The sequence below is a fragment of the Megascapheus bottae genome, chromosome 6, assembly GCF_031878675.1.
Source record: "Megascapheus bottae isolate mThoBot1 chromosome 6, mThoBot2.hap1, whole genome shotgun sequence".
In the NCBI taxonomy this organism is placed as follows: Eukaryota; Metazoa; Chordata; class Mammalia; order Rodentia; family Geomyidae; genus Megascapheus; species Megascapheus bottae.
This window is the reverse complement of record NC_143514.1, coordinates 1,104,630-1,225,000: the sequence shown is the minus strand read 5'-3', so window position 1 is coordinate 1,225,000 and position 120,371 is coordinate 1,104,630. Positions and strand designations below refer to the sequence as shown.

Below are 120,371 nucleotides of genomic sequence, written 5' to 3'. Positions count from 1 at the left end.
CTCCCTCCCTCTCTCCTGCCCTCCTCCCTCCCTCCTTTCCCTTCCTTCTTTCCTTCTATCTATTCTGGAGCTTAGAGTCAGAACCTTGAGTTCTCACTTGGCTTGTTCACGCCCAACTATCACTCTACCACCTGAGCCACACCTCCACTTCTAATTTTTTGCTGGTTAATTAGAGGTAAGAGTCTCACAGATATTTCTTCCCTAATAGGCTTCGAGCCTTGTTGCTTAGATCACAGCCCTCTTAGTAGCAAAGATTATAGCATGAGCTACCAGCTCCCAGCATAAGAGTCTTAATGGTCTAAATTAGTAAACTTTATGTGCTTGATTTGTTTTCTTCTAGCCAGAAGGCAAAGGAAAGCGGCTCCCTGAGGTGTACTGCATGGTCAGTCGCCTCGGCTGCTTCAATCTGTTTTCAAAGGTGAGTGGAAATGGGCCAAGAACAAGATGCTCTTCTGAGCACTGTTTAGTGCTAATGACACCATGGCAGTGTTAAGTGGCATAGCCTTTAATGTGTTGCGAGCAGTGTTAAGTGGCCCAGTCTTTTAACATGTCATGGGCAGTGTTGAATGGCATAGTCTTGGGGCTTGAACTCAGGGCCTGGGTACTTTTGTGCTCAAGGATAGAGTGGTTCTCCGGAGATAAGAACTCATGGGTTGGGCTGGGAATATGGCTTAATGGTAGAGTGCTTGCCTAATATGCATGAAGCCCTGGGTTTGATTCCTCATTAATACATACACAGAAAAAGCAAGAAGTGGTACTGTGGCTCAAGTGGTAGAGTGCCCCCACCATGAGTTCAAGCCCCAGGACTGGAAAAAAAAATTCACAGACATTCCTGCTCAGGCTGGCTTTAAACCAATGCCCTCAGATCTCAGCTCCTAAATAGCTCTTTAATGTGCTTTAGAAAATTTACCCATTAGTTATTAGGAACCAGACCTGATGACCGTTGCTTAGACCTCTAACCCACCAACTGATGCAGCTTAATTCTCATTTAGTTTGCTAAATTCCAGTGAAGAGAACATAGCTGGAAGCTCATGTCTTTCTTAGATCCTAAATTGCAGGATTAATTCATTAATTAGTAGCTTTTTTCTTTCTTTCTTTTTTCAACTCTGAGCCTGGGCATTGTCCCTAAACTCTTGAGCTACAGCATCACTTCCAGTTTTTTAGTGGTTAATTGGAGATAAAAGTCTCATGGACTTTTGGGGCAGAGCTGGCTTCAAACCTCGATCATCAGATCTCAGTCTCCTGAGTAGCTAGGATTACAGGGGTGAGCCACTGACACCTAGCGGTTAGTAGCTTTTCTTGGGACACAGACACCCCAAATGATTTGATGCTTTATCATGGGTTGCAGAAGCTTCTCTGTCTGCATCCATTGTAGTTACTTTCCTGTGGGAGTTCCCGGCTTAGCAGCTGCTGTTATTGATTCTTCTGTTATTGTGTCCAAAATCAAACACCACATTGTATGTGAGCAGATCCTGGATGAAGTAGAGAAGAGAAGAGAAAAGTGTCCAGCCCTTGTTTACCCATTCATGCGAAGTGTCATGGAAGCTCCTTTCCCAGCCCCTGGACGTACCATCACAGTTAAGAGCTACCTGCCTGGGGCTGGAGATGGGGTGAGTTAGGGTGCTTTCTACACATGGTCCAGCCTACATTTGTCAGTTTCCAGTTTCCCAGGGGAAATGGCACTTCTCTTTCCATTAGCTGTGATTAACATCTCTAGGCTCATAAAGTACAAAAGAAACATCCAATTAATCTGAACTTCAACCCATGACCTAAAGTCTTCCTACTATATATAGACCTCTGCAGTGACCATTTCTATGAGGTAAATTACAGTCATCCAAACCTCTATCAGAAGGTTTGATCTCACCAGGAATAACTGAGCTCGTGGGGTCATGGGATGATGTAGGCAGTTTGTCAGAGTAGCAGACTTTATTGTTGAACATAACTATTGGAAGAGACTAAGTGAGCTCATTGGTGGTGTCATGGGGGACTCTTTTCCAACTTTAGCATTCCTGAATTAGATTCATGTATTTCAGTCTATTGAGCTCTGCCGACCACTCGATTCACGATTGGAACATGTGGATTTTGAATGCCTTTTTAAGAGCCTGAGTGTGTGTCATCTCATCCGGGTCTGTGCCTCTCTCCTTCTGGAGCGGAGGGTAATCTTCGTTGCCAACAGCCTAAGGTAAGAAATAAGGGAGGCCAGGGGCCTGTGACTCACACCTGTAATCTAGGAATTCAGAAGGCTAAAATCTGAGGATTTTAAATTTGAAGCCAGCTTGGGCAAAAGAGTCCAATTAACCACCAAAATGCCAGAATGTTGGTGTTGCTTAAGTGGCAGAGTGCTAGCCTTGAAAAAGCCCAAGGTCAGTGCCCAGGCCCTGAGTTCAATCCCCAGGACTAGCAAAAAAAAAAAAAATCTCCTTGCTAACAAGGTGCAGTGGTTCATATCTGTAGTTCCAGCTACTTGGAAAGCTGAGGCAGGAGGAATACTTGAGCATTAGAATTTAAGGCCAACCTGTGCAATACAGTGAGACTCCATCTTCCTTTTTGATAGTACAGGTTTCAAACTTCCCTCAGACATGTAGGCCTGCACTTGCTATGTGTTAGTTATTTTTCAGACAGATCTTGAGCTTTTTACCTAAGCTGGCCTTGGACTATAATCTTCTGGCCTGTGACTTCTGTGTATCTGGGAGTACAGCTGCTTAGATACACCAAGATCCCATTCCTCAAACAGACAAAAATTCCTCCTGGAAGCATGGCCTCGTGGAAGAGTGCTCGCCTAGCATGCATGAAACCCTGGGTTTGGTTCCTCGTTAGCACATACACAGAAAAAGCCAGAAGTGGAGCGATGGCTCAAGTGGCAGAGTGCTAGCCTTGAGCAAAAAATGTTCAAGGACAGTGCCCAGGCCCTGAGTTCAAGCCCCAAAACTGGAAACAAAAATTGCTCAGGCCTATAATCCTAGCTACTCCGGAGGCTCAGATTTGAGGAGCACAGTTCAAAGCCAGCCCAAACAGGAAAGTCCTTTAGACTCTTATCACCAATTAATCACAGAAAAAATCAAAAGTGGCACTGTGGCTCAAGTGGTAGAGTGATAGCCTTGAACAAAAGCACTCAGGGACAGTGCCTAAGCCCAGAGTTCAAGCCCCAGAATCAGCAATAATAATAATGATGGCCTAATACTGTTGTTCTATGACAGTAGTTTTTAGCATGATAAATTATGGAGAAGCACTGCATTGAAATTAAACAAGTTAAATGTTCAAATAAAATGCTAAAAGTTAAAGAGTTTTCAAGGGATTGTTAATGTGTGAACACTGGCCAGCATCAACCTGGGACTGTTTAGGTACCATCTGACAGGCCTCTGTGTATATGATACCTTTCACCTTTTCTCTGGCTAGCACCTTGTCAAAATGTGGCCATGCTGTGGTGGCCACACTGTACCCCTTCACCTGGCAGCACACCTACATCCCTGTCCTGCCAGCCTCCATGATTGACATCGTGTGCTCTCCTACTCCCTTCCTGATTGGAATTCTGTCTTGCTCCTTACATCAGCTCCAGGACCTGCCCATCGAAGAGGTAAGGTGCACTGAATGGTGTCTCTGAGAAGCTTAGAACAGCCACTGAAGAGAACGTTTGGTAGAATTGTTGCTGAGTAATGCAACTTGAGAAGCTGGGATTATTGACATGAGCCATCTCAATTTGGGAGAATCCTAGTTTGAGGCCAGTAGAGGTAGAAAGTGAATGAGACTCCATCTCAATCAATAAGCCATTCAATGGTGAGACACATCTGTGACCTAAGGCTCTGAGAGACATAAATAAGATGATGAAGGACCAAGACTCGCCCTGGGTAAAAATGTGAGATCCTGTTTGAAAAATAACCTGGAAGCAAAAAAGGGCATCTGGATTAAATAATGTTTATGGCTGGGTGCAATGAATGGCTCACGCCTGTAATCCTAGCTACTCAGGAGGCTGAGGATGGAGGTTCAGAGCAAGCTGGGGCACAAAAGGACCTGAGACTCTTATCTCCAGTTAACCTGAGTTTGACTTAAAAAAGAAAACTTTACAGGCTGCTGATGGCTCATACCTGTAATCCTAGCTACTCAGGAGGCTGAGATCAGAAGATCAGGGTTGGAAGCCAGCCTGGGCAAGAATGTCCTTGTGACTCTTATCTCCAGTTAACCAGCAGAAAGCTGGAAATGAAGCTGTGGTTCAAGTGGTAGAATGCCAGCCTGAGTTCAAGCCCCAGGATTGACACACCCAAAAAGGAGTGAAAGAAAATCTATTATTTTTAGAACAACACAGGAATGAGCCCATTATTCACTACTGAAAATAACATTGCTCACCAGTGGCTCACACCTGTAATCCTAGCTAATCAGGAGGCAGAGATCTGAGGATTGCAGTTCAGAACCAGCCTGGGCTGGAAATTACATGAGACTTTTTTTTAAGTCCTGGGGCTTGAACTCAGGTCGTAGGCACTGTCCTTAGGCTTTCTCAAGGCTAGAGCTTTACCACTTGAGCCACAGCACCACTTCCAGCATTTTCTGTGTATGAGGTATTAAGGAATCAAACCCAGGGCATGCTAGTCAAGTGCTCTATCTCTAGGCTATACTCCCAGCTCCCGTGAGACTCTTTATCTTCAATAAATTACAAAAAAAAAAATAAAAAAAGCTAGAAGTAGTGTTGTGGCTCAAGTGGTAGAGAGCTAGACGTGAGCAAAAGAAGCTCAGGGACAGAGCCCAGGCCCTGAGTTTAATCCCTAGTACTAGGGGAAAACAAAGTTGCACAGTTATTCTTCATTTTAATGTGGTTAAAATTGCCAATGTATTTCTTTATGGTATTTTTGAGCTTTTTTTTTTTGCCAGTCATGGGGCTTGAACTCAGGGACTAAGCACTGTCCTTGGGCTTTCTCAAGGCCAGCACTCTACCACTTGTGCCACAGCACCACTTCCAACTGTTTCTATATATGTGATACCAAGGAATCGAAACCTGGGTCTTCATGCATGCTAAGCAAGCACTCTACCATTAGGCCACACCCTGGCCCTCTTTTTTTGTTGTTGTTTTTGTGTGTGTGTGGGGGTCATGGAGCTTGAACACTGGGCATGAGTGCTGTCTCTGAGCTCTTCAGCTCAAGGCTACCACCCTACCCTTGAGCCAAACCCCACTTCCCATTTTCTAGAGGTTAATTAAAGACAAGAGTCTCAGATCCTTTTGTGCTCAGGCTGGCTTTGAACCTTGATCCTCAGATCTCAGCCTCCTGAGTAGCTAGGATTGCAGGCGTGAGCCACCACCACATCCGGCTCCACCTAGTTCTTTCTTCATGGGAGGATTATAGAATGTGAAGTAGGGGTCAGTTTTTAAATGGGTACGTGCCAAGGCCAAGACCACTTATGGACTCTTCCTCTCTTGCTCTGCTGCAATCATCAGCTAGTCTCTTAATCTCTAGGTGTGTATCACATATTTTCAATTTATTTGTGTTGATGGGTCAACTTTTAAATGAGATATAAAGTTGACTTTACATTGTTTGAAATTGAAATTAAAAAAAAAAAAAAAGAAATTGTTCCCATTGCGTGAAAGAAGGAAAACGCCCAAGCCACTGTCCCGTGTCCTTGTCTGTGACTGTCTCTTGTTGGACCAGCCTGGCTTCTTTTCTTCCACAGGTGCTGATAGTTGATCTCTGTGCAGACAAGTTCTTACAGGAGGTAAGTGACAAAGGAGATGATTACAGAATGTTTGGGGATGGCGATCTCTCTAGATAATTGGACAGAAAATAGGTGAAAGTATTTAGAGAAGATGACTCAGGAAAGACTTGGGTTCCAACCCATATGTGAATTATAGTCCAGTACTGACCTGAAAATGTGGCTGTGCTCCCTGTCCCAAAGGAGGAAGGAGGAAACAGTACATGTCACTGTCAAAAGAACTAACCATGCCTTCAACTCAGATGGGCTGACAGATAAGCCTCTTATAATAGTTAAGAAGCATGAATTGATGCTGGGTGCTGATGGCTCACACCTGTCATCCTAGCTACTGAGGAGGGTGAGATCTGAGGACTGGGGTTCAAAGCCAGCCCAAGCAGGAAAGCCCACGAGACTCTTATCTCCAACTAGACACTAGAAAACCAGAAGTGGATTTATAGGTCAAAGTTGCAGAACACTCACTAGCTTTGAGCAAAAAAAGCTCAGGAACAGCTACACAACAATTTTTTTTTTCAGTATGAGAGCTGGGAATGTGACTTAGAGGGAGAGTGCTTGCCTAGCATGCATGAAGCCTTGAGTTCAATTCCTCAATACTGGAGAAAGCAAAACATGCAAAGCTCTAAGTGGCACTATGGCTCAAGTGGTAGAGTGGTAGCCTTGAACAAAAGAGGCTGCTCAGGAACAGTGTCCAGGACCAGAGTTCAAGCCCCATGACCAGAAAAAAAAAAAAAAAGGAAACCGTGTGTGTGTGTCTATGTGTCTATGTCTATGTACATACATGTATAGTATAGCTGGGCACTGGTAGCTCAAACCTGCACTACTATCAACTCATCAGACTGAGATCCAGAGGATCGTGGTTCAGAGCCGGCCCAGGCAGAAAAAAAATCTGGTGAGATTCCATTTCCATAAGAACAAGCCAAAAAGCAGGAATGGCTATGTGACACAAGTGATAGAATACCATATGAGCAAGCAAATGTGAGGCTCTGAGTTCAAACCTTGGAACCACAAAAATAGATATATGTGTTTGTGGTACTGTGTGTACACACAAATACATATCCATCAGAAACACATGGATTCTACTCCATGTAGAGAAGAAAAGTTCAGTGTGATTATGCAGCCAAGTGTCTGAAAAATCATCTGTAGGATTTTGGGGGATGCAGCAACCATTTCCATTTTCCATTTAAAACCCATTCAGGGGCCAGGCGTGGTGGCTCACACCTGTAATCGTACCTACTTTGGAGGCTGAGATCTGAGGATCAGGGTTCCAAGCCAGCCCAGGCACTAAAGAATGTGAGATTCTTATCTCCAATTAACCACCAGAAAATGGGAAGTGTACTGTGGCTCAAGGGATAGGGCAGTAGCCTTGAGCTGAAGAGCTTAGAGACAGTGCCCCGGCCCAGAGTTCAAGCCGCATGAACCACAAAAAAGAAAAAGAACAAGAGAAGAAAAATGAAAGAAAGAAAGAAAAGCTGGAAGTGGTGCTGTGGCTCAGATGATAGAGCACTATCCTTGAGCAAAAAGTGTCTAAGGACAATGCCCAGGCCTTGAGTTCAAGTCTTAGGACTGGAAAAATAAAAAATAAAAACCCATTGAGAATCTCAGTTTTCTTCTCTCTAGGTATCCGATGAGGGTGAAATTCTGCCACCTAAACTTCAAGCTGCCTTGCTGCAGGTTTTGGAAGAACGAAATGAAATCTTGGTTCAGGAGCAGAATTTTTCACAAGGTATGAGCCTGCTTCTCCCTTGTAGCCTTGAAAGCACAAGCTACAGTTAAATCACAGGTGTTAACGCCAGTCAGGGAGAGGAGGAAATGAAGTCAGCACATAAAGCTGAAGGCTCTGAAGGCCCTAAACCATGCAGAGGCAATGATTGTGCTTCCTGCCTTTCCTCAGCCCTCTGACCTGTGACGGTTGTCATACGGAGACCTTACATGTCCCTCTTCCCCTTCCTTTCTTGTCACCCTCTCTCTGTCAAGCAGATGTGACCCTCAGTTCTCTGGTGTCAGAGGCATTTGTCAGATTTTTTGTGGAGCTTGTGGGACACTACTCTTTGAACATGACAGTCACTGAGCGTGGGGAGCGTGTGTTCCTAAGGGAACCATTCCGAAAGTCCCACACATCCCGAAGCGTCCGCCACTTCCTAGACCTCTTCATGGAGACTCAGATGTTTGCAGGTTTCATCCAGGACCGAGAGCTTCGGAAAAGCGGTGTCAAAGGTCAGTGTCCATCTGCGAGTTTTCTTTTTCTCATTCCTTCCTGAGAGGTTTGAAGATAATTTGGCCTAGTTGTAGAGTGCTTGCCTAGCATGCACAAAGACCAGGGTTCAATTCCTTGGTGCCACATACATAGAAAATGCCAGAAGTGGTGCTGTGGCTCTAGCCTTGAGAAAGTCCAAGGAGAATGCTTGGGCCCTGAGCCTCAGGACTGGTTAAAAAAAGGAAGAAAAGAAGAAAGGAAGGAAGGAAGGAACGAACGAACGAACGAACAGGGTGTAGTGGCTCATGACTGTAATCCTAGCTTGAAAAAATCAGGGACAGTTTAAGCCTCATGACCCACCAAAAAAAGAAAGAAGAAATAAGTAAGTAAATAAATAAATATTACCAGGCATGGTGGCTTGTGCCTGTAATCCTAGTTACTCAGGAGACTGAGATTGGAGGATTGAAGTTCAAAGCCAGCCTGGGTACTAAAGAATGTGAGACTTACATCTCCAATTAATTACTAGAAAATGGGAAATGAAGCTATGGCTTAGGGATAGGGGGTAGCCTTGAGCTGAAGCACTCAGAGACAGCACTCCAGGCCCAGAGTTCAAGCCCCATGACCAACAAAAATAAATAATTAATAAAACCATATAAAGCACCTTGTAAAGTTACAAAGGCTTGAAATTAGTTTGATACTGTTTTAGCCATGGAAGTAATACACCAGACTGGGTACTGGTGGCTCGTACCTGTATTCCTAGTGTCTCAGGAGGCTGAGATCTGGAGGCTCTTGCCTCCAGCAAAAAGCCAGAAGTGGCGCTGGGAGTTTGGCCTAGTGGTAGAGTGCTTGCCTACCATATACAAAGACCCAGGTTCAATTCCTTGGTACCACATACATAGAAAAGCTGGAAATGGTGCTCAAGTGGTAGAGCTCTAGCCTTGAGAAAGCCCAAGGACAGTGCTCAGACCCTGAGTTCAAGCCCCAGAACTGGCAAAAAAAAAAAAAGAAAACCAGAAGTGGAGCCTGTGGCTCAAGTAGTAGAGAGTACCAACCTTGAGCAGAAAAGCTAAGGGCACAGTGACCAGTCCTTGAGTTCAAGCTCCAGAATCAACACCAAAAAAAAAAAAAGAATAGGATTTTAGACTGGGGATGTAGCTCAGTGGTTCAGTACTTGCCTATCAAGTGCTCTAGGTCATGGAAAAACAAAAATATCCCTAGAATTCATTTAATTTCCAGTCACATGACTAAATGTTGGACAGTTTAACCAACATAAGATTTCTTCATAGGCTTATTTGAAGTCCGAGCTCTGCAGTATTTGCAAACAATTCCAGAGTCTGAACCCAGTGGGGTGAATAGAATTTTACGGAGTCTTGGTGAGTTGCTATTTTCCTGTTATATAAACTGGGTTATGCCAGGAGCCAGTGCCTCAAGCCTATAATCCTAGCTACTTAAGAGGCTAAGATCTGAGGATCGAGGTTGGAAGCAGGAAAGTTCGTGAGACTCGTATTGCCGATAAAATAGCCAGATGCAGTGCTGTGGCTCAAGTTGGTAGTGCTAGCTTTGAGCAAAAGCAGCTCCGGCACAGCACCTAGACCTTGAGTTCAAGGCCGAGGATGGGCACACAAACAAGCATGTGGGTTACAGAGACTCTGAAGACAAAGAAGATACTCCTGGAAGGCTCTTTTAGTTTTATACTTCATGGAGAAACATGGGTTTGTTTGTTTTTTGATGACTGTTTTCTTGTGTGGTTAAATTGTCTAGCATGATAGTAGGGAGCAGAGTATGGCTGTCATAACACAATGATGGGCTTCTACTCTGTGTGCACATGGTGGTCTTTAACATGTGTGCTCCTAATTGGGTCCTCTCCTTAATTAGCTGAGAGACCATGGGCAAATTATAGCTTGCATTATTATTTCATCTTTATATCATGGTGTTAGAGTAAACCCTTGGTTTTCAGCTGTGGCTGCAGATGATAATGTCTGGGGAGATTAAAAATATTTCCCCTGAGCTCTGGGAAACCTCTGGGGCATATGCCCTGTGATTTATTTTCCATTCTTTTTTATTAGAATACATTAATTGTACAAAAGACTGGGTATTAGGTATATACTGAATGTACATAATGTACTTTGTTGGTACCCACCTTCCCTGTTACCCTTGTTTGTCCCCCAGATCTCATTTCCTGAAGTCCCACTTCCCAATAGTGCCCTGGATACAGATCAAGCCTTTAGCACCAGGCCTTTGGTTTAGATGTAAACTCTCACTTGAGACGGTGGATTAATTCCTAGGCTGTTCTGAATAACTACACTGTTGATCTTGTGCCTGAAATCATTACAATAAGTGTATGGGGGGGAATCGAGAGCTTATTCTTTTCTTCTTTCAGGAAGCAAAATGAAATTTCTACAGAAGAAATGAAACCTTTGCCTCCATCCTAAATAGAACTGAAAGTTTCCAAGGACACTTTTTCCTGGAGTCAGGATGTCTTGAAGCTTGCCAGAAAGTCCTGCAATGTTAAGAGGTCAAGGAGCAGGTCAGGCTCTCAGAGACTCCCCTGCTGCTGCCATGAAGTCTTTGGAGACTTGTTGGAAGTAGTGTGGAACTGATGCTTCCTTCCTCTGCCTCCAATTTCCCTTCACAATGGCCTTTTTTATTCTTGGGCCCATCTATGTAGTCTGTGCTTATGTATGTGAAGACAGTTGTCTTCTTCTATGAGGAAAAGACTTGGTGCTGCATTTACAAAACCATTCAAAGATGATTAATCCTTACACACATGGCCCTCATCACTGAAACATGGCAGCTCTAAGCCCATGGGCCATTTGGACTTACAGACTCGGATACGCTTACCATATGTGTCTTTGTTTTGTTTTGTATAATGTCCTGTTTGGGAAGCCTTACTTCTTAGTGCTGTTAGCCAATAGCTTATAAAAGTAGACATCTTGGAAGTGGAATGTGGCCTAAGCGGTAGAGTACCAGTCCTTTCTTTTCTTTTTTTTTTGCCAGTTCTGAGGCACTTTTTGCTCAAGGCTAGCACTCTGCCACTTAAGCCACAGCACTACTTCCGGCTTTTCCTGTGTATGTGGTACAGAGGAACTGAACCCAGGGCTTGGTGCATACTAGGCAAGCACTCTACCACTAAGCCATTCTTCTGGCTGAGTACCAGTTGAGCAAAAAACCAAGTGAGAGTGTAAGCCATGATTTCAAGTCCTAGTACCAGCATACATACACTCAAAATAAACAGACCTTGTGACTACTCCTCCACAATGTGTATGGTACTTGAGTAACTCATCCTTCATAGGTTGTCATACTATACTTGGCAGAATTACAGATAATATGAAAATGTCCTTTCTAGGGCGTACATTTGGTGTGTTTTTGTGTGTGTAATGTGTGTATGTGTTGCTACTATCCGGTACTTGTGTCTATGTTATCTTACTTCAAGCCTTACATCAACTTCACATTAATGTCTCCACTTTACCAAAAGAAGAAACTGGAATTCAGTGACTAAATAATCTGGCCAGTTATACAATTCATATAAAACTGAAGAAAGTTGTTCAGTCCTACGATGGGAATTTCACTTCTATTGGATTCCAGCCATTTAAATGTTTTCCATTAAGTATTATTAAGTGCGCTGGCCACCTTGGAGCTCTGAGGATAAGGGGTTTGGTGCCTACCTGAGGCCTTTCCTATTTTCCTTTCTGTACTGGAAACAGAATGCTGGCCTCTTGCACATCATCATCTAGTGAAAATTGTTGGAACTTTTGCTGCACATTGACTGAATATGAATATGCCCTGAGCATATGCCACTCACCCTCCCAGCTCTCTAATAGCTAAAGTAGTAGTACTCATTGGCAAGAGAAATTTCTCAGTAATGGTGTAGTTTTCTTTGATAAATGTTATAGCAAATGTTAGTCATGAAATTCAGCTTTAGCCTTTGGTTTTAACTTGCATAGAAAATATTTACTCAGGGCCGGGAGTTTGGCCTGGTGGTTAAAGTGCTTGCCTAGCATGCATGAAGACCTGGGTTCGATTCCTCGGTACCACATACATAGAAAAAAGCCAGAAGTGGTGCTGAAGCTCAAGTGGTAGAGCTCTAGCCTTGAGAAAGTCCAAGGACAGTGCTCAGGCCCTGAGCTCAAGCCCAGGTGGCAAAAAAAAAAAAAAAAAAAATTTACTCAAACATCCAAAGCCTTGTAAACTGTACTATAGAACAATGAATTGACTTGTACAGACTGAGTCTGAAGCAGAACCCATTTAAGACTGTGGCTGGCCAATCTAGTTCCCATGGATTGAACTGAGCCTATGTCTTTTAAAATGTTAATTAAGCAGTTTACCCCAGTGGGGTTACTACCAGCCTCTTCCCCATTTGGTCTCTTTCTTACACTCCAACCCTAGGGAAAGTCAGTAATTAAGTGCATCTAAAATGGGGATATAGGAGGGTTTAATGAGGTGGGACCTGCTCTTCTGCCAGCAGACTCTGCTTCTGGGATGTGAGTTTTATCTGAAGCTACTGCCTCTCCTTAACCTTGTTCTGTTATACTTTTGTAAAATATTGTGAATTCTGAACATTTGTAAAAAAAAATTACTCAAGATTTATATAAAAAGTTTACAGATCTCTTAAAGAATAAAAACATTTAAAAATAAATCCCAGAGATGTCCTGGAGAATTTTAAGTAAAATGTTTTAAGGGACTGAAAATGTGACTTTGGTACAGTGCTTGCCTAGCAGGCATGAGGCTCTGGGTTTGATTCCTTAGTACCACATAAACAGAAAATGCCGGAAGTGGCACTGTGGCTCAGGTGGTAGAGTGCTAGCCTTGAGTGCAGAGAGGCTTAGAGACAGAGCCTAGGCTCTGAGTTCAAGGCCCAGGACCAGAAAAAAAGGAAGACCTTTTACTTTGTTTAAACCTATCACATTTACCTAATGAGAAAGACAAAGATCACCTGAGTCCACTTGGTTAACCAGCATTTCCTGGCCTTTTCGTCTTGACTTGCTTAGCCACATAGAGGTTGATTCGCAGGCCACTTAGCAGTGTAAAGTGGAGGGGAGGCTATGAACGCTATTACTGGAATTTTTTTTTTGTCGGTTGTGGGAACTCAAGGCTAGCTCGCTACCACTTGAGCCACATTGCCACTTTCTGTTTTCTGGTGGTTAATTGGAGTTTCACTGACTTTTTAGTTCCCAGACTGGCTTGGAACCGAGATCCTCAGATCTCAGCCTCCTGAGTCGCTAGTGGCTTGAGCCCCTGGGCCATATATAACTGCGCCAGCATAACTGGGTTTTATCTACTCCCTAAGAGCCAAGTGGCAGGGCTTTCAACTGCAGAAAAAGTGGGAAGAGCTAAGATCACACCTGGAGGGAAAAGCCCAGCACCAAAAGCCAAACGCTTCAAGTTTTCTCCCACTTTGAGGAGTCTATACTTTAAAGGACATATAGATCATGGGTGTGTCCACACCCATAGAACGTGATTGTAACTACGGAACTCTTCGGAGATACAGGGAAACGAAAGGGTGCTGGATGGTTAATGGCATCGAAATGCAAGATGCCATTAGGAATCTCACTGAAAGCTTTGGAGCCATTGGGGTTTGAAGGCTGTGGGGAAGAGAGCCACAGGGGAGTCATGAGCTTAAAACAATATATACACCAGTGGATACCATGGCAAAAGTCTGGTAGAATTGGCGGGCGTGCAGACATGGGACCGGAAGGAAGAAGCTGGTGAAAGTGTCTTAAGGGAGAGAGGGGAGGGGAGGTGACGGTCCCCTCACGTGTGGAGCTGGCGCGAGGAACCCGGGATGTCCGCTACACCCTTACACCTCCACGGCTCAAGCACAGCGGGAAGGGTGCGGACGGGCGGGCCCGGCCTCGCTCCGGGACCGGCGCGGTTCTCTCCGCTACGGCTCCTGAGATGAGCGCAGGCGAGAACTTGCTGGGCCTGCAGAGAGCGGCTGCAGCAGGGCACGGCGGAAGCGGTGCGGCCCTGTCCGGCTAACCCTGCGGTACGGGTCCCTCCCGGGTCCGAAGCCCGGGACGGGACGTGGTGACGCTGGGCGTGACCCTCGGTGTGACGTCACGTCCGCCCCAAGCAAACCAGTGTGCAACCCACAGCCGCTGAGCGGGCGCGCCTTCCGAACCAGCAACTGCGCGTGCGCCAGGCCGTCACGTGGGTGGCGTGCTTACGTCAGTGTTCTGCGCCGGCACAGTTAGACGTGCCTGCAAGAAAGACAGCGTTCTGTCTGTCTCCGTGATGGCGGGCACGGGGCTAGTAGCCGGGGAGGTGGTGGTGGATGCTCTGCCCTACTTCGACCAAGGCTACGAAGCGCCCGGCGTACGGGAGGCGGTGAGTGCGGGGCGGCGGGCGGCGCTCGCGGCTGCAGGGGCTTCTCGCGTGGCCTCCTCGGCCCGGCCCCTCACGCGCGCCTCGTTTGTCCCCAGGCCGCGGCGCTGGTGGAGGAGGAGACGCGCCGGTACCGGCCCACCAAGAATTACCTGAGCTACCTCGCTGCCCCTGACTATTCCGCCTTCGAGGTGAGGGACTGCCCGGGGATCTGATGCAGATTGAGAAGTGGCTGGTGGTCTGCAGAGACTAGGGGCTGACCTGGGATAGGAGCCTTGGACGGAAGTCGGAAATGCCAGCATCCCTTGTTGGACAGAAAGCAGCTGGGGAACCGTAGCCCACTCTGGGGCTGTTAGGTTCTGAGACTCGGAGGAACATTTGGGATCCACAAACACGCAAAGGTGGTGTGTACATGTCTGGGGGGCATCAGAGTCCGTGTAAATTCTCAAAGGAGTCACCTTAGCCCTCAAAGGCTTTTATTTTAGCCTGTCTCTTCAGAACCACTGGAGGGCAGGCCACCTCTGCGCCGAAGCTCAGGTAGTTTCCTAATATTGGAAAATGAATACCTGGATAGAAATTTTCTAAGGATAGGCCTTTTTAAACAATTAACCTAGGAGTGGACTCAAGGTACTACTGAGCATCTACTCAGCTAAATAAAGTCTAAAATAGAATTTCGAAATTTTTGAATTCAGTAAAACATTCCAGTCCATCCACGTTTAGGGTCCCCCCACCCATTATATATAGCCATTTACATAGGAAAAAAATCTGTGTTATTAAGACTGTAGACTTGTTGTTTAATGCCTGGGGTCCAATCTGATAATACTATCACTAATGTTTTATCACTTCAATATAGTATGTGTCTTTTTGTTTATTTTTGGTGCTGTTTTATTTTTGTTTATTTTATTATTACTGGAGCTTGAACTCTGACCTCACTCTGAACTGGCTTTTGGCTTTTTTTATGTTCAAAGCTAGTGATCTACCACTTGAGCCACTTCAGCATTTTCTGATTAATCGAAGATGAGAGTCTTTTGGCTTGTTTACCTGGGCTGGCTGTGAACCTGTCTTCAGACCTCAGCCTCCTGAGTAGCTAGTTTGAGCCACTGGATACCCAGCTTCCCCCTCTTCCTCTCCTCCCCCCAGTACTAGGGATTGAGCTCAGTGCTTCACACTTGGTAAATGGGTGCTCTGTCACTTGAGCTCCACCTCCACCTCTCTTTCTGCATGGTTTTTTTTTTTTTTTTTGCCAGTCCTGGGCTTGAGCTCAGGGCCTGAGCACTGTCCTTGGACTTTCTCAAGGCTAGAACTCTACCACTTGAGCCTCAGCACCACTTCCAGCTTTTTTGTATGTATGTGGTACCAAGGAATCGAACCCGGGTCTTCGCGTATGCTAGGCAAGCACTTTAACCACTAGGCCAAACTCCTGGCCCTGCATGGTTATTTTCTAGAAAGGGTCTCACTTTATGCCTCTGATGGCTTGTGTGTACTTCAGTCATCCTACTGTGCTTCCTGTATCACTGAGGATGACAGATCTCCTGGTCATGGCCTCCCACCCCCACCCCCCCATCACTAGGTTTACCACCACTGTTCTGTCTGACTGTGGAGTTTTTGTTCAATCACTCCTATCACTGCACTTATTTTTTGGAACTGGGGTTTTGAACTCAGGACTTCACATTTTCTCTCTGCCTTCTGAGCTCATGTCCAGCCTTTTTTCTGATTATTTTTGAGATATAATAGTGTCCTGACTTTTGCCTGGTGTGGCCTAGATAAGGAAGAATGTGCTTTACTCCATAGCTAGAATGACGACATGTACCACCATGCGCAACTTGAGCTCTGTTGAGATGAGGTCTAATGAAAAGTATCCAATTATGGAAGACAGACAGGCTCTCCACTCTTGTGGATGGCAGGAGGAGGGTAGATTGATTCTCTTTCCTTGGTGGTTTTGGATTTCATGAAAGAGTTGCTCTGGCCAGAGACCCATGCATTTGAGGAGAAGTAGGTCATTCCTCAAATTTTGGGGACTCAAATTTTATAATGCAAAAGCACTTGTATACATGCATAAAGATATATGTATCTTTGTTAGAGGGATGCAATTGTTTGGAATGTAGCTTGAACATGGGCGGGGGTTAACAATGAAACTCCTTGTGGAAGTGGTGCTGTGGCTTAAGTGGTAGAGGCTAACCTTGAGCTAAAGAGCCTAGAGATAGTGCACGAGACTAGAGTTCAAGCCCCTCAACTGACAAAAAACAAAAACTGAAACTCTGTATAACTAACATAAACTAACAATTTTTTAAGCAAACATAATGAAATTATACATGTGTGCATATACAAGCATGTAGCTTAGCAGTAGAGCATGTTCTTAGCCTTGAACAAGGCCTTGCATTCAAGCCCAGGAAAGAAGGCACTGGGGGAAGGGAAATTAATGTAATGGAGTGAATTGGTTGTTTGGTAGTTATTAATTTTAGTTTGTCAGTATGATTTGTATGGTGTGTGTGTGTGTGTGTGTGTGTGTGTGTGTGTGTGTGTGTGTGTGTGTGTGCGCGTGCCAGCCAGTCAGTCCTGGGGCTTGGATTCAGGGCCTGAACATTGTCCTTGGGATTTCTAAAGGCTAGAGCTCTACCACTTGAACCACAGCACCACTGCTGGCTTTTTCTATGTATGTGGTACCGAGGAATCGAACCCATGTCTTCGTGCATGCTAGGCGAGCACTCTACCACTAGGCCAGACTCTTCCCTGTCAGTATGATTTTGACAAAAATTCTTTCTTTGATGTTATCAGACCGACATAATGAGAAATGAATTTGAGAGACTCTCTGCTCGACAACCGATTGAGTTGCTCAGTATGAAACGGTAAGAGAATTAAACTCCAGGTTATCACACTCTGACTCTGAGCTGAGATTGGTGAAGGTTGTGCTTGGTGGTGCTGTGGAGACAGAGCAGCATGGATCTGAGTGCACGTGACCATGTTGGTCCTTCCCAGTTTGATCAGTACCATGCAGTAATAAGAATTTTGTATCATACCTTGTAGCTCTGTAGCTCTGTATCCTGCTTTTTACTTTAATCTGCTGGAGGATTTTTCAACAACTTTTTTTTTTTGCTGGGGTGGGGAGGAGACTATTGGGATTTGAACTCAGAGTGTCACACTTGTTAGGCAAATACTGTCTTCTTTTTTTTTTTTATATAATATAGTATTTTTATTGGAATGGTGGTAGTAATGGTGGGGAAAGGGAGTGGCAGTAATGATCCTGTTTTTTTTGTTGTTGTTGTTGCTGTTGTTGTTTTTTTTGCCAGTCCTGGTCTTGAGCTCAGGGCCTGAGCACTATCCTTGGACTTTCTCAAGGCTAGAGCTCTACCACTTGAGCCTGAGCACCACTTCTGGCTTTTTTCTATGTATGTGGTACCGAGGAATTGAACCCGGGTCTTCATGCATGCTAGGCAGGCACTTTAACCACTAGGCCAAACTCCCGGCCTCTTCTTTTTTTTTTTTATTTGTGGGTCATGGGTCTTGAACTCTGCCTGGGTGCTATCCCTGAGCTCTTCAGCTCAAGGATACCGCCCTAGCCCTGCGCCTGGGCTTGTCCCTGAGCTCTTCAGCTCACCGGTTACGGATTGTTTTCTAGGGGTTAATTGGCGATGAGTCTCAGGTTCTTTTGTGCCCAGGCTGGCTTTATACCTTGATCCTCAGATCTCAGCCTCCTGAGTAGCTAGGATTATAGGCGTGAGCCACTGCTGGGCACAAATACTGTCTTGTCTTTCTTCCAGCCCATTCTGCACTGGTTATCTTAAGACGTCTCAAGTGTGTGGGCCTACACCTGTATTAAAATCCTCCTATTTTATTCTTCCTGCCGTGGGTAGGATAGCAGTGTGTGTCACCATGCTTCTTCCATTGAGATGGAACTGAACAGACTCCATCTGGGAGGCCAGCCAGGAACAACAATACCCCAGGCTCAGCCTCCTGTATAGTTGGGACAATAAGTACACCACTGTGCCCAGCCCACTCACAGACTTTTTCCTGGATCAACCTCCTAAGCAGAAAGAATTACAAACTTGACCTCCTGGCACTGGATTTCTCTAACTCCTTACACACACGCATGCACGTACACACACGCACGCACGCACACCAAGGTTTCATCTCAAGGCCTAGCACTTGATGGGCCTGCTTACCAATTAGCCCTCTGCCACTTGCGCTATGGCTTCATTTCTGTTCTTTGACAGGAGGGAGGTGCTAGTGGTTGGGGCTTGAACTTGAGGCCTCATGCTCTCACTTGGCCTTTTCACTCAAAGCTGCTGTTGAATTTGAGGCACACCTCCCACTTCTGGCTTTTTGCTAATTGAAGATAAGTATTTCACAGGTTTTTCTGTGAAAAACCTTCACAGTTTCATAGCTTCAAATGCTGTTCCTCAGATCTTTGCCTCCTGAGTTGCTAGGGTTACAGGCATTTTTTTTTTTTCTCTTTGCCAGTCCCAGGGCTTGAACTCAAGGCCTGAGCACTGACTGTCCTTGGACTTTCTCCCAGCTAAAGCTCTACCACTTGAGCCATAGCACCACTTGCGGCTTTTTTGTATGTGGTACTGAGAAATCAAACCCAGGTTTTTGTACATGCTAGGCAAGCACTCTACCACTAGGCCAAACTCCAGGGCCTCCCCCACACCACTTTTTCTTAACATGATAAGAGACTCACTTTATTTGGCCTGGCTCACATGGTAGGTGCAGTGGAAACCACTGCAACAAGTTGTAGCACTGGGGACATGATTGAAGTATGTTTCTGGGGACATCACTGAATAGCTAGTGAGATTGTCCTTTTGTAAATATCAGACAGCTTACTTAACTGTGTATCTAAAAGTGGACAGTTTTTGTTATAATACATAGTGAAGTTAAGTTTTACTTGTTAATAGATTTTTAGTATAAACAAGTTTCTCTTTATTGAAAGGTCTGTATCTCCTCACTCCTTTGCTGAGAGGAGGTTATGTGTTCTTACTGTGTTTGGGGTTTTTTGTTGTTGTTTTGTTTTGTTTTATCTGATGGCAGGTATGAGCTTCCAGCCCCTTCCTCGGGTCAGAAGAATGACGTGACCGCATGGCAGGAGTGTGTCAGCAATTCCATGGCACAGTTGGAACACCAGGCTGTCCGCATCGAGAACCTAGAGCTCATGTCGCAGCATGGCTGCAATGCCTGGAAAGTATACAATGAGTAAGAAGCCTATTTTGGCTCCCTATGCATCCAGCTTTTTGTTATTGTAATTCATGCTGCTCTTTTATTCAATGGAACTGCAGACATTGATTTTTTTTGTTTTGTTTTTTTAACCAGTCCTGGAACTTGAACTCAGGACCTGAGCACTGTCCTTGGGCTTTCTCAAGGCTAGAGCCCTATTACTTGAGCCACAGCACCACTACCTGCTTTTTCTGTGTATGTGGTACCAAGGAATTGAACCCAGGTCTTCGTGCATGCTAGGCAAGCATTCTACTGTTAGGCCAAATTCCCAGCCCACATTGAATTTTTCAACTTTTATATTTTTAAATGTAGGAGGCAGATAACAACTACAATAAAAAGTGAGGTGGGGAGATTTGACTCAGGATTGTTTTCTGGAACTGTACCCCAGTAGGCTACTACTTTGAACACCACTTAAAGTTCAAGAGCTCTGGAGGGCTTTTCCTAGCTCCTATATTTACTGTATATTTAGCAAAGGTCAGAAGGGGAAAAATGGATAAAACACCTCTTTGTTGAGCCACAGCTGGAGGTGGGCACTCACAGGTTTGTGAGTGACTGCAAATAAGGAAATGGGGTTAGAGCGGACTTCAAATCTGAGGATCACAGGTGTAAGCAGGGAAATAGCTCTACAATGGATTTTGCTGGGCTGTTCACTCAGAAGGTTGACACAACAGAGTTGAGGCCAGCTAAGTACTGGTGGCTCACCCTTGTCATCCTAACTGCTCAAGAGACTAAGATCTGAGGATGCCAGTCTGAAGCCAGTCCAATAAAACCACCAAAAAAGCTAGAAGTAAAGCTGTGGCTCAGGAGCAGAAAAGAAGCTCCAGGACAGTGCCCAGGCCCTTAGTTCAAATCCAATGACTGGCACAATTTATTTTTTTTTTAGCCTAGGTGCATTAATTTATTTATTTTGTGGGTCATGGGACTTGAACTTAGCCTGGGTGCTGTCCCTGAGCTCTTCAGCTCAAGGCTACCCACCCTACCCTTGAGCCAAGCCCCACTTCCCATTTTCTAGGGATTAATTGGAGATAAGAGTCTCAGGTCCTTTTGTGCCCTGGCTGGCTTTGAACCTTGATCCTCAGATCTCAGCCTACTGAGTAGGTAGGATTACAGACGTGAGCCACCTTGCCTGGCTTTTTTTTTTTTTTTAATGGATTTTGCTAACTTGCAAAGTTCAGTAGTTAGATTAGCTCTGTGGCTTCTTTGACCCCTAAGATATGCTGACTATCGTAATCATACAAGGGAAACAAAACATTGAAACTCATGATTGTAAAACTCTTTGTTAAATTATTCTTGAAAATCACTATAAAATGACGCAACAGAATGATGGGTATCTTTCTCAGGTTATCAGACTTTTGTTTAAAATTTTTATGGCATGCATGGGCTTGTATAGCACTTGTGGGCAAAAACACAGAATTTTGTAGAATGAATTGGACAAGCAAATCATGTTGTGAATGTATTATAAGCAAAAAGAAGAAGAAATGGGGTCTGAGTGATTAAGAAATAATAGGAGACAGAAGAGCCAAGAAATCTGTTTGAAAAAGTGAAAAACCAGCCGGGCGCAGTGGCTCGCGCCTGTACTCTTAGCTGCTCAGGAGACTGAGATCTGAAGATCAAGGTTCAAAGCCAGCCCGGGCACAAAAGGCCCTGAGACTCCTATTGCCAGTTAACCTCTAGAAAATGGGAAGTGGGACTTGGCTCAAGGGTAGGGCAGTAGCCTTGAGCTGAAGAGCTCAGGGACAGTGCTCAGACCTAGTTCAAGCCCCATGACCCACAAAGAAAGAGAGAGAGAGAGAGAGAGAGAGAGAGAGAGAGAGAGAGGGAGGGAGGGAGGGAGGGAGGGAGGGAGGGAGGGAGGGAGGGAGGGAGGGAGGGAAAGGGAAAGAAAAGGGAAAAGGAAAAGCGAAAAACCAAGCCAGGAGTTTGGCCTAGTGTTATAGTGCTTGCCAAGCATGCACAAAGACCCTGGGTTCGATTCCTCGGTATCACGTACTTAGAAAAAATGGACTCGAGTGGTGGAGCTCTGGCCTTGAGAAAGCCCAAGTACAGGGGCTAGGAGTTTGCCCTAGTGTTAGAGTGTTTGCCTAGCATACACAAAGACCTAAGTTTGATTCCTCGGTACCACGTACATAGAAAAGCTGGAAGTAGCTCAAATGGTAGAGCATTAACCTTTAGCTAATTAAAGCGACAGCTATGCCAAGAACCAGTTTCTGGTACAGTATGAGTACAGTTTTACTTTGTTGGTTGATGTCTATTAACTTCTATAGTTTAGAGAAGGAACAGTGAGAAAGGGAAACAGGCCCTGTACCTGTGGTTCATGCCTATTCTACTGGCTACCAGAAGTCTGAGCTGTGATGATTGTGGTTTAAAGCCAATCCAGGCAGGAAAGTGTAAGACTCTCTTGTACTTGACCTGAAAGGCAGGAAGGGCGTAAGCTCATGCGCATGAATGTGCAGTGGTCCTGGGCCTTGTTCTGAGGACTCTTAACCCTGTGCTTAAGTTTTTTCTGCCATTTGAGCCACACCTTCTTCCACATATATAATTTTTTTTTCTGCCAATCCTGGGGCTTGAACTCAATGCCTGAGCACTGTCCTTGGGCTTTGCTCAAGGCTAGTGTTCTACCACTTGACCCACAGCACACATCCAGCTTTTTCTATGTATGTGGTACCGAGGAATCGAACCTGGGTCTTCATGCATGCTAGACAAACACTCTACCACTAGGCCAAACTCGAGGCCATTCACTTCCAGATTTTTCAGATTAGTTAGAGATCAAAGCTTCAGAGACTTTCCTGACCAAGGCTGGCCTTCAGCCAAGATCGTTAGCCCTCAGCCTCCTGAGTAGCTAGGATCTCAGGCGCTAGCCCCTAGCTCCTGGTGGTCTTTAAATCGCAATTTATCATAGTTTGCTTTCCTCTTTTCCTCTCCTTAGAAATCTGGTTCATATGATTGAACATGCACAGAAAGAGCTCCAGAAGTTAAGGTAAGTTATTTTTCTATTTTTTTAATAAATGTAGAGTGGGGGAAAATAACCCGTAATGCTGTGATCACATGAGAGTAAACTCTGAAAGATGCTCCTTGACTATAAAAGGAGCAGACTCTGGGAAAGGTGGTACACACCTGTAATTCCAGCATTCCAAAAGATGGGGCAAGTGAATCATGAGTTTGAGGCCAGTTTGGACTATAGTATTGAGACTCACACATGAAAAAACAGTGCAGTGGGGCCAGGAACATGGCCTAGGGGTAGTGCTCACCTAGCATGCACAAAGCCCTGGGTATTGATTCCTTGGTACCACACATACAGAAAGAGCCAGAAGTGGCGCTGTTGCTCAAGTGATGGAGTACTAGCCTTCATCTGAAGAGGTCAGGGACAGAGCCCAGGCCAAGAGTTCAAGCCCCACAATGGAAGAAAAAACACACCTAGCAATTGTCCAGATTCATGATGCTTGAACTCAGGGCCTGAGCACTATCCTTGGACTTTTCTCAAGGCTAAAGTTCTACCGCTTAAGCCACAGCACCACTCCCAGCTTTTTTTCTGTGTATGTGGTACCGAGGAATCAAACCCAGGTCTTCATGCATGCTAGGCAAGCATACTACCACTAAGCCAAACTCCTGGCCCCTTATATCCTGCTTCTGTAAGACCTCTGTACACGTGCACGGGTAGGAAGGGAATCTGGAAGGACTAGCTTTCATTTTCTTTTGCTAGTAACATACCATAAACTGGGTGAGTTTTAAAGAAAAGGCCTATTTTGGCCTAGTTCTAGAGCTGTAAGATCAGGCGTGTTCCCTAGCAGTGCCAGGAACCCCATGGCCAGAGGCCTTGCCCCAGTCTCTTATTATAAAGACACGAGTAGCCAGGTGCGGGCTGTACACTGATAACCTTCGCTAACCATGCTGAGGCTGCCTCTGCCTGCCATACTCGTGGTAACTCTTCACCCTCTGGACACTTCTCTTGGCAGTTAGATTTGAACATCATGGCTGTATTTAACCACAACATTCCCAAACATACAGCAGCAGTTCCAGGAAGCAGGGGTAGGAGGTGGGGGTGTTGCTTTATGGTCTATGCATATCTGGGGTGTTTTACTTATCACAATGAGCATGCTTTACAAAATTTGTAATTGAGAAATAAATTCCTCTATTAGTCTATAACTGTGTATATATCTATTCTTCTAAAGAGACTAAAGATACTGTCTTGTATTGCTTATTTTTCCATTGATTTTGGTCTTTTTCAAATGCAGTAGGGTTGTGTAAATAATTCTTTGCAGGAAACATATTCAAGATTTAAACTGGCAGCGAAAGAATATGCAGCTTACAGCTGGATCCAAGCTAAGAGAGATGGAGTCCACGTGAGTGTCTAACTCCACCACACTGGTTCTCAGCATGGGCCAAGATGTGGCTCAGTAAGATGCAAGCAGAATTCCAGTGGAATGGAATCTGTTCTTTTCTGAAGTATGAGTTTAGAAAGCAGCCAGAAGTTATAAAAATGCAGCCACTGCTAAGTGGCCTAGCTCTTAGAGCACTATTTAAAAAAAAAAAAAAAAATCCAAGCTGGGTGTGGTGGCTCACACTTGTAATCCTAACTACTCAGAAGGCAGAGATCTGAGGATCAAGGTTCAAAGCCAGCCCTAGCACTAAAGTCTGTGAGACTGTTATCTCCAATTATCCACTAGAAAACCCGAAGTGGTATTGTGGCTCAAGAGGTAAGGGCAGTAGCCTTGGGCTCAAGAGCTCAGGGACAGCACCCAGGCCCAGAGTTCAAGCCCCATTACCAACAAAAAGAAATGTATGGGGCCAGGAACTTGGCCTAGTGGTTAAAGTGCTTGCCTAGCAAGCATGAAGACCCGGGTTCGATTCCTTGGTACCACATATATAGAAAAAGCTGGAAGTGGTGCTGAGGCTCAGGTGGTAGAGTTCTAGCCTTGAGAAAGTCCAAGGATAGTGCTCAGGCCCTGAGCTCAAGCCCAGGACTGGCAAAAAAAAAAAAAAAAAGAAATGTCCAGTATTTCTGGCTGTCAGTAGAATCTTCCTCTATTCTGTTCTTTTTATTTTGGTGAGTGCTTGGACTTGAACCCTAGGCCTTGAACATGCTCTGCAGGCCCCATATCACTAAGCTATGTCCTGTCCTATTTTTTAAAAAAATATATCTTGGGGGCTGTTTATTTCATTGAGATATAATTTACATAAAACTAAAAGCATAAAAACCTGTGGGTGTTTTGATTTTGTTTTTTTTGTTGTTGTTGTTTTGTTTCTTATACCTTCACAGTATTGTATAGCCATCACTGCTAATTTCAAAACTTTTTTTAATTAAAGAAATTATTCACTGGTGGCTCATATGTGTAATCCTAGCTACTCAGGAGACTGAGATCTGAGGATTGCAGTTCAAACTCAGCCCAGCCACAGAAGTCCATAAAAAGTAGAAATGGCAGTGTGGCTCAAAGTGGTAGCCTTGAGCTGAAGAGCTCAGGGACAATCCCCAGGCCCTGAGTTCAAGTCCCACAACCGGACCCCCCCCCCCAAAAAAAAAAAAAAAAGTTATTCTTGATGCCAGGAGTTTGACCTAATGGTAGAGTGCTTGCTTAGCATTCACGGTACCTCATGCATAGAAAAAGCCAGAAGTGGCCGGGAGTTTGGCCTAGTGGTTAAAGTGCTTGCCTAGCATGCATGAAGACCTGGGTTCGATTCCTCGGTACCACATACATAGAAAAAAGCCAGAAGTGGTGCTGAGGCTCAAGTGGTAGAGCTCTAGCCTTGAGAAAGCCCAAGGACAGTGCTCAGGCCCTGAGCCCAAGCCCAGGACTGGCAAAAAAAAAAAAAAAGAAAAAGCCAGAAGTTGTGCTGTATCTCAAGTGGTAGAGTGCTATCCTTGAGAAAGCCCAAGGACAGTGCTCAGGCCCTGAGTTCAAGCCCAAGAAAGTAGCAAGCTGTGTGGCCTTCGCCCTGGTCTACCACCATGCCTCTTTCCTTTTCTAAGGGGAAAGGGAACAGTGCTGTGGCTCTTGAGTAAAACTGTATATACATTTAAAATCTGGGAGAAAATTTACTTTGAGTAATTTTTCCTTTTTCTTTCTAAAATGTTTTTCCCTTTCTAGTTGGGTATCTCTGGTCAGTAAGAATTATGAGATTGAGCGGACTATTGTGCAACTGGAAAATGAAATCTATCAAATTAAGCAGCAGCATGGAGAGGCAAACAAAGAAAACATTCGGCAAGACTTCTAAAGGGGCTGGGGTGTAGCCCAGGTGGTAGAGTTCCTGCCTAGCAAGTGTAAGGCCCCGAGTTCAAACCCCAGCACCAACACACACACACACACACACACACACACACACACACACTCAGACTGTGAAAAGGCTAACCTGGTGGGTAGAAAGGAAAAACAGTTCGGTTTTCACAAATTGTCAGGCCCTGCTCTTTCTCTGACCTGTAGCGGTGGAAGGCGGAGGCTCTCAGGGCACTGATGGGGATGCCATTGACAGGACTGTCTACAGACCGTAATATATGTGTGCCCTTGGAGTGATTGTATTTCTTAGTGAAATAAAGATTTTCAATCTGGTAGCATTTTTATAATGGTAAGAATGTAGGTTTTTGAAATAAGTGACTAGAATAATTCTGTGTCATATAATTTTTAATGACTTAGACTGTTGTAGTCAAGGTTCTTAATTTTATGGCTTCCAGAATGTACAAAACCCTGGCAACTTTCATTTATGGTTCTAATAAAGAAGTCCTGAGCGTTGTTCATTGTCAAGTGTAATGGTTGATCTTGATTGTCTCCAAGACTACACTAGAAAATTGGTACTGAGAAGTGGGATTTTGCTATATCTATACTGCCAATCCGGATTTGGAGAAAAGGCTAGAGGGGGAGCTTCCTGGGCAGTTCTGATGAGGGTGCAGACTGTCCTGCCAACAGTAGAGCTTTTGCTCCTCCAGGATTTTGGCAATAGGCCTGCTGGAATTCCTGTTAATTGCATTTACATCTGTTTATTCCTCCCAGGGTGGGGGAGGGTGTTAGTTGTGGGCTTGAACTCAGGGTCTGGGCACCATCCCTGAGCTTTTGTGCTCAAGGCTAAAGCTCTACTACTTTGAGCCACAACTCCACTTCTGGTTTTCTAGTGGCTAATTGGAGATCTCATGGTCTTTCTGAATGCCTGGGCTAGCTTTGAACTTGGATCCCCAAATCCAGCCTCCTGAGAAGCTAGGATTGTGGTAGGTATAAAGCCACCAGCACTCAGCTTGCATGTGTTTTGTCCACACCCCAAGACTTAAATCCAAAGGTAACAGATGGGTTAATCTGGTGGAAGAAATGTCAAGGCACAGATCACTCAAGCCATGACTATTACTACTTTTAGCCAGGTTTACAGTGAGAATCTTACTTTCCTATAGGAAGAGAATCTTGAAGCACTACTTGCCCTGGGCCAGGAAATGAGTTCCCTGGAATTCCTTCCCTATGCTCAGCTGTTCAAGCACTCAGCAACTTTTCACAGTTTTGGTGGGACAGACCCCAAGACACCCTGTTCTGGTGGCAAGCCTTGACAGCACCAGCATAGGGCTCCTGGATGCTCCCCTTCATTGTGTGGTTCCAGTAGAGTCTGATGGAAAGCAGTGCGCTGCAAGTGAAGGCTGCACTGCAGTGGTGACAGAAGTTGGAACTGAGAAAGGGAAGTGGTTCTGAGCAAAGCTGAAGGCCATGGAGCCAGGCAGCAAGGTGGCTTTGTGGGCTGCGTGCAGCATGATCATGGTGGGGTTGCCCCAGCCCAGGGTCCATTCCCTGACCCAGGTGCTGTAAGAGGAAGTCAAGGGGTCCACTCTAGCACCAGAGTATTCTGATTTTTGTGGGGTTCACTAAGCTTACCTTGGAATTCTTGAATGCAAATGATTTTGTCTGCATTGCAAGATTAAACATGAGCCCTTGAGGCCAGGAGCAGATACCATAAGGTTTTTGCTTTTGTTTGTTTTTTGCCTGTCCTAGGGCTTGAACTCAGGGACTGGGTGCTGTCTCTGAGTTTCTTTGTGTTCATGACTAGTGCTCTACCACTTGGGCCACAACATCACTTCTGAGTTTGTCCAAGTTTATTGGAGGTAAGAGAACCTCACAGACTTTCCTGTCCAGGCTGGCTTCAAACCACAATCCTCAGATCTCTGCCCCAGCAATTTTTCTTTTTTCCCAGCACCTGCTTTTGAATTCAGGGGCTTCAGGTTTGCTTAGTTAGTACTTTGACACTTGAAGACAACTCCGGCCAGGCCAGGGTTTTTGTTTTTGTTGTTTTTTTGCCAGTCCTGGGCTTGAGCTCAGGGCCTGAGCACTACCCTTGGACTTTCTCAAGGCTAGAAGCTCTACCCCTTGAGCCTCAGCACCATTTCCAGCTTTTTTCTATGTATGTGGTACCAAGGAATTGAACCCAGGTCTTCGTGCATGCTAGGCAAGCACTCTACCACTAGACCAAATTCCCGGCCTCTAGCCAGGGTTTTGCGGCCTCCAGCCAGGGTTTTTGCTGAATATTTTGAAGATGAAGTTTTTTGTTGTTGTTTTGTTTTTTGGCCAGTCCTGCAGCTTGAACTCATGGCCTGGGCACTGTCCTTGGACACTTTTAGCTCAAGGCTAGAACTCTGCCACTTGAGCTGCAGCACCACTTCCAGCTTTTTCTGGGTGTATGTACCAAGGTATTGAACCCAGGGCTTCCTGCTTGCTAGGCAAGCACTCTACCACTAGGCTACCCTCCCAACCCCCAAGTCTCTCTCTCTCTTGTTTTCCTTCCAAATTGGTGTTGAACTGGGCCACCAAGGATCAAACCTTGGAAACTGAGCCAAAATAAACAGTTTTCCATCTTAAAACTTTATCTCATGTATCTGTCAACCACAAGCTTGTCCTGGGCATCTCACGTGACATGTTTCCATTTGCGTCATTGTCATTACAGGTAAGCCGCCTTTCTGGGGCTCTTAGGTTCTGAGACTTGGAGAACAATAGAAGTCCACAGGCTTGAAACAAGCTGGACAAGGTGATCATTAGAGGAAAACAAGCCAGGCGTTCATGAGTAAAAAAAACTGAGCCCTCTAAACACCTCCAGAAGCTGTGCCTCCTGCTCCCATGTGTAGACACCGCATAGGGAGTTTGGCAGCATTTCATAGCTAGAAGTGTCAGCCATGGCTGGGGTTTTGGTTCAGCATGCCAGTGCTCACTTAAGCTCCATCTGCAGGGCCACAAAAGGAAAGTTTCATCCAGGACTTTGATCCGGCTATCCAGTGTGTGCTTATTCCTCTACTTGAAGGAATTGATGTGTAAATGACAAGGTGCCAGTGGATCACACCTGCCATCCTAGCTACTCAGGAGGCTGAGAGTTTAAGATTATAATTACAAGTCAGTCTGGGACTAATCTCTAGTAACTACCCCCCCAAAAAAAACAAAAAGCCTGAAGTGGAGCTGTGGCTCAAGAAATAGAGCCCCAGCCCTGAACAAAAAAGCCAAGCAAGAGTGTGAGGCACTGCATTCAAGCATCAGTCCCAGGACACAAAAAAATAATAAAGCAAGTTAGGTTGGGTGCTAGTGGCTCAGGCCCATAGTTTCAGCTACTCAGGAAGCTGAAGTAAGAGGATTTGCAGTGGGGACGGGAGTTTGGCCTAGTGGTTAAAGTGCTTGCCTAGCATGTGCGAAGACCCGGGTTCGATTCCTTGGTACCACATACATACAAAAAAGCTGGAAGTGGTGCTGAGGCTCAAGTGGTAGAGCTCTAGCCTTGAGAAAGTCCAAGGACAGTGCTCAGGCCCTGAGCTCAAGCCCAGGACTGGCAAAAAAAAAAACAAAACTTGCCAGGTGCAGTGGCTCATGCCTGTAATCCTAGCTACTCAGGAGGCTGAGATCTGAGGATCACTGTTCAAAGCCAGGATGGGCACTAAAGTCCATGAGACTCTTATCTTCAATTAACCACCAGAAAATGGGAAGTAAGGCTGTGGCTTCAGTGGGTAGGGCGGTAGCCTTGAGCTGAAGAGCTCAGGGATAGTGCCCAGGCCCAGAGTTCAAGCTCCATGACTGGAAAAAAAAAATGCTTGCCTAAGTTCAGTTCCTTAGTATCATATACATAGAAAAAAGTCAAAAATGGTGCTGTGGCTCAAGTGGTAGAGCTCTAGCCTTGAGAAAGTCCAAGGACAGTGCTCAGGCCCTGAGCTCAAGCCCAGGACTGGCAAAACAAAACAAAACAAAAGAACAATAGACCAATGGAACAGAATAGAAAATCCAAATAAAACCATATACATATAGTCAACTTGTATTTGACAAAGGAGCCAAAGATATACAGTGGAACAAACATAGCCCATTCAATTATTGGTGCTGGCAAAACTGGGCAGCCACATGCAGAAAACTAAAAATTGACCCTAGCCTTTCATCATGCACAAGCATTAACTCAAAATGGATCAAAGACCTCAATATCAGACCAGAAACCTTGAAACTGCTACACGATAGAGTTGAAGAGACACTGGAACTCATAGGCACAGGCAAAACCTTCCCAAACAGAATCCCAGGGTCACAGCAGATTGGAGAGAGAGTTGATAAATGGTACTACCTAAAAATAAAAAGTTTCTACACAGATAAAAGCATAGCTACTAAAGTAGAAATACAACCAACCAACTTGGAAGAGATATTCATCAATAATACATCAGACAAATTCTTAATATCCAGTATCTACAGGGAACTCAAGAAACTAATCCCCACCAAACCCAACAAACCAATCACTAAATGGGCAAGAGAACTAAAGAGACTTATCAAAAGAAGAGGTTAAAATGGCAGAAAAGCTTATGAGAAAATGCTCATCCTCCATGGTCATAAAGGAAATGCAAATAAAAACAACCCTAAGATACCACCTTACCCAATTAGAATGGCCAAGATTTTGAACTCAGACAATGACAGATGCTGGCGGGGTTGTGGAGATAAAGGAACCCTACTGCACTGCTGGTGGGATTGTAAGCAAGTTTGGCTACTCAGGAAAGCAGTGTGGAGGTTTCTTAAAGAACTGAAAATAGACCTTCCCTATGATCCCGCCATACCACTTCTGGACATCTATTCTGAACATCATAACCCAAGATATGATAAGGACACCTGCTCAGCTATGTTTACCTCTGCACTATTCACAATAGCCAAGTGATGGAAATAATCCAGATGCCCTACTGCAGATGAATGGATACAGAAAATGTGGTATATATATATATATATATATATATATATATATATATATATATATATGTATGTGTGTGTGTGTGTGTATACATAGTCAACAAACAAGATAAAATAATGGTATTCGCATGAAAGTGGATGAATCTAGAGCAAATCATATTGAGTGAGAAAAGTCAAGACCTAAGGAAAAAGGTGCATGGTATCCTTAATATGTGGTTACAGTACAAGAGTGAGGATTCAATATTTGTATACCCAATGCAATGGACACGGTATTAGAAATTTAAACACAAATATATAGACATAAAAATCTATGACTCTATAGACATAATGTTTTATTACATAGATTAATATGTATCTATGACATACATACCCTCAGTCTAATCTTAATTATGTTCTAAAATCTAAGTGCCAGTGATTGTATATAGAGATTCCCTTCTTGAATACTTGTTTGTTAAACACATCATTTGAAATATGTAAAAATCAATGTTAATAAATTCTTTAATAAAATATTGGGTCAGGAGTTTGGCTTAGTGGTAGAGTGCTTTGCCTAGCATGCACAAAGACCTGGGTTCAATTCCTCGGTACCACACATATAGAAAAGATGGAAGTGGTGCTGTGGTTCAAGTGGCAGAGCACTACTAGCCTTGAGGAAAAAGCCCAAGGACAGTACTCAGGCCCTGAGTCCACGCCCTAGGACTGGCCAAAAAAAAAAAGACTCTCACTAACTTTCATGCCAAAACTGGCTTTGAACCGCCTTAGATCTCAGCCTCTTGAATAGCTAGGATTACAGGTATAAGCATGGGTTCCCGGCTCTCTTCTGATTTTTGTTTTGCCAGTCGTGGGGACTGAACTCAGGGCCTGAGCACTGTCCTTGGGCTTTTCTCAAGGCTAGAACTCTACCACTTGAGCCACAGTACCACTTCCAGCTTTTTTCTTTATATTTGGTACCGAGGAATTGAACCTGGGTCTTCATGCATGCTAGGCAAGCACTCTACCACTAGGCCAAATTCCCAGCCCTCTCTTCTGAGTTTTAAGATCTATAACCTCAAGAATAATTCAGGTTGGCCAGGTGCTATGGCTCACACCTGCAATCCTAGCTATTCAGGAGGCTGACATCTGAGGATCGTGGTTCAAAGCCAGCCTGGGTACTAAAGTCTGAGAGATTCTCCAGTTAACCACCAGAAAACTGAAGGTGGCGCTGTGGCTCAAGTGGTAGAGTTCTAGCCTTGAGCAGAAGAGCTCAGGGGCCAACACCCAGACCTACAGTTCAATCCCCATGACCCACCAAAAATAAATAAATAAACAAACAAACAAATAAATAAATAAAACGGGTTGCTGTTTTATCCTACAATTCAGAGGCCAAAGTAATTCTTATGTGAGGCATCCATGGCTAATATCTGTAATCCTAGCTATACAGGAGGCAGAGATCTGAGTTTGAAATCAATCCAGGCAATAAAGTCCCATGTGACTCTTCCAATTAATAATCATCAGAAAGCTAAAAATGAATGGAGCTGTAACTCAAAGTAATAAAGAGCTAACCTTGAGCAAAAGAGCAATGGAACAGTGCCAGTTCCCCAGTTTAAGCCCCATGATCAACAAAGAAAAAAAAATCTTGCAAGTTAAAAACAAAAAGGGCTGGAGTGTGGCCTATCATAGAGTGCTCGCCTAGCATGCACGAAGCCCTGCTTCAATACCTTGGTATCACATACACAGAAAAGACAGAAGTGGCAGTGCTGTTTAAGTGGCAGAGCACTAACCTTAAGCAAAATGTATCCAAGGACAGTGCGCAGGCCCTGAATTCCAGTCTTACCACTGGCAAAACAAACAAACAAACAAACAAACATGGTGGCAGAAATTAAAATTCATTATTTCTGCTGGGGCTAGTGGCTCATGATTGTAATCCTAGCTACACCGGAGGCCGAGATTTGAGGATCATGGTTTGGAGATGATGCCCAGGGCAGGAATTTCAGCCCCAGTATCAGTACAACCCTTCCCCCATCTCCGCCCCCCTCCAAAAAAAAAAAAAAATCAATGGCCTCAGGCTTTTCAACATCAACTCTGAACCTTTGAAGAATTGAAGTTCTCAAAATTTCTAAGCACATTTATTTCTGACCTCAAACTACACAAAGCCAAATTGTATGGCAAGGATAAAGATAAAGGCTTTTTGTTTGTTTGTTTTGCCATTCCTCAGGGCCTCAGGGTTTTCTCACTTGAGCCACAGCTAGCTTTTCTATGTGTGTGGTACCAAGGAATTGAAGCCAGGTCTTTGTGTATGCTAGGCAAGCACTCTTACCACTAGGCCAAACTTCCAGCCTGGATAAAGGGATATTTTTGTTTGTTTGTTTGGGCTTTTTTTTTTTTCTTTTGTCAGTCCTGGGCCTTGAACTCAGGGACTGGAACTGTCCTTGGGCTTTCTCAAGGCTAGAGCTCTACCACCTGAGCCACAGCACCATTTCTGGCTTTTTCTGTGTATATGGTACTGAGGAATAGAACCTGGATCTTCATGCATGCTAGGCAAGCACTCTACCACTAGGCTGAACTCCCGGCCCGTGACAAGTTTTTTTTGTAGGTCATAGGGCTTGAGTTTGGCCTGGGCACTGTCCCTGAGCTCTTTTTTTTTTTTTTCATATATTTTTTATTGTAATTAATAGAAGGGTTACATGATATTTGCCAGATAGAGGGTGCATTAATTCCCATTGTCCCTGAGCTCATTAGCTCAGGGTTACCACCCTACCCCGGGGCCAGGGTGTTGTCCCTGAGCTCTGGGACTCTGGGCTGCTGCCCTACCCTTGAGCTAAGCCCTGTTTTTTAGAGGTTAATTAGAGATAAGAGAGTTCTTATATGCCTGGGCTGGCCTTGAACCTTGATCCTCAGATCTTAGCCTCCTGAGTAGCTAAGATTACAGGCGTGAGCCACTGGGCCTGGCCACTTCGGCTTTTTTTTTTTTTGTCTGTCAGCCATGGGCTTGAACTCATTAACTAGACATTGTCCTTGACCTTTAATGCTGGAGGCTAGCTCTTTATCACTTTAAGCCAAAGCACCACTTTTGGTTTTCTGGTGGCTAATTGGAGATAAGAGTCTCATGAAGTTTTCTGCTCAGGCTGACTTCAAACCAGCATCCTTAGAGCTCAAGCTCCAGAGCAGCTTCCTCTAGTTCTGCATGCCAGAACTGTTCACGGTGACCCGTGAACAAAATTCTTCATCTCAGAGGGCGGCAAATACACCAGTTTAGAATCCTAGGGAGACTCTTGACTGGCCTGGTCTGGAATCCGGTCCAGTCCTCACATTCAGAGATGAGGCCAGGGTCTGGCCTTCATCAAGTATTTTACCTGTGATCTTCAAATCAGAATACTGTGGGGTTCTTGAGTGGACTGAAGGAAAAGGAGCTGGGAAGATAGACAGTGTGTCTTTTCTAACCTGGCCTCTTAGAAGGAAGAGAGAACCACTTCAAGGCAAGGAGTTTGGCCTAGTGGTATAGGGCTTACCTAGGATGAAGCCCTGGTTTGGGATCCATGGTACCACATACAAAGAAAAACCTGGAAGTGGTGCTGTAGCTCAAGTAGTAGAATGCTTGCCTTGAGAAAGCTCAAGGCCAGTGCTCAGGCCTTGAACTCAAGCCCAGAACTGGGAAGAGAGACAGACAGACAGACAGACAGACAGACAGACAGACAGACAGACACAGAGAGAACATCTTCCCTTAGCGAGGTCAGTAAGATAAGCAGTTTGCCCATGTGCTTCCTGCATTTGATTTTATGTTAGAAGAAAAATGTGACTTGTTGTGATGATAAAATGTGGGTAGTGGAACACAGGAATGGTTTTGTTGTTGGTTTTTTTGTAAACCGACTGAGGTGAGGCACGGTGAAGCTTCCCTTTCAATGTAGGAACTTGACAAAACTTTATTAAGTAAAAAGCAAGCCAGCAGACAACAAAGCAGACACACAGAGAAGGGCAGAGGTCATTGTAACTGAGAGTGGTGTGTGGTGCTCTCTTGGGGAGAAACACGCAGCTCCTTGGACTGTTGGGGTAAATTGGTAAAGGCAGAGGGGGTTGGCTTTAAAGTTATGTAAAGGTAGCTGCTTTGTCTTTGCTCTAATCGCAGCTGTGGTGTGATTTCTGGGTTTCCAGGGAAGAATTCATCCTGCCACAAAAAAACAGATGCTTACCCTTGAGATAAAGGAGCTCCCTGCTGTCTACATTTGAGGACAGGATGTGGCTTAAGTTTGAGGAAGCATTTTCTTTAGGAAGGCATATATCCTGTCAGACAAGTGTTCTTTCTTGGAGTAAGGAATGCATCCTGTTTATCTTTGAAGCAAAGATGGCACTTCTATGTTTCTAAATACCATGTCTCTTAGTTACCTTCACCAGGCCTGTTTTCTTAAGTTGTCCTGCTTCATTTCCCCTAATATGGCTTCTGTTCCCTCAATCTTAAAGGAAGTACATGAAAAAATATCTCCTATATTTGCTGTAAGCTACTCATTCCTCATTTTCCCTAGTTTATCTGGCTTCATTTCCCCTAAAATGACTCTGCTCCCTTAATCTTAAGGGAAGTAGATAGACAAGCTTTAAGCTTCAATCCCTGGCTGCCAATTACCATGTTTCATTTCCCCTAGGCTATCCTGCCTCATTTTCACTGATGTAAGACATGATGTGGGCAGGGTGCCAGAGGCTCAGATCTGTAATGCTAGCTACTGTCTTTAAACCACGATCCTCAGATCTCAGCCTCCTGCGTAGCTAGCATTACAGATCTGAGTCTCCCATGCACTGAAGTCTAAGACACTCTTACTTCCATTTAACCACCAGAAAGCCGGGAGTGGCACTGTGGTTCAAGTGCCTTGAGATGAAGAGCACAGGAACAGCACTCAGGTCCAGAGTTCAACCTCCACAGCTGAAAAAAAAAATTGTTTGGCCTAGGAAATAGCCATAAATGTCAGTAACTTCCAGTTTGAAATGTTTTATTGAGATAGGGGTTAAGTAATTTAAGATCCACAGAAATGTAGTAGCTGTGGCTGAAGTGGTAGAACCCCAGCCTGGAACAATAACAACGAGAAGGGGCTGGGAGTGGTGGATTACAGGCTCAGACCTGTAATCCTAGCTACTCAGGAAGCTGAGATCTGAGGATCAAGGTTCAAAGCCAGCCCTGGCACTAAAGAATGTGAGACTCCTATCTTCAATTAACCACTAGGAAATGGAAAATGGGTCTGTGGCTTGGGGGTAGGGCAGTAGCCTTGAGCTGAAGAGCTCAGGGACTGCACCCAGGTTCAGAGTTCAAGCCCCCTGACCCAACCAAAACAACAACAACAACAAGAGTCCGGTGTTGGTGCAGGTGGCTCACACGTGCAACACTAGCTACTCAAGGGCATCTAGGCATGAAATTTCCTGAGACTCTTATCTCCATTGAACACTAAAGAAAGTAGAGTGGTGGCTCAAGTGGTAGAATACTCACCTTGAACACAAAAGCTCAGAGACAGCACCCAATTCTAGCCCCAGAACCAGGGCTGTGGTAAAGCGCAGTAGTCAAAACCCAATAACAATAACATTGGGGTAACAGAGCAGTTCTCTAGAGGAGAAAAACCAAACAGGACTGACATAGCTTGTGAAGTTGTGAGCAGAGGTGGGTGAGAGTTATTGAAGCTTCCCTTTAAAAGTAGGAACTCTTCACTTAGGGGCCTTAACTGGGATTGGAGAATAAGAACTTCTGGATGAGACATGATGGTAAAAAAACTTGCAGAGGTTTAGTGAGTAAGTAAATAAGCAAGCAAGCAAGCAGGCAGGCAACAGAGGCCAGCAGTGTGGCCTAGTGGTTCAATCCCTAGACCTGGGTTCGATTCCTCAGTACCACATACACTGAAAAGGCTGAGAATGGTGCTGTGGTGCAAGTGATAGAGCACTAGCCTTGAGAAAGCCCAAGGACAGTGCTCAGGTCCTGAGTTCAAGCCTCTGGACTGGCAAAAAAAAAAAGGAAGAAAGAAAGAAAAAAGCAGACAAGCAGAAAGGCAAAAAGTGGCACACTCTAATAGTGTGGGTGCACTCAAATGAGGGAGACACATCCACCACCCCGCCCCCACTGCGCCTCCACCGCTGCCACCACCACCACTTTGGCTGTTAGTGGTATTTATATAATAAAAGCAGGGTCTCTGAGTTTAAAGAAATGCAAAGATAGGTGTTTTATCTTTGCTTTAATCATTCCTGGTGGTACCCTTTCTGGATTTTGGGGGCATTGTTTCCAGGTAAGAATGGATCCCACCATAAAACATCCTTATCTTTGAGATAAAGAAGGTACCCCGTTATCTGCATTTTTTGGGTGGGAGGTTGTTTAAGTTTGGGGGAAGCTTTTCTCAGGAAGGCATTCATCCTGCCAGACAAATGTTAATGGGTGAAGTGAAAAATGCATCAATCAGGAAGGAAGGAAGGAAGGAAGGAAGGAAGGAAGGAAGGAAGGCAGGCAGGCAGGCAGGCATCCTGTTGTTTCTTCTTGAAGCAAAGATGGTGCTTCGGTATTTCTAAGTAGCATGTCTCATCTCTGAGTTACCATTACCAGGCCTCATTTTCCTCCATTTATCCTGTCTCAAAGTGACTGTTATGAATTCTAATCTCCTACATAAAAACAAATGTGTTCACCTTCAGCACAAGTCAGCCTTAGAAGAAATAATACAGAGAAGAAAATGGGAATTCTGGGGTGATGGTGGCAGGGCAGCCAAAAGAACATTTGGCTGTGCTCTTCAGCAACTTTAAGATTTTCCTTTCAGTCTAGGTAAACCCTCCTATGTTTTATTTATTTATTTTGTGGTCATGGGGCTTGAACTTGGACTGGTCACTGTCCCTGAGCTCTTCAGCTCAAGGCTACCACCATATCCTTGAGCCAAGCCCCACTTCCCGTTTTCTTCTTTCAGGTCCTTTTGTGCCCGGGCTGACTTTGAACCTTGATCCTCAGATCTCAGCCTCCTGAATAGCTAGGATTTCAGGCATGAGGCACGGTGCCTGTCTTGAGACTTTTTGTTTTGTTTAGTTTTTGCCAGTCCTGGGGCTTGAACTCAAGGCCTGAGCACTGTCCTTGGGGTTTCTCAAGGCTGGGGCTCTACCACTTGAGCCACAGCAGCACTTCCAGCCTTTTCTATGTATCTGATACCGAGGACTTGGACCTGGGTCTTCCTGCATGCTAGACAAGCACTCAACCACTAGCCCATACTCCCGGCCAGACCCTTATTTATTATTATTATTATTATTATTATTACTATTAGCAGCAGTAATAGTAGTCATGGGGCTTGAATTCTGGGTCTGGATACTGTCCCTGAGCTCTTCAGCCCAAGGCTAGTATTCTAGCACTTTGATCCACAGGGCCACTTCCCTTTTTTGGTAGTCAAGTGGAGATATGAAAGAGTATCATGGACTTTAATGCCCCAGCTGGCTTTGAACCAGGATCTCAGCCATCTGAGTAGCTAGGCTTACAGGTATGAGTCATAAGTACTTGGATTCTGAGACTCTTATTTCCAATTAACCTCGGGTAGCTGGAAATGGCACTGTGGCTCATAGTGAGACAGCACCTAGCCTTAGCACAAAAGCTCAAGGAAAGTGACTGTGTCCTAAGGTTAAGGCCCAGGAATGACACTAAAATAAAACAAAACACAGTGATCATATTCCAGAATCAGAAGGAACATTTAAAAACTAGAAAACAATGGGGCTGGGAATGTGGCCTAGTCGTAAAGTGCTTGCATAGCATGCGTGAAAACCTGGGTTCCATTCCTTAGTACCACATACACAGAAAAAGCCAGAAGTGGTGCTTTGGCTCAATTGGTAGAGGGCTAGCTTTGAGCAAAAGAAGCTCAGGGACAGTCTTCAGGTCCTGAGTGTAGAAACTTGGGGATGAAAGTTACCAAGTCTGCAAGGGAGTCGCCTAACTAGTTTGACTAGGATGTCAGCAGAACAAACAGGAAAGGAAGGAATAAAGGGAGAATGGTTTGGGATGTAGATTTTGTTTTGATGGAAGAGTCGTTTTGGGATGTAAATTTTGTTTTTCTTATGTTTACCGGAAATGTAATTACTATCTGTAAATTCTAACATTTATTCCCTGTTTACGGATCTGTAATCCCTAAATGCAAATTTTTGGTTTTGTAAATCTGCTTGCTTGCTTCCTTGCACCTCTGCACCACCTGCTTGTGGGTTTTGCCTTTAAAAACCCTGTTGAGAGCCAGGAGTTTGGCCTAATGCTAGAGTGCTTGCCTAGAATGCACCAAGACCTGGGTTCAATTCCTTGGCAACATATACATAGAAAAAAGCCAGAAGTGGTGATGTGGCTCAAGTGGTAGAGATCTAGCCTTGAGAAAACCCAGGGGTAGTGCTCAGGCCTTGAGGTCAAGCCTAGGACTAGCAAAAAAAAAAAAAAGATAAGCCAGGTTCTGTGGCTCAAGCCTGTAATTCTAGCTACTCAGGAAGCTGGGCACTAAAGTCTGTGAGACTCTTATCTCCAATTAACCATCAAAAAACTAGAAATGGCACTGTGGCCCAAGGGGTAGGGTAGTAGCCTTGAGCTGAAGAGCTCAGGAACAACACCCAGGTGCATAGTTCATGTCCCATGACCAAAAAAAAAAAGCTAAATGGCTCAGAGACAGAGCCCAGGCCTTGAGTTCAAATTGACAGTGAAAATCGTGGCATAACTGAATAACAATTTATCACAAGTAATTCCAAAAATTCCTAGTACCCTTTCACATTATCTAGATTTAATCAATTATGAAGACAGGTTTTTGAAGATGAATCAAATATTTCATCTGAGCCTTCTTGTGGCATCATAGACTAAAATACGATGAGTGTATCTTTTTATACAACTAATCAATTGTAATTAGGATAATTAGTACTTTGTATTTTCTCTTAGTCATTACTGCTGAATACATAATTAACAGCACAGGATGTAATTTGTTTTTTGGCAATATGTCAGTTGTAGACCCAGCATTTCAAACCTTGTTTTCTTTTACAAAATGTGTAAGTGTTTTAAAAAATGAAATATTGACTTGTTTTTTGTTTGTTTCCAGTCCTGGGGCTTGAACTCAGGGCTTGAACACTGTCCTTGGACCCTTTTTGGTCAAGGGTAGTGCTCTGCCACTTGAGCCATAGAGCCACTTCCAGCCTTTTCTATGTATATGTTACTGAGGAATCAAACCCAGAGCTTCACACATGCTGGGCAAGCACTCTACCACTAGGCCACACTCCCTGCTGAAATGTTGACTGTTTACTTAAACGCTAAAATACTGATCATTTCTGCTAAGTGAGGTGGCTCACACCTATAATCCTAGCTACTCACGAGGCTAAGATCTGGGGACTGCAACTTGAATCCAGCCCAGACAGGAAAGTGGATGAGACTCATCTCTAGTTAAGCAGCAAAAAAGGCAGAATTGGAGCTGTGGAGTATTAGCCTTGAACGAGAAAGCTGAACATTTTGAGGCCTTGAGTGTAAGCTCCAATACTGGCACCAAAAAAGAAAAATACGGAGAACTTCAGTTGTAATTCTCTTCTGAACCCCTATATTACTATTCCGTACCTCTCCTGTGCCCTTTACTGCTTCTATTTCCTATTTTAATGATATTCCTACTTGTTTAGCTGGTCCTCTGGAGTTTCATAGGCTACTCCTCTACCCATTGCTTGAATGCTGCTCTTTCCTAGGCCTCTGGCTTGAGTCACCTGACCTGAGCCATTGTCATTGATATCAATGCCTCTCTATGTGGCACCTTCCAGCAGAGTCCTTACCCGTAGAATTGCACCTGGATGTCTTGTGAGCTCTGCTGTCTTCCTTTGCACTTGCTGTCTCCTGCCCTGAGTTCAGGTCTCCTCAGCACTCAGTACTACCAATGGTTTCTGCCCTGTTCTCTTTTTCTTTTTTCTTTTTCTTTTTTTTTTTTTTGCCAGTCCTGGGCTTGAGCTCAGGGCCTGAGCACTGTCCTTGGACTTTCTCAAGGCTAGAGCTCTACCACTTGAGCCTCAGCACCACTTCCGGCTTTTTTCTATGTATGTGGTACCGAGGAATTGAACCCGGGTCTTCATGCATGCTAGGCAAGCACTTTAACCACTAGGCCAAACTCCCGGCCCCTGTTCTCTTTTTCTTATTTTTCAAATTTACTCTGTTGGGGCTGGGAGCATGGCCTCGTGGTAGAGTCCCTGCCTAGCATGCACGAAGCCCTGGGTTCAATTCATTAGCACCATATACCCAGAAAAAGCCGGAAATGATGCTGTGGCTCAAGTGGTAGAGCACTGGCTTTGAAAAGCCCAAGGACAGTGCCCAGGCCCTGAGTTCAAGTCCCAGGATTGACCAAAGAATTTTACTTTGTTATTATAGAGGTCCAGAGGGATTACAATTACATGAGTCAGATAATAATTCCTTTTGCAATGTCTTCTGCTCCCTCATTGTCTCCTATTCTCTCCCTCCCACTCTACCCACTAGTTGTATAGTTCACGTTTTTGGCATTAAATTCTATTTGTACTTTCTCTTTCTCTCTACTGAAGTTAGCCTGCAGAGCAACACAATACAATGTATTACCACTTGAACCATGCCTCTAGGCCTTTTTGCTCTGGTTATTCTTTTTTTTTTTTTTTTTTTTTTTGTGGGTCATGGGGCTTGAACTCAGCCTCAGAGCTGTCCCTGAGCTCTTCAGCTGAAGGCTACTGCCCTACTCTTGAACCAAGCTCCACTTCCCTTTTTCTAGAGGTTAATGAAGAGTCTCAGATCCTTTTGTGCCTGAGCTGGCTTTGAACCTTGATCCTCAGATCTCAGCCTCCTGAACAGCTGGGATTACAGGCTTGAGCCACCTTGCCCAGCTGCTCTGGTTATTCTATTTATTTATTTATTTTTATCTCTTTTTTTTCTTGCCAGTCCTGGGGATTGAACTCAGGGCTTAGGTACTGTCCTTGGGCTTTCTCAAGGTTAGCACTCTATTACTTGGGCCATGGCACCCTTCTGGCATTTTTCTGTATATGTGATACTGAAGAACTGAACTCAGGGCTTTGTGTATGCTAGGTAAGCATGCTACTACTAGGCCATGCTATTGGCCCTGTAGTTCTTGTGTATATTTTATGTTTTTTTGTTTGAACTCAGGGCCTAGGTGTTGTCCCTGAGCTCTTTTGCTGAAGGTTGGCATCCTACCACTTTCTACCACTTTAGGATTTCCACTATTTCACTTGTAATTTTTTTTTTTGCCAGTCCTGGTTTTGAACTCAGGGCCTGAGCACTGTCCTTGGACTTTCTCAGGGCTAGAGCTCTACCACTTGAGCCTCAGCACGACTTACAGCCTTTTTCTATGTGTGTGGTACCAAGAAATTGAACTTGAGTCTTCATACATGCTAGGTAAGCACTCTACCACTAGGCCAAACTCCCAGCCCAACTTCACTGTAATTTTGACTGCTCAGTTGTCATAGTACTTTTTTTTTTTCCTTATGCTCCTACATGGAGATTTGCTTATCTGAATCCAACTCATGGTTTAGGCTTTTAGTCTTTCTGTTGGGTTTTTTCCTATGATCTGACAGGATGGGATACTGGCTGGGTTGATGGGCAATTTCTCTGATCTGGAAATGTAACTCAGGAATAACAAATTCACTGATTCAATTGACTAGGTATTTACATAAAGCAAAATACACCAACATTATTTCTGTATAACCAATCACATTGCATATGAAGTGGACTAGCATTGTTATATTGTATAGGTTAGAAAGTTAAAACTTTTTATTATTATTTTTTTTTGGTGGGTGTGAGGCTTGAACTTAGGGCCTGGGCACTGTCCCTGAGCTCTTCAGCTCAAGAATGGTACTCTACCATTTTGAGCAACAGCATCACTTCTGGTTTTCTGGTGGTTAATTGGAGATGAGTCTCAGGGACTTTCCTGCCAGGGTTGGCTTTGTAGCACAATCCTCAGGTCTCAGTCTCCTGAGTAGCTAGGAGTGCAGGTGTGAGCCACCAGTACCCAGCTAAAACTTATTTGTATGAGAATTAAAAACAACTAGTAAAAATAAGGAAGGCTTGGGCCAGGAGTTTGGCCTAGTGTTAGAGCGCTTGCCTAGCATGCACAATGACCTGGGTTCCATTCCTCGGTACCACATACATAGAGAAAAAGCCAGAACTGGTGATGTGGCTCAAGTGGTAGAATACTAGCCTTGAGAAATCCCAAGGATAGTGCTCAGTCCCTGAGTTCAAGCCCCAGGACTGGCCAAAAATAAATAAATAAATAGATACATAAATAAATAAATAAATAAAAGACTTGTCAGGCACTAGTGGATCATGGTTCAAAGCCAGCCCGGGCACTAAAGTCCATGAGATTCTTTCCCCAATTAACCACAAGAAAACTGGAAGTGGTGCTGTGGTTCAAGGGGTAGGACAGTAGTCTTGAGTTGAAGAGCTCAGAGATAGCTCTCAGCTCCAGAGTTCAAGTCCCATGACTGCCAAAAAAAAAAAAAAAAAAAAGTGAAGGAAAAGGATGCAAGGGTGAGAAGTGGAGTGTGAGGGCTGCAGAAACACCAAACCCCAGGTATGGGAATGTAGTGCAGTTATGAAGTTTGATGTCATCAGTAAATACAAAGGATGGAAGAGTTACGCATATAAAAGGAGTAGAGGGTGGCATTGTGGCTCAAGGGGTAGGATGGTAGCTTTGAGCTGAAATGCTCAGGGACCATGCCCAGCCCTAGAGTTCAAGTTCCATAACTGACAAAAAAATAAATGAATAAATAAACAAATAGAGGGTGGCTGGGAGTTTAGCCTAGTGACCTAGTTGTAGAGTGCTTGCCTAGTAAGTACAAAGACCCAGGTTCAATTCCTTGTATCTCACATAGAAAAAGCCAGAAGTGGTGCTGTGGCTCAAATGGTAGGGTTCTAGCCTTGAGAAAATCCAAGGACAGTGCTCAGGACTGGCAAAAAAAAAAAAAAATAGGGCCAAGAGTTTGGCCTAGTGGTTAAAGTGCTTGCCTAGCATGCACAGAGACCCGGGTTCGATTCCTTGGTACCACATACATAGAAAAAAGCCGGAAGTGGTGCTGAGGCTCAAGTGGTAGAGCTCTAGCCTTGAGAAAGTCCAAGGACAGCGCTCAGGCCCTGAGCTCAAGCCCAGGACTGGCAAAAAAAAAAAAAAAAGTAGAGGCCTCAGAGCATAGAGTTTAGTGGTAGAGTGCTTGCCTCACATGCACAAAGCCCTGGGTTCAATTCCTCTCTACCACAAATACAGAAAAAAAAAAAAAAAAAAAAAAAAAAAGAAATGGTGCTGTGGCTTAAGTGGCAGAGAGCTAGCCTTGAGCAAAATGTGTCCAAGGACAGTGCCCAAGCCCTGAGTTCAAGCCTTCTTTTAGAAATTTAATGTCTCAGTTCTGTCTGGATACTGCCTGTCTTTTCATCAGTGTACTCTGCTACTTTACCAATTATGAACTTCTTGTTGCAGCTTGGTTTTATGTCTGGCTATGGGGACACAAGGAACTGGTGCTGGCAGCAGACAAACCAGGGGTCCCGAGGATTTTATCTAATGAGTATTAATGGACATTCAACCTTTCGGATGAACTGGGCCCTGAGGCAGGGAGACCCAAAGATTGAGGCCACCCTCAATCTAGCAAGATGCCTGTCTATAAATACATAAACACCAAATAAATAAATCTATATGTTGGGGATCCTAACTACTTTGGTGAGTGAGACCTGATTGTAGAGATTAGCATTACTGTAAGATTACAGCAAAGCTCCCAGCCTTCCAGTTTAAATCAAATGTAACGCCTGGGAACATGGTTAATGGGAGAGTGCATGGCTAGCTTGCATAAAGCCCTGGGTTCAATTCTTCAGTATCACATACAACAGAAGAAGTCGGAAGTATTGCGGTTCAAGTGGTAGAGTGCTGGCCTTGAGCAAAAGAAGCTCAGGGACAGAACCCAGGCTTTGAGTTCAAGCCTCAGGACAGGTAAGAAAAAAAACTAATGGAAGAAGGGAGAGAGAAGTGGTAGTTACACGGAAAGAAGGTAAGGGATGAAGGAGACCTGAAGTGATTGAGCAAGGCTTCAGTTGCTAAGGTAAAGGAGCCTGTCTCTTGGAACACTATGTTTCAAGTGGAAGGAAAAAGTAGCACATGTGTAGAGCTTAAGACTGGCAGGGATTTTTGGCTTATTAGAAGCCCATCCCAGAGTCAGTGTGGCTGGACAGGCATGAGCAGTGGGGGAGGGTGAGATAAGAGAATTATTAAGGGACCCTGGCCACACAGAAATGTGTGCATATTTTTCTTTTTTTTTTTAAATGTATGCTTATGACCTTAATGACTGGAAAATGAAAGCATGGCTCAAGTGGTACAGCACTCACTTAGAGCAAAAAACAGCAAGAGAGTGGGAGATCCTGAATTCAAGCCCCCATACTGGACAAAAACCAAAATCAGGCCGGGAGTTTGGCCTAGTGGTTAAAGTGCTTGCCTAGCATGCATGAAGACCCTGGTTCGATTCCTTGGTACCACAAACAAACAGGAAAAAAAGCCGGAAGTGGTGCTGAGGCTCAAGTGGTAGAGCTCTAGCCTTGAGAAAGTCCAAGGACAGTGCTCAGGCCCTGAGCTCAAGCCCAGGACTGGCAAAAAAAAAAAAAAAAAAGGAGCATGCCTGTAATCCTGTAATTGCAAAATTGAGATTTCAGATTCGGGAGAATTTAATGTTCAATGAGAATCTGATTTATATAGTGAGACCCTGTCTCAAAAACAAAACAAAACGAAGTCTGGATTTTTTTTTTTTTTGTCGTGGGGCTTGAACTCTGGGCCTGGATTCTCTCCCTGAGTACTGTGATCTTTGCATCTCTGCCTCCTGAGTGGCTAAGATTACAGGTGTGAGCCACTGGTGCCCGGCTGACACTGAAAAAAAAATTTTTTTTTTTGCCTGTTGTGGGGCTTGACTACTATCATTGGATTTTCTTAAGGCTAGAGCTCTGCCACAGCACCACTTCCAGCTTTTTCTATGTATGAGGTACCAAGGAATTGAAATCTGGTCTTTGTGCATTCTAAAACTAGGCCAAACTCCTGGCCCTGAAAATATATTTATTTTTTGGTCAATTATGGGCCTGTGAGCTGTCCCTAAACACTTCAGCTCAAGGCTAGTGCTCTACCACTGTGCCCCAGTGCCACTTGTTTTTCCGGTGCCTACTTTCAGTAAGCGTCTCAAGGACCTTCTTGCCCAGGATGGCTTTGAACTACAATCCTCAGGTCTCAGCCTTCTGAGTAGGTAGGACTGCAGGTATGGGCCACCAGCACACAGCTGCAAAAAAAGTATTTTAGGGGCCGGGAGTTTGGCCTAGTGGTAGAGTGCTTGCCTAGCATGCACGAAGACCCAGGTTCGATTCCTCGGTACCACATATATAGCAAAAAGCCAGAAGTGGTGCTGTGGCTCAAGTGGTAGAGCCCTATCCTTGAGAAAATCCAGGGACAGTGCTCACGCCCTGACCTCATGCCCAGGACTGGCAAAAATAAATAAGTGAATGAATGAATGAATGAATGAATAAATAAATGTAAAAAAAAAAGAAGTATTTTAATGAGATGGCTGGGAGTTGAAGATTTTTCCCAGTAGTTCATACGGCAATTAAATGCAGACACCTTGGTAGAATGGCACAGGGTTCTGTATCAATTCTATTTTTCACTTCTAGAGACTGAAGCATTGCATTAAAAATGATAAGGGGCTGCAGTTCAGTTCATGGTACAGTGTATGCTTGGCAGTGCACAAACCCTGGATCCCATGTCTAGCACCTAAAGATTTTAATTAACTATGCACATGAGCATAATGTTAATTTGTTTATATCTCTATTAATTAAATATTACTTGGGTAGGCTTTGGAAACTTCTCACTACACACATTCCAGTTTTCTCTGTATGTGTGTGTGTATGCTGTTCCCAGAGCTTGAACTCAGGACATGGGCACAGATCCTTAGATTCTGTGCTCAGGCCGGTAGTCTATTTCTTGAGTCACAAAGCTTGTTAATTGGAGATAAAAAACCTCACACTTTCCTCACTGGCTTCAAACTTCAGATCTCAGCTTCATGAATACCCAGAATTGCATGCATGAATTTTAGCCAGATTCTTTCTCATTCTGTTTTCATCAACATGTCCTTCTCCATTTTTTTTTTTTTTTTTTGCCAGTCCTGGGCTTGACCTCAGGACACAAGCACTGTCCTTGAACTTTCTCAAGGCTAGTGCTCTTCCTCTTGAGCCACAGCACCACCTCCAGCTTTGTGTGTGTGTGATGGGGCTTGAACTGAGCCTGGACACTGTCCCTGAGCTCTTCAGCTCAAGGCTACCACCCTATCCCTGGGCCTGGGCACTGTTCCTGAGATCTTCGGTCTTACCCTTGAGCCAAGCCCCACTTCCCATTTTCTAGAGGTTAATTGGAGATAAGAGTCTCAGGCCCTTTTGTGCCCAAGGCTGGCTTTGAACCTAGATCCTCAGAGCTCAGCCTTCTGAATAGCTAGGATTACAGGCGTGAGCCACTGTGCCTGGCTTTGGCTTCACTTCCAGCCTTTTCTGTGTATGTGGTACTGCAGAATTGAACCTAGGGTTTTGTGCATGCTAGGTAAGCATTCTACCACTAGACCACTCTCCTGGTCCTTATGTCCTTTTCCATTTTAACATAACTTCCATCTTAGGTCCTCAGCCCCTTTCCGCAAATCAGCTGGCACTAGAACAGGCCTGACCACAATTATGAACCCCCACCACAGCCCTGAAACTACACCTAGCCTCCAGCTACATCAGCAGAATAGTTTGTGCAGGCCGGATTGCAACTACTGACCCACCCTAGCTACCTGCTATCTTCAGAGTCCAGCTGCAACTGTTTAGTACTCCCCGCCTTAGTGGAATTTTCCTGCCTCTAGTCCCCTAGCCATGTAAGATACTCCCTTTGCTCAAGGACAAGAGCTGCCCTCTACATCAAAAGGGATAGCCTTGTAGGCTTGCTGAAAATAAAACTTTGCTGTATATGATTTGGTGTCTTCTGGGTTGGTGCTTTCAAACACAATACAGCACAGAAAGTCTTCCAAATATTAGTCTTTCGAAAAGGTGTTCTTTCTTTGAGAAAGCTGTGTGTGCTCCATACTTGGAGCTTGAACTTAGGCCTGGGTGCTGTTCCTGAGCTCTTTTGCTAGAGGATAGTGCTCTACAGCTTTGACCCACAGCTCCATTTCTGGCTGTTGGTAATTGGAAACAAGATTCTTGGGGACTTTTCTGTTTAGGCTGGCTTCGAACTGTGATCCTATTATCAGCCTCTGGAGTAGCTAGGAGTCCAAGCACCCAGCTGACGTTTAAAAAAAAAAAAAAAGAGGCCGGTAGCGTGGCCTAGTGGTAAAGCGCTTGCCCAGCACGCACAAAACCCTGAGTTTGATTCTACAGTACCACACACACACAAAGCCAGAAGTGGTGCTGTGACTTAAGAAAGCCCAAGGACTGTGCACAGGCTCTGAGTTCAAGCCCCAGGACTGGCCAAATAAAAAATGTAGTCCAGGCTGGATCTTCTACCCTCTGCCTCGCCAGTCCTGGGGACTGAACTCAGGGCCTGAGCACTGTCCTTGGGCAGTCCTCGGGGCTAGAGCTCTACCTCTGGAGCCACGGCACCGGTTGCAGCTTTTTCCATGTGGTACCCAGGACTCGAACCCTGGGCTTCGTTCTACCACTGGGCCAAACTCCCTGCCGAAGGTCTTTTCTCTCCTCACTTGTCGATTGATCTTGTTAGGGCTTGGCCACCCAGGACACTCAGTGGGACTCTCAGAGGACACAGTATTGGTTACGTCTGCTCCCCACGCGGGTCACAGGGCTGCAGCGCCCGCAGCTCTCCCCCACGTCCCGATTCGCCCGAGGAAGGCCCTGGCCTCGCTTGGCCCCCGACCGCCCCACGGGTGGTGGCTTTCTGCGCGTGGCCATGTTCGAGAATCACCTTCAGAAGCTAAAGATGGCTGTCAGGAGGGGCTTCCTGCCGGGTTCTCCCAGCCGATTTCGGGGAGGGGTCTACCCCTCTACTCAAGAGGGGGCCTCTGTCCGCCGTCCCTGGCCTGCCCCCGGCCCCGGGCCGCGCTCGCGCACGCGCGGTGAGGTCCAGCCGGCCTGGGACGCGCGCAGCCCGAGCCTCCGCCCTCCCACCTTCTCCATCCTCCTCGTCGGAGCTCAAACACCACCTGGCGCCAACAGGCTCTCGGCCTGAAAGACTCCAGGAGAACGAAGACGCGCCGCACCGACGCGACGCATCACGTCGCGCCCCGCCGGCCACCGGAACGCGTCGGAGCCGCGTCTGCGCCTGCGCGCGGAGCTCCCGCCCCCTGACGTCCGCGCGTGTGTGCGTGAGCACGCGCGCGCCCCGCGAGCGCCTTGCTTCACTCGCGCGACGCGAGGGCGGGGGCGCTGCGTGCGCGCGCGCTCTCGTGTTCGCCCCTCGCTCGCTCCTTCGCTCGCTCTCGGCGGGCCGCTCTCGCTGAGGCTGCGGCTGAGGCTGGGGGCGGCGGCGGCGGCGGCGGCGACGGCGGCGGCGGCGGCGGCGGCGGCGCGGGCGGCGCGGGGCGGTCCGGCGGGTTCAAAGAGGAAAACATGGCGGAAAACAAAGGCGGCGGTGAGGCTGAAAGCGGTGGCGGGGGCGGCGGCAGCGCGCCGGGAACCGCCGGGGCCGCGGGGCCCGCGGCGCAGGAGGCGGAGCCGCCTCTCGCCGCGGTGCTGGTGGAGGAGGAGGAGGAGGAAGGCGGCCGGGCCGGCGCGGAGGGCGGCGCGACGGGGCCCGACGACGACGGGGGGGCCGCGGCCTCCTCGGGTCCGGCCGCCGCCGCCCCTCCTGCGGCCTCGGGCCCCGCAGCGCCCGGAGGCCCTGCGTTGGCGCCGGCCGCGGCCTCGGCGTCCGCGGCGGGCCCGGGCCCCGTGGCGGGCCCGCCGGCCTCGCTCCTGGACACCTGCGCCGTGTGCCAGCAGAGCCTGCAGAGCCGGCGCGAGGCGGAGCCCAAGCTGCTGCCCTGCCTGCACTCCTTCTGCCTGCGCTGCCTGCCCGAGCCCGAGCGCCAGCTCAGCGTGCCCATCCCGGGGGGCAGCAACGGCGACATCCAGCAAGGTGGGTCCGCGGGCCGGGCCGGGGAGGGGTCCGCGGGGAGGACCGAGGGCAGCGGCGGCGACGTCCCGCGAGGCGGGCCTGGGGGGCGGACCGGGGACGGCGAAGGCGACGTCGGGCGAAGGGAGCCTGCGGAACCGGGGCGGGGGCGGGGCTCGCCGACGCCGACGTCCAGCTAGGTGAAGCCAGGGGCCGGGGGCACTGGGGAGGGTCGGGGAGAGGTGCAGGCTGCGAGTGAGGCCGCGGGCTCGGAACTGCCCCGAGCGATGGCACGGGCGGCCCGGTCTCGGCTGCGGGAGAAGGTTGTGGACACATGGAGGCAGGCTAAGAGAACCATGGAGAGCCTGGGTCCAAAGCAAGGCCCGAAGTCGACGTCGGGCGAGAGGCTCGGGGAAATGCGATATTCAGGATGCAGAAATGAACTTGGGAGAGGAACGGGACTTGTGAGAGTTGAGCGTGTGATACGGTGTTCCCGAATGGCACGTTAATGAGTCCCTGGGGTCTGGGGCCGTGTGCTGGGACGGAATGAAATATACCCAGTGAGGATTTCGGTTACAGTCTGATAGGGGAGAACGTGTGTAGCACAGGGGAGGTGGGCGCTTGGTACCAGGGTGGTGGCACAATGGAGGGACGGTCAGGGGAACTTGAAGAGGAAGGAAATCCTTGTGCTCGAAGTTTTGCCAGTTTTAAAGGTAGGTTCCTACTGCTGTGGCCCCTTTGGTATTATTATAATGTAAACAATGGCCATTCATTTATGTTTCACTAAGTCAAGCAATAAGCAGTGAATGTGAAAACGCTACATAACTGCAATGCCTCCAAAATGCAGGAGGCATTTGAACAACCTGTGATTTCCTTCTGTGGGTCTTTCTCAAGTGTTAGTGTTACTCAAACAAGAACTGTAATATTCTTTTTCCTAGTTTGTTTTAATACCGATGGCTCTTTATAGAGTCAATTGCCTAAGTGTGATTCCTAGACCATCACCTGATCGGGTTAGGAATGCAGAATCTTGGGCCCCATTGTAGCAGACCTTTTGACCATCATTTGATTTTCACAGGTTCTTGGGTGATTCTCATGTGCACACTTAAGTTTGGGAGTCATTATTTTTAAATGAAGGGTGACTTGCTTCAGATTTCTCCCTAGAAAGACTAACCATTTTAAAGTGGTCTTCCATGTCATTTTCTGACATACTTTTTTAACCCCTTCCCAGCACAGCTAAAGTCCAAGATGCTTATTTCCCCCCTACCCCCCTCTTTGCTTTTATTTGGATTTTGCAGAACAAATGGGGTTTGAATGAAAAAGAATCATCTAGAGAGCTACTAAAAATGCTGATGGAATATTTTCTTCAGACTTTGAATCAGTTGGTTTTGGGTTGACTCTATTTGTACTTTGGTTCTCCAGCACTGGGAATTGAACCTAGGGCCTTGCACATGCTAAGCAAGCTCTCAGTCACAGAGAATCTCCCTTTCCCCAGCTCTTACCTTTTGCACTGAGTATGTCATGTGAGATTCTGTTGCTAGTGATACCAGCCACTCTTTGAGCAACTTGTATTTTATTTTATTTATTATTTTTTTTGTCAGTCATGGAACTTGAACTCTGGGTCTGGGCATTGTCCCTGAGCTCTTCAGCTCAAGGCTACTGCCCTACACCTTGAGCCACAGCCCCACTTCCATTGTATTTTAAATACTTTGAGAAGCAAATCTCATTTTTTTGTTGGAGTGTTGGAAAATCAGAATAAACAAGCTCTTATTTGCTGAATCTCAAACATAAGCTTTTCAGAGAGCTTTTTTTTTTTTTTTTGTTCTTGCTTGTTCCTCTTTAAGTTGAGTCAGAAAAGCTTTTAGTAGTGATTGTGCAGAAATGTATAATGTAGCAAATAACACCTTTTTGGGGGGGGGGCAGTCTTGGGGCTTAAACTTAGGGGCCTGGGCACTGTACCTGATCCATTTTTGCTCGAGGCTGGCACTCTACCACTTGAGCCTTAGAGCCACTTCTGGCTTTTTCTGTTTATGTGGTACTGAGGAATCAAACTGATGACTTCATATGCCCTAGGCAAGCACTCTACCACTAAGCCATATCCCCAGCCTCCCTTCCCCCCAAAACACCACAGATTTTAAGCTGTGTGGTGGTGGCTCATGTTTGCAATGCTAGCTGCTCAGGAGGCTGACATTCAAGCCAATTAGGGTGGCTAAGACTTGGAGTCACAGCTCCACTTCTGATTTTCTGGTGGTTAATTGGAGATAAGACTCTCATGAAGCCGGGTGCCGGCAGCTTATGTGTGTAATCCTAGCTACTTGGGCTGAGATCTGAGGGTTGCAATTGAAAACCAGTCGGTGATATTCATCTCCAATTAACCACCAGAAAACCCTGGATGTAGTGCTGTGTCTCAAAATGGTAGAGTGCTAGTCAGGGACAGAGCCCTGGCCTAGAGCCTAGAGTTTAAGCACCCCAACCAAGGGAAAAAAATACCATGAACTTTCTTTCCCAAGCTGGCTTTGAACTGCTATGTTCAGAACTCAGCCTCCTGAGTAATGAGGATTTACAGGCTTGAGCCACCAGCACCAGCCACTAGCTTGGCTGAGACTTTATCGCCAGTTAACCAACAAAAAGCTGTGGCTCAAATGGTAGAGTACTATACTTGAGCTCAGGACAACTCTCAGACCATGAGTTTATGTCCCAAGACCGTCAGGCATGTGCATGTGCACAGTGTGTGTGTGTGCGCGCACACACATTTTGATACTATCTGAACAACTATCTGAACAAGCAAATGAGATCTTGAAGATGAGATGTGCCTATAAAGGGCACACCTGAGACAGTGCAGTGAGATGGGGGGAAGGTAAGTTACATTGGACCCTCCTGTTAGGAATCTAAGTCCTGTTCAGATCCTCTGCTGTATGAAGAGGCTGAGTTCTTTCCTGTAAAGTTGGTTTGATTCATTTGTCTTATGCTACCTTTTTAAACATTTAATATTTTTTCTTCTCATTTTGAGAGGAATGCCTGGTTCTGGGTTTAATGTTTTTATTCCTGAGGAATGATAGAAGCATTAGCATAAAAATAGTTCTAAAGGCCGGAAGTTTGGTTTAGTGGTAAAGTGCTTGCCTAGTATGCACGAAGACCCGGGTTCAACTCCTCGGTACGACATACATAGAAAAAAGCCGGAAGTGGTGCTGAGGCTCAAGTGGCAGAGCTCTAGCCTTGAGAAAATCCAAGGACAGTGCTCAGTGCTCAGGCCCTGAGCTCAAGCCCAGGACTGGAAAAAAAAAAATCTACAGTTGGGCTTGGTGGCCCATTCCTGTAATTCCAGCACTCCTGAGCTTGAGGCAGAATTATGAGTGGGCCACATGGCAAGACCCCATCTCAGACATAAAACAAAATAAAAACACGGCAAAATGATTCTACTTCTGAATTTTTCCATCTCATTGTGAGCATCTTGAAGTAGTGAGAGTGGAGAGTTAAAGAGCAATTAGTGTTTTCTTTCTTCCTCACAGATCAGCTGAACTTCTGGGACATCTACTGGAGGCTGGGGAAAGTTTTGCCCCAGGAGCACTTAAACTGTAGAACAGTTGTGGCTTCTTTTGTGTGGCTTATCTGTTTGGGGCACTTTTTAGGCTCTAATTTGTCAATATCCCATTTAAATGCAATTTTGGGGGGGCCAGTCCTGGGCACTGAACTCATTGCCTGAGCACTGTCCTTGGGCCTTCTCAAGACTAGAGTTTTACTACTTGAGCCACAGCACCACTTCTGGCTTTTTTCTATGTGTGTGGTACCGAGGAGTTGAATCAGGGTCTTTGTGGATGCTAGGCAAGCACTCTACCACTAGGCCAAACTTTGGGCCCCTAACTGAAATAAATTTGAATTTTGTTTTTCCTTCCCACTGCTTGCCCTCACATGTGTAAGGTAAATAAAGATAGGCAAGATCTCTACCACAAAGCTATAACTCTAGCCCCAAGTTTGAGCTTCCCCCACATGTTCCTGCCTCCTAATAGGATCTCACCAGTCCTGGCTAGGCTTGAACTTGTCATCCTCCTACATCACTGCTCTGGCTGCTGGGATTATAGATGTGTAGCATCATGACTGTGTGTGTATGTGTGTGTACTAGTTCTGAATGGTGGGCACTGTCCCTGAGCTGTGCTCAAGGGTAGTGCTCTCTCACTTGAGCCACACCTCCTGTAAAGGCTTTTTAGTGGTTAATTGGAGGTAAGAGTTTCAGGCCTGTTCCTGCTTGGTCTGGCTTTGAACTGTGCGTCCTCAGGTGTCAGCCTCCTGCATTGCTAGGATTACAAGTGAGATTTACCAACACCAGGCAAGGCTGTGCTTTTGAATGATAATAAAGTCTTGCAGCCGCAACCAATCATCAAAGATGTTTCAGAGCAGTTGGCTCAAAACTTAGTAGTGAACACTTGGCCTTAGGTTCAGTTCCCCCAAGAAAAACTGAAAACTCTGAACCTTGGGATTCCTTACACACACAGGATTTAGGAATCAGATCATCTAAATTAATTTCTGAGCTTCACCATGTGCTGTTTATGTGACCATCAATACTTAGCATCTGTACATTGTGATAGGTATACCTGCCTCAGTGCATTGCAGAGCATTAAACCTCAGTCAGTTGTGTTAAAATTCAGTCATCCTCCAGCTCCATTGCCCTCATGAGTACCTGTATCTCACAGTTAACAGAAGAAGCAGGAAAGTAAATTGTTGGTATTTTCCTAGGCTTTCTACATCTACTTTTACTTTTTATTGGAAAAAGTCATTTACATTCCGAATCTAGCTAAAACTTGTAAAACATTATAAACTAACATTTTAAATCCTCTTGATGATGTGTAGTGCCTGTGCATAAAGAGTTCCAGTTAGGTTGGGGTCCGGAGTTTAGCCTAGTGGTAGAGGGCTTGCTTAGCATGCATGAAGACCGAGGTTTGATTCCTTGGTACCACATACATAGAAAAAAGTCTAAAGTAGTGCTGAGGCTCAAGTGGTAGAGCTCTGGCCTTGAGAAAGTCCAAGGACAATAAGGACAATGCTCAAGCCCAGGACTGGCAAAAAAAAAAAAAAAAAGAAAAAAAAAGTTCCAGTTAGGGAAATTCGGTTGCTTTTTTATTTCTTCATCTGTCCTAAGAATACTTAAAACAGTCATTCCTGCTAGCCTTAAACTCTGGTCATTCAGGCTCCTTAGTATTTGGGGTACAAGCCAGGGCACTTCTGTGCCTCGCTGAACAGTTGCTCTTAGTTTCACTTATGGGTTGTAGGGTCTCTAAAACCTTTCATAGTTTGCAAGATTAAAGCCGTTTTCATAGCTAACTATACTGTTTTCATTATTTATCTACCTGTTCTGCTGAATTAGGAATGGTGAAAGGCAGTGATGTGTCAAAATGAGCATAAGTTAAGATAGTGACTTCAGGCATACTCAAGACATTTGTGTCTTTACTGGCACCCTGCTAGTATTCTAAGATGAATTATTTTCCCTTGGAAAACAGTGTTTACTTGAAGGAATGATTGAGTTACGGTGGGGTTTTTTTTTTGGGGGGGGGTTGTCATGGGACTATTCCTGAACTCATCAGCTGTCAGCTAAAGTTTACCATCCTACCTCTTGAACTACATCTCACTTCTTAATTGGAGATCAGTCTCACCAACATTAGTGCCGAGGCTGGCTTTGAACCGCAATCCTCAAGTCTTGGCCTGAGTTCCTCAGATCTCAGCCTCCTGAGTAGCTAGCATTACAGGTATGAGTCACTTTTTTTTTCTTTTTTAAATCCAGTCCTGGGCTTGAGCTCTGGGCCTGAGCACTGTCCTTGGGCTTTCTCAAGGCTAGCACTCTACCATTTGAGCCACAGCACCACTTCTGGCTTTTTTATGTATATGGTACTGAGGAATTGAACCTGGGTCTTTGTGTACACTAGGCAAGCACTATACTGCTAGGCCAAACTTTCTCTAGGCTAGAGCTCTGCCACTTGAGCCTCAGCACCACTTCTAGCTTTTTTCTATGTATGTGGTATCGAGGAATTGAACCCCTGTCTTCATGTATGCTATGCAAGCACTCTACTACTAGGCTAAACTCCCAGCCCCCCCTTGCCTATTCTTTTACTAGCATATAAAAGATTCTATTATTGAGTGCTGGTGGCTTACACCTATAATCCTAGCTACTCAGGAGGCTGAGATCTGAGGATTGAGGTTCAAAGCCAGCATGGTCACAAAAATTGTGTGAGACTCTTTTTTTTTTTTTTTTTTTTTTTTTTGCCAGTCCTGGGCTTGAGCTCAGGGCCTGAGCACTGTCCTTGGACTTTCTCAAGGCTAGAGCTCTACCACTTGAGCCTCAGCACCACTTCCGGCTTTTTTCTATGTATGTGGTACCGAGGAATCGAACCCGGGTCTTCATGCATGCTAGGCAAGCACTTTAACCACTAGGCCAAACTCCCGGCCTTGTGTGAGACTCTTATCTCCAATTAACCACCAGAAAACTGGAAGTGGCCCTGTGGCTCAAGGCATAGAGTGCTTGCATTGAGCTGAAGAGTTCAGGGACAGCACCCAGGCCCAGAGTTGAAGCCCCACAACTGACCAAAAACAATAAGATAAAGCAATAGGCAAAACACATAAAATTAAAATGTGCAGTAAGTGATATTATAAAGAAAACCTACAGAATTTGAGAAAATAGTTGTAAGCCATATATTGGATAAGGATGTAGTATCCAGAAAAAATAGACAACTCTTACAACTTGATAAAGAGAAATCAAAATAGGTCAGACATCTGAATGCCCATTTCTCCAAAGATGTGTAAGTGGACAATAAGCACATGAAGAGATGTTTAAGATTCTTGTCATTTAGAGAAATGCCCTTGGTGAGAGCTGGGTTCTCTCACACTGGTAATCCATGCTATGCAAGAGAGCCCCAGGGTGGGACATGGAAGATCTGTTCAAAACCAGCACAGGCAGCAAAGTTCTTGAAGCATCATCATCAATTAACCAGCAAAATGCAGGACTGGAGGCATGGCTGGAGAGTTAAAACGTCAGCCTGGAGCAGGCAGTCTGGGAGAGCATGAGGCCCTTAGTTCAGACCCTCATGTTGGTAACAGAAGTAGGTGAAACATCAGTCAGTGGTAGCACAAAGTCTTGGGTTTGATCCAGTGTGTGTGAGTGTGTGTTGTAAACAAAACCACAGGGAGATATTTAGCACAGTGAGATGTATGTCTCCAGTCCCAAAACTGTTAATTGTTGGCAAGAATTGTGGGAAATTAAAGCCTTATAAATTATTGGTGGAAATGTAAAATGGGGCTGCCATTGTAGAAAATAGTTGGGTGTTTCCTCAAAGAGTTAAACATAGAATTAATATGTGTCCTAGCAGTTCTAATCTTACATTCTTGAATACTCCAAAGGATTGAAAACAGGAATGCAAACAGATCCCTGTCAGTGTTCATTGCAGCATTTTTCAGTGCTGGGGATAGAATTCAAGGCCTAGAGGGCTGGGCCAATATTATACCATGAAACTATATCTTTGAGGCCAACATTATACTAGCAGCAAGGTGGAGGCCAAACTTGTGTCCAGCATTGATACCATGTGATATATACATAAAAATGAGATAAGAAAGAGGAAACTGAGTATTATAGCACCAATACAAGAATAATCATGCAGGATGGTGAGCTAGCATTCTGAGATACTACCCCCCACCCCAGCACCCCAAATGGGTTTTTTTCCCCCCATTTTTGGGGCTTGAATGCAGGATCTGAGCAGGATCCCTGGCTTTTTTTTAATGTGTGAGACCAAGCGTCTGTCTTACTATGGAATGAAGCTAGACAGAGATAGTAATGTATCGAATGGTTTAAGCAGGAGGAATGAAAATACAGCACTTCAGTTATATTGTCACTGTACCTACATAGGATCCCTGACTTTTTGCTCAAGGCTAGCACTCTACCATTTGAGCCACAGCACTACTTCTGGATTTTCTTTTTATGTGGTGCTGAGGAATTGAACCCAGGACTTCATGCATGTCAGGCAAGCACTCTACCACTAAGCCACATTCTCAACCCTCAAATGAGGTATTTTTTTTGGGGGGGGGGGTCAGTTGTGGGGCCTGGGCATTGTCTCTGAGCTCTTCAGCTCAAGGCTAGTGCTCTACCACTTTGAGGCACAGTGCCACTTCCAGTTTTCTTGTGGTTAATTGGAGGTGAGTCTCATTGACATTTACTTTCCTTCCCTGGATGGCTTTTTTTTTTCCCCCAGTCTTGGGCTCAGGGCCTGAGCACTGTCCTTGGACTTTCTCAAGGCTAGAGCTCTACCACTTGAACCTCAGCACCACTTCCAGTACTGAGGAATTGAACCCGGGTGTTCGTGCATGCTAGGCACTCTACCACTAGGCCAAACTTCCGCGTACCACCCCCCCAGCTGGCTTTTGAACTGTGATCCTCAGAGCTCATCCTCCTGAGCAGCATTACCAGCATGAGCCCTCAGCACCTGGCCCAAATGTTCTTTTTTTTTTTTTTTTTGCTCAGTCTTGGAGTTTGAACTCAGGGCACTGTCTTTGGGTTTTCTCAAGGCTAGTGCTCTACTACTTGAGCCACAGCACCACTTCCATTTTTTTCTGTGTATATGGTACTGAGGAACTGAATCCAGGGCTTTGTGCATGCTAGGCAAGCACTCTTACTACTGGGCTGCATTCTTGGCCCCTAAATGAGGTTCTTTTTTTTTTTTTTTTTTTTTTTTTTAGTGGGTCATGGGACTTGAATTCTGGGTCTGGGCACTATCCCTGAGCTTCTCAGCTCAAGCCTACCACCCTACACCTTGAGCCAAGCCCCACTTCCCATTTTCTAGAGGTTAATTGGCAATAAGAGTCTGAGGTCCTTTTTGTGCCCGGGCTGGCTTTGAACATTGATCCTCAGATCTCAGCCTTCTGAGTAGCCACCTTGCCTGGCTAAATGAGGTTCTTAATGGGCTACTGCATGAATGAATCTTTGAAACAGAAGTGAAACAATCTACATAAAAGATGGCAAACATTTTATGATTAAGAAATAGGAGCATTTATGGCCAGGAAGTTGTCTTAGTGGTAGAGTGCTTGCCTAGCATGCACTAAGATCCAGATTCAATTCCTTGGTACTACAAACATAGAAAAAGCCAGAAATGGTGCTGTGGTCAACTGATAGAGCTCTAGCCTTAAGAAAGCCCAAGGATAGTGCTCAGGCCCTTGAGTTCAAGCCCCAGGACTGGCAAAATAAATAAAGTAGGAGCATTCATGGAAATGAAGTATATTTTTATTTTTCATTAGCATACATTATACAAGGAGGAATTCATTGTGGCATTTCTACCACTGTAAACAGTGTATTTCAATCAACCTTCTTTCACTCTTCCTTACTTTGGAGTGCTTAGAATTTGATTTGTGTATTTATATGTTGATTTATATGTTTAGGTGCACACCCCTACCCCCCCCCCCAAAAAAAAAAAAAAAAAAAAACCAGGGCCTCAAGCAAGCTAGGTAAGTACTCTACCATAGCTAACAAAACAGATTTTGGAATTTACTAAGTTAGGCTTGGGAATTTGTTGCTTACTGGCTGCAAAGTTAGATTACTGCAGTTTTGGTAATAGTAAATTATGGCTGGATACTTGCACAAGTTGTGAGTATGGTACCACAGTTGTATACATAATAGTTAAAATAGTGGTATTGTGAGTGAGCATAGTTGGAGTCCCTGTACTGTGTAGTTCAGTTACTTGCACTCTGGTTTTTGCTTTTTTATGGTGTTCAGGATGAACTCAAGGTCTTTCACATGTGAGACAAGTGCCCTGCCAGTGAGCCATACCTGCAGCCTCAGGATTCTGTGGTTGATTGATTTTCGCCAGTCCTGGACCTTGAACTCAGGACCTGGGCTGCAGGCCCTGTCCTTGGACTTTCTCAAGATTAGCATTCTACCACTTGAACCATAGTACCACTTCTACCTCTTTTTTTTCCCCCCTATGTATGCCTAGGAATCAAACCTGGACCTTCGTGCATGCCAGGCAAGCACTCTGCCACTAGGCCAAATTCCCAGCCCCGATTCTGTGTTTTAAAATTCACCAAGTTGCCAGGTCTGTGGCTCATATCTGTTATCCTTACAGCCTCCTCAGGAGGCTGATATCTGTAAATCTCAATTCAAAGCCAGTCCTGGCACTAAAGCCATGAGATGCTTATTTCCAATTAAAATGAGAAGTGTGGCTCAAGGGTGGTAGTCTTGAGCTGAAGAACTCAGGAACAAAGCCCAGGCCCAGAGTTCAAGCCCCATGACCCCCCACCCCCCCCCCAAAATCACCAAGTTAGTAAAATGTATTTGTAATATCAACATTAATTATTGCATTACTTTAAGACAAGCTTCATGGACTTGAATAGAGTAACAAAAATTTGACTTACCTTATAGTTTCCAGAGGTTAAATAAGGACACTCCTCCCTGCCCTCTGCTCTCTCCTTTCACTTTTCTCTTTCTCACTTCTTTCCATTCCCTCTTCCTCCTCCTCCCCCTCTCCCTCTCTCCTTCCTCTTCTCCCTCTCTTCCCTTCTTTTTCTTGTTGGTCATGGGGCTTGAGCTCTAGGCTTGGGTTCTTGCTGTCCCTGAGCTCTTCAGCTCAAGGCTACTACCCTACCCCTTGAGCCACAGCCCCCCTTCTGGTTTTCTAGGGGTTGATTGGAGATAAGTCTTCAGCTCAAGGCTAGTGCTTTACTCTGAGCCACAGTGCCACTTCCAAACAGTTTTCCCCCTCCCCCTTCTCTTCTTCTCCCCTCCCCTCTTTCTCTCTTCCCTTTCTCTCTCCTCCCTCCCTCTCTCTCCCTGGGAGTTAAACTCAGATCAGGGCCTGGGCACTGAGAATTTTTACTCAAGGCTAGTGTTCTGCCACTTGAGCCACAGTTCCACTTGTTAATTGAAAATAAGTCTGTCTGGGGTAGCTTTAAACCATGATCCTCAAATTGGAGCCTCCTGAGTAGAATTATAGCTCAGGGACATCATCCAGGCCCAGCATTCAAGTCCCACAACCCACCAAAAAGGAAAAAAAAAAAAAAAGGAGGGGTCGGGAGTATGGCCTAGTGGTAGAGTGCTTGCCTAGCATGCACCGAGGCCCAGGTTTGATTCTTCGGTACCACATACATAGAAAAAGATGGAAGTGGTGCTGTGGCTCAAGTGGTAGAGCTCTAGCCTTGAGGAAAGCCCAAGGACAACGCTCAGCTCCTGAGTTCAAGCTCCAGGATTGGTTTAAAAAAAAAAAAGCCAGATGTGGCATTGTAGCTCAAGTGTCAAGTGGTAGAGAGGTAGCCTTGAGCAAAAAAAGCTCAGGACAGTGTCTAGGCCCCGGACAAGAACTCCCCCCACAAAATAAAAAAATAATTTTAAGTGCCAGGGTTAGTTTTGAACTATGATCTTCACATCTCCCAGCCTTGTGAGAACTAAGATTATAGGTATGAACATCTGAAGCCTGACCCTTGGTTCTCTAGCACATTGATTGGTCTGGTCTGTAGTTATTCTCCTGGCTGTGCCACCTTCATCTTATTTGTTCCTAAAGTTTCCTGTTTTTGAGAGTGCCCGAGGACTTGAATTTCCTTACGTTCTGTTCCAGATCAGGTCAGTTTCCTTGTGAAGAGTTTGAAAACTTTTGGCTTTCCTTTTTTTTTTTTTTTTTTGGGCCAGTCCTGGGCTTGAGCTCAGGGCCTGAGCACTGTCCTTGGACTTTCTCAAGGCTAGAGCTCTACCACTTGAGCCTCATCACCACTTCCAGCTTTTTTCTATATATGTGGTACCAAGGCAAGGAATCGAACCCGGGTCTTCGTGTATGCTAGGCAAGCACTTTAACCACTAGGCCAAACTCCAGGCCCCTGGCTTTCCTTTTCCCATGGGTGAATTATTTGAGCCTCTGCTCTGAGTAGTTGATGGAGAGAGATTCTTTCCTGGGGTGACCAGAGCCGGGATATTGGGTGTGACAGCAGCCTTTGTCTCACTGCCTGCCAACTTTTATACATTTCTTCCACTGTCCAAGTAAATTGTCTCAACAGCTTTTGGCCTGGTGGTACCTGGGATAGAGTTTTTGCTCTAGGAATTTGGGTGTGAGGAAGAGGAAGCTTATCTTTTGGTTACACTAATTCAGAGTTTAGCACTCAGATCAAAAGATGAATGAGATAAGACTGCCAGTCTTGTGGGAGGTTCTATGGTCCTTGACTTGGGATTGGTGAGAGGAGTCTTTTTGGCTACCCCACCTGGAATATTGTTTCAGGCTTAGTTGGTAAGGAGAGACCACTGCAGAGAAGGAATAAGTCTTGGCTCAGGTGCCATAAACTAGTTGTTTGTGCCAAGATTGAGTATCTTTTCTGAATGAACAATTGTTTATTTACTTTATAACTCTAGTTCAATTTTCAGAGAGTAAAAATAGTTATTATTTATTTATATCTTTATCCAGCTACATACCTATCTAGATGATGCTGCTGTTTGAGCTAATAATGAGCAAGGGCTTTACCACTCAGGTCATACAGCCCTTTCTACTTCTGTTTTTATTTTTCAGGTTGGGTCTTATACTTTTGCCCAGTTCTTTTGACAATGCTAATGTCTTTGCCTCATACATAGCTGGGTTTTCAGGTGTGTATAGCCACATGTAGTTGTTATAAAAATTAGTATTTTGTTTGTGGTTGCTTGTACTAGGGATTGAACTAAGGGTCTGAGCATTATCTCTGAGGTTTTTTTTGCTCAAGGCTAGCACTCTACCTCTTGAGCCACAGCTCCAGTTCAGCTTTCTGGCAGTTAGTTGGAGGTAAGAGTTTCATGGACTTCACTGCCACAGTCCCAAGATCTCAGCCTCCCCAAGTAGCTACAATTACAGGCATGAGCCACCAGTACCCTGCTTCTCAGTGTTTTTTATTTTCATTTCCTTTATAAGTAAGGATGTTTAACCTCTTTTTTTATGTCCAGTCCTGGAGTTTGAACTCAGGGCCTGAGCACTGTCCTTGGGCTTTCTCAAGGCTAATGTGCTTTACCAATTGAGCCACAGCACCACTTCTGGTGCTTTCTATGTATGTGGTACTGAAGAACTGAACCCAGGTCTTCATGCATGCTAGGCAAGCACTCTACCTCTAGGCCAAATTCCCAGTCCTGTTGAACATTTAAAAATATTTGACATTTATCTAGTTCATTTACTCATAATAACATGATTTACTTTTTGGTGTTGTAATTTTTTGAGCTCTGTGTATTTGGTTATTAATCCTTTGCCCAGTGAGTAGTTGGCAAAGATTCCTTTTCCTTTTTGTGCTATGTCTTTTCAGTCTAGAAATAGTTTTCTTTGTGAATAAGATTTTTAATCTGATACAATTCCATTTTTCAATTCTTCTGTTTTTTTTTTTTTTTTTAAGTATTAGAGGCCTATCTAGAGAGAGTTAGACATTGCCTATATCTTCAAGTGCTTTCCTGTAGTATTTCTAAGTTTCAAAGCCTTACATTAAGGTCTCTCTTTTTTTTTTTTTTTCCCGGTTGTGGGGCTTGAACTGTGGGCCTGAGTGCTGTTCTTGAGCTCTTTAGATCAAGGCTACCAACCCACACCCTTGAGTTAAAGCACTGTGTCCCACCCCCTTTTTTTTTGGTGGATTTTTGGAGGTAAGAGTCCCACGTTCTTTAGTGCCTGGGCTGGTTTTGAACCATATTTCTTAGATCTTAGCCTCCTGAGGAGCTAGGATTTCAGGCGTGAACCACCACGCCCAGCTTTCTCATGCTCAGCTTGCATTGAGGTCTTTGATCTACCTTGAATTAATTTTTTATTGTATTTCATTGTTGGGATAATGTATAGATGGGTTATAGTTACATTCATCAGGTAGTGGGTACATTACTTTTTGAATCTTGATACCCCTTCTCATATTTTTGTCCCCCTTTGAATTAATTTTTGGACAAGATTGGATTGTAGTTTCAGTCTTAACCACTAGTTGTTGAAGAGACTGTCTTTTTCTCAGACACGTATTTTTGGCATTTTTGCTTCTAACCTATTTTATTGTTCTTTGTGTCTTTTCTCGTGCCAGTATCAAAATATTTTTCCTTTCTCTAGCCTTACAGTATTCTTTGAAGTCCAACAGTATGTCTCCACCATTGCTCTTTTTGCTCTATGACATGGGTTCTTTTTTGTTGGTATTTTTAGTGGTACTGGATGTTTTCAAGGCTGGTAGGATACTGCTGACCTATACCTCTAGTGACATTGGAGGGTTGTTTTTTTGTTTTTTGTTTTTTTTTTTTGCACTGGGGCTGGGGTGGGTGTTCACATTCTTAGCCCCCTTCTGGCTTTTTTTCTGTGTATGTAGTACTAAGGAATTACCTGAGGGCTTCATGCATGCTAGGCAAGTACTTTTCCACTAAGCCACACTTCCAGTCCCCCCCTCCCCCCCCCTTTTTTTTTTCAGTATGGGTATTGAACTCAGGGCCTTTTCACTGTTCCTGAACTTTTTTGCTCAAGACTAGCATTCTACTACTTTAAGAGGCTAGAGAGCCACTTCTGGTTTTCTTTTGGATATAAGAGTCTCACCGACTTTCATGCCTAGGTTGGCTTCAAACTGCCATCCTCAGATCTCAGCCTCCCTGTAGCTAGGATTACAGATGTTAGCCACAAGCAGATGACTGACATTGGCGTTATAATGGGAATTGTGTTGAAACTGAGATTGCTTTCAGTAGTATAACTGTTTTCACACTCTTCTGATCTTTGAACATAAAGGAGGATTGGGGTTTTCATCTCCTAGTGTTTTTTTTTTAATATATTTTTTATTGTAATTAATAGAAGGGTTACATGATATTTGCCAGATAAATGGTGCATTAATTCCCATACATTGATACCCTTTCACATGTCTTGGTCCCCATTTCCCTTCCCCCCTCCCCCACCCCTCATCTTGTTTGTGTTTTTTTTTTTAAGATTTTATTTATATTGATTTTTACATCATATATCAAATGTCATGTTTAACAAACAAGAATTCAAGAAGGGTTTCTTTATATACAACCACTGGCACATAGATTATTGCAGGTAATTAAAATTAAGCTGAGGGTTTGTATGTCAGATACATATCAATCTATATAACATGTTGTCTATAGAGTATATATCCTATCATAGATTCCCCCCCCCACCCCCCCCAGTCCTGGGCTTGAGCTCAGGGCCTGAGCACTGTCCTTGGACTATCTCAAGGCTAGAGCTCTACCACTTGAGCCTCAGCACCACTTCCGGCTCTTTTCTATGTATGTGGTACCGAGGAATTGAACCTGGGTCTTCATGCATGCTAGGCAAGCACTTTAACCACTAGGCCAAACTCCCGGCCCCCCCTCATAGATTTTTATGTCTATGTAGTTACGTTTATATCTCCAAGACTATGTCCATAACCTTTGTACTAGTTGCATTTGCAAATGGTAGACCAGAGTCTGCAGGCAGTCCTCCAGCTCTCCAATAAAGATTCACAATTTGGCTTGTTAAGTAGAGGCTTCTCTTTCCTGGGACTGAGTTTCCTTACAAGACTAGGATTATAGGTGTGAGCCACCAGTGCCCTGCCATTAGGTATTTTTAATTATATTTACTCATGTTTGTGGGGTAGAGTACCATAACTTGGTATATGTTTACAGTATGTATCAATTAGATCAAACTAGCATTTCTACTTTAAACACTTCTAAACATTGAGAACCTTCAGACTCTCCTAGTTTCTTTTATTAAAAGAATTTATTAACATTGATTTTTACATCATATTTCAAATGACGTGTTTAACAAGTATTCAAGGAGGGAATCTGTATACAATCACTGGCACTTAGATTTTAGAACATAATTGAAGTTAGGCTGAGGGTGTGTATGTCATAGATACATATTAATCTATATAATAAAACATTATGTCTACCGGGTTTGATTCCTTGGTACCACATACGTAGCAAAAAGCCAGAAGTGGTGCTGTGGCTTAAGTGGTAGAGCCCTAGCCTTGAGAAAATCCAGGGACAGTGATCAGGCCCTGAGCCCAAGCCCAAGCCCAGGACTGGCAGAAAACAAAACAAAAACAAAACCAAAAAAACCCCCAAACCATTATGTCTATAGAGTCATAGATTTTTTATGTCTATGTAGTTGTGTTTATATTTCCAATAGCATATCCATAGCATTGGGTACACAAATACCGAGTCCTCGCTCTTGGATCTAATAGCCACACATTAAGGATACCATGCGCCTTTTCTTCCTTTGGTTTTGACTTAATCTCACTCAACATGATTCGCTCTAGATTCATCTACTTCCCTGCAAATGCCATTTTATCTTGCCAGTGGTGGGGCTTGAAGTCTTGAACTCAGGGCCTGAGCACTGTCCTTGGGCTTTTCTCAAGGCTAGAGCTCTACCACTTCAGCCACAACACCATTTCCAGCTTTTTTTCTCTATGTATGTGGTGTCGAGGAGTTGAACCCGGGTCTTTGTGCATGCTAGGCAGGCACTCTACCACTAGGCCAAACTCCTGGCCCCTAGTTCTTTTTTGATCGTGGGACTTGAACCCTGGGCCTTGCACTGTCCCCGAGCTCTTCAGTTCAAGGCTACCACCCTACCCTATGAGCCACAGCACCACTTCTGGTTTTCTGGTGGTTAATTGGAGAAAAGAGTCTCTCAGATTTTAGTGTCCGGATTTTAGTGCCCGGACTGGCTTTGGACTGTAATCTGGTTTTGGACTGTAATCTTCAGATCTCAGCCTCCTGAGTAGGTAGGATTATAGGTGTGAGTCACCACACCCGGCTTCTAGTTCTTTTGGGTATATCAGTTGAATAGCTTCAGTTATCCTACTGTGTTGTGAATACCAGAACTTAGTTTCCCACCTACCTGTATTTTGTTTCCGACTTTCTGTCTTCTCTCTGTTAACCCCTTCCTAGTCTCCAGTGACCATTATTCCACTCTTATTTTTTAGTATTTACAAATGAGAACATGTAAGACTTGTTTTTCTGTGACTGTCTTACTTTATGTAATATATTATATGTTGCCAAAAGTGAAAGGGTTTTTTTCTTTTTTGTCCAGTCATAGGGCTTGAGCTCAGGCCTGGGCACTGTTCCTTATCTCCTTTGCTTAAGACTAGTGCTTTATCACTTTGATTCACAACACTACTTCCAGTTTTCTGGTGGCTAATTGGAGATAAGAGTCTTACTGACTTTCCTGCCCTGCTGGCTGGCTTTGAATGGTGATCCTTATATCTCAGACTCCTGTCTAGTTAGGATTACAAGTGTGAACCACTGGCTCTGTGTCTTGCTTTCTGCTGAGTAGGTACATGCCTAGGCCTCAATCTGCCTGTTTCAGACATCACTGCCAAGGCTGGTCTCAAGCCTCCCAAGTAGCAGGACCAACTGGTTGCCAATTTCCACATTTTCTTTATCCATTTGTCAGTTGGTGGATTCCTTGAGTGGTTCTATCTATTGGCTATTGAGAATAATAGCACTGCAGTAAACGGGCGATGATGGATAGCTAGATTGTAAAGTAGTTCAAGTTTTTAGGTGTTCTGTTATAGTTTTTTCCGTTTTTTGGTTACAGGGTTTCACTTATAGACAATTTTGGCATGAACTTGTGATCGTCCTGACTTGGCCTCCCAATATGCTGAAATTTGAGATTTGGGGCATGTGCCAGCACACCAGCCAGCTATTAGTTTTTTTTTTTTTTTTTGCCAGTATTGGGACTTGAACTCAGGGCCTGGGCACTGTCCTTGTGCTTTCTCAAGGCTAGAGCTCTACCATTTGAGCCTCAGCACCACTTCTGTTTTTTTTCTATGTATGTGGTACCGAGGAATTGAACCCAGGTCTTCGTGCATGCTAGGCAAGCACTCTACCACTAGGCCAAACTCCCGGCCCCCCATACTACAGTTTTTATGTTGTTTTCTATAGTAGACAAGCGTAAATTTCTATTAACGATGTAGAGTTGCCTCTCCCTCCTCCTCCCCTCCGCTCCCCCTCCCTTCCTCCTTCCCTCCTTGTCCGTCCGTCCGTCCGTCCGTCCGTCCATCCATCCATCCATCCATCCATCCATCCGACTGTTGGTCCGTCCGTACGTCTGCCCTGTCCTGGGGCTTGAACTCAGGACCTGGGCACTTGAGCTTTGTCAAGGCTTAGCGCTCTACCACTTGAGCCACAGCACTACTTCTGGCTTTTTCTGTGGCACCAAGAAATCGAACTCAGGGCTTCATGCATGCTAGGCTAGCACTTCACCACTAGGCCACAGTCCCATGCTTGTGGTTTTTGATGGTAGCCTTTCTAACTAGAGTGAAATGATAATGCATTCTGGCTTCGATTTGCATTTCTCAATTAGCAGCATTGAACATACCATTTTATTCATGTACTTGTTGGCCCTTTTTATGTTGTGAGAAATGTCTGTGCTGACCATTTTTCCTTTTTTGTTTTTTGTTGGTCCTGGGGCTTGAACTGTAGGTTTGGGTGCTGTCTCTGAGCTCTTTTTATTCAACACTAATATTCTACCACTTGAACCATAGTACTACTTCTGGCTTTTTCATAATTAATTGGAGATAAGAGTCTCATGGATTTTTCTTGCCTGAGCTGGTTTCAAACTGGTGCCCAGCCCATTTTTATTTTATATATATATTTTTTTTTTTAATTTTTTTTTTTGCCAGTCCTAGGCTTGAGCTCAGGGCCTGAGCACTGTCCTTGGATTTTCTCAAGGCTAGAGGTCTACCACTTGAGCCTCAGCACCACTTCCAGCTATTTTTCTATGTATATGGTACCAAGGAATTGAACCCTGGGTCTTCGTGCATGCTAGGCAAGCACTCTACCACTAGGCCAAACTCCCGGCCCCTTTTTTAATATTTTTTTCATAATTTTGCTGGTCATTGAATCTAGGACCTGAGCTGTGTCCTTAACTCCTTATTTTCTCATTTTAAATTGGATAATTAATATTTGCTGTTGCTTTGTTTGGATTCTTTAGATATTTTCAATACTAATTCCTTGTACATATTTCTTCACTGTGCATAAACTTCTTAGTTTTTTCTAATCCCAATTGTTTTTGGAATCTTCAGTATAATTTCATCATAGTGGCTACTAATTCACTTCTTCTGAATTGCACTTCTGTTTTTCAAGCCTTCCATATTTAATTCTAGCAAGCCCCCCTTTTGTTCTCCTTCCTTCCTTCCTTCCTTCCTTCCTTCCTTCCTTCCTTCCTTCCTTCCTTCCTTCCTTCCTTCCCTCCTTCCCTCCCTCCCTCCCTCCCTCCTTCTCTCCTTCCCTCCCTCCCTCCTTCCCTCCCTCCCTCCCTCCCAAGAAAGGAGCTGCAGTGTCACTTCTGGTTTTCTAGTAGTTAGTTGGAGATAAGAGTCTCACAGACTTTAGTGCCCGAGATGGCTTTGAACCAGGATCCTCAGATCTCAGCCTACTCAGTAGGCTAGGATTACAGGCATGAGCTACCATGCCTAGGCTCCTTTTTCTTCTATTGGTAATTTTAATAGGCTTTTTCTCAGCATTCTTTTCTCTCTCTTTTTTTTTTTTTGTCAGTCCTGGGCTTGAGCTCAGGGCCTGAGCTCGACATGTCCTTGGACTTTCTCAAGGCTAGAGCTCTACCACTTGAGAGCCTCAGCACCACTTCCGATTTTTTCTATGTATATGGGACCGAGGAATAGAATATAGATGCTAGGCAAGCACTCTATCACTAGACCAAACTCTCGGGCTCTTCTTGGGCACTGTCCTTGGACACCTTTTGCTCTAGGGTAGTGTTCTGCTACATGAGCCACAGCACCACTTCTGGCTTTTTCTGTGTATGTAGTACTCAGGAATCAAACTCAGGGTGAGCACTCTATCAGTAGGCTATGCTCCTGCGGGGGTGGGGGGGGCTTTTCTTTGCATTCTTAGTTAGTTTTATTTATTTATTATTTAAACTCATGTCCTCTCATTTCTTCCATTAGTTCTGCCTTCTGCCTCACTGAGAGTCTCAAGCTTGTTCTGATATTCAGCTTGGCTTCCATCAATTTACTGAGGCCTCCTTAAATGACATATAGTTGTCCTTTGCTTATTTGTGAGTGCTTCTTTTTGCAGAGCCAATAAGCACATAGTTAGTGGTCCAGTGGTGAACCAGCACACCAAGGCAGACATGATACACTTTGTACTACATAGCACTGAGTGTGTTTCAGATTAGAAACCGGGAGAAGTAAGGCCTCTCTCTTTCCTTTCCTTTCCTTCCTTCCTTCCCCCATCCCCCGCTCTCTCTGTTTGTTTTTACCAGTCTTGGGGTTTAAATTCAGGGCCTCAGCACTATCGTGGGCTGGTCCATGTGTTCCAAAGTTTTGGCAGGACTGACTCATTTCCTCAGGCCTTAATGGCCATTTCTTGGTTTGTGGCCTTTTTTTCATCCTCAAAGCATGCCACTCCAGTACTGATCTGCTTTATCGTAGGTGTCTGCTTGCTTATCTGATCTGCCTCTGCCTCTGCCTCTGACTTGAGGGATCACTTGATTATAAGAATACTTTCTATATGGTCATGATGCACAGTTTCTATCTATCCCATGTGAAGAATACAGTTAATTTTGTATTTTGTGTTGTAGTTGGTGTGATACGGTGTCCAGTGTGCCGCCAAGAATGCAGACAGATCGACCTTGTGGATAACTATTTTGTGAAGGACACATCAGAATCCCCTAGCAGTTCTGATGAGAAATCAGAACAGGTATGCACCTTAATTTTTCTTTAAATTATGGTCTTGAAATCAGTATATAAATTTAAGATAAATGTTTGGATAATTTAAATAATTCAAATTGAAAGACAATAAAGTATAGCTTTTTCTACAGCCTCAAGCTTGGTTAATTGAAACTGAGTTTTTACTTTAAATAGTCAATAGCTAATGGCTCACACCTGTAATCTCTACCTATTGGGTGGATGAAATCCAGGAAGATCCGCTTGAGGCCAAATTGGCAAGAAAATTAGCAAGATTTCATCTTAGCAAAACAAAGCTCAGTACCACATACATAGAAAAAAAGCTGAAAGTGGTACTGTAGCTCAAGTTTTAGATCTCTAGCCTTGAGAAAGCCCAAGGATAGTGCTGAGGCCCTAAATTTAAACCCCAGGACTAGTAGAAGCAAAAAGGACCTGAAGGGTAGCTCAAATAGGATTGCATGTGCAAGATCCTGAGTTCAAGCTCTAGTGCATTCAACAAACAAAAAAAGTAAAAGCCGGGACAATGGCTCATGCCTGAAATCCTAGCTACTCAGGAGACTGAATCTGAGTATCAGGGTTCAAAGCCAGCCTGGGCACAGAAGTCCATGAGACTCCAATTAACCACTAGAAAATGGGAAGTGGTGCTGTGGCTGAAAGGGTAGAACAGTATCCTTGAGCTGAAGAGAGAGCTCAAGGACAATGCCCAAGTCCAGAGTTCAAGCCCTATGACTAACCCCCCCCCCCAAAAAAAAAGTCAAATCTGATATAGACATTGTAGTTTGAGCTTTGGAATTTTGCCTACCTAGATGTTTGATATGTGAGGAAGATTTTGTTGGATATAAATGGGTAACAAAATTATTTTATTTTTTATTTATTTTTATTTTTTTGCCCATCCTGGGCTTGAGCTCAGGGCCTGAGCACTGTCCTTGGACTTTCTCAAGGCTAGAGCTCTACCACTTGAGCCTCAGCACCATTTCCGGCTTTTTTCTATGTATGGTACCGAGGAATCGAACCCAGGTCTTCGTGCATGCTAGGCAAGCACGCTGCCACTAGGCCAAACTCCCGGCCCCTATTTTTTATTTTTAACGTTGGTCATTGGGCCTGAACCCAGGGTTTGAGCACTGTCCCTGAGCTTCTTTTGTTCAAGGCTAGCACTCTACCACTGGAGCCACAGCTCTACTTCTGGCATTTTTGTTCCTTTATTGAAGCTTGGAGTTTAATGTACTGTCCTGCTTGGACTGGCTTTGAACTGAAATTCTCAGACTTAAGATTGCTGAATAGCTAGGTTTTCAGGATGAGTCACCGGTGCCTGGCTAATTTTATTCTTTTCTTTTTGGTTGGTCCTGGGGCTTGAACTGAGGGCCTGGGCACTGTTCCTGAGCTTCTTTTTCTTTTGCTCAAGGCTAGCACTCTACCATTTGAACCACAGCACCACTTTTGGCCTTTTCTGTTTAGGTGGTATTGATGAATGGAACCCAGGGCTTCACACATGCCAGGCATGCACTCTTGCCACTAAAACACATTTCCAGTCCATTTGAGTTTTTATTAGAGATAAGTCTCAAAGCCTTTCTTGCCTGGCCCGGTTTGCACCGAGATCTTCAAATCTTTGTCCTTTGAGTAGGATTACAGGCATGAGCCAACAGTGCTCAGCTAATTCTTTATGCATCAGTGTAGCCAATATGTTTGAGAATAAGTTTGAAAAGTTCTTTTCATTGCTTTATTTTGTGAATCTATGTTTGGTAAATTTAATGTGAGCTAGTATTTATTCTTGTAGGTGTGTACTAGTTGTGAAGACAATGCAAATGCCGTTGGCTTTTGTGTAGAATGTGGAGAGTGGCTGTGTAAGACATGTATTGAGGCACATCAGCGAGTCAAGTTCACTAAGGATCACTTGATTAGGAAGAAGGAAGATGTCTCAGGTAAGATGGATGGTGGTACCCCAGTGATCACCACCAGCTTTATTATCCTGATACTGTAGCCTGGTCTGTTTATTTGTGAGTGTTGAATACTAGCATCAGTAAGCATTTACAACATTTTCTGGGCATGGTGGCACATGCTTACAATCTCAGCACTAGGGAAGCTGAGGTACAAGAATTTTTAGTTCAAATGCTAGCCTAGACTACATTTAAAAATAAAAATAGAACTCCAGCAAAAATTTTTATTTTGTTTAAAAATGTTTTATTTTGCTACAGAGTCTGTTGGAACATCTGGTCAGCGTCCAGTTTTCTGCCCTGTGCACAAACAAGAGCAGCTGAAGCTTTTTTGTGAAACCTGTGATAGACTGACCTGTAGAGACTGCCAGCTATTGGAGCACAAGGAACACAGGTACAGAGGTCCTGGGTGCTTACAAAGAAATACCACAACAAGTATTTGTAAAACTTGTTCTAAGTCTCTTGGTGTTTTAAATCCAGGTTTTGCATAGATTTGGTGGTGTTTTTTTTGTTGTGTTTTTCTCCAGTCGTGGGGTTTGAGCTCAGATTTTGGGCACTGTCCCCGGACACTTTTTGCTCAAGGCTAGCACTCTGCCACTTGAGCCACAGCACTTTTTCTTTTTCTGAGTATGTGGTACTGAGGAATCAAACCCAGGGCTTTGTGCGTGGTAGACTACGTTCCTGGGCCCATGCATTTATTTTTATTGATGTATGTTGTACATTCTAAGGAGTTTCATTAATTATTTCCAAGTATCTTGTTTCTTGAAGCAGTGTGCCTTGATAAATTAATGCTTTTCATGTTCACATTTAATTAACTTAGGAATACTTATCAAAAGATATCATATGGAGGGGCTAGGAGTTTGGTCTAGTGGTAGAGTGCTTGACTAGCATGCATGAAGAACAGGTTCGATTCCTCAGTATCACATACATAGGAAAAAAAGAAAGCCAGAAATGGTGCTGTGGCTCAAGTGGTAGAGCTCTAGCCTTGAGAAAGCCCAAGGACAGTGCCCAGGCCCTGAGTCCAAGGCCCAGGACTGCCCCCCCCCCAAAAAAAATTATATCATGATATATATGTATATATATGTGTGTGTGTGTGTGTATGTATGTATGTATTTGGGCTTGCAATATGGAGCTGTATTATTTCTCTGCCTGTTGTTCCTATTGCTCAAATAAGTACTGTCTACCTCATGTAATGTATTTAGGCCACATGCTCTAATGTGAAAAGACAATATCCTCACAGCTGATATCCATTTTAACATCAAATCCTGAACACTGACTTCATGTTAGATGTGTAGTTTGCAGGAAAGGTAGGAATATATGAACAACTCATAAGCACAATTTCTACACGTAGATTTTCCTTAATATACAATTTGTATTAACCATATTTTAACTGGATCACTGTTACTCCTTTAAGAATGTTCTTTACCTGAACTGTTCTAGAAATTTTTAGTCATTAATTTAACAAAATGTATATGTACATACATATGTGTGTATAATATATACACATATATAGTATATATTACAAAATTCTGGTAGTGATACCATGGTACCTTTGTATTACAAACAAAAGATGGTCTGGCTTATTCACAGTGTAGAATTTTCTAAAGTGTTTCCTAAGAATAAATGAAAGTAAGTAATAGGATTTTGTTTACAAGACAGGGAAATTAAGTTTAAATGTATTTGTTATTGTTTTGAGATGGAGTCTTACTGTGTTATCCAGACTGACCTCCAACTTGTGATTTTTTTTTTTTTAAATGGGTCATGGTGCTTGGTGCTGTCCCTGAGCTCTTCAGCTCAAGGCTACCATCCTACTCTTGAGCCAAGCCCCACTTCCCATTTTCTAGAGGTTAATTGGTGATAAGAGTCTCAGGTCCTTTTGTGCTGGAGCTTGCTTTGAACCTTGAACCCTAGATCTTAGCCTCCTGAGTAGCTCGGATTACAGGCGTGAGCCGCTTCGTCTACTTGTGTTCTTTCTCCTTCACTTAACTTCCTAAGTAACTGAGATTATAGACATGGTCTATTATACTTAGCTTAAATAACTTTTCAGCTTCCTCCTCTCTTCCATTCCTTCCTCTTCCCTTTCCTTTGCAGTTCTGGTGTTTGTACTTAGTGCTTCATACTTGTTAGATAGACTCTCTATACTTGTGTCATACATGCAGCCTTAAAAAAAAAAAGCCAAGCCCAGTGGCTGTAACCCTAGCTACTGAGGAGGCTGAGATCTGAGGATCCAGGTTCAAGGCCAGCCAGGGCACTAAAGGCAGTGAGACTCTTATCTCTAGTTTATCACTAGAAAACCAGAAGTAGTACTGAGGCTCAAGGGGAAGAACAGTAGCCTTGAGCTGAAGAGTTCAGGGACAGCGTCCAGGCCTAGAGTCCAAACTTGTTTCTAGAGGTACTCAGGAGGCTGAGATCAGAGGATTACCGTTTGAGGCCAGTCTGGGCAGGAAAATTCATAGGGCTCTCAAATCCTGTTAACTACCAAAAAGCCAGAAGTGAAGTTGTATCTTCATGGGAGAGTGCTAGCCTTGAGCAAAAAAATAAACCGCAAGAATGCCTAGACCCTGAGTTGAAGTCCCAGGACTGGCACAAAAAGAAAGCAAACCCAAGTCTTCTTCCCACTACCATATATTTACAACTGTTCTGTCTGCTTTGATTCTTACTGCTGTCAAGACACTCTGTCCACACTGCTATGAGCATAATTTTGATGAAGTATAGTTGACCTCATAAAACAGCATTAACAAGAATAATACACTCGGAGTGGTCAAGGTTTCAGGTTTTGGTGTGGCATACATTGAACTTGACCTGTTTTTATCTTATTGGTTAACAAGATGACCTTCATCTCTCACACCACCTGAAGAGTTCACATGGGGCAAATGGCAGGCCTTCTGAGCTTCTTTACATTGAGAGGTACCTTCCAAAAGGGACGCTGTCTATTCACTTTGGAATTATAGTGTATGAACTAAATAACTTTTTGTTGATTGAGAGCTGTTTATAGTACTCAAGTAATTATTGGATCCAGCATCTTCTCAAGTGGTTACAAAGTCAGCCTTAGGGAAAAAGGGTGGGTGGGGAAGAGGCTTGTAAGTATGAATGTTTCTCTGCATCTCTGGTCCACATATTATTGCATAAACCATTTCCCTCCCTCCCTCCTTCTTTCCTCTTCTATGGCTTGAACTCAGGACCAGGGCACTGTCCTTTGACACTTGTTGCTTAAGGCTACCACTTGTTGGACACTTGCTGCTCAAGGTGGCACTTTTGCCTTAAGCAAGTCCGCATACATATGCATTATGGTAGCCCAAAGGTATTGAAAGAAGGGACTATTCTTTCCAATTAGATAGAGCTTGTCTTTGTTCATATCTCATGGAAGTAGGGCTGCCTTGGGGTGGTAGGTTTTTCCCTCCTTTATTATTTTTGTGCTTCCTTTTTTTTTTTTTTTTTTTAAACCAGTCCTGGGCTTGAGCTCAGGGTCTGAACACTGACTTTCTCAAGGCTAGAGCTCTAACATTTGAGCACTTGAGCCTCAGCACCACTTTAGGCTTTTTTCTATGTATATGGTACCGAGGAATCGAACCTGGATCATTATGCATGCTAGGCAAGCACTCTACCACTAGGCCAAACTCCCAGCTCTGTGCTCCCTATTTTTTTAATATATTTTTTTTGTAATTAATAAAAGGGTTACATGATATTTGCCAGATAGAAGGTGCATTAATTCACATACATTGATACCCTTTCACATGTCTTGGTCCCCATTACCTGCCCCCCCCATCTTGGTTTTCCCCCTTTCCCTATCAAATTTCAATAAATCCAATATATCAGATAACAAAGTGAGATACTGTAACAATATGAGCTACCCAAGGGACAGCAAAGGAGATGAGAGATAACATAGTACATTAAGGACAACAATCATTTGTTATATGGCTTTTGTTTCAATATCCTGGAGGTCCTTTCAATTAGCTTCATACTATATGGCCTTATGTATCAAGGTTTAGATCTATTGTAGATCTCTGCTAGTAGAGCCCAAGGTTTCTACTGATTATGACAAATGAGGGAAACCATTGAGCCTAAGTACTTCACTTAATATGATTTTTTCTAAGTCTTTCCATTTCCTAACAAATGGGGCGATGTCGTTTTTTCTGACAGCAGCATAGAATTCCATTGTGTACAAATACCACAACTTGTTGATCCACTCATCAACTGAGGGACATCTAGGTTGGTTCCATATCTTTGCTATGGTGAATAATGCTGCAATGAACATTGTTGTGCTAGTGGATTTAGTATGCCCTAGTTTCTGGATGGTTGGGTAAATGCCAAGTAGTGGAATTGCTGGGTCATAGGGGAGTTCTATGTTTAGTTTAGCCTTTTGAGGCACTGCCATACTGCTTTCCATAGTGGTTGAACGAGTTTGCACTCCCACCAACAGTGTAGTAGTGATCCCTCCTGGCCACATCCCCTCCAACATCTGTTATTATTCGTTTTCCTGATCCTGGCCATTCTAACTGGAGTGAGGTGGAATCTTAGAGTTGTTTTAATTTGCATTTCTTTTATGACCAGAGATATTGAGCATTTCTTCATGTGTCTATAGGCTATTTTTATTTCTTCTTCAGAGAAGACTCTCTTTAAGTCTTTGGCCCATTTTTTAATGGGATGGTTGTTACTTTGGAGATTAGTTTTGGGGTGATTCAATTTTTTTTGCCAGTCCTGGGCTTGGGCTCAGGGTTTGAGCACTGTCCTTGGACTTTCTCAAGGCTAGCATTCTACCACTTGAGCCTCAGCACCACTTCCAGCTTTTTGTTATATATGTGGGGTACCGAGGAATCGAACCTGGGTCTTCGTGCATGCTAGGCAAGCATGCTACCACTAGGCCAAACTCCCAGCCCCTGTGCTCCCTATTTTTAAAATGCTTATTAAGGAAAAATATAGTCATATATGAAAGTAGAAAAGTAAAATGAACCTGATTCACCTGATTCACAATGTTGGATTACTTCAGCTCCTGCTCATTTCTCCCTCCCTCCCATGATTCATACAGATAGTTATGCCTATCTATATTGTCCCAGCAATTCTTCCTCTTCTAACCCAATTATTAGAAGTCTCTTAGACATCAAGAATGTCATCCTTTAGCAGGACACGGTGGCTCACACCTGTAATCTTAGCTACTCAGGAGGCTGAGATCTGAGGATTGTGCACCAAAGCCAGCCTGGGCACTAAAGAAGATGAGATTCTTATCTCCAATTAACCACTAAAAAACCAGAAATGATGCTGATGCTCAAGGGGTAGGGCAGTAACCTTGAGCTGAAGAGCTCAGGGACACCGCCCAGGCCCAGAGTTCAAGCCCCATGACAAAAAAAAAGAATGTCATCTTTTAGTTGTAAAATCATACTACATATGTGTTGAAGACTGTGTAACCCAGTAAATACATAGTCTAGTTTGACTTAGGATTATTGAGAAAGTGATATACATTCAATAGAAACAGGATCTGAGCTTGGGCTGAATAGCTCACCTGGCTTTTTTCTATGTATGTGATACTGAGGAATCAAACCTAGGTCTTCATGCATGCTAGGCAAGCACTCTACCATTAGGCCAAACTCCCAACCCCGCAGATGCTTTTTTTGAAGGTTGGTCTTTGCTCAGTCTAGCAGTTCATAGTATGAAAATTGTTTTCCGTGCTTTTCAGGGATTACGTTTTCTGGTAGGAATTTTTGTGCGCCCCCCCCCCCCCATTGTTCCTAATCTTGACTCAGAGCCTGGGTACTGTCCCTGAGTTTCTTTTGCTCAAGGCTGTCTACCACTTGAGCCACAGTGCCACTTCTGGCCTTTTCTCTTCATGTGATACTGAGGAGCCCAGGTCTTTATACATGCTTTGACATGCTTGGCAAGTACTCTGCTTTTGCTAGCACTTTTGCAAGTGCTTCCCTTCATGCATTCATGCATTCTACGTCAGCCCCTCTTTTGCTCTTTGTTTTTCTGAGTAGGGTTGCAGGTGACTGGCTTCTTACAGTTTGTTTGAATAAAGTAGCTATCATTTGAGGAAATTATGAGGATGTCAGTCATGGTCATTGGGCTTGAACTCTGGGCCTGGGTGCTGTCCCTGAACTCTTTAGCTCAAGACTGCCACCCTTGAGCCACAGCACCACTTCCTGTTTTCCAGTGGTTAATTGGGGATAAGAGTCTCATGGCTTTGTAGTGCCCTGGTTGGCTTTGAACTGTGATTCTCAAATCTCAGTCTCCTGAGTAGCTAGGATTATACACTTGAGCCACCAGTGCCCAGCTTCTACTTTTTTACTTTGCATTCTTGTTTCCTTTTGCAGCCGCCACCTTCCTCCTCCTCCTCCTCCTCCTCCTCCTCCTCCTCCTCCTCCTCCTCTTCCCCCCTCCCCCTCCTCCGCCTCTTCCCCCTCCCCCCTCCTCTTTCCATTTTGTTTTGTAAGCTAGTAGAGGTAGTTTATAGTCAGCAGTGGTTTCGTGCTGCCCTTTGACTTGCAAACTCCTAGTAGTGTTTCTGTGGTAGTCATACATTGGAATTTGTTTAAGCAGGTAAGCAGAGACAGATGTGATCCTCAGTTTTCAGTCAGTCCCACCTTTAGTACAGAAACCTTCATTATTGTATTTCCCAGCTCCCTAGCTGAAAAAACGAGATAGTTTCAAACACTGTCTTACTCAGTGTTTAGCTTCCAGCTCAAGTGCCAGTTCCTATATGGAAATAGCAAAAATGAAACATTTCCACCTTCACAGTTTAGGAAAACAGAATGCCTGTTTGCTTTTTGTTCATCTGAATACAGTGAGATATTTTGAGAAATTATATCCTGAAGCATACTGGATAAGACAAATTTATACAAGATTAACCTAGGAAATGGAAAGTTTTTTTTGGTTTTTTTTTTTGGGTCCTTGGACGCTTATTGCTCACAAGGCTAGCATTCTGCCACTTGAGCCACAGCACCACTTCTGGCTTTTTCTGTGTATGTGGTTCTGGGGAATTGAACCCAGGGCTTCATGCATGCTAGGCGAGCACGCTACTACTAGGCAATACTCCCAGCCCAGCTTTTGTGAGTTTTGAATATTAATTGATGCTTTTTTATGTGCTTATATAATCAAATCCAATTTCAAAAACATCTTTATTTAGCTTGTAATAGCTCATTAAGTCAAAGTTTTTTGATGTTTAATACTTTGTACAGATTCAATTTAGAAAAATTTTTGGACATCAGTCAGAGCATATGGAATAAATTAAAGGTGCTCTTCCATGAAGGAAGTTTTTGTGTCCACCATCCAACATTGGTTGGTTTAATTATTGAGATTGCTCTGCTGTTTTGTGACAGTGCATCAACTCTGTTGTGCTACATACCATCATACCTTGCCCCACCCCCCCATGGTACTGGGAATGAATTCAGGGTCCACCTAGAAATCACTCTACTATTTGAGCCACTGTACCAGCATGCGCCCCCCCCCCCCCCCCCCCCGCCCATAGTATTTTGGGGGCTGGGAGTTTGGCCTAGTGGTAAAGTACTTGCCTAGCATGCATAAAAATGTGGTTGGATTCCTTGGTATCACATACATAGAAAAGCCAGAAGTGATGTGATAGCTCAAGTGGTATAGTGCAGTCCTTGAGAAAGAAAGCCCAAGGAAAATGCTCATGCCCTGAGTTCAACAAAAGATAGTATCTTAGCCAGGTACAGTAGCTCATGCCTGTAATCCTAGCTACTCAGGAGACTGAATCCTCAGGATCTTGGTTCAGAGCCAGCCTGGGCACTAAAGAATATTAGACTCTCATCTCCAGTTAATCACCAGAAAACGGGAAGTGGGGCTGTGGCCTTGAGCTGAGGAGCTTAGGGACAGTGCCTATTTTAAGCCCCACGACTGATCTTCCCCCCTCCCCCCCCCAAAAAAAAAGTATCTTAGTGGTTTCCCAGACTGTTTCCAACCTCTGGGGCTTGACTGATGCTCTTGCCCAGCCCCTGAGTTATAAGGTTATAAGCACACATAGTTCGTGCATCCTGCATAAATTAATATGCTCACATGCTGTTTCAGTGCTATTAATTATTTTACACAAGTTTTAGTGTGTATGACTTTTTGACAGTGTTCTGTCAAAATATTTTTCTTTAAGACGGTAAACACTTTTTTTTTTTTTTTTTTTTTTTTGCCAGTCCTGGGCTTGAGCTCAAGGTCTGAGCGCTGTCCTTGGACTTTCTCAAGGCTAGAGCTCTACCACTTGAGCCTCAGCACCGCTTCCGGCAGTCTTCGTGCATGCTAGGCAAGCACTTTAACCAGTAGGCCAAACTCCCAGCCCAACACTTGTTTTTTATTTATTTATTTATTTATTTATTTATTTATTTATTTATTTATTTATTGCCAGTCCTGGGCTTGAGCTCAGGGCCTGAGTCCTGTCCTTGGATTTTCTCAAGGCTAGAGCTCTACCTCTTGAGCCTCAGCACCACTTCCGGCTTTTTGCTATGTATGTGGTACCGAGGAATCGAACCCGGGTCTTCGTGCATGCCAGGCAAGCACTTTAACCACTAGGCCAAACTCCCGGCCAACACTTGTTTTTTAAACCACAATAAAATTTCCCTAAATAAGCAGAATAAAAACCTTACTCATCAGCTATATTCTAATTTAAACCCCATACTGTTCTACCCTTTCCCTCTTGCTGTCTTTTGTTTTCACTTTACCTTTGAATCAACCATGAGGCACACTTTTCCTGTGTTAACTTCATAGCATTTCCTCTTTTGTATCTTAACTGAGACCTTCACTGAAGACCCAGTGTGTCACAGGGCTTGAACTAGTCCTGGGCGCTGTCCCTGAGCTCTTCAGATCCAGGTTACTGTTCTACCCTTGAGCCAAGCCTCACTTCCTGTTTTCTAGGGGTTGATTGGAGATAAGAGTTTCAGGTTCTTTTCTTCCCTGGCTGTAAGTCTAGTTTTTTGTTGTTGTTTTTTAAGTGTTTTGAGTCTTATCTTTCTTTGATCAAAGGCTTTTGACAACTTAGGGATGGATATCACCTTTTGAGAAATTGGAAAATTTGGGAATTCTGTCTAGCTGTTTTGGGATCCCAGACAAAAAGGCACAGTAGTATCTCTGTCCAGAAATACATTTGTCTCCGTGTGTGTGTGTGTGTGTGTGTGTGTGTGTGTGTGTGTGTGTGTGTGTGTGTACACATATACACAAGAGGCTGAGATCTGAGGATCATAGTTAAGAGCCATTCCTGGCAGGAAAGTCTGTGAGACTCGTATTTCCAATTAACCACCAGAAAACTACAAGTGGCATTGTGGCTTAGTCATAGAGTGCTGTGCTAGCCTTGAGCTGAAGACCTCAGGGACAATGCCTAGGTCCAGAGTTCAAGCCCCATGACCCCCCCCCCAAAAAAAAAAAAAACAAAAAACAACAACTTGAAAATATACTGAATTGGGGCCAGGAGTTTGGCCTAGTAGTAGAGTGCTTGCATAGCATGCACAAAGACCAGAGTTTGATTCCTTGGTACCACACACATACACTTAGGTTCAAGTGGCCTTGAGACAGTGCTCAGGCCCTGAGCTTAAGCCCAGGACTGGACAAAATAAATCAATGAATGAATAAATAAATAAATAGAAAAAAGAAAGGAAAGAAAATATACTGAATTGAGATCCCCACGTACAACCCAGAGCAGATTTTCCCTTCTCTTTCCACTTGATCTTGATTTGTAACAGGAAACTTTTAGTATATGTTATGCATGTTGACATAGTTTCAGTAGACTTGGAATTGGTAATATAACTCTAGGATAGCTTTATAAAACACCCTAAGATGAAGAGTGCATCAGGTAACAAAATTCACATGTATTATGATTACAGTTGGATTTAAAGATGCTGAATTTGTATTGATGTAGCATGTAGCTTAGTGGTAGAGTTATTTCTCAAGCGTGTGGATTTGATTCCCAGCACCACCATCATCTAGAGAAAGAAAGAAAGGAGGAAGGAAGGAAAGAAAGAAATAAAAGCATAAATAAAATACTAAGGAACTGTGTACTATACTAGTAGTGATTTTTGTGTTGATTTTGTGTTGATGTTGTCTCGGAATCATTGCTATTACGCGTTGTGTTGGAATTGTTTATGATGGAATTATGGGTGATTTTCAATCCTTCCATAATATTTTGTATAGTATATTTGTATATTATGATTTAAAATATATATAATTTTCTCCAATTTTTTGTTGTTGTTGTTGGTCGTGAGGCTTGAACTCTGGGCCTTGGTGCTGTCCCCAAGCTCTTCATCGCTACTATGGGTTTTCTAGTTAATTGGAGATAAGAGTTTCATGGACTTTAGTGCTGGGACTGGCTGGCTTTGAGACTCAATCCTCAGATCTCAGCCTCCTGTTAGTAGCTAGGATAGCAGGCGTGAGCCACCACACACTCAAGCATTTTTTGAATAATTCCTTTTCATCATCATGGCCTTTCAGAGTTGTAGTGGGAAGAGGTTTCCTGGTGAGTTTCCTGCTGAGTAATCTGCAGGATGACTAGAGAGAAGCTTTACAGTGGACTCATAATTCTTCTTCCTTTTTGTTTTTTAACCAAATCTTTGCTGTACATGTTTTAATGTCATTTCTGTTTTTGATTTTAGGTATCAGTTTTTAGAAGAAGCATTTCAAAATCAGAAAGGTGCAATTGAGAATTTATTGGCTAAGCTGCTTGAGAAGAAGAATTATGTTCATTTTGCAGCTACCCAGGTACAGAATAGGTAAGTTTGCCTTAAAGCCATAATTTTACGTTTTGCACTGTCAAGAAAAGGTCCAGTTTAAATTGTTTTCTATTAAGGATGTATAGCAAACAATTTTTAATAGCCAGATAACATAATTTGAGTTTAAGATTATATTTGTTAATTATAAAAATTTATGTAATCTTTCATGATACATCTTTGTTTTAAAATAAGATTTCAAACTGTGTAAATTGTAACCTTGGAAAAAGAAGCTAATACAAAGGGAAATTGAATTACAAACTTAGGAGTAAAGTATTGAGAATAGCTTAATCTGCAGAACCAGTGTTAAAGACAGCACTTACTGTAGTAGTGTTCTAATGGGAATGTCTAGAACAGCTTTGGGCATGCAGAACAAACTCACACTGTCATCATTATTACTTAAAAAGCACTTTACTTTGACACATTTATTTGTAAATAATCAAAATTTATTTATAAGGAACATGGTGTTAAATTCTGTGAAAATGTAGATGAACAAGGTTAGGACTCATACTAGAAAGATTAACACTTGGAGCTAGCATAATTAAAACTGGAAATTTCTGAGGCAAGGTTAATATGGCTATTATGTAGACTCACAAATACTGGAATTGTATGTATGTATGTATGTATGTATATATGTATGTATGTATGTCAGTCATGGGGCTTGAACTCAGAGCCTGGGCCCTGAGTGTTTATGCTGAAGGCTAGTGGTCTACCACTCTGAGTCACAGGGCCATTTCTAGTTTTCTGTTGATTAAGTGAGGATGAGAGTCTCATAACCTTTTCTGCCTGGGCTGGCTTTGAACTCCAATCCTCAGATTTCAGCCTCCTGAGTAGGTAGGATTATAGGCTTGAGCCACCAGTGCTTGGTGGAACTTTCTTTCTTTCTTTCTTTTTTTTTTTTAAGTGAGTTATGATTAAAATGACTATAGTAGATGCTAGAATATTAGTTTAGTGAAGAAATAAAATGTGCTTTAACTGTGATAGAGCTTTTCATCATCGTAAATAATTTCAAAAGAAAAGCTTTCTGTAAAGTAAGTATTTCCACACATATTCATTGATGGTTGTTTCGCAAGGCAGGTTGGGATGTTTTAGATTGAACTGTTGCTTTGTTGTGGTTGATATTGGAGAAGATAACTATCTTTTCACAAGTTAAAGGTAGATGTCCTTTTCAGTTGCAGGCATGGCTCAAGAAAAACCCTAACCTCAAACCCAGGTACTTCAGAGATTGGCAAAGATAAACAACTTTATAGAGGTCTCCTTTAGAGAGGAAATTAGTTGATTGATAAGACATTTTCTTTTTTTCCTTTTTTTTTTTTTTTTTTTTTTTTGCCTGTCCTGGGCTTTGAGCTCAGGGTCTGAGCACTGTCCTTGGACTTTCTCAAGGACTTTCTCAAGGCTCTACCACCTGAGCCTCAGCAACACTTCTGGCTTTTCTTTTCTATGTATCTGGTACTGAGGAATCGAACCCGGGTCTTCGTGCATGCTAGGCAAGCACTCTATCGCTGGGCCACACTCCTGGCCCATTTTCATGGTTGTTTTTTTTTTTTTTTTTTTTTTTTTTTTGCCAGTCCTGGGCTTGGGCTCAGGGTTTGAGCACTGTCATTGGGCTTTCTCAAGACTAGAGCTCTACCACTTGAGCCTCAGCACCACTTCCGGCTTTTTGCTATGTATGTGGGGTACCGAGGAATTGAACCTAGGTCTTCGTGAATGCTAGGCAAGCACTCTACCACTAGGCCAAACTCCCCAGCCCCCCATTTTCATGTTTTTATTAATTAATTTGTGAGTCATGGGGTTTGTACTTGGCCTTGTCCCTGAGCTCTTTTACTCGAGGCTACAGCCCTATCTCTGGGCCTGGGTGTTGTCCCTGAGCTCTTCAGCTCTAGGCTACCACCCTACACCAAGCCCCATTTCCAGTTTTCTGGAGGGTAATTGGAGATTCTTTTGTGCCTCGGCTGACTTTGAACCTGGATCCTCAGATCTCAGACTCCTGAGTAGCTAGGATTACAGGCGTGAGCCACCATGCTCAGCTGCATTCTCGTGTTTTTAAATGTATGTTTTAGGTGTATATTATTTGTTTTTTCTTTGTCTCTGTGTGTGTGTGTGTGTGCGTGTGTGCGTGTGTGCATGTGCACGAGCGTACATTCTGGGGCTTGGAACTCGGGGCCTGGGTGCTGTCTCTGTACATTATCACTTCTTCAGGCTTTTAATGGTTAACTGGAGATAGTCTTTCATGGACTTTCCTGCCCAGGCAGTCTTTCGGTGGTGGTAGTGGTGGTGGTGGTTGTTCTTGAATTATGGGCCTTAGTGCTGTCCTTGAGCTCTGCAGCTTAAGGCTAGTGCTCTAGCACCTTTAGCCACAGCTAATTATGGAGTTAAGAGCCTCATGGATTTACATGCTCAATCTTGCTTTGAACTGTGATCCTCAGATTTCAGCCTCCTGACTAGCTAGGATTATAGGCATAAGCCACTGGTGCCCAACCCCAGGCTGTTTTGTTAGAGGTGTGAAATGTTTGTGAATTTGTATAGGGAAATAGAACGAATGGCTCACTTGTGATTGTAAAGCTTTGGGGAATAATAATTTCATCTCTAGGAATTTTTGTTTTGTAGTCTCATTGTATAGTACAGGTTGTGATTCTCTTGCCTCTATTTCTCAAGTGCTGGGATTGATTGCAGACATTTGTCATCATGCCTTGCTTCTATTACATGTCTGTGTGTTTTTTTTTGTTTTTTTTTTTTTTCTTCCTTCCTTCCTTCACAGGTGACCCACACAGCAGTTCTTACTGATATTGCATGATTCCCATTGTGGGCGCCTTGACATTGTGGACCCATGTGTTTTATAGCAATTAGTAGTGCCTTATTTCACAGTCCTCCATTGGCGTTAGTAATATAAGGATAGAATTCAATAAAATTTTCTACTACAAACCAAGCAGTGATATACAGACAAAGGAGGGAAAGCTACGTTACTACCCGCTCAGTGTCTTAAAAGTATGATAAGGAAAAGCCTCAAAGGGTGGTGGCACATTAAAACATTTTGTGCCCTTTTGTATATTACAGTAGAAAGTTATCTGAGAGTCTGAAAGAAGTACTCAGAACCCATATTTGAAGTGGCAAAGTAAGTTTACTAAGTTTAATTCTGACCTCCTCAAAAAGGTGGTAATTACTGGTCATGGCATGGTACTTATGTTCATTGTTTGTCAGAAACATTGAGATTAAATAGAACCAATATGCTATATTTAACACCAGCCGTCACTGGTATTAGATGTTTGTATCTCACTTTCATGTTATAGTGGCTTAAGGAGACTGTTCTCCAGCTGGATAAACTGTCCTTCAAGAGGTGAACATAAAATGGCTAGTTATTAAATTCATTCTTTGTCTCTATACCAACTTGTTTGGACCAAATTAAGTGGTATGGGCTGCTGAAATGTAAGTCTTAGCTTTTGAGAAAGGTGTAACTTTACTTGTTAAGAGTCCAGTTGGATGAGTTTCTGTAAAGGTTGATGACTCAGGCACATAGGATAAGTTGATGACCTAATGCTGCATTTCTCTTATTCAGGATAAAAGAAGTAAATGAGACTAACAAACGAGTAGAACAGGAAATTAAAGTGGCCATTTTCACCCTTATCAATGAAATTAATAAGAAAGGAAAATCTCTCTTACAGCAGCTAGAGGTATGGTTCAAAGCCAAAATAAATAAAAAAAAAACTGCTTCTCTTGCTCTTCAGCTGTTTGTAATGTGATTAATAGCTTAATTGGGTTGGGATATGGAAATAAAGTAAAATTAAAAGTTTTTTTTCACATTTTCTGTTGAGAAAGATTTACTCCCCCTTTTTTCTAATTGCTTTGTAGTCCAATTTAATAGCTCTGGTTTAGCTATGTACATAGGATGGTGATATTCTCTTTAAGAATTACGACTGAAGTGTGATGAAAAGCTGGCCCATTACATTTATTTTCTCAGCCCATACAAGTGTATTCCATTTTAACCTTTCAGATTAAATGTACATTTGGCTTATACTTGATTGATGTGTGCATTTCAGCTTATATATTTAAAAAATTACAAAGTTTTGCCAAAATTGACTATTTTGAAATATATATAGCCTTAATCATTAGGTTACATGTTTTAAGGTTTGTGTGGGTGACCTAGATGAGAATCTAGCTTGTGAAATCCAAATTATTTTTAGTGAAAAGCTCATCTTTACTGTTCACAGTTGATGCATCCTCAGCAAATTCCAAATGTGATTTTTGGAAGGAAAAAAAAAGTTTTCTTTCTGAAAATGCTCTGCCTTTAATAAACTCAGATGCCGTGGGGCTGTGTTTTTTGTATCACTGAATAATCATTTGAACTGCTTTATCTTCTATTAACTTCACATTGCCCTTAGAGCCTTTTCTTTTTTTTTTTTATTTGCCAGTCCTGGGCTTGAGCTCAGGGCCTGAGCACTGTCCTTGGACTTTCTCAAGGCTAGAGCTCTACCACTTGAGTCTCAGCACCACTTCCGGCTTTTTTCTATGTATGTAGTACCGAGGAATCAAACCCGGGTCTTCGTGCATGCTAGGCCAGCACTTTAACCACTAGGCCAGACTCCCGGCCCCTTAGAGCCTTTTCTATTCTGTTGCTTTGTAGAGCTCTTTAAAATTATATGAACTATATATCATTTCTAAATTTTAAATCCGTCTCCACTGATAATAGTGGTAAGATGAAAAATGTCTCTTTCCTGTTGCCTATCTTGTTAATTGCTCTAAACCTCAAAAGCACCAGGTGAATGGAGAGCACTTAGCAGTAGCTATTTTTGACACATTTTAGCTATTTCTAATATTTGTAATATGGGTAATAAGGGTTCAGAATTAAAAGATGCCTCTTAAGGCTAAGTGAATGTCAATGATAAACGTGCCATGTACTTCTAATGTAACAGTTATTATTAAAATAGATGTTTTCTAATATAGTATATTCCTAAACTTAGGAAAAAAGAGGTTTTTCTGGGCTTTGTTAAAGGATTTTTTTGTGTGTGTGTGTTTGAAATTGTAAATGAAAATTCTTCCAGAATGAGTACCTTATTCATTGATTTACATTATACAGTGAAGCTTACTTCTTTAGGAAAAGTATTGTCCAGTAAACCAAGTGGAATAATTTGTGGAGAGAAAATCATTCTAAAATTGTTGCTGTATCCTCTGAACCTTGGGGTCTGGTTTGGCCAATTGTCACTCCTTGGTATTTGTGAACATTGTCATATCACAAGTGCCCCTAATTCGTACAGCTGTGGAATTTATCTTTTTTGTTTGTTTTTTGTTTTTGTGCCAGTTTTGGGATTTGAACTCAAGGCTTAGATACTGTCCTTGGGCTTTCTCAAGGCTAGCACTCTACCACTTGGAGTCACAGCACTACCTCAGGCCTTTACTGTGTATGTAGTACTGAGGAATCAAACCCAGGGGTTTGTGCATGTTAGACAAGCACTCTACCACAAGGCCATCCTCCTGGCATATCTTCATTTTTGTTTTAGGAATTTCAGTTTAACTTTAATCTCAAGCCACACCACTAGGTGGCAATCAGGTGACACATTTTTATTGGCCTAGGAAGTATTAGTTGATTTTATAAAATTTATTTCTAAAATTCAATTCATAATGAATAATATATAATAGAAAGACCCATTTTAAGCATTTTATATGACTAAAGAAAAATATTCACTAACATGAGTATGTTGAATGTTTTAGCATAGAGGGCTGAGCTTCAATCTCACTTTTGTTAGTGACAGCTCCTCTCCATGGCTTACTTGACAGTCAAGCTTCTCCTTTCACATCACTTTTAAGGGAAATGTGGGTATTATATCCATGTGACTTCTTCCTGTGGTATGTTCTTTAGTGAAGTTCTTCTTCCATTTCAGAATGTTACAAAAGAAAGACAGATGAAGCTCCTACAGCAGCAGAATGACATCACGGGCCTCTCCCGACAGGTGAAGCACGTCATGAACTTCACAAACTGGGCCATTGCCAGCGGCAGCAGCACCGCCTTGCTGTACAGTAAGCGGCTGGTAAGGCGAGCACTGTCTTAGCTTCCGGTAACTGTTCAAAGTGTAATTGTGAATTTTAGCAAATGCAACCACTTACATCAAGATCCAGAGAAAATTTCTATCCTCAAAGGTTTCCTTGTTCCATTATCCCTGAGCTTAGGCAGCACAAATCTCACTAGTCTCTTTTAAGAATTTAAGTGGAACCACATGGTATGTATTCTTTTAAAGGTACCCACAATCTTCATGTAATTTCTTACCAGAAACAGCAGAAATTCAACTATGTATATTATATTTGATTGCTAATTTAAGCAGGTAAGAGATTTGACATGGGCCGTATGGCTTCTGTTATGTCTTTATCTTGTATGTTTCCTTAATTGGGATTTAATTTTAAAACTAATGTGAATTTTTTTCCCTTCAAGATTACTTTTCAATTGCGTCATATTTTGAAAGCACGGTGTGATCCTGTTCCTGCTGCTAATGGAGCAATACGTTTCCATTGTGATCCCACCTTCTGGGCAAAGAATGTAGTCAATTTAGGTGAGAAATCATTATATAAATACAACTTAAAGTACTAAATTTAAAGGAGAAAACATCTAAAGCAATTTTAGATAGCTTAAAAATTTTAAACGTGAATGATTTGGAAAATAACCCTACCTGTTAGAAACTCATTTTAGTGGTTTTATATGGCAGTGTCATTGCATCTTAATGATATGTAGAGTTTACTCGGTGTAGTGGTACTTTTTTTTTTTACTTTCATTGTTACGAATTGAACCCAGGGCCTCAATCATGTTGAGCTTCCTCTCCACCACAGAGTCACACTTTAGCCCTATATGGTGGGGATTCCCCTCTCCCTTCCCCACCATTTCAAAAGATTGTAAAGTAAAGACTGTGTTACAGAGTGGTCTGCCAACCTCTACCTTCCTAAAATTGACCCTCAGTCCATACAAAGCAATGGTTCTGTTTAAAGTGAAGGAAGGGTTGGGAAATGTATCTTAGTGGTAGAATGTTTGCCTAGCATATATGAAGCCCTAAGTTTTGATTCCTCAGTACACATAAACAGAAAAAAAAAATAAGGGCCTGGGAGTTTGGCCTAGTGGTTAAAGTGCTTGCCTAGCATGCATGAAGACCCGGGTTCGATTCCTCAGTACCACATACATAGAAAAAAGCCAGAAGTGGTGCTGAGGCTCAAGTGGTAGAGCTCTAGCCTTGAGAAAGTCCAAGGACAGTGCTCAGGCCCTGAGCTCAAGCCCAGGACTGGCAAAAAAAAAAGAAAAAAAAATAAGTGGCACTGTGACTCAAGTGGTAAGAGTTCTAGTCTTTTTTTTTTTTTTTTTTTTTTTTGTGGGTCATGGGACTTGAACTGGGCGCTGTCCTTGAGCTCTTCAGGTCAAGGCTACTACCCTACCCCTAGGCCTGGGCATTGTCCCTGAGCCCTTCTGCTCAAGGCTACTGCCCTACTCTTGAGCTGAGCCCCACTTCCTGTTTTCTAGAGGTTAATTGAAGATAAGAGTCTCAGGTCCTTTTGTGCCTGGGCTGTCTTTGAACTTTATTTTTTTGCTTAGGGCCTGAGCACTGTCCTTGGGTTTTCTCAAGGCTAGAACTCTACCACTGGAGCCACAACACCACTTTTGGTTTTTTTCTATGTGTGTGGTACCAAGCAGTTGAACCCTGGTCTTTGCACATGCTAGGCAAGTAGTCTACCACTAAGCCAAATTCCTGGCCCCTGGCTTTGAACTTTGAACCTTCATCTCAGATCTCAGTCTCCTGGGTAGCTAGGATTACAAGCATGAGCCACCATGCCCGGTTTACAGTTCAAGTCTTGAGCAAAAACAGTGCAAGAGCGATGACTCAGTGTTCTCATACCCAATACTATGGACATGGTATTGGGAATATAAACACAACTACATTGACATAAAAATTTATGACTTTGTAGACATAATGTTTTAATACATAGATTAATATATATCTATGACATATGCCCTCAGCCTAATTATGTCCTAAAATCTATGTGCCAGTGATTGTACATAGAGATTCCCTTCTTGAATACTTGCTTCTTAAACACGTTATTTGAAATATAATGTAAAAATCAATGTTAATAAATTTTTTAATAATAAAAACAAAACATAACAAAAAAAACCCTGGAATAGTGCATAGGCCCTGTCAAGCCCTAGGAGTGCCAAAAAAAGAAAAAATAAAGTGAGGGTTGAGATTTTAGCCTAATTAGTCAAGTGCTTACCTGGGTTCAATTTCTTAGTGCCACATACATACACAGGAAAAAAAAGTGAAGGACATTGTTACTTCCTGAGACATGAATGGGTTGAACAATTTAGTGTTTCCATAGAAATCGACTTTTCTTTTTTTCCCCAGTCTTGGGCTTAAGCTCAGGGCCTGAGGACTGTCCTTGGATTTTTCTCATGGCTAGAATTCTACCACTTGAGCCTCAGCACCACTTCTGGCTTTTTCTAAGTATGTGGTACCAAGGAATCGAACCCGGGTCTTCGTGCATGCTAGGCAAGCACTCTACCACTAGGCCAAACTCCCGGCCCCAGAAAACAACTTTTTGTAGCAATATAATACTCTACCCATTACTACTTGGTAATGTAGAAGCAGCTTCAGTCAGTATTTGCAGTTTGAGTCTCCTGTAGATTTATGATGGAGAACTGAACTGGTTTACACTGATTTGGTGGGCCTCTAATAATAGCATTCAGCTCTTTTAGTTTTCTGGGCATTTGTATAAAAGGAAGGGAAGGTCAAATAGCATATTATGGCCAATCATAAGTCACTTGGGAGTAAGACTTAGTATATTTAGTTATTGATCACCAATACTTCTAAACCTTGCTCCTACCCATGCTGTATTTTTGGTTGCTTTGAGATAGTTGTCAGAGGAGGATAAGAGTAATCATTTTTGAAGTAGCCAATTCGGTTGAATTTGCATTCTTCTCATTTTTGGATTCCTCAGGTAATCTAGTAATAGAGAGTAAACCAGCTCCGGGTTACACTCCTAATGTGGTGGTTGGGCAAGTTCCTCCAGGGACAAATCACATTAGTAAAACCCCTGGACAGATTAACCTAGCACAGCTTCGACTCCAGCACATGCAGCAGCAAGTGTATGCACAGAAACAGCAGCAGTTGCAGCAGATGAGGATGCAGCAACCACCAGCCCCTGTGCCCACCACAACAGCCACATCACAGCAGCATGCCAGACAGGCATCCCCACAAATGTTACAGCAGCAGGTAAGCATCAAGCCATCACCTCCCTGGTTATGAAATGGAAGCCTGACAGACTTTGTTATTCCATGTAGGTGAAGACAAAAGGTGGTGAAAAAATAAGAACCAAACCAGCGTACTAATAATTGCTAGTACTGAAGTTTTCATCCCTCCCTTGCCAGATACAAGGTCCTGGGTCAAAGCATCAAGACTGTGTCTGCCTGAGAACTGACAAGATTCTTCTATTGTTTAGCCATTTGTTCAGATCATTTGTGTGCATATGTCTCTCCTGTTCTCTCTGTCTTATAATCCAAACTAATATTGATACGTATTCTGTCTCTCAGTGAGGAGAAAGGGAAAATTTGAAGTTATGTGGGTTAAGGCTAGAAAGGAGAGTAATGATATTATATCCTTCTGTTGCCAGTTGAATTTTGCCATAATATTTTCATAATGGAAAAATATATTTATAAAAAATAATTATACAAACTGCGTTTTCTACTCTCTGCAGCCGCCAAGACTGATTAGTGTGCAAACGATGCAACGAGGCAACATGAACTGTGGAGCTTTCCAGGCCCATCAGATGAGACTGGCTCAGAACGCTGCCAGGATTCCAGGGATCCCCCGACACAGCGGCCCACAGTATTCCATGCTGCAGCCGCACCTCCAAAGACAAGTATGCCTAGAGTTACATTTGTAAGAACCATACAATTTTAAAACTAAAAACCTTGTTATACACAGTCACCTGTTGAAGAAATGTCATTGATACATTGAAGAGTTTGATTGCTGGGCACAGCGGCTCAGGCCTGTAATCCTAGCTACTCAGGAGGCTGAGATCTGAGGATCAGGGTTCAAAGCCAGCTCAGACACAAAAGAACCCAAGACTCTTGTCTGCAATTAACCTCTCTAGAAAACGGGAAGCCGGGCTTGGCTCAAGGGTAGGGTGGTAGCCTTGAGCTAAAGAGCTCAGGGACAGCTCCCAGGCCAAGTTCAAGCCCCATGATCCATCCCCCCCTCCAAAAAAAAAAAAGCGCTATTCTTCTCTCCTTCTCCCCTCTGTCCTGGGGCTTGAACTCATGGCCTAAGCACAGTCCTTAGGCTTTCTCAAGGCTAGAGCTCTATCTGAGCCACAGCACCACTTCCAGCTTTTTTTTTTTTTTTTTTAATGTATGTGGTACCAAGGAATCAAGCCCAGGTCTTTTTGCATGCTAGGCAAGCACTCTATCCCAAAGCCAAAACTCCCTGTCCTGATTTAACGCTATATTCTTGTCCTAGAAAAATGCATGTACATGAAATGTTACTTATTTAGTTGCTAATACATTTTTGGCTAGTTCTAAGGCTTAAACTTGGGGCCTTGGCTCTGTCCCTCTTTGTGCTCAAGGCTAGTGCTTTGAGCCAAAGTGCCACTTCTGGCTTTTCTGAGTAGTTTAATGGAGGTAACTGTCTCATAGACCTTTCTGTCTCAGCAGGCTCGGAACCATGATTCTCAACTCAGCCTCCTAAGTAGCTAGAATTACAGTTGTGAGCCACCAGCACCTGGCACGCATGAAATTTTGCATTCAGTTTTAAAGCATCTTTGTGGAGTGTTGTTTGTGTTGGTCCTGAGGGATTCAGGAACTTGATTTCAGTGCCTGGGTGTGGTCCTTGAGTGTTTTTTGCTCCATGTTAATATTCTACTACTTGAACCCATCAACATTATCTAGTTGGAGATAAGTGTCTCTTGGATTTTCCTCTCCAGTTGGCAAATCCAAGGAAATTTTAATTTACCTATGTTAAAAAAAAAGATGGTAGAATTGTCCAAAAATGAATGTAGATTGGAAGTGTTGCTATTTGCTTATCTCATATTTTCAGTACTATCAAGGTTCAACCGTAAACACCACCAGAAACTAAGTGTAGTTAGAGAAAAATTTATAATACTTAAAATTTTTAGGTTTGATTTTTACCCAGGTCTTTGTGTATGCTAGGCAAACACGTTATCACTAAGCCAAACTCCTGGCTCCAGCAAATCCACTTTTTAGATATTAATTTAACTTACGTGCCATTGCAACCCTTATGTCTTGTGATAGTGCCTAGGTCCAGTGTTCAAGACACAGGACTTTTTTTTTTTTTTGCCTGGGGCTTGAACTCAGGGCCTGAGCTCTATCCTTGGGTTTTCTCAAGGCTGGAGCTCTACCACTTGAGACACACCATTACCAGCTTTTTTCCTACATATGTGGTACTGAGGAATAGAACCCAGGTCTTTGTGCATGCTAGGCTAGCACTCTACCACTAAAGCCACAGGACTTTTGCTAAAGAAACAAAAAAGAGCCGGGAGTTTGGCCTAGTGGTAGAGTGCTTGCCTAGCATGCATGAAGACCCAGGTTCGATTCCTTGGTACCACATACTTAGAAAAAGGCAGAAGTGGTGCTGAGGCTCAAGTGGTAGAGCTCTAGCCATGAGAAAAATCCAAGGACAGTCCTCAGGCCCTGAGCTTAAGCCCAGGACTGGAAAAAAAAGAAAGAAAGAAAGAAAGAAAGGGAGAAAGAAAGAGAGAAAGAAAGAACAAGAAAATGAAAAGATGCAGCTTGATAATGGTAACAGGATAAATTCACAAAGGAAATATGATTTTCATTACTGACCAGTTCTATGTGACCTTAAAAAAATGACAGCCTTATTAATTCAGAAATGAGTGTAAGTTAAATCTTACCTATTTTATTCAGAGAGCTGTTACAAATATCATTTAAGGTCATATATGACAGTTGTTGGAAATAAATGTGGTTTTTTTTGTTGTTGTTGTTTGTTTTGTTGTTTTGTTTTGTTTTGCCAGCCCTGGGGCTTGAACTCAGGGTCTGGGCACTGTCCTTGGGCTTTCTCATCTCAAGCTAGGCCTCTACCACTTGAGCCACAGCACCACTTTTTTTTTTTTTTTTTTTTTGTGCATGTAGTACCTAGGAATGGAACCTTGGTCTTCTGCATGCCACGTAAGTACATACACTCCTGGTCCAGAGACATAAATTTCTGCTCATATATAAATGAATCATTTAAAATATTTAAAAACTGCTGGGCACTGTGATCACGTCTGTAACCCTAGCTACTCAGGAGGCTAAAATCTGAGGATCAAGGTTTAAAGCTAGCTCAGGCACTAAAGTCCGGGAGACTCTTATCTCCAATTAACCACCAGAAAACCCATAGCCTTGAACTGAAGAGCTCAGGGACAATGCCCAGACCCAGAGTTCAAGCCCCATCCTTTATTTTTTTTTCTAACATAAAAACTACCAGCAGCCTGGGACCATCATACCTGCATATCACTTTTAACTCCTTTTCACTTCAAGATGGCTTTCAAGCTGTATTCTTTCTCCCCCCATCCCTCTGTCCTCCCCCCCTTCTCCATCTCCCTCTCCCTCCCTCTCCCTTTCTCTCTCCCCTCTTCCCCCATCCCTCCTTTCCATATTCCTTTCATTTTTTCCCAGTCCTGGGGCTTTGACTCAGGATCTGAGCACTACCCTTGTACTTTCTCAAGGCTAGAGCTCTACTATCTGAGCCACACCATCACTTCTGGCTTTTTCTATATATATTGTACCGAGGACTCGAACCCTGGTCTACGTGAATGCTAGGCAAATACTCTACACTGGGATAAACTTTGGGACTTTGTTTTTGTTTGTTTTCCTTTTGTCTGTCGTGGGACGTGAACTCTGGGCTGGGGCACTGTCCCTGAGCTCTTCAGCTGAAGGCTACCACCCTACCACTGAGCCACAGTGCCCCTTCTGGTTTTCTGGTGGTTAATTAGAGGGAGATAAAGAGTCTCACTGACTTTAATGCCAGGGCTGGCTTTGAACTGTAGTCCTCAGATCTCAGCATCCTGAGTAGCTAGGATTAGAGGTGTGACCCCTCAATGCCAGCTTCTGTAGTCATTTTCATTAGAAAAGAGTCAAGTGGGTCATCAAAGAATATAGGAAGAACATGAGCTTTTTTGGCCTGCTGCTTGTAAACTCTACAGTTTCCTTGTCATATTCATATGTTCTTGTTCTAAAGGAAGGTTATATTACCATGCTGTCAAGTCTTTTTTCCTACATCCTGCACAAAAATGAATAAAAATTGAAGCTGGGTTTTGAATATTTTGTAAAAGTTTGAAAGATTCCTTAAATACTCTTTTTAAATTAAAAATAACCTTTTTAAATTAAATTATGGCATAGTTTAGATATCCTGTTAGATTCACTAATGGTACTGTCTTCTTTCAGCATTCAAACCCAGGTCATGCAGGACCCTTTCCTGTGGTATCAGTACACAACACCACAATTAACCCAACGAGCCCTACTACAGCAACTATGGCAAATGCAAACCGAGGTCCTACTAGCCCATCTGTTACAGCCATAGAGCTAATCCCCTCAGTTACAAACCCAGAGAACCTTCCGTCTCTGCCAGATATTCCTCCTATACAGGTTTGTATTCAAGTGAGTCATTTCAACTGTCATGTCAGTTAAGATGTATAGAGTTTATATTTCAGACTTTCTTAATGGCTTTTAATTTTAGCACTAACATTTCCCTGAAATTTTAAAAAGTATAGACACTAGTTTTTGTTTTGATTTTGGTTTGGTTTGCTACTTTGTTCTAGTTTTAGACATTGAACTCTCAGGGTCTGGATGTTGACCCTGAGCGTTTCTGCTCAAGGAGCCACGGTGCCACTTCTAGCTTTTTTGTAGTTAATTGGATATGAATGAGTCTCTTGGGCTTTCCTGCCCAGGTGGCCTTTGAACCAAAGATCCTCAGATTTCAACTTCCTGAGTAGCTAGGATTGCAGGTGTAAGCCAGAGCCATCTGGCTAGACAGTTTTATCCATAGAAATTTAATACTTGTAGATGGGGGAGGTAATAAATGTCTGAAATCTCTTCACTCAGAAGTCTGGGCTTCATTGGAAGTCCACAAATGAATGAAAAACAAAATATTCTGTGCATTCTCAAAGGCACCTCAGTTGCAACAATTAAGTTGAATTTTATATTGGAAAATCTCTTAGTAAATTGTAAATATTAGCTATGACACTAATGAAATTAATACTTCATCTTTAATCAAAGTAGATTTATTTTTATCTTCTTTCTCTTAGTTGGAAGATGCTGGATCAAGTAGTTTAGATAATCTACTAAGTAGATATATTACAGGCAGCCACCTACCCCCACAGCCTACAAGCACCATGAACCCTTCCCCAGGACCCTCTGCCTTATCTCCAGGATCATCAGGTAAAGCACGTGGGGAACTTGCCTTATTTCCTTAACACCATCCTTTCAAAGAAAGTGTTTATATCAGGCTTTTCCAGAGAAACAAACGGCAGGCAGGTGGGCATGCATACGCCCTCCCCCCCACAAATATGGGGAATGGGAGGGCAACAGGGACATTCATTTTCAGGAATTAGCTCTCATGATTTTGTGATTCTGCACAGTGGCAGGCCCAAAATCTTCAGGGCTGCAAATCCAGGGAAAGGTACTTTATAGTCTAGAGTCTAGAGTCTAGAGCTTTTCTGGGTCTTCAGCTGTTTAACATTGTAGAGGATAATCTGCTTTTTTCCAGGCTGACTTATTTAAATGTTAACATACCTAACACTACCTTCATAGCAGCTTAATGTTGTTTCACTCAACAACCCGAATTCTATTTCCTAGCCAGTTTGATATGCAGAATTGAATCCCCCTCCTTTCTCTGATTTTTGTTTTTTTTTTTTTTTTTTTTGGCCAGTCCTCTGGCTGGAAGTCAGGGTTTGAACACTGTCCTTGGACTTTCCTCAAGACTAACATTCTACCCGTTAAGCCACAGCACCACTTCCAGCTTTTTCTATGTATGTAGTACCAAGGAAGCAAACCTGGGTCTTTGTGCATGCTAGGCAGGCACTCTCCCACTATCCCAAACTCTCGGCCCTGTTCTCCATTTTTTTTTTTGCTATTGTTCAAATAGTGTTGACACTCTTGGGCTAACTGCCATGATATAAAGGGTCTCTGTTGTTGATAACTATACCCAGTTTCTCTGAACTTATAATGCAGTCCAGCTCTAAAACACTTTTTAAGTAATAAAACCTGTTTCCTAAATTTAAAGGAAAGCACAAATTTCCAAATTATAACTTAAAGTAAAAACTTAAATTTACTTGAAAGTATTAAAATATTCTTGAGGTGTGTCCAGATCCCTCTGTTTCATTGATCCTACTACAGGCGATTCAGCCTTAAGCCTGTATTATAAGTGAAACAGTGTCAAAACATGTTAACAATCTAGAAATGGTGGTAGAATATATTTTTCTGATGTAGTCTAAGTGTCACTTTTTTCTTATAGAAAAAAGACCCATCATTTCTGGAGGAAGAACTGTGGAAATGTCCATACAGATTTTGCATGAGGTGCATCATTCACCTAGGGTTTTTTTTGAAGTATATACGTTTTTTAGTTTTAATAGGGGTTGTTGTAGCTAGGCCTTTTGAAAGGAGTAAGGACTGCTGGCATGGAATTTGGATACCTTATTTTCAGGTGTCATGCTCAGAAAGCTCAAGTAAGGAAGTGCAAAAGTTTGAGACCTGTATATGGTTGAGGCTGTCTAAAATAAAATTAAGGGACTGGGAGTTTGGCTCACCTAGTGGTAGAGTGCTTGCCTAGCATGCAGGGAAGACCCAGGTTCGATTCCTCGGTACCACATACATAGAAAAAAGCTGGAAGTGGTGCTGTGGCTCACGTGGTAGATCACTAGTCTTGAAAAAAGTCCAAGGACAGTGCTCAGGGCCTGAGTTCAAGTCACACGACTGGCAAAACAAACAAAAAAAACCCCCAAAAACCAGCTGACCAACCAGACAAAATTCTGTATGTGAGGTGACTTAAAAGAAGAAAGACAAGTTCTCTTGCTATGGTAGTTTTTGTTGGTATTCTGAAGAGGATTCTCACCTGAGAATCTCTCATCACTTGATGAGAGAAATTGGTTCGATACCTGCTAATGGTTTGATAGGTCATCCCAGACTTTTCACCTGGCTTGAATTTCCAGAAGTTTCTGAATTGGGTTGTAATAATCTAGAATTCCAAACATTCCTATATGTGCTGCTATTCAATTTAACTTTCTACTTTTTAGGTTTATCAAACTCTCACACACCTGTGAGGCCTCCTAGTACCTCTAGTACCGGCAGTCGAGGCAGGTGAGTATTTTTATAGAAAAGTTTTAAGAATTCATTGTCTTACCTCTTTATAGTTACTACGTAGTTTCCATAGTGATTTGGCCATAGCCAGATTCTTTTCTTTTTTTCTCTTCTTTTTGGGGGGGTCATTGGTCATGGGGCTTGTGAACTCTGGGCCTGCTCACTGTCCCTGAGCATTTCATCTCAAGGCTACTGCCCTACCCTCTGGAGCTGCAGCACCACTTCCGTTTTTTTAATGGTTAATTGGAGATAAGAGTCTCATGGACTTTAGTGTTCGGTCTGGCTTTGAACCACGATTCTCAGATCTCAACCTCCTGACTAGCTAGGATTACAGGTGTGGGCCGCCATACAGGCCGATTTTCTTGTATTTTTATCCTGTCTCGCTTCTCTGTCTCTATCTCTCTGTCTCTCTCTCTCTCTATCTCTATCTCTCTCTATCTCTCTAGCTTGAACTCAGGACCTGAGCTTTCTCAAGGCTAAATCTCTACCACTTGAGCCATAGCACCACTTCCTGGCTTCTTTTCTTTTTTGCCAGGCCTGGGCACTGTCCTTGGACAGTTTTTGCTCAAGGCTTGAGCCCTGCCACTTGAGCTACAGTACCTCTTCAAGCTTTTTCTGAGAATGTGGTATCGAGGAATCAAACCTAGGACTTCATGCATGCTAAGCGAGCACTCTACCATTAGGCTGTGCTCCCGGTCCAAAATTATTAGCTTTTATTTATTTTTATTTTATTTATTTATTTATTTATTTTTTTTTGTGAGTCCTGGGCCTTGAACTTAGGGCCTGAGCACTGTCCTTGGGTTTTCTCAAGGCTAGAGCTCTACCACTTGGGGCACAGCAGAATTTCTGGCTTTTTCTACATATGTGGTAAAGAGGAATTAAACCTGGGTCTTCATGCGTGCTAAGCAAGCACTCTTACCACTAGGCCATCTCCTGGCCCTCCATTCTCTTTTGAAACAAGTTTTGTAAGTCATTCCATTTTACCTATGACTTTCAGTATCATGTAACAATTAAGAAATTTAAATGACTGTGTACAGAACCATAATCAAGACAAGAAGCTTTAACAGCTAATTGTTTAAAGTACTATACAATTGTTTTTTATTCATATGTATTTGTTATTTGAATTCTGAATATTCTTACTGTTAAATACTTGTTTGGCTTTTTCATACTACTTGAAATAACTGGTAAGTTGGTAGTAGTAGTGTGTTAGCAGATACTTGATTCTCTGAACAGAGCTTGATGGAACTGATTCCAGTCACATACCTGATACCTGTCCTTCCTTCTCCTCCCTCCCCGGTCTTGCCAGTCTAGGAGCTTGAACTTAGGGCCTGGGCACTATCCCTGAGCTTCTTTGACTCAGGGATAACACTACCATTTGAGCCACTTCTGGCTTTTTCTGTTTTTGGGGTACCGAGAAATTGAACCTAGAGCTTCATGAATGCTGTGCAAACAGTCTACCACTTAACTACATTCCCAGCCCATATATGTTCTCTAATCTGTCTCTTCTGTGGTCAAATAGGGATGCATCATCTTGTTGGTTGCTTATTACCCTCTGCTTTCCAATAGTAAAGTAATCTTTCCTTTGACAAGGCTTCATGAAATAGCTTTACTAATGATGTTCTATTCCTGAATTTTTTGGGAGACAAAGGGAGTTGTAGTTATTTTCCTAAAAAGCAATCATTGGGCTAGGCTCAGCTCTGGGCTTGGCTCAACTGGTAGAGCACTAGCCTTGAGCAAAAGAAGCTCAGGGATAGTACCTAGCCCCTGAGTTTAAGCCCCAAGTCTGGCAAAAAAACAAATAAAGCAATGAAGCAATGCTGAATTTTTTTTTTTTTTGTAACGCTGACATTTTGTATTATAACTTTTTTTGTTTTTGTTTTTTTATTGTAATTAATAAAAGGGTTACATGATATTTGCCAGATAGAAGGTGCATTAATTCACATACAATGATACCCTTTCACATGTCTTGGTACCCATCACCCTCCCCCCCACCCACCACCCACCCCCGTATTATAACTTAAGGATCCTTAATAGGAAATGCTCTAAAATTCAAAAAGTTTTTCATTGCTGACATGATACTGTGCCCCTAAGGAAAATTCTAAACCTGACCTCATGTGGTAGGTCACAGTCTAAAATGTGGGTGTGTGGGGCACAGAAGTATAGGGACAAAGCTTGAATAAATGCAATAGTGATACTCATTAGATTATGTTAAAAATGAACTATACAGTTTATGAGTGGTAATGGGAAAGAAAAATACCAAAAAGAAAAGTACTCATTACCTGACTTACGTAAAAACTCTGTACATTATCTTTATAGTAACAATAAAAATTAAAATAAAAATGAAGGGTGCACTTAAAATAATAGTTCAGTTTGTGTGTGTCTAAACATTAAATGAGTTTCATATTAGAACTCATATTTGGGTTCCATTCTGGCCTTCTTATTTATAGTTTCAGTATTTGAGCCATTTCTCTAACCTGAAAACTAATCCCCCAGAATTTCACATAAAGGCAATCCAACCTGTACTGTCCTAGAAAATTATTATTTTATTTTTATTTTTATTTTTGGTGGGTCATGGGACTTGAACTCGGCCTGGGCGCTGTCCTTGAGTTCTTCAGCTCAAAGCTACTGCCCTACCTCTGGGCCTGAGCATTGTCCCTGAGCTTTTCAGGTCAAAGGTACTGCTCTACCCCTTGAGCCACAGTCTGACTTGCCATTTTCTATTGGTTAATTGGAGATAAGAGTCTCAAAGTCTTTAGTGCCCAGGCTAGCTTTGAACCTTGATCCTCAGATCTCAGCCTCCTGAGTAGGTAGGATAATAGGTGTGAGCCATTGTGCCTGACTAGAAAATGATTTTTTACTAAATTCTTTAATTGATTTCCTCTAAGTGCCTCAGATTAAGAAGTGTATTTTTTGGGGGGCTGGGAATTTGGCCTAGTGTGGTAGAGTGCTTGCCTTGCATGTACAAAGACTGGGATTTGATTCCACGATACTATATACATATATATATATATAGAAAAGGCCAGAAGTGGTGCCGTGGCTCAAGTGGTAATGCTGTAGTCCTGAGAGAGCCCAAGGACAAGGCTCAGGCCCTGAGTCCAAGCTGCAGAACTGCTTCCCTTGCCAAATAAATGTTTAATTAGCTAGGTGCCGGTGGCTTATTCCTGTAGTCCTGGGTACTCAGGAGACTGAGATCTGAGGATTAAAGTAAAAAGCCAGCTGGGGCACTAAAGTCCGAGAGATTTAGGGATGCTTCCAGGCCCAGAGATCAAGTCCCACGACTGACCCCCCCCCCCCCCCAAAAAAAAAAAGTTACTTTAAGAAACCGTACTTTAGTATGGTTTACATTTTAAAGAAGATTTGGAGGGTAGGCTTCTATTACACTCCTCTAATCTGCATTGTGACATATCCTTACTTTCTTTGAGGTAGTTCTCTATTGTCTTCAGTTTAATAAATACTTTTCATAGATCATGCATGTAACCTTTCTGTGTTGTTTATTAGCTGTGGATCATCAGGGAGAACTGCTGAGAAGACAGGTCTTAGTTTCAAGTCAGACCAAGTGAAGGTCAAGCAGGAGCCGGGGATGGAGGATGAAGTGTGCAGCTTCTCAGGGGCTGTGAAGCAAGAAAAGGCTGAGGATGGCAGGAGGAGTGCCTGCATGGTAAGTTTCCATGGGTCTGTCTGATGAGGTCTGCGGGAGGTCAGTTCACGAAGATTGGCTTCAGCCAGTAAGACTGAGTCTAGGTCCTGAGGATGTAGTTCTATTTGTACGCCTAATACATGCTATGCATCTCTTTTTTGGATTCATGAATTTTGGATTTTCATGAATGAAGAGTCAGCTGTAATTTAATCTGAAAAAAGTATTCATTTGAAATTGCCTTGAAAGTTGATTCTGTTGACCTTTTTTTAATTATGTAGGAATTTTATCTTGTGAATTTGTGTGTGTGTTTACTGGGAGTCAAACTGAGAGCCTCATGTGTAGTAGGCAAGCCCCCTACCCTCAAGGCACATCTCTCATCTGGTTTTTTCCCCATGTTTTTTATTAGCTCATATTAATTGTTACTGTTGCTCTAAACTTATTAGTCATCTCATCCATATTGAATCTCAGGACCTAAAAGATATTTAGGTGTTGTCCTTGACTGTGAAGATTGCTTATACGTGCCTGAGGGCATTGCCTAAGTGGTAGATTACCAGTCACATAGCTCTGACTTCAGTCCTCAGTGTGGGGGTAGAATAATAAGAGCCCAACGTTCAAAACTCCAATACTACACAGGCACACACACACAGGCACACACACACACACACACACACACACGCTTATATGAAAGAAACCGTTGATTTAAGATTGGTGATGAGACTGTTGTTTGGTTTAAGAATATTAGCCATCCTAAAGACAGGCACCAGTGGCCCATACCTGTAATCCTAGCTATTCAGGAAGCTGAAATCTTGAGGATCATTGTTCTGAGCCAGCCAGGGCAAGAAAGTTTGTTAGATTCTTTTTGTGTGTGTGTGTGTTTTTTTTTTTTTTTTGCCAGTCCTGGGCTTGGGCTCAGGGCGGGAGCACTGTCCTTGGACTTTCTCAAGGCTAGCACTCTACCACTTGAACCTCAGCAACACTTCTGGCTTTTTGCTATGTATGTGGGGTACCGAGGAATCGAACCCGGGTCTTCGTGCATGCTAGGCGAGCATTCTACCACTAGGCCAAACTCCCGGCCCCCCATTTGTTAGATTCTTTTCTCTAATTAACCACCAGAAAACAGAAGTGGCGCTGTGGCTCAAGTTGTAGAGTACTAGCCTTGACCTGAAGTGTTTAGGGACAGCACCCAGGTGCAGAGTTTAAGCCCCATTACAGACCTAAAAATAAATATGTTTTTATAAAATCTATAGTATAGACTGGTTGAAGTTTTGATTTTTGTTTGTCTTTTTTATCTAGGTATATATAGTGCATATTTTGGCATGTAAGAACCTCATGGCATTAGTATATTGGATGGCACATAAAAATCATAACGCATGTTCATATCAGAGGAAAACAGCAAAACTTATTTTGGAAAATACCCTCATAAAAATTGATGGTGAATCTGGACACTGGTGGCCTCTAATTCTAGTTGTTCAGGAGGCTGATATCTGAGGGTTGAAGATCAAAGCCAACTCAGGGATTTGAGAGACCTTCTAGATAATCAGCAAAAAGTCAAAAGTGGGTCCGGGAGAATGGCCTAGTGGTAGAGTGCTAGTCTGGCATGCACAAAGCCCTGGGTTAGATTCCAGGGTACCACATACATGCAGAAAAACCTGGAAATAGCACTGTGGCTCAAGTGGCACAAAATCTCCAAGGACAGTTCCTAGGCTGACAAAAAATTAAAAAGTCAAAAGTGTTTGGCTCCAGCCTTGAGCAAATCCCAAGCCAAGAGCATGAGGCCTTGAGTTCAAGCCCCCTTACTGCTCCCTTCCCCTCTATGTTTATTTTACATTGGCACACTCTTCCTATATTAGTAGAAAGCTAAGTGGGGTCCAGGACAGTATAGAATGTTTCTCGATTCCTATCAACAGATTTACTTACTTATTTACAGTCCTGGGGCTTGAACTAGGCTTAGGCATTGTTCTTGAGCTTTTTTGTCCAAGGTTAGTGCTGTCCCACTTGGCTTTTTCTGTGTATATGATATTAGGAATTGAACCCTGGGCTTCATGCATTCTAGACAAGCACTGTACAAGTAAGGCAAACTCCTGGCCCCTATAACAGATTATTGATTGGGAAAATACTGTGCCACAATTGGCTTTCTCTGTAGGAAAAAAATGTAACTAATTGCTAAACTTCATAGTCAGTGTAATTAATTTTTAATTTTGGGAGGGGGGGTTCAGTTGTGATGCCTGAACACTGTGTTCCTGAGACTCTTTATGATCTAGGTTTGGGCTCTACCACTGGAGTCATATCACCAACTTCCCGGTTTGAGTAGTTAATTGGAGATAGGAGTCTCAAGAGGACTTTTCTGTCCGGGCTGGTTTTGAATCTCGATCCTCAGATCTCAGCCTTCTGAGTAATAACAGGCATGAGCCACCATGCCCGGCTTAATTTTCTTATGTATAGTTGAACCCCACCATACTACAGGTATAGAAATTCTTAAATTATACATTAGAATGTCTATGTAATTTGGGGATTATTACCATTCTTCACTGTCGTATGATTTACAAAGTAAATTTTAAGTTATATTATCAGTATGGCTATTGACACAACTTTTAAATATATATACACTATGTATCATAAGGATGGAATGATTTTTTTCAAGCACTTGTCTTTCTTATCTTAGTTGAGCAGCCCCGAGAGTAGCTTGACACCACCCCTCTCAACTAACCTGCATCTTGAGAGTGAGCTGGATGCGTTAGCAAGCCTAGAAAATCATGTGAAGACTGAGCCCGCTGATGTGAATGAAAGCTGCAAACAGTCTGGGCTCAGTGGCCTAGTGAATGGGAAGTCTCCAGTTCGAAGCCTCATACACAGATCGGCAAGGATTGGAGGGGATGGCAGCAGCAAAGATGAAGACCCCAATGAGGACTGGTGTGCCGTATGCCAGAATGGAGGGGATCTGTTATGCTGTGAAAAATGTCCAAAGGTTTTTCATCTAACTTGTCATGTTCCAACACTTCTTAGCTTTCCAAGGTACCACTGGAATAATCTGTTTTGTTTATTTTCAAAAGCTAAAAATATAACAAAGCATTTTCTGAACAACCTGATAAGGCAGATAGCCTTCTGAACCACTGCATAATATTCTTATAAAAACAACCAGTTCCTCCATTTGTATTAACTTCCAGAAAAAATAGTAATAGGTTGACAAAACATCCAAAACTTAAATGGAACATTAATGCTAAAGAGTACAATCCATTGCTTTCACCTCACTTGCTTAGTATAAGCAAATCAACCTCAAAGTCTTACTGGAAAGTGATTGTGTGTACACGTACATCACACCTAACACATTGGGTATCATTCCCAGCGGTAAATTTTTAAAAATCTGTTCTCATGGTAGGACAGTCTGTGAGATTCTTTTATCTCTAATCAACCCCCAAAACAAAGGCTAAAGTGGACTTGTGGTTCAAGTAGTCCAAGGGTGATGGGAAAAGCTCAGGGATACTCCCCAGCCCTGATTTCAAGTCACCATATCTGCACAGGGAGAGAGAGAGAAGGAAAAAGAGTACTTTGTAAAAAAAGTACTTGTACTTTGTAAAAGAGTACTTTGTAAAAGAGTACTTTGTAAAAAAGTACTTGAACTCAGGGCTTATACCTGTAATCCTAGCTACACAAGAGGCTGAGATATGAGGATCAAGGTTCAAAGCCAGCCTGGGCACAAAAGGACCTGAGACTCTTTATCTTCAATTAACCTCTAGAAAACGGGAAGTAGGGCTTGGCTCAAGGGTAGGGTGGTAGCCTTGAGCTGAAGAGTTCAGGGACAGTGCCCAGGCCAAGATCAAGCCCTGTGACTCCCACCCCCCCCCCAAAAAAGAAAAGAAAAAACACCAGTACCAATACAAAGAAAATTAGTTTAAAATTTTTTAAAAAAATTACCAGTCCTGGAGCTCAGTGCTTGGACATTGTCCTTGAGCTTTCTCAAAGCTAGAGCTCTACCACTTGGGCCACAGTATCACTTCCGTCCTCTTTTTTGTATGTTTTACAAAGGAATCAAACCCAGAGTTTGTGCATGCTAGGCAAACACTCCACTGCCAGGCCACACTGGTGGCCTGAAAACTATGTTTGCTTTAATAAAAACTTAGGTTTTTTTTCTTAGTATAGAGAGTTAAAAGATAAGGAGAGCCAAGTGACATTGGGTCATACTTGTAATCCTAGCTGCTCAAGGAAAATAATGTCTAGAGTATCATGGCTTTGAAAGTTAGCCTAGTTAGAAAGGTTTGCTAGACTCATTCTCTCAAATAGCTGGGCTAGAGGCATGGTTAAAGTAGTAGTAGAATACCAGCCTAGCAAGTAAGCATGAGGCTCTTAATTCAGACCCACTCGTAAACATGCCCCCTCCCAAAAAAAGAAGGTATTTATTTTTACATGTGGTGTGCTGGCACTTAAGGTGTGTTTCTGTGTTCTGTCTTTGAGTGATTAAATAAGACTTAATTTCTAATTGGCAGGTATAATACATGACCACACAGTATAAGACAGATACTTTAGAATGTTTTAGTTTTATTCATAAAGGAAATTCATATAATGGTAATGTGGTGACAATATAGAAAGAACCTGTTTTTATCCCAAATAGAAAAATGAAAGGAAACAAACTTGCTTTCAGGGAGTTTGCGGGTCTAGCACAGGCTTTGTTACAATCCTTGACTTACAGTCACAGACTAATTGCCTGTCTTCTTGCTTAGTGGGGACTGGATATGCACATTTTGCAGAGATATTGGGAAGCCAGAAGTTGAATATGATTGTGATAATTTACAGCACAGCAAGAAGGGAAAAACTGTACAGGGTTTGAGCCCTGTGGACCAAAGGGTAAGTGTCAAATAAGCTGATTTGCTACCAGATGTTTTCTAGTTGTCTGCCTATCAGGGTTGTTGATTCTGTTTTTGTTTGTTACCCAGGCCCTTAAAATTTTTTGTTGTTGTTGTTGTTTGTTTTTTCCAGTCCTGGGCCTGAGCATTGTCTTTGGGTTTTCTTCAAGCCTAGTTTTCTGCCACTTGAGCCACAGGCATCACTTCCTGCTTTTCTGTATATATGGTACCAAGGAATTGAACCTAGGTCTTCATGCGTGCTCGGCAAGCACTCTACCACTAGGCTAAACTCTCAACACACTTTCCCTGAACTTTTTCACTCAAGGCTGGTACTCACTTTTTTTTTTTTTTTGCACCAGTCCTGTGGACTGAACTCAGTCGTTGGGCTTTCTCAAGCCTGGTGTTTTGTATGTATGTCGTACCAAGGAATCGAGCCCAAGTCTTCATGCATGCTAGGCAAGCACTCTACCACTAGGCCAAGTTCCCAGCTCAGGCCCTTAGAGTTTTACTTAACAATTTCATGATTTGATGGCATATGGTACTTCTGAAATCTAGTCCTCAGTTTGTAGCACTTACATCCAACTTTTTCAGGCTTAACATATTGGAACTAAAATCATGATCTCTTTTTCTTTTTTGGTAATGTACTCAGGACTCAAGCTAGCTCTATCACTGAATCATACTTTCAGCCCTTAAAATCTTGATTTTTTTTTTCTTTCTTTTTTTTTCGGGGGGAGGCAGGTGATGAGTCTTGAACTCAGCCTGGGTGCTGTCCCTGAGCTCTTCAGCTCAAGGCTACTGCCCTACCCTTGAGCCAAGCCCCACCTCCCAGTTTTCTAGAGATTAATTGGAGATGAGAGTCTCAGGTCCTTTTGTCCCTGAGCTGGCTCTGAACCTTGATCCTCAGATCTCAGCCTTGTGTGTTGCTAGGATTACAGACGTGAGCCGCTGCACCTGGCTTAAAATTTGGATTTTTTAATTCTCATCCCCTTCGTCCCCTCCCCCCCCCAAAAAAAACAATCCAGTAACAAAATATTCCTCATTAAATAATATCACTATTTGCCTCTACGACTCAGTTTAGAAGCCTCTTAGAAATGAGGAATCCAAGCCATTACAACCTTAAACCTCCATTGGAACTTGTCAGGTAGACTGTTTCCATAATCTATCTATCTATCTATCTTTCTTTCTTTCTTTCTTTTTTTTTTTTTTTTTTTTTTGCCAGTCCTGAGCTTGAGCTCAGAGCCTGAGCTCTGTCCTTGGACTTTCTCGAGGCTAGTGCTCTACCACTTGAGCCTCAGCATCACTTCTGACTTTTTTCTATGTATGTGGTACCAAGGAACCGAACCTGGGTCTTCATGCATGCTAGACAAGCACTCTACCACTAGGCCAAACTCCCGGCCTGTTTCCATAATTTTGTAAATGGTGTCTGTGTATCTTTTTCTGCCATTAATCCAATTTTATATAGTGAAAAATGCTATTTAGGGGGGAAAATGAAGTTGGGTGCTGCTACCCAGGAGGTTCAAAATCACGGTTTGAAGCCAGCCTCAGCTAGAAAATTCTTGAGACCTCTATCTCCATTTAACCACCAGAAAAGACAGAAGTGGAGCTGTAGTTCAAGTAGTAGAGGGCTATCCTAGATGAAAAAAGCTAAAGGACAGCATTATATTGAGTTCAAGCCACAGGCTTGGGGGGGAGGGTGCGGAGAGAGAAAAAAAAAATCACATACATGCCTTAAAACATTTTGGTTAAGTTAAAACTTAAAATGTCTTTTCCTAGCATCACGCTGTTACTGATCTGATCATAGGCTGATTTCTAAAGACAAAATGTCTTCCACCTAGTTCTTTGGCCATTACACTTGATTAAGTAGACTTGCAGTATCTTTTCTCCATTTTGAACAAATGTGATGTTGTATGAATTTACATTGGCAGACCTTGAAGTAAATAGGAAACCAGAAATGCAAAATGCATCTAGAAACTTAATAGATGTGCCAAAAAAAAAATAAAGATTTTGTAATTGGATTGAGAAGAAAGAGATGGGTTTTATATATTTTGAACCCGAGTGGAGTAATTTGAAAAAAATTGTAATGATACTTGGTTTGCTTACTTCAGAGCATTGCTCTGAGGTATAAGGAATATCCTTATTACCAGATAATTAACAAATTTTTGCACAAAGTGCTATATGTTACTGATAAAAAAAAAAATCTATGTCCTGTTGCTCTAAATAACACTTGTTACCTTAGTTACATTAGAATAAAAGCACACCTCATTTATTTCAAATAGAACAGACCATAGTTTCACATTATATGAAAGTCCAGGTGGGTTTCCTTTTATGAGTATTTGGTTACTTGATATTCAGTCTGTTGTAACATTTCACAGTGCGATTAATCTCATTGTCAAGACTTATCTTTGTAGAGGTCAGATGATACTAAATATGTCTTCCTTTTCTTTTTGGAACCAGAAATGTGAACGCCTTCTGCTTTACCTCTATTGCCATGAATTAAGTATTGAATTCCAGGAGCCTGTTCCTGTTTCGGTGAGTCATAAACCCGGATGTACTTGTTTTGGTAAAGGAGTCATCTCATGTGATAGTAGAGAATATGGGCCCAGCCTTTCTTCTGAGCTTGAGTGAAACTCGGTCTTCCTGATTAAGCTTTTCAGATTCTCTAAGACTCCACATTTTCTGATGTTCTTTAAATTTAATTTTAGTTGGCAAGTGATAATATGTTGTGATCTATGTATATATAAAAAGACTTGATCAAGTTTAGTCAATAACACATCCATCATTTCACCAATTTAACATACTTAGGATGAAATTATTAATTCTTTTTAACAGTTTTGAAATGTGTAATATGTTACTGTGGGTACCACAAGGGACAGTAGTTCTTTAGAACTTAGTTTTCCGGGGCCGGGAGTTTAGCCAAGTGGTAGAGTGCTTGCCTAGCATGCACGAAGACCTAAGTTCGATTCCTCCGTACCACATACATAGAAAAAAAAGCCAGAAATGGTGCTGAGGCTCCTGTGGTAGAACTGTAGCCTTGAGAAAGTTCAAGGATAGTGCTCAGGCCCTGAGCTCAAGCCCAGACTGGCAAAAACAAAACAAAAAAAATCAAACTTAATTTTCCAATCAAATTACAATTTACTTCTTTGATGAGCATCTTTTCTTTCCCTAACTCACCATAGGAAAAAAATTCATAAATTCCATAAATTTATGGAGGACAAGGTGACAATTTGATACATGCATTGTATTATGATTCTGACACTATTTTTACCTAATTATTCTGAAGAGTACATAAGATGTCCAATGTAAAATGTTAAGTGTAGTACCTTGGAGCATAACAAATACTGAATCAGATTTCATTAGATCTAAACAGATATGGATTCATTTGTTAAAATTACAATTTCTTGGGCTGGGGCTTCGTGTGGTGGGTCATACCTGTTACTTCCGCTAAGGTCTGTCTGAAGCTATCCAGCTAGTCTCTGTTTTTAAAAGGATTATAGGGTTTTGAGGTGGTAGAGCACCGGCCAGTTTGTGAAAGTGTCAGAAACCCAGTCCTGGGTTTGATTCCCCAGCACCACATATATAGAAAAAGGCAGCAGTGACGCTGTGACTCATGTGTGGCTGTCTGCTAGGCTTGAGCAAAAAATCTCCAAGGACAGTGCCCAGGATCAGATTTCAAGCCTCAGGACTGGCGCCCCCCTTCCCCCCCCCAAAAAAAAGTTTGCTCTAAGAGATCTTGTTGACCTGATAAGACTTTCATGAATCTTTTTTATTTTAATAAGAGAAACCTCTACAGTGTTTGGGTAGGCTTCCCTGGCAGATCACTTTTCCAGTGTACTGATTGAAGATTAGAATATAGAAATGTCCAGTAGTTACGATGTGGCACCTAGGCTCTCAGAACAGGATGGGAGCACATGTCGTAAAAGACCTCATGTGATTCATATGCTGTGCATTTTCAGACTGAAGTTAGGACAGTTCTTATCTGTCCTTTCTTACTGTTTTAGATACCAAACTACTACAAGATTATAAAGAAACCAATGGATTTATCCACCGTGAAAAAGAAGCTTCAGAAAAAACATTCCCAGCATTACCAAATCCCAGATGACTTTGTTGCTGATGTTCGTCTGATTTTCAAGAACTGTGAAAGGTTTAATGAAGTATGTTAGCTTTCAACCTAATATTGGCTTATGAGTTTTTGTTTATTTGGGGGTTTTATTTATTTTACTATGGGATTTTGTTTTGAATTTTACTTTGGTGAAAGAATTTTCTTTAAAATTTTTTTGCTTCATTTCTTTCAAATGGAAAATTTGATTTTATTTGCAGCTCCAAAAAAGGAATTTGTAAAATGTATAATTTGGAATATGTACCTAGATATAATACATTGAGAATGTATTGAATACCCTCTCCTGAGCTGTGAGTTGGGTTAGTTATGGAAAACAATCTGCAATGAAGTAAATTGATTAGATATGATATTTTGGGTACTTTTGAGAAAAGGAATTTATTTGTACCCATGTTATTGGCATTTTATTGAATGTAGAGCCTTAAAAATTGTAAATATACCTCTCTGGTAGCTCATCTTGAAAAACAACTCGGTATATAACGAGTTTTCTGGTTTCAGCAGTGTGACTTTCATTTGTTTTAGTTATATGCTTTTTGAGGATAAAGATGTGATATACACACCTCAAGAAGAAACATAATGTATGCCTCTGTCAAGAGGTTTACTTTTGTTACTTTTGTATTAATGGATGTTACCTATTACAGATAATATTCATTGTGGGAGGGAAAAAATGGAATTGGATGAGGATCTATAAAATCTTTATAAAGATGAATATTAAAGCCTTTTCTATTGCTGTTTTAGTTAAAATAAATCACATTGAATGGTGTAAAGTCTACCAGTAGCTGTCTCTGGAAGCATCTATGTAACATTTTACTATTTAAGAAAATCCTGCTGGGCACTGATGGCTCACGCCTGTAATCCTAACTGCTCAAGCTGAGATCTGAGGATCACAGTTCAAAGCCTATATGGGTAGGATAGTTCTTGAGACTCTTATCTCCAATAAACTACTAAAAGCTGGAAGTAGCCCTGTGGCTCAAGTGGTGGAGTGTTAACCTTGAGCACCAAGAGGCTCAGGGATAGCACCTGGGCCCTGATTTCAAGCTCTAGTACTGTGCCCCCCCCCCCACACACACACCATGAGGTGAAATACAGCAAATAAGCCACAAGATTAAATTAGTAAAATCTCACTAACTTCTATTTAGAGAATATAGTCCCAAGTTCTTTATGAACGTAGTTGACAATTATGAGTAGTTAATTTGTGATCATTGTATTGCCCTCCATATAAAGGTAAATTCTGGTCATTTGGTTGAAAGTTCTACGGTTTTTAGAAACAACATTTATCACTTGTTTCACAGATATTTTCTTCTTGGATACATTATTCTTGCTAAGATTGGCCTCACTTTGGAATGAGAGTTCTGGAAGCTTCACAGCAGCATTAGTAACAGGGTGTTGTGCACAAAGTTGGTCATGTTGTATGAAGTTGAGCAAGCATTTATAACAGTTTGTTCCCTCATATGGCTGACTCGTCACCAATCCTATGCCGTCTCTTAACTTTAGAAAGGATTATAATTTCCCTTTTTTTTTGACTCTGGTGTCCTTTTTAGATGATGAAAGTTGTTCAAGTTTATGCAGACACACAAGAGATTAATTTGAAGGTAAGCTTTTCAGACCATGCACACTTGGAGAAGGAATATGTACTACTGCAGGTGACGACTCGTCTCTTTTGCTTGCAGGCTGACTCAGAAGTAGCTCAGGCAGGGAAGGCAGTGGCAGTGTACTTTGAAGAGAAACTCACAGAGATCTACCCAGACAGGACCTTCGCGCCCTTGCCAGAGTTTGAGCAGGAGGAGGAGGATGGTGAGGTAACTGAGGACTCTGATGAAGACTTTATACAGCCTCGCAGAAAACGCCTGAAGTCAGATGAGAGGCCAGTACATATAAAGTAAATTGACATGGATTTAAATCGGTTGTTTTTAAAAGAAAGCAAAGCAAACAGTTGTTTTATTTAAATGTTGCTGTGGAATATCCTGCCTACAGTGCACACCTCCTAGAGGAAGCCGGCAGCTTCTACCAGTATTAGAGCGAAGCGATGGACAGGGACGAGCTTGTCAACACGGGGTGGGGGATGCTTTGCATCGTGTGAGTAAAGAGCAAAAGTGAACTGATTGGAGGGTGTTCTCTGAATACTGATCACATAGTATTAAAGTGTAGGACACTGGGTGTGTACATAAGCACACAAAGTTCATGTTGCTCACTACATTGTCTTTTTTGGACTGGAGTACAAAATTATTAAAATAGCTTCTAAGCTTTCTCCCTTTGTACACATAACAATAGGTTTTTTTAGTGGGTTTTGTACCTTAAAAAGTTCAGATTCCACTTTAATGTCCATGCAGATACGCATCAAATCATGAAAGTCTGTCCTTCCCACCCTGCTGTCCTGCTGTTGGGTCTTAGTTTTTAAACCGGCTTACCCTCAGCAGTAGTTTTGTTTTCTCCTCACGCACGACCCCTGCTTGTGCAGCCACCTCAGTGGTCTATGGAGATAACGCGGTGACTTCCCAGTAGTCATCTCCAGAGGACCATTCCACACACGGCACCTCCCACTCAGATCAGCTGACTGCAAGGCAGAGTGTTTGCTCAAAGTTAGCCTAGTTCTCTGTACATTTAAATTGGATGGAGAAGGTAACAACTGGCTCTTATCCAGTCTTCCTTCGTATATCAGCTTTCCAATAGAGCATTATTGGTAAACAGTAATCTGTCAACTACCAAATGTGTAAAATTTTCTGTAATTCACTTTGTCTTATTTGTAAATAATGAACTAAAACTGGCAGATCAGCAACATTTGCTGAGCCTGTTTTTTTAAGCTAATGTGTATTCTTACTAATGTCCCTATCAAAAAATGGGTTTGTAATATATGCTGTCTATTTCTAATGTTCATTCATATTTTGAGGTTCTATCTTATTTTAATACAGAACAGACTTCTCAGAAAATCTTCAGAAGCAGCTTATTATTGAAATATCACAATATTGAAATAAAACCCGGTGGGGTTAGATTACTCATCTGTCCACCAAGTGGGACATTTGCCTGGACTTGGGGCTTGAAAAGACCTAGAAGAGAACTGTGTAAATGCAGGATGTGAGCCACTCTCCACTGATCTGGCATTTGCTGTGAGCCCAGCCTGCCGAGCAGTGGAGGCAGACAACCAGCTTGGCTTTGGTTCATTTCTCTTTGTGATGCTCATTCAAAATGTGTGTTCTAGACTGTGTGCAGGCTTCTCTTTTGTTGGATTAAGTTTTTTTAGTCCTACTTTTATATGGATACATTAGACTATAAAGTGACCAAAATAGAAGAATTTGCCATTAGATGTTTTTCAGATGTCAGATTTGTGGCAAATAATTTGCCTTTTTAATAACTCAGCTTAAGCAGTTCAGACCATAGACTACTCAGAAAATTGACCTAATTGTCTAAGAAGTAAATTTTTTAGTGCATATTGGATCAAATAAAGTATTCTAAAGAGATTATCATACAGATTCTTTTGCTTGTTTTTCTTTTCTTAACAAGGAATAGGGTAAGTAGGAATATAATTAAGGCCTTCTAATGGTATATTTAAACAAAATTGATTACTGCCTATTTACTTTTATTCTGAATTTCTTTAACTTTTTTTCTTTCGTTATAAATTAAGACTTATCCCTCCTGCCCCCCCCCCAAAAATAAGTAAACTATTTTATTATTTTACTCCATTTTCAAATTTCTAATAGTTTTCTATGAGTGGGAGAAAGATAATTTAAAAATGCTTAAAACTATATACTTCTATATCTCTCTTACACCTGTTTCTCTGGTGATATTCATGATTCTGGTTTATAAATAGGCATAGATCTAGGAGACAGGTTTAGCAAGTGAGCTGTTGCAGTATAACTTTGTATTAATAAGCCTTTGACTTCTATTTAATATTTAGCTCCTTATATGAATTCTCTCTAAAATTCTCAGGTCATAAGTAGGTTCACCCAAGTTGGGGAAAAACAAAACTTAAGTAGAGATCTCTCAATATTTAGAGCTCTAAAAGGTAATGTGTTCCTTTTAAGATATTTTTGTGTTGGATGAGCATTTTTTGTTTCCTGTAAGATCAGTTACACCAATCAATTCAAAACTATGCTCCTATCAGGGTCCAGTAGGCTTTATCTCTATTGACAAAAGAGAATTCTTGCTGCCGAGGACTTAACTATTAAATTAATAATATCAACATGACAACATTAGAGATGTTCGGTTTAAATTTCCTAAACCTCTTTCTTGTACACTGATCCTTGTGTTTTTAAGCTGATTTGTTCAGCTTTGACATAACTGTTTAGCAAGTATAAACGTTAATTGATATTCAATTATAATGTTTTTCCTATTAATTTATGTTTTACTAGACAAACATTGAGTATCAGTTCCTGAAGGCAGTTCTTTTGATACTCTCTGACATTTGTAGTCTTTGTTAAGAACCATTATTTAAATTTGGAGAAAAGGCTACATAATAATGTTTCCTTCAAGCCTTGCAGAGTTTTTGTGTACTTTTCCCATCAGAAAACTAGACTTAACTGTTCCTCAGGCTGTTCTGCTGACATAACAAATATGGTTTTTATTGCTTGAGTTGTGAGGCATCACTTACTGGGGTGCAGGAATCAAGAGCTGCAAAGGCAGGGGTGGGTGGTAGTTGCGGGCGGGGGGTGAGTGGGGGGGAGTCTGTGCTGGGTATCACTTGGAGACCAGAAGAAGGCTAAGTGGCAGGCGAGCCCGCAGCATTGTTCTTTGTGCAACCAAGTTCTTAATGTTTTTTTTTGGGGGGGGGGTGGGCTAGTCCTAGGCTTGAGCTCAAGGCCTGAACACTGTCCTTGGACTTTCTCAAGGCCAGAGCTCTACTACTTGAGCCTCAGCACCACTTCCGCCTTTTTTTGTATGTATGTGGTACCAAGGAATCGAACCCAAGTCTTTGTGCATGCTAGGCAAGCACTCTACCGCTAGGCCAGATTCCCAGCCCCAAATTCTTTTTCTTATGTAAGGACATTTTAACTAATTTCTCGCATTTTCTTTATAAGCAGTTTGGAGATTTTTTCAAATTACTGTTTTTTTGTTTTCTTTTGTGGGTTATGGGGCTTGAACTCTGGGCCTGGGCGCTGTCCCTGAGCTCTTCAGCTCAAGACTACGATCCTCCCCTTGAGCCAGAGAACTGCTTCCAGTTTGCTGGTGGTTAATTGACGATAAGAGTTTCATGGACTTCAGTGCTGGGCTAGCTTTGGCTCAGATCTCAGCCTCTTGAGTAGCTAGGATTACAGGCATGAGCCACTGCACCCGGCTCCAGTTTGGAAATTTTTAATTAATCCAAAGGAATAATGCTTTAAAGTATATAAAGTGTAGGTTTGTCAGTTACCTCAGCTGTTCTCCTGCCATGCAATTAGTAATTAGTTATTAGTGTTAATAAGTCTTCCAATTCTGCCCTTGGAGTGTCCAGATGGGGTCTCTTCCCTTCTTCCCCTCCCCCCCCTCCAAGTTTTCACACCCATACCCAGTATCCACCCCTGCTCACATGCAGCAGCTTGAGGACAGAGAGTTCTTCCTGGCAAAAGCCAGCCGCCACCCACGCCTATTTGCATATTCAGCACTGGATCAGTGAGTAGCTTTATGGAAATCCTACCCAGCTCCCTTAACTGAAGTCCTATCATGAATTCTGAATTTCCGCCTCTGTGTGAATTTCCTGCTGAAGGTGGTAGAGGTTTCAAGGGTGTTGCAGTTGGATTGGGCATACTTTTTTCTCCCAGTTGGTTCCTCCTCAGAAGCAATAACTGCTTCTGTCTGTCGCCTAACAGCACATCAGAATCTTCTCCCGGATGGTGATTTTGTAGGAAAGTTTATATGCATATCACCAGTCTTTTTAAAAATGAAGAAATTTAAATGTATGTTGGAGGTAATGACAATATATTGTGGCATTTTATTTTAAAAATTGGGGAAAGTTGCATATTTTTTTAAAAGTAGCTGTTTGAGTAAAATAAAATTTGAAGGTACTTTTTTAGGGAAAAAATTTATATGCCACAGTTTACATGGACATTTCCAGTTTTGGCTTCTTTCACCCAGCCAGATGCATGTTTTACTTGGTCAGATGCCTTCCTGCTGTCCTAGCTTCTTATTTACTGATGTGATCCTTTATATAGTGTGATAGTATCTTAGAAACAAAATAATCTTAAAAAATAACTTTAAATGGTTATATTTGTCCTATCAAACTACCGGTTAGTCTTTTTTTTTTTTTCTAGCAAGTGATATTTAAACATTGAAAGTGGTATTTTAAATTTACTCAATTTCTATGTGAGAAGACACCAAAATGACTAAATGCTACTGCAATATTTCCATTCAATCGTGGCCTAATTTTCATTCTTTTCAAAGAAATGAATGTCTGCTCCTGAAAAAGTCGGCATTTTATTAGGTTTTAATGCAGGGAAAAATGCATACACCTCTAAAAAATATTTGTGCAGTTGGAAAGCCCATTCATTGCCCTCTGCACACGTGCACTGCACACGAAGGGTTAAGTTAGCAACCTTACCAGCTCCTTGGCTCCAGTGTCTCCTGGACTTCCTCCTGGCCGCCATTACTGCTCTGCTACTGTTTTTGCACATAGTTAACGGCCCTCCAATATGATTATGAAAGAACAAGTGCTGTTTCTGTGCTAGTGTATTCTCTAAATGATCATATTTAATTTTTAAAACAAGGTTGCAGTTTCTAATTGTTCCATTCCTGTGTTTTTTGCTGGTGTGTAATAAAACAAATTTTTTCCTTTTTCATGGTTATTTAATACATTAGCTGCCTGTAAATAATTCTCGTTATAATGCTCTGGAATGTGTTGTAGAAGTTGTAATAGATTAGTTTGAAACCTTGTTTGAGAACCACATTGTTTTGGTTATTTCTATTAAATTAGAAAATTGAAAAACTTTTCAAATGAATTTCCTTTTTTCTTCTGAGTCTTAGTAACTGATTTATTATATTTATTTATTTATTTGCCCGTTTTGGGGTTTCACCTCTGTGCCTGGGTGCTGTCCCTGAGGCTCTTTGTGCCTCAAGTTAGCACTCTACCACATGAGCCATAGTGTCACTTGTGGCTTTTTCTGAGTAGTTTATTGTAGATAACAGTTTCACAGATTTTCCTGTCCAGGATGGCTTTGAACTCAGATCTCTGTCTCCTGAGTAGCTAGGATTACAGATGTGAGCCACCTACGCTCAGCTGTTTCTAAAAATCTGAGGTAGGACAGAATTTGCCTCTGCTTTAGAGTACTTAGGATTGCGAGTTTTTTGGTAGCAATTCCCAGAGAATGCAGTTGGAACACGCAGAAAGGAACCAACCCAAACCTGTGTCAGGGCAGGAAGAGGGCTGGAAAGGGAGGCCATACAGAAGTCTGGAAACCAGTTTCAGCCCAGCCACAGCAGCAAACTAAACTACTGAGCTGGGGTAAAGATAACAAGGAGTCGGTAAAGAATCTTCAGCGCTGTGGAAAGTGGAGGATCATTCAGTAGAATCAGCTTTGGAAAGCATCCTTTCCGTCATGACAGCCAGGTGCTAGTGGCTCATACCAAATACCTGTAATCCCATTTACTTAGGAGACAGATCTAAAGACTGAAGGTCAAGGTCAGAAAAACCTGTGAGACCTCCAGCAAAAGCTGGAAATGAAGCTGTGGCTCAAGTGTAGTGTGCTAGTCTTGAGCAAAATAGCTGAGTGTGGGTCTTGAGTTCAATCCCTGCTACTGACAAACGAGGAAAAAAAAATAGACAACTATAATAAAGACTTCAGTACCCCACCTGATGTCTTCTAGGGATTTTGAGGCAGGAGAAAGGGGAAGCACAGGTGAAGTGGATTTGAAGTGAGCTGCACCAGGGGAACTGAGGAAGAGCCCCTTAGCTGGTTGGTACAAGTTCCCAACTAGGACTTTGGGCTGGGAGGGCCGCCATTTGTCTCTGATGCCAAGGCCACCTGCTTACCTGGTGAGGGCGGCAGAAGGGGAGCACTTCTCCTGGGGAAGTGGGAGGGCGCCACACTTGGGGATGACCTGAAAATCAGTGCCCCACTGCACTGCTCCTGGAGTCCCCCAGCCTTTTGTCCCTTTGGGCTCCTCTGCTGCTCTGGTACCTGGCTGGGTCACTGCCCCCTCACCCACAGCTATCCTCTGTCCCCTGCGGAGTCCTCAGAGCAGACATCTCCCTCCCCAGGTCTTCAGGATGCGGTCCTCCCATTTCCCCGATTTGAGCAGCAGCTCAGGTGGTGAATGGCACTGCCTTGCCTGAGAGGTACTGCTCAAGAGGAGCAGTTTTTAAACCAGGGTGCCAGTGACTCACACCTGATATCCTAGCTACCCTGGGAGGCTTGAGGGACCTGGGGACGGCAGTTCTTAACAATGGGGGGTGGTGGTGGCATGGAGCCCACCCCCCAAGGAATATACAACTACAACCCATCTCTGGAGCTTCATCCAGCTCTCCCCTGATGGTTCTCTTTTCCACCCCCACCCCTTCTCTCAGACTGAGCTTCCTCTGCAGGCTTCTAGGAAGCGTGCGTGCGTGCATGCGTGTGTGTGTGTGTGTGTGTGTGTGTGTGTGTGTGTGTGTGGTGTGCATGTGTATTGCAGCACATGTGTGCGTGCCCATTGTGTGCTTCTGCACGTGTGTGCATTTGCATGCACGTGTATGAATGTGTGTGC

At 43.0% G+C, this 120,371-nt stretch overlaps 3 protein-coding genes across 4 annotated transcripts in view; all 3 read left to right on the top strand.

Annotated features, from left to right (window-relative positions):
- Positions 1-11,990, top strand: part of Dennd2c (DENN domain containing 2C) — a 63,406-nt gene extending 51,416 nt beyond the window's left edge. Inside the window, exons 13-21 of the mRNA XM_090334077.1 lie at positions 341-418; positions 1,470-1,610; positions 2,034-2,182; positions 3,397-3,574; positions 5,656-5,697; positions 7,309-7,414; positions 7,669-7,905; positions 9,172-9,258; positions 10,266-11,990. Coding sequence (XP_090190203.1) covers positions 341-418; positions 1,470-1,610; positions 2,034-2,182; positions 3,397-3,574; positions 5,656-5,697; positions 7,309-7,414; positions 7,669-7,905; positions 9,172-9,258; positions 10,266-10,297 — 1,050 coding nt within the window. The 3' untranslated portion in view covers positions 10,298-11,990. The remainder of the gene's footprint in view (positions 1-340; positions 419-1,469; positions 1,611-2,033; positions 2,183-3,396; positions 3,575-5,655; positions 5,698-7,308; positions 7,415-7,668; positions 7,906-9,171; positions 9,259-10,265) is intronic.
- A 2,065-nt stretch (positions 11,991-14,055) lies between these two features.
- Positions 14,056-26,139, top strand: Bcas2 (BCAS2 pre-mRNA processing factor). Its single transcript, XM_090334076.1, has 7 exons — positions 14,056-14,212; positions 14,308-14,400; positions 16,985-17,055; positions 19,235-19,396; positions 22,344-22,394; positions 23,677-23,757; positions 25,501-26,139. Exons 1-7 carry the CDS (start codon positions 14,120-14,122, stop codon positions 25,625-25,627), a joined length of 678 nt encoding a protein of 225 aa, XP_090190202.1. The 5' UTR covers positions 14,056-14,119; the 3' UTR covers positions 25,628-26,139.
- Positions 26,140-48,972: 22,833 nt separating this feature from the next.
- Positions 48,973-115,177, top strand: Trim33 (tripartite motif containing 33). 2 transcript variants are annotated; one of them, XM_090334073.1, is made up of 20 exons: positions 48,974-49,601; positions 70,076-70,194; positions 71,956-72,100; positions 72,374-72,506; positions 82,690-82,806; positions 86,357-86,471; positions 88,677-88,823; positions 89,222-89,339; positions 91,762-92,036; positions 92,518-92,682; positions 96,224-96,424; positions 97,084-97,216; positions 99,070-99,133; positions 102,632-102,791; positions 105,433-105,782; positions 107,486-107,609; positions 110,063-110,137; positions 111,607-111,759; positions 113,264-113,314; positions 113,393-115,177. In XM_090334073.1, the coding sequence occupies exons 1-20, from the start codon at positions 49,094-49,096 to the stop codon at positions 113,603-113,605; spliced, it is 3,366 nt and encodes a 1,121-aa protein (XP_090190199.1). In that variant the 5' UTR covers positions 48,974-49,093; the 3' UTR covers positions 113,606-115,177. The 2 variants fall into 2 exon arrangements, with proteins under 2 accessions (XP_090190200.1, XP_090190199.1); XM_090334074.1 differs by lacking the exon at positions 113,264-113,314 and having other exon boundaries at positions 48,973-49,601.
- The last annotated feature ends 5,194 nt before the right edge of the window (positions 115,178-120,371 follow it).

Coding starts and splice junctions, on each gene's coding strand:
- Trim33 (XM_090334073.1), top strand. CDS start 49,094: ATGGCGGAAAACAAAGGCGGCGGTGAGGCTGAAAGCGGTGGCGGGGGC. Junction 86,472..88,676: donor CTCTCTTACAGCAGCTAGAG/GTATGGTTCAAA, acceptor CTTCCATTTCAG/AATGTTACAAAAGAAAGACA. Junction 92,683..96,223: donor AGCCGCACCTCCAAAGACAA/GTATGCCTAGAG, acceptor GTCTTCTTTCAG/CATTCAAACCCAGGTCATGC.
- Bcas2 (XM_090334076.1), top strand. CDS start 14,120: ATGGCGGGCACGGGGCTAGTAGCCGGGGAGGTGGTGGTGGATGCTCTG. Junction 14,213..14,307: donor CGCCCGGCGTACGGGAGGCG/GTGAGTGCGGGG, acceptor GTTTGTCCCCAG/GCCGCGGCGCTGGTGGAGGA. Junction 23,758..25,500: donor CTAAGAGAGATGGAGTCCAC/GTGAGTGTCTAA, acceptor TTCCCTTTCTAG/TTGGGTATCTCTGGTCAGTA.